The sequence below is a fragment of the Aotus nancymaae genome, unplaced genomic scaffold (assembly GCF_030222135.1).
Source record: "Aotus nancymaae isolate 86718 unplaced genomic scaffold, 86718_ANA_hifiasm-v0.15.2.pri h1tg000081l, whole genome shotgun sequence".
Classification (NCBI taxonomy): domain Eukaryota; kingdom Metazoa; phylum Chordata; class Mammalia; order Primates; family Aotidae; genus Aotus; species Aotus nancymaae.
The window spans coordinates 21,742-165,920 of record NW_026988496.1 but is presented as its reverse complement, the minus strand read 5'-3'; the positions used below and the strand labels follow the sequence as shown (position 1 = coordinate 165,920).

The 144,179-nt window shown below is 42.9% G+C and overlaps 3 protein-coding genes across 3 annotated transcripts; all 3 read left to right on the top strand.

Annotated features, from left to right (window-relative positions):
* Positions 1 to 39,162: 39,162 nt before the first annotated feature.
* LOC135271541 (osteocalcin 2-like) lies at positions 39,163 to 44,345 on the top strand. Its single transcript, XM_064368967.1, has 3 exons — positions 39,163 to 39,253; positions 42,017 to 42,496; positions 43,402 to 44,345. Exons 1-3 carry the CDS (start codon positions 39,163 to 39,165, stop codon positions 43,668 to 43,670), a joined length of 840 nt encoding a protein of 279 aa, XP_064225037.1. The 3' UTR covers positions 43,671 to 44,345.
* Positions 44,346 to 47,456: 3,111 nt separating this feature from the next.
* On the top strand, positions 47,457 to 89,497 carry DMRTC1B (DMRT like family C1B). The gene is made up of 8 exons (XM_064368917.1): positions 47,457 to 48,000; positions 48,493 to 48,738; positions 85,408 to 85,565; positions 85,866 to 85,924; positions 86,239 to 86,372; positions 87,616 to 87,676; positions 87,861 to 88,008; positions 88,958 to 89,497. The coding sequence occupies exons 3-8, from the start codon at positions 85,502 to 85,504 to the stop codon at positions 89,068 to 89,070; spliced, it is 579 nt and encodes a 192-aa protein (XP_064224987.1). The 5' UTR covers positions 47,457 to 48,000; positions 48,493 to 48,738; positions 85,408 to 85,501; the 3' UTR covers positions 89,071 to 89,497.
* A 25,592-nt stretch (positions 89,498 to 115,089) lies between these two features.
* On the top strand, positions 115,090 to 119,172 carry LOC135271556 (doublesex- and mab-3-related transcription factor C1). Its single transcript, XM_064368985.1, has 6 exons — positions 115,090 to 115,240; positions 115,541 to 115,599; positions 115,914 to 116,047; positions 117,291 to 117,351; positions 117,536 to 117,683; positions 118,633 to 119,172. Exons 1-6 carry the CDS (start codon positions 115,177 to 115,179, stop codon positions 118,743 to 118,745), a joined length of 579 nt encoding a protein of 192 aa, XP_064225055.1. The 5' UTR covers positions 115,090 to 115,176; the 3' UTR covers positions 118,746 to 119,172.
* Positions 119,173 to 144,179: the final 25,007 nt, after the last annotated feature.

Here is a 144,179-nt window from a genome sequence, read left to right as displayed (position 1 = left end):
CTGGGATTACAGGCGTGAGCCACCGCGCCCGGCCTTTAGCCTTTTTTCTAAAAGAAATGTTTAAGAGATGTTGCACATGTTTTCCCATAAGTGGTTTGTCTATTAACGTTATTTATGATGTCTAGTTTCATATAGCTTTTTTTTTGAATGAAGTCAAATTTATGAATTTTTTCCCTTTTGTCTTAATTTAAAAGGCCTTTGCAGTGGATTGAACAGTGCCCCCCACCCCTACAAAATATATGTCCACCTAGAACATGCAAATGTGATATTATTTGGAAAAAGAGCCTTTGCAGCTATAATTAAGGATCTGGAGATGAGATCCAGTCAGATTTTACAACTGAGCCCTAAATCTAATGATGAGCACCCTAATAAGAAGAGGAGATGACACACAGGAAGAAAGTAGTGATGTGAAGACCCAGGCAGAGATGAGAGTGATGCATTTGCTAGCCAAAGAACACCAGGGATTGCCAGCAGCCACCAGAAGCTAGGAGAAAGGCATGGAATGGATTGGCCGTCAGTGCTTTCAGAAGGAACCAAATCATGCTGACACCTTGATTTAGGATTTCTGGCCTCCAGACTGTGAGAGAATCATTTTCTGTTGTAAGCCACCCAGTTTGTGGTAATGCATTGCAGCAGTCCTAAGAAATTAATAAAGTCACCCCTGTCTCTACTACAAATACAAAAATTAGCCAGGCATGGTGGTTACACCTGTAATCCCAGCCACTCAGGAGGCTGAGGAATAAGAATCACTTGAACCCAGGAGGTGGAGATAGCAGTGAACCGAGATCATGCCACTGCACTCCAGCCTAGGTGATAGTGAGATTCTAAATCAATCAATCAATCAATAAATGAAAGTCTTCTTGCCCCCAAGATCATCAATAAATGATCATTTATCTAACACTTTTATCGTTGTGCTTTTTACCTGTAACTTTTAATTCTTTTGTATTTTTCTAAATGAGTCTAGAAAGAAATTTAGCTTAATATTTTCCTAAATGGTTAGCCAGTTATGCTAACACCATTTATTAATTATTTTCCCTTGATTTGAAATGCTGCTTCGAGCATACCTATGAGTCTGTTTCATTAATCTATTTTTCTATTCCTTCACCAATATTGTACTACCTTGGAATTTTAGAATCATTGGGTCAGGTTCTAAGGAAATTATTTTGGGGGGTGGTCAGGGCCTCACTCTGTCACCCAGGCTGGTGTGCAGTGGCACAATTATAGCTCACTGCAGCCTTGAACTCCTGGGCTCAAGCAATCCTCCTGCCTCAGCCTCTCGAGTATCTAGGACTACAGGTGCATGCCACCGTGCTCCGTTAATTTTTTAATTTTCTTGTAGAGATGGGATCTATGTTGTGCAGGCAGGTCTTGAACTCCTGGCTTCAAGTGATCCTCCCTCCTAGTCCTTTGAAGTGCTGAGATTGCAGGCATAAGCCACCGTGCCCAGATGAAAATTCTGATTTTTATTGTGATTGCATTGAATTTGTAGATTTGTTTGGGGAGAATTGACATATTGACAGTACTTTGCTTTCCTTTCTACAAAAAAAAAGTACATTTATTTATTCGGACCTTCTTTCATTTATTTTGGTAAACTTTATATTTTTCTCAATGAAAGCCTTACTTTTTTGGTTAAGTTTATTTCTTGGTATTTTTTTTTGCTGTTATATTTTAATTGATTATTATCGTGTATAGGGAAATGATTTTTGTATGTTTACTTTATATCCACTCTCTGTTAAACTCTTACATTAAATCCGGTGATTTGAAGGTGATATTTTTCAGGTTTCTAGATAGACAGTCATATGGTTTGCTAAGAGTAACAATTGTGCTTTTGTCTTTCAAATTTTAATGACCCTTATAGTGGGGACAGTGATTATCACTTCTTGGTCCTGATGTTAATGGGACTATATGTAATATTTCACAATTAAATAGGTCTGCAGTAGGTTTAAGGAAGACACCATTATCACATTAAAATAGTTTCTTTTTCTCGTTGGCCTCGTGAAACTTTATTATTGATATTATTTTGAAATAATGTTGAATTTTATTGGATTCTTTTTCTTCATGCATTGAAAAATCTATATAGTTTTATTCCTTTACTTGGCTAAGGTGTGAATTGCATCGATAGCTTTTCTTATTTTTATTCCTAAGATAAACCACACTTGATCATGATAAATACACTAGATTTAATACACACTAAATACAATTTAGTAATATTTCATTTAGAATTTTCGAACCTTTGTTTTCAAATTATGTCAGCCTATACTCTTCCATTTTTACCAGTCTTTGTTTCATTTCAGTGTCAAGTTTATGCCTGGCTGTAAATTGGGTTTGGTAGTTTCTCATCTTTTTGTCTGGAACTGTTCAGATGAAATGAAAATTATGTGTTACTTGCAGTCTTGGTGAAACTTACCTGGTAGAATTCACTCACCTGCTGCCTTTTTGAGAACAGATAGATTTTTGAAAATCATTTCAATTTCTTCTCTGGTTATTGCAGAGAATCATGCAATAGAGAGTCTGGGTTATTATCAAGATTTTCAATTTCTTCTTGGGTTGATTTTGCTAATAAATATTTTCCTAGAAGTGTGGCAATTTAAGTTGGCTCAGGGTTTCTCAATCTCAGAATTATTGACATTTTGGGCTGGCTAATTCTTGGTTGTGGGAGGCCATCCTGTGCATTGTAGGATGTTTAGCAACATCCTTGACCTCCACCAACTAGATGTCAGTAGCACCCTGCCCCATCCCCTTACCCTGCCCTGCCGCCTGCCATTTGTGTCAATGAAAATGCCTCCAGATATTGCAAAGTATTCTCTGGAGGTCAAAATTTGTCACTATAAAGTTGCGCAAGATTTTGCATGTAGTTCTTATGTTGCTTCTAAATCTGAATCATGCCTCCTTTTGTATTCTTGATGTATTTCGTTTGTGCCTTCTCTCTTATTTTATAAAATGGGCATGCCAAGAAATTTGTCTATTTTATTAGTCTTTTCCCGGGCAAGCTCTTGGTATTATTGATCAATTATATGCTTATTTTTGTATTCCTTTGTGACCTACCTAATAAGTGGAAATTTTTTTTAAAATTTTACTTTAGGTGTATACTATATCAAGCATTTCTCCCTACGTTATCCCTCCCCACCCCCCACTTTCCCTCTCCTATCCCCTCAACTGCCCCCAGTGTGTGATGCTCCTCTCCCTGAGTCCATGTATTCTCATTGTTCAACATCCACCTATGAGTGAGAACATGCAGTGTTTGGTTTTCTGTTCTTGTGTCAGTTTGCTGAGAAAGATGACTTCCAGATTTATCCAAGTCCCTACAAAGGACACGAACTCATCGTTTTTTATGGCTGTGTAGTATTCCATGGTGTATATGTACCACATTTTCTTTGTTCAGTCTATCATTGATGGGCATTTGGATTGGTTCCAGGTGTTTGCTATTGTACACAGGGTTGCAATGAACATTCATGTGCATGTGTCCTTATAGTAGAACAATTTATATTTCTTTGGGTATATACCCAGTAATGGGATTTCTGGGTCAAATGGAATTTCTAGTTCTAGATCCTTGAGAAATCGCCACACTGTCTTCCACAATGGTTGAACTAATTTACACTCCCACCAACTGTGTAGGAGTGTTCCTATTTCTCCACATCCTCTCCAGCATCTGTTGTCTCCAGATTTTTTTAATGATCGCCATTCTAACTGGAGTGAGATGGTATCTCAATGTGGTTTTTATTTGCATTTCTCTGATGACCAGTGATGATGAGCACTTTTTTTTATGTTTGTTGGCCTCATATATGTCTTCTTTTGAAAAGTGTCTGTTCATATCCTTTGCCCATAAGTGGAAAAATTTTTAAAATATTTCATTGCAAATACAGAATGTAAAATACAGTAAACCCAACACCTTGCTTCAACAGTTATCAGCTCTTATCCAATTTTGTTTCTTTCATCTGTACCTTCTCACTGTCTTCTTCCCCATATTATTATGAAGCAAATCCCAGACTGTATATTCTTCCAACCATAAATATTATGAATCTACAAAATTAAGAAAGCTTTAGTAAATATAACCATGCAACCATGATTATACCTAAAATACAATTTCTTAATATTATCAAATATCCTTTGTTCAAATTTTCCAACTGTTTCATAAATGCTTGTGTATGTGCATGTATGCGTGCATGTGTGTATGTGTGTGTGAGAGAGAGAGGTTTATAGTTTGTCAGAATCAAGAGCCAGTAAGGTCCATGTGTCGCATTTAATTGACATGTTTCTTAAGTCTTTAAGTCTTTTGAGCCATAGGATTCCCTTCTTATTTTTACTTTCTTCCTAGGAATGTGATGAAGAAATCAAGTTGTTTGTCTCATAGGGTTTCCCCAGTTGAACTTTGTGGATTTCATTCCCATGGTACCACTTAACATATTCTCTATCTTCTGTATTTCCTACAAATTGATGCTTTACATTAGAGTCTTAATCAGATTCAGGTTCAATTACCTTAGCTAGACTCCTCATAGGGTTTATGGAGTTCTCTCCTCAGGAGGCACATAATACCTCGTTGTCCTTTAATGGCTAGATCCCTTAATTCATTAAGAGTTGCAGAATAGTGATATCCTATCATTTCATATTCATTTGTTAGCTGACTTTTTTAAAGTAAACTTTCCTTCATCTCCTGTTTGGAACTTACCACTGCAGTTTGCATAGGACAGGCAGGATAAATGCTTGACTATTTCCCTTTATTTATTGGTTTGCAAAGTAATGAGTTGGTTCCCTATCATCTTTCAAATGTGACCAATTTTTTTCCAGTATTATAATAAGCATATAGGTTTAAACATTTCAATCCATTACATATTTCAAACCATTACAGTTAATGGATTAATCCATTACAGTTATTCTCCTTATTGATGCTCAAATTGTCATTACAGTTAATGGATTAATCAATTACAGTTATTCTCCTTATTTATGCTCAAATTGTCCCCTCTTTGGCCAGTGGGAGTCTCTGCACACTGGCTACTGTGTCCTTTTGACAGAACCTTATAGGTCTGTGATAGGCTCCTTGCTTTCTGAGACTCCAAGATTTTGGAGACTCTACTTGTCCATATCCTGCCCCTAGACTAGACATCAGCATTTCTCCTAAGATCCCTGGTTCCTTTTAGTATAAAATGGTGTTTGGAAATAAATATCCGGGCCCTAGTCATTATGATTTTTCCAATCAAGATTCAAGACTAAGGGATATTTACTTCACCTCAACAATCTGCATCCTCTTTCTCCTACAAATAAAATCCTGGTTCTCAAGACAACAACATACAATCATCTGTGTTAACCCACCATATACAGATAATAGTTGCAGAATATCAATACCAGTGCTATGCCACCAAAAATATGATTACTACAAAGAGTTTACGATTCATTTACAGATATTTTTGTCCTTACCTTAAGATGTATCCTGTTAGAATGTACATCAACGTTGTTGTGTTTTAAAGCTACTTTATATGTGATTATATTAGCTTTTGGATACACAGGTTCATTTGTTTCATTTTGCTTTTGACTTAAAATTTTTAATTTTTAATTTTTGTGGGTACATAGTAGGTGTATACATTTATGGGATATATGAGATATTTTGATACAGGCATGCAATGTGTAATAATCATATCAGGATCAATGGAGTATCCATCACCTCTAGCATTTATCTTTTGTGTTACAAATAATCCAATTATATCTTTTAATTATTTTAAAATGTACAATTAAATTAATAACCATAGTCACTCTGTTGTGCTATCAAATACTAGACTGTATTTATCCTCTCTATTGTTTGAGAATTGATTTTCTAAAAAGTTACGTTAACATTGTGTAATATACTTACATGGTTCCAAAGTCAACTCTAGAGAAGGAGGTTTACTCAAAGAAGGCTAGCTTTTCTCACTGCTTCTTTATGCTATTCGTTCCCACCCCCCATAGGTAATCACTTTCCTTTATATTGTGGCTTATCTTTCCCTTTTAAATACAAATATATATATAAAGGAAGATATATATACATATATACATATGTATATGTACATATATAGGCATACATATATACATATGTATATGTACATATATATATACACACATACACATACATATACTTATTTATTCATTTATCATCCCTTATGTAGCTGGTATGATTTTATACACACTTTTATCCAGCCTGCTTTTTAAAAAATAAACAACACATTTTGGGCATCACTCCCTCGGAGTATGTAGAGATATTCTTTGTTCCTTTTCAAAATTGCATAGTACCTTGTGTGGACGTACCAGACCTCTATTAAGAGAACATTTGGTTGTTTCTAGTCTTTTGCTGTTATAAATAATGCTGCAACAAATAGCCATGTGTGTATCTATTTTGACAATCGTCTTTTAGTTAGTGGATTGCATATATTTAAATGTATTATGATTGCCATATTTGGAGAGTTTTTTCTACCATCTCGTTTTGTATTTTCTTTTTACCACTTTTTTAAAAAAACTCTTTTCCCTTTCCATCCTTCTGTGGGATTGATAATGCTTTCTATATTCCCTTTCCTTCCGTACACTGGCCTAGAAACTACAGTTTGCATTGCTGTTCTTTTGGTCGTTGTTCTTGTTTTTAATAGGTACACTTAACTGTAAAATGTTTTAATACATGTAACATAATTCAGTGTTTCTATTCTTTTTTCAAACATGACAAGGTTTATTGCATACTTTATAGACTCATTGAACAACCCCTCTTTCTTCAGCTAGTTATTGTTTCCTAAAATGTTCATCTCATCTTTAATTTTAGTTTACCTTTTCTTTTTTTTTTTTTTTTTTTTTTTGAGACGGAGTTTTGCTCTTGTTACCCAGGCTGGAGTGCAATGGCGTGATCTCGGCTCACCGCAACCTTGGTCTCCTGGGTTCAGGCAATTCTCCTGCTTCAGCCTCCCGAGTAGCTGGGATTACAGGCACGCGCCACCACGCCGAGCTAATTTTTTGTATTTTTAGTAGAGACGGGGTTTCACCATGTTGACCAGGATGGTCTCTATCTCTTGACCTCGTGATCCACCCGCCTCGGCCTCCCAAAGTGCTGGGATTACAGGCGTGAGCCACCACGCCCGGCCCGCGTTTTTCTTATTATGAGACAGGATGAGCATCTTTGGGGGCCATATATGTTTTCCTTTTCTACCTTTTGTTTGTTCATGAATTCTCTGAAACTTTAAGGTTAGAAAGCAATTCTTCCATGTTTCTGTCGAGTGCTTTTTATTATTATGTTTTACATTTAAATAATTAATTTCTCTCTGGTTTATCCTGATGTACAGTGTGAAGTGTGAACTACTTTATTTTTTTCAGATGGCTACCTGAAAAAAAAACAGTCCCAACTGTTTACTGAATTGTTCACCTTTTCTCCAACCAATTTAAGATGCCATCTTCATCATATCCCAAACTTCAATATTTGTTTGTTTTTACTTACAAATATTCTGTTCTGTTAATTGGTCTGTATTTATAGTTATGTGACAGTATCCTTTACTTTTAATTATCGAAGCTTTAAAATGTTTTTTTTATCCTTTGTTTTCTCCCCTTTATTCTCAATGTAGTGTATTAGGTTAATGGATAGCACAGTAATATAATAATAATTATATTATTATTATTATATTAAACACAAGAGCAATAATAGAATAACTTTCTTGGTCAGGTGCTTGTCATTTATTTTTTATTCTTTAATTTTTAAATTTCCAGCATTTATTTTAAGTTCAGGGGCACATGTGCAGGATGTGCAGTTTTGTTACATAGGTAAACGTGTGCCATGGTTGTTTGCTGCATAGATCATCCCTTCACACAGGTATAAAGCCCAGCATCAACTAGCTATTCTTCCTGATCCTCTCCCTCCTCCCACCTCCCACCCTCCAAAAGGCCCCAGTGTGTGTTGTTCCCCCTGACATGTGTCCATGTGTTCTCATCATTCAGCTCCCATGTAAAGCTACAGACCTTAAAATGTTGTTTTTCAGGATTTCCTGGTCATTTATGCTTTTTTATATATAAACTTAAAATGAACTTGTGTAATGAAAAAAAAGTCTGTGTTGATATTTTCATTGGTATTATGTCCGATTGACAAATCACTACATTGTACAGGGTAGCAATAAAGCTCAGAAACATAGGCAACTATCCATAGTAATGATTTGTTGGCATCACATTGTAATGCATGATATTTATATAGTTTGGGTACTTGTCCCCTCCAATTCCTGGGTTAAAATGTAATCACCAACGTTGGAGGTGGAGCCTGGTGGGAGGTGTTTGGGTCATGGGGGCGTATCCCTTATGAATAGCTTGGTGCCCTCCCCATGGTAATGAGTGGATTCTCCCTCTGGTAGTTCACACCAGAGCTGGTTGTTCAGAAGTGTGGAACTTCCCCTGTCTGTCTTGCTGCTTCTCTCACTAGGTAATGCATCATCTGCTCCCCCTTCACCTTCGGCCATGATTGTAAGCTCCCTGAGGCCCTCACCAGAAGCCAAACAGATGTGGATGCTATGCTTGTACAGGCTGCAGAACCATGAGCCAATAAACCTTTATTCTTTATAAATTGCCCATACTCAGACATTTCTTTCTAGCAATGTAAACGGGCTAACACAGATATCTTCAATGTTTATTTCTCATTGGTATTGCATAGTTCAATGTCCTATGCAAAATCACAATAACACAGTGTGTTAATGCGGTATTTCCAGCAATCCTTACACAATGGTCTGTGATGAATTTCCTCAGGAGTTTTATGTCTGATTTTCACTGAATAAACTTCTGCCTTTAGTATACCCCAGCAAAGGTAATCAAGGTGGTTCAATCTGCTATATATAGTAATATGATATGTATATACCATATAAAATATTATTTTTTCAAATTTTATGCTTTCAGAACAACTAGAGATGATCTATGCAGCAAAGATATTGCCACAGATCAGAAGAGACTAAGGAGCTAAAGACAACCAATATGCAGCAGAGAACACTGGATTGGAAAGTAAAACAGGAAAAGAACTTTTTTTAAAAAAATGGTGAAGTCCAAATAAAGTCTGGGGTTTTGTTCGAAGTAATGTACCAATGTTGGTTTCTTTTTTCTTGTAAATTATTTTGTTTCTTCCTTGATGATTTAGAGGAACTATCTTCAAACCAGTACAAATATTTGATACGTAATACCTGGCCATTTTCTAACCAATTGAGTAATTTGTTGCAATAAGCTACCTCATGCCTTTCAGCAAGAAATACATTAAATTTAAATAGTAAAGACATTACATAATGAATTAGGACACAATTAAAATTTCCTTTAAATATTTCTTTGGGGGAGAGGACACCACACTTCTACTCAATGAAGAGAAACATTTTTATAGTCCAGAGATCTTTAATTTTTTTAACACCTATTATGCCATGAATTCATAGGGAATAGGTTCCAGCAGCTCACACTCCTTCCTATTGGTTCTCACAAAGTGGGCTTCTCTGGGTGGAGCAGGCTGGTGCTTCAGTTTAACCCAGTACCTTTCTCTTTGGCTTCTTTCTTTTACTGATAATTTTCCTTCACGCATTTCAGGGAGCTATCTTGTCTCTTAGAGTGCTTAATGTGCTCAATACACACATTAATTCTCTTGGCAAGAATCTTGCCCTTAACTTGTTTGTTTACAACAATGCCAACAGCATGCTGGGCAACGTTGTAGACTCTTCCAGCTTTGCCATGATAACATTTATGGGGCATTTGTTTTTGAACAGTACCCATTCCCTTGATGGCCAGGGAATATCACCTTTCTTATTTGCATATACATGGCCAAAGGAACAACTCCATGTTTTCTTTTTTTTTTTTTTTTTTTTTTTTATTGCATTTTAGGTTTTGGGGTACATGTGAAGAACATGCAAGGTTGTTGCACAGGTGCACACCTGGCAGTATGATTTGCTGCCTCCCTCCCCTTCACCTATATCTGGCATTTCTCCCCATGCTATCCCTCCCCAACTCCCCACCCCCCCACTATCCCCCCTCCCCCCAACAGACCCCCGTGTATAGTGCTCCCCTCCCTGTGTCCATGTGTTCTCCTTGTTCAACACCCGCCTATGAGTGAGAACATGTGGTGTGTGATTTTGTGTTCTTGTGTCAGTTTGCTGAGAATGATGTTTTCCAGGTTCATCCATGTCCCTACGAAGGATGTGAACTCCTCCTTTTTAATGGCTGCATAATATTCCATGGTGTATATGTGCCACATTTTTCCTGTCCAGTCTATCATCGATGGGCATTTGGGCTGGTTCCAGGTCTTTGCTATTGTAAACTGTGCTGCAATGAACATTCGTGTGCATGTGTCCTTATAGTAGAACGATTTATAATCCTTTGGATATATACCCAGTAATGGGATTGCTGGGTCAAATGGAATTTCTATTTCTAGGTCCTTGAGGAATCACCACACTGTTTTCCACAGTGGTTGAACTAATTTACACTCCCACCAACAGTGTAAAAGTGTTCCTATTTCTCCACATCCTCTCCAGCATCTGTTGTCTCCAGATTTTTTAATGATCGCCATTCTAACTGGCGTGAGATGGTATCTCAATGTAGTTTTGATTTGCATTTCTCTAATGACCAATGATGATGAGCATTTTTTCATATGTTTGTTGGCCTCATGTATGTCTTCTTTTGTAAAGTATCTGTTCATATCCTTCGCCCATTTTTGAATGGGCTTGTTTGTTTTTTTCTTGTAAATCTTTTTTAGTTCATTGTAAATTCTGGATATCAGCCCTTTGTCAGACGGGTAGGCGGCAAAATTTTTTTCCCATTCTGTTGGTTGCCGATTCACTCTATTGACTGTTTCTTTTGCCGTGCAAAAGCTGTGGAGTTTGATTAGGTCCCATTTGTCTATTTTGGCTTTTGTTGCCAATGCTTTTGGTGTTTTGGTCATAAAGTCCTTGCCTACGCCTATGTCCTGAATGGTTTTGCCTAGGTTTCCTTCTAGTGTTTTTATGGTGTTACGTCTTATGTTTAAGTCTTTAATCCATCTGGAGTCAATTTTAGTGTAAGGTGTCAGGAAGGGGTCCAGTTTCTGCTTTCTGCATATGGCTAGCCAGTTTTCCCAACACCACTTATTGAACATGGAATCCTTTCCCCATTGATTGTTTTTTTCAGGTTTGTCAAAGATCAGGTGGTTGTAGATATGTTGTGTCGCCTCCGACGTCTCTGTTCTGTTCCATTGGTCTATATCTCTGTTTTGGTACCAGTACCATGCTGTTTTGATTACTGTAGCCTTGTAGTATAGTTTGAAGTCCGGTAGTGTGATGCCTCCCGCTTTGTTCTTTTTGCTTAGAATTGACTTGGCTATGCGGGCTCTCTTTTGGTTCCATATGAAGTTTAAGGTGGTTTTTTCCAGTTCTGTGAGGAAGGTCATTGGTAGCTTGATGGGGATAGCGTTGAATCTGTAAATTACTTTGGGCAGTATGGCCATTTTCACGATATTAATTCTTCCTAACCATGAACATGGAATGTTTCTCCATCTGTTTGTGTCCTCTCTTATTTCGTTGAGCAGTGATTTGTAGTTCTCCTTGAAGAGGTCCTTTACGTTCCTTGTTAGTTGTATTCCTAGGTATTTTATTCTCTTTGTAGCAATTGTGAATGGCAGTTCATTCTTGATTTGGCTCTCTTTAAGTCTGTTATTGGTGTATAGGAATGCTTGTGATTTTTGCACATTGATTTTGTATCCTGAGACTTTGCTGAAGTTGCTTATCAGTTTCAGGAGATTTTGGGCTGAGGTGATAGGGTCTTCTAGATATACAATCATGTCGTCTGCAAATAGAGACAATTTGACTTCCTCCTTTCCTAATTGAATACCCTTTATTTCTTTTTCTTGCCTGATTGCTCTGGCTAGAACTTCCAGTACTATATTGAATAGGAGTGGTGAGAGAGGGCATCCTTGTCTAGTGCCAGATTTCAAAGGGAATGCTTCCAGTTTTTGCCCATTCAGTATGATATTGGCTGTCGGTTTGTCATAAATAGCTTTTATTATTTTGAGATACGTTCCATCGATACCTAGTTTATTGAGGGTTTTTAGCATAAAGGGCTGTTGAATTTTGTGGAAGGCCTTCTCTGCATCAATTGAGATAATCATGTGGTTTTTGTCTTTGGTTCTGTTTATGTGGTGAATTACATTTATAGACTTGCGTATATTGAACCAGCCTTGCATCCCCGGGATGAATCCTACTTGATCATGGTGGATAAGCTTTTTGATGTGCTGTTGTAATTGGCTTGCCAGTATTTTATTGAAGATTTTTGCATCTATGTTCATCATGGATATTGGCCTGTAGTTTTCTTTTCTTGTTGAGTCTCTGCCGGGTTTTGGTATTAGGATGATGTTGGTCTCATAAAATGATTTGGGAAGGATTCCCTCTTTTTGGATTATTTGGAATAGTTTCAGTAGGAATGGTACCAGTTCCTCTTTGTATGTCTGGTAGAATTCGGCTGTGAGACCATCTGGGCCTGGGCTTTTTTTGGGTGGTAGGCTCTTAATTGCTGCCTCGACTTCAGACCTTGTTATTGGTCTATTCAGGGTTTCGACTTCTTCCTGGTTTAGGCATCGGAGGAGACTACTGTCCAGGAATTTATCCATTTCCTCCAGGTTTTCTAATTTATGTGCATAGAGTTGTTTGTAATAATCTCTGATGATGGTTTGAATTTCTGTGGCATCTGTGGTGATATCCCCTTTATCATTTTTTATTGCATCTATTTGGTTATTCTCTCTTTTCTTTTTTATTAGTCTGGCTAGTGGTCTGTCTATTTTGTTGATCTTTTCAAAAAACCAGCTCCTGGATTTATTGATTTTTTGTAGGGTTTTTCGTGTCTCTATCTCCTTCAATTCTGCTTTGATCTTAGTTATTTCTTGTCTTCTGCTAGGTTTTGAGTTTTTTTGATCTTGCTCCTCTAGCTCTTTCAATTTTGATGATAGGGTGTCAATTTTAGTTCTCTCCTTTCTTCTCATGTGGGCACTTATTGCTATATATTTTCCTCTAGAGACTGCTTTAAATGTGTCCCAGAGATTCTGGTATGTGGTGTCTTCATTCTCGTTGGTTTCGAAGAACATCTTTATTTCTGCCTTCATTTCAGTGTTTATCCAGTCAACATTCAGGAGAAAGTTGTTCAATTTCCATGAGGATGTGCGGTTCTGGGTTGGCTTCTGAATTCTGAGTTCTAACTTGATTGCACTGTGGTCTGAGAGACTGTTTGTTATGGTTTCTGTTCTTTTGCATTTGCTGAGGAGTGATTTACTTCCAATTATGTGGTCAATTTTAGAGTAGGTGTGATGTGGTGCTGAGAAGAATGTATATTCTCTGGATTTGGGCTGGAGAGTTCTGTAAATATCTATTAGGTTTGCTTGTTCCAGGTCTGAGTTCAAGTCCTGGATATCCTTATTAATTTTCTGTCTCGTTGATCTGTCTAATATTGACAATGGTGTGTTGAAGTCTCCCACTATTATTGTGTGGGAGTCTAAATCTCTTTGTAAGTCTTTAAGAACTTGCCTTATGTATCTGGGTGCTCCTGTATTAGGTGCATATATATTTAGGATCGTTAGCTCTTCTTGTTGTATTGATCCTTTTACCATTATGTAATGTCCTTCTTTGTCTCTTTTGATCTTTGTTGCTTTCAAGTCTATTTTATCAGAGATGAGAATTGCAACTCCTGCTTTTTTTTGCTCTCCATTTGCTTGGTAAATCTTCCTCCATCCCTTTATTTTGAGCCTTTGTGTATCCTTGCATGTGAGGTGGGTTTCCTGGATACAGCACACTGATGGGTTTTGGCTTTTTATCCAATTTGCCAGTCTGTGTCTTTTGATTGGGGCATTTAGTCCATTTACATTTAGGGTTAATATTGTTATGTGTGAGTTTGGTCCTGTCATTTTGATGCTAGCTGGCTGTTTTGCCCATTGGTTGATGCAGATTCTTCATTGTGTTGCTGCTCTTTACCATTTCATGCGTTTTTGGAGTGGCTGGTGCTGGTTGTTTTTTTCTATGTGTAGTGTCTCCTTCAGGAGCTCTTGTAAAGCTGGTCTGGTGGTGATGAAATCTGTGAGTACTTGCTTGTTCACAAAGGATTTTATTTTTCCTTCACTTATGAAGCTTAGTTTGGCTGGATATGAAATTCTGGGTTGAAAGTTCTTTTCTTTAAGGATGTTGAATATCGGCCCCCACTCTCTTCTGGCCTGTAGGGTTTCTGCTGAGAGATCTGCTGTGAGTCTGATGGGTTTCCCTTTGTGGGTAACCCGACCTTTCTCTCTGGCTGCCCTTAGTATTTTCTCCTTCATTTCAACCCTGGTGAATCTGATGATTATGTGCCTTGGGGTTGCTCTTCTAGCGGAATATCTTTGTGGTGTTCTCTGTATTTCTTGGACTTGAATCTTGGCCTGCCTTGCTAGGTTGGGGAAGTTTTCCTGGATAATATCCTGAAGAGTATTTTCCAGCTTGGATGCATTCTCTTCGTCACATTCAGGTACAGCTATCAAACGTAGATTAGGTCTTTTCACGTAGTCCCATATTTCTTGTTGACTCTGTTCATTCCTTTTTACCTTGTTTTCTCTAATCTTCCCTTCTCGTTTTATTTCATTGAGTTGATCTTCAACTTCTGATATCCTTTCTTCTGCTTGGTCAATTCTGCTGTTGAAACTTGTACATGCTTCGCGAAGTTCTCGTGTTGTGTTTTTCAGCTCCATCAATTCATTCATATTCCTCTCTAAGTTGTCCATTCTCGTTAGCATTTCGTCAAGTCTTTTTTCAAGGTTCTTAGTTTCTTTGCATTGGGTTAGAACATGTTCTTTTAGCTCACAGAAGTTTCTTATTATCCATTTTCTGAAAGCTGATTCTGTCATTTCATCACACTCATTCTCCGTCCAGTCTTGTTCCCGTGCTGGTGAGGAGTTATGCTGCCTTGTAGGGGGAGAGGTGTTCTGGTTTTGGGTGTTTTCATCCTTTTTGCGCTGGTTTCTTCCCATCTTTGTGGATTTATCCACCTATTGACTTTGTAGTTGCTGTCTTTCTGATTTTGGTAATTTTAAGTCTGCAGCAGCTGAACTCATAAACCCCCTTTTCTTCTCCCCAGGTGTTCTGGCCCAGGGGTTTAGCACTTTATGTTTTTCAGCTGTGTTGCTACCGTTTTCCCTGCCCACAAGGTGGCAGTCTAGTCACACTCAGCCTGCAGAGGCTTCGCTGAGCTGTTGTGGGCTCCGCCCAGCTTCCGTGTGAGCTTCCCTGCAGTCCTGTGAGTGTAGTTAGAACTGCTTCCGCTATGCTGGCCCGCCCCGGTAGTGACGGAGTCTCTGTAGTGGCGGGTTGTCTTGGTTACGGAAAATTGCCCCGGGAACCGTAGGGTGTTTCCCGATGGAGGACGCCCCTCCCCCACAGAGCTGAACCGTCCCGGGTTCAGCCGTGTTTCCAGAGGGGCCCTCTTTGTCCTGTAATCTCTTGGCTTGCCTCCTTGCCACAGTTCCCCTTGCTGGCCCAGAGGGGACACAGTCTCGTTCACTTTGTCCAAGGAGCCTCTGCTCCCCATCCCCCGTGCAGGCCGAGCGGCGCTGGGAATGCGGGGAGCTTCTCCGCGCAATTAAAATCCGCTGCCCTGTGTGCCGCTGCGTCAGCCGAAGCAGCGGCTCTGAGATTCGTGGCACTCCCTTGCCCGGGGGTCTCCTGGCTTGGCTCCCTGCTTCAGCTCCCCTTTCTGGCTCAGAGGGAACTCTGTCTCTCTCGCTCTGCGCAAGAAGCCACTGCCCCCCGCTCCAGGGCGTAGGCTGAGCGCCCACTCCGCTCAAACCAGCGGCGCTGGAGACCCGTGGGGCTTTTCCTCCTGTGAATCTCCTGGTCTGTGGGCAGTAAAAGTCCGTCTGGAAATGCGGCGTCCACTCACCCTCTGCGCCTTCTCTCGGAGCTGCAATCCCGACTTCCTCTTAAGTGGCCATCTTGGATCGATCTCCAACTCCATGTTTTCTAAAAGGCCTAGATATATATTGGGTGCCTCTCCTCTTTCCATTTATGTTCGTCATTTTGGCGAATTACTGGAAGATGGTGGTTCCGGCCGAAAGGATGGATTCTCAAGTTTTGATAACTATGCTACTGTGATGTAAGATAATGGCATTAAGAGAAACTGAAACTGGATTAGGATTATAATCTGTACTACCTTTGCTACTTTACTGTGAATCTGAAATTATTCCAAAATAAAAAGTTTATTTTTAAAGAAACAGTATTGCTAGATGTTTTGAACACCTTGTATTGTAATGCTGTGTTTATCTTCCTCACTAGACTCTGAATACCACTAAAGCATGGACCATTCAGCACTACCCCTAGGCTCAACAGTAGTCAGTTACTGTGGATAACCTTAGGATGATGAAGGCAAGCCAAGAAGACATTGAGGTTCTGAAAAAGCACCAACTTATTCTCTTCCCTACCTATGTTACAAACCATTCAATTTAATAAAACCAAATGTGTTGCTAGTAAATATTTACTTTTATTTTCTGTATCTTCCATCCAGGCAGATTTAGAGAAAAAAATATATTTAGGTAACCTGTCCTAAAAAGCTGACAACCCCCTCTTTTCTCCACCTCTTGGCCTTCTTTATTCATTTTTAAAAATACTCTTTCTCCTTGCCCCAAAGTTTTTGGCACAGCAATTTTGGAGAAGTGGAATGAATGATAAGCTTGGAGTAGGGAACTGGGTTCTCATCTGCACTCTCACTTTCTGGCTGTGTAACCTTGGGTAAGTTACCTAATCTCTGTAAGCCTGTTTTTCCACCTCCCTAACAGGACTAAATGAGAATGCATTAAGTCTAAGATATTAGGCTGCTTTCTGCACTTTGTGAGTCTGTGGTTTTTTTCTGGCAATCTTGCTCTTTCTCGAGCATTCCTGGGTAAATGGTACCACTCCCTACCCACTTGCCCAAACCAGAACCTGAGTCATTCGTGACTCCTTCCTCTCTCTAACACCACCTTCCTACATGTCAAAGTTGTCATTAAGTCCTATAGATTCTATTTCCTAAATGTTTATCTGAGTCATCTTCCCATCTTGCCTGTCTGAGTTTCTCCCCAGACAATTGTTAACAGCCTCTAAACTAGTCTCCTTGCCTTCAGATTTGTTCCTCATTTTTCATACCACTGCCTAATTGATCTTTTAAATGCAAAACTGGCTCTGTTACTACCCAACATAAAATTTTCCTGTGGAAGCCTTTATGGTAAATCCAAAATGATTAGTATCACATTGTGATCCAGGCTGTGAGTATCCATCCAGCTTCTTTCCTCTCCAGTCCCTGCTATATCCTTATGCTTTAGCTGTCTTCAATTATTTGCAGTTGCCAGAAATCACTGTGCATTCTCTCACAATTATGCTACCCGCTCTGTCTGAAAGATCTCCCTTACCCATTTTTGACAATTTGCTAAGCTCACGGTCAGTTCCCGTTTCTCATCTTATTTGACCTATGGGTAGTATTTGACTCACTTAATTGCTTCCTCTTTGATTTATTTTCTTCACTCAGCTTTCAGAATACCAAACATTCCCGGTTTTCCTTCTATTCCACATCAGTTTCTTTTTCTTATTCTGTGCTGATCCCTTCTCTCCTTCCCAATCTACTGACACTGAAATGCCCCAGTGCTCACTCCTTGAATCACCTTTTTCTACTCTAACTAGAACAATCATTTGCTTGGTGCTCTCATTCAGTCTCAGGCTTTAGACACCATCCATACAACAATGATTCCCAAATGCATTACTCCAGAACAGACCCATCCCTTGAATTCCACGTTTGTATATCCAACTTCCTACTCATCTTTTCTTTTTTCTTTCTTTTTTTCTTTTTTTTGACAGAGTTTTGTTCTTGTTGCCCAGGATGGAGTGCAATGGCACAATCTTGGCTCCCTACAACCTCCGCCTCCCAGGTTGAATTGATTCTCCTGCTTCAGTTTCTCAAGTAGCTGGGATTATAGGGGCCCACCACCATGCCAGACTAATTTTTTTGTATTTTTTGTAGAGACGGCATTTCACCATGTTGGCCAGGCTGGTCTCAAACTTCTGACCTCTGGTGATCTACCCGCCTCAGCCTCCCAAACTGCTGGGATTACAGGTGTGTCACTGTGCCCGGCCTTATCTTTCCTTGAATGTAAAATAGACATCTCAAATTTAGTGTGGTCAAAATTAAATTCCTAATCTATCCTTTCCAAAACGACCCTGTCCTCAGTGTTCCCATCTAAGTTGATGGAAACTCCATTTTTCCAGTTTTTAAAGCCAAAATCCTTGGAGTCATTCTTAACCCCTCCCTTCCTTTCCCACCCATGTGCAAACTCTTAGGAAGTTCGGCTGGTTTTAACCTCAAAATAGATCCAGAAGGCTACTGTGTTTCATGATCTCTGCTGATATCACCTTGGTTTGAATCAGTGTCATCTCTCAGATTACTGCAAAAGCCTCTGTGTCAATTCCGGGTCACTTTCAGTTGATTGCTTTTTCTCCTTGTTATTGTCATGTTTTCTTGTTTCTTTGTTGACTAAGTTATAATTGGATGCCAAGACATGACGAGTTCTACCTTGTTCAGTGCCGAATATTTTTGTGTTCTTATAATTTTTCCTGAGCTCTGTTCAGGGATGCAGTTAAATTGCTTGCAGTTTCATACTTTGTGATCTTGATTTTAAGCTTTGTTAGATGGGACCAAAGCTGTGTTTAGTCTAGGGCCCATTGCTCTCCACCCAGTTAGGTAAATTCTCTTTTCAGTACTTTATGTACTGCTCAGAGAATTGAGAGACTTTCCAGCCTGGTAGTTGAGAGTAGGCACTATTGCTAGTCTTGTGAGAGTATCAGGTACTGTTTGTTTTCTCTAATTCTTTTGTGTGGCTCTTTCCTATCCAGGGTAGTTTCCTTACATGCTTATGCTGATCAGTACTAGGAGAGGTTTAACTAGCAACGTATGAGGTGTTTATTTCTCTAGATCATCATCATATTAGCTAACTTTTATTAAACACTTCTTATGCAGAACTTAGTCTGTAGTTAGACTGGGGTTAATCCCTCTTCCTTCTTTTGTAGGATGAGCTGTTGATGACCAGGACTGTGCTAAGCATGCCAGTTTATTTAATATATTAATCCCATGAAGAGAGTGCTGTTGTTATTATTATTCTCATTTACAGATAAAGAAACTGAGGTACAGAGAATTTAAGTAACTTGCTCAAGGATAGACACAGATAGTAAGTGGTAAACTGAAATTTCAGCCTAGATGGTTTTACTTCAGAGAATGAGTTTAAATTGTGAATCATCAGGTGCTAGAATAATTGGAAATACAATCAGGATGCAAGCTGATGATAAATCTGCCATTCCATCTCTCCCCTGCAGCAGCCAATCAGGCTCTAAGACACATAAAAGTCCCTCCCTCTAAGCTAAGGACAAGGAAGTAGGGGTGGCAGATGAGAGGAAGGAAACAGAAGGTATGTATAATTATTGTGTTGTCACAAATTGCCATTATCCTGTTTGTCCCACAGAGCCCCTTAGTCTCCCGTTTTTGAGGTGGTACCCAATTATTCATAACAAATATAGGATCCTAGTGCCAATGTTGTTGCCCGGCAAGTATGGGTGCTTACAAGGCCTCTTGTGCAAGAAGCAAAGACCTCCAAGGGATATTAACAGCTTTGTCCAGGCCCACCAGTACTGGCGTTAAACATTTGGGAACAGAGGTTAGGGATTATTTTCTCCTGTTTCGTGTATCTCATTTAATGAAAACCAGTTTCCTTCTCCATCTCCGTATCCACATGCTGCAGTGGCCTATAATGTCTAAGAAGTTCCTCTCCTCAGCTATCACATGTCCCAGAAAATGTGCTCACATTCTGCTCTTCCTTCCCACATCCAGCCAGTCACTTGCCCTCAGAGGTCTGTCTTCTGATTTGATTTATTTTCTCATAAGTATTCGATACCCTCTCCCCAACCAAGTAAAAAATGTTTCTAATCCTCTTGAGGTTCATCTTCCTTGTTCCCTTTGTGGAATGACAAATTGGCTCTTGCAAACATTTAACTGGAGCACTCTGCAAATGCTCTGGGTTTTGATTGCAGAGAGCCTCCAAATCGAAAGGATCTATGTATACGGTACCTTCCTAAGATATATCAGGAACAGTATGGCAATAGAAACACAAGATAGAGTTTGTGCCTCCACGTCTGTGAAATATTGCCCTAGGAACTGGGTACTTCTTTTGCAGAGGGCACTGTCACAATTTTTCACTGACGCTTACTCCTGAACCCTGAGCATTGGCCGCTGCTACTTCCACCTGCCTCTAATCAGTAGACTGCCAGCACCTTCCAGAGCATTGCTATACCAGCACAGACCAATTTTAATCAGAGTCTCCTCTGTTTGGTAACTTTAGACCAGCAGATGCCACCAAGCCTCATTTCTATGTCAATCTCAATACTGCCCCAAATGCAGGAACTTCTGGCTATTATTTTCTTGTTTCCTCTCCATTTCTGACTCTGCCCAACTCTTTTCTTGAATGCACTCTGGATTTTTGTTTCATACTTTAAATAAATCTCCCCTGTATCCTCCCACTTTGTTTTCAGTGTTCACTCCAGCTCCTTTTCTTAATTGTAGCAATACAAGAGAACTAGGTATCATTCCTTATTTTTACCTAGTTCACCTAAAGGCACCATTGCCCCACAGCATTTTCCACTAGATGATTCTCTGATTGTCATACCCCAAACACCATATAGACCTGGGGGCAGAGACCTCATTCTCTTCATTTCCTGGTTGAATATAACACAGCAGTTAAGAGCTCCAGCTCTACAGTAACAACTCAGCTTCCAGTTTGAATCCGGTTGTTTCCACTTACTAGCTGTGTGACCTTGGGCAACTGAATTAACCTTTCTAAGCCTGTTTTCTTAGTTACAGATAAAGATAATAAGCCCATTCTACTACTATTGTTGTGAGGATCAAGCTTAAATGATGTAACAAGGCTGGGTCTGGTGGTTCAGGCTTATAATCCCAGCACTTTGGGAAGCTGAGACACGAGAATCATTTGAGCCCAGGAGTTTAAGACCATCCTGGGCAACACAGCAAGACCCTGCCTCTACTAAAAACAAAAAATAGCTGGGCATGGTGGTGCGTGCCCGCAATCCCACCTACTCAGGAGGCGGAGACATGACGATGGCTTGAGTGCAGGAGATTGAGGCTGCAGTGTAGTATGATCATGCCACTTCACTCCAGCCTGAGTGACAGAGCAAGACCCTGTCTCAAAGAAAGAAAAACAATGAGGTAACATTTAAAGTGCCCAATATTGATCCTACCAGAGGAGAACCTCCACACAAGTATTATCACTATTATTGTTACTTTCAGATTATGACTCCTTCACCCTCTTAGAAAGGCCCTTTGACTCATGGAGGGAGAGGAACAGTGAGACAAACTTCTCAGACAAACTTTGTTTGACTCATGACAGTTGCCGAGAGCCTAAATAGAATATAACCAAGAAAGATCCAGAAGACAGAAATGGGAACGTGGTTAGAGCTTCCAGAACATATAACAGAAAGCATATCCAAGTTTCTCTCTTCTGTTTTTTGAATCAGGAGTCCTGTATTGCCGGCGACCAAAAGATAGCTAACACTCAAAATTCTCTTGGCCTGGAAGAAGGGGTTTGATTCCTTTTTATATCTTGCTTAAGAGAGGGGAGGGGGAGCCTAGCTGAAGCAGAATTTACAGAAGCAGAACAAGCAACTTAGATAAGGAGGCTGGTAACGAGGAGGCAGGAGGTTCCCATGATTGTTGATTACTAAGGAGAGTAGTTCCCATGATTGCTGGTTACCAAGGTGGGTATTCGGTACTTGCCATACAATCAATCAAGGAGGTATTCACAATAGCAAGTGGGCTTGCCAAGCAGGATATGGTTACAATGGTTATATGCCTCTATAGTTCTACACACAGCATGACCCAGCACAGTAGCATGACCCAGGTATGCACTCAAGGGAGAAATGGCAGGAGGGGTGAGGCAGAGGTTAAGATGGAGTCTGTCAGACTAACACATGGTAGGTTAGCACAGAGATATGAGGATCACTTGACCCCAGGAGTTTGAGACCAGCCTGGGCAACATGTCAAAACCCTGCCTCTACGAAAAATACCAAAAAATTAGCTGGGCTTGATGACATATGCCTGTAGTACTGGATTCTTGGGAGACTGAGTTGGGAGGACGCTTAAGCCCAGGAGGTCAAGGCTGCAGTGAGTTGTGAGCCATGATCATGCCACTGCACTCCAGACTGGGCAACAGAGTGAGACCCTGTCGAGAGAGAGAGAGAGAGAGAAAGAGAGAGAAAGGAAAAGAAAAGAAAAAAGAAAAGAAAACAAAAGAAAATCTTTATTTGCCATAGAGCAGGGGTCAGCAATGTTTTTTCTGTAAAGGGCAAGATAGTAAATGTTTTCAGCTTTGTGGGCCTTCTCTGTCACAGCTCTTCAGCTCTGCTGGGGTAGCAGGGAAGCAGCCACAGTCAATATTCTGGGCAGTGGTTGGGGCTGTGCTCCGATAAAATTCCATTCACAGGCATTGAGAATTCAATTTCATAAAAATTTTTCACAAAATATAATTTTCTTTTGATTTTTGTTAACCAGTTAAAAATATGAAAACCAGGCAGGGCACAGGGGCTCACACCTGTAATCCTAGCACTTTGGGAGGCTGAGACGGGCAGATTGCCTGAGCTCAGGAGTTTGAGACCAGCCTGGGCAACAATAGTGAAAACCCGTCTCTACTGAAAATACAAAAAAATTAGCCAGGAGTGGTGGTGTGCGCCTGTAATCCCAACTACTCGGGAGGCTGAGGCAAGAGAATCGCTTGAACCCCAGAGGCAAAACCTGGGTGACAGAATGAGGCTCCATCTCAAAAAAAAAAAAAAGGTCAGAGCTCGTTGTGGAGTGTTAGTTTCTGGGAATGTTGTTCATTTCTGGAGAAGAAATGCCACAGTTATACCATGTATATAAGATGATGGCGTAGTTTATCATCCAAACTGAGACACTTTTGAGAGTGATCATAACTCAGAAGCTGTAAAATGGTGACGAATGCTGCCCTCCAGCGGTGGAGTGCAGCAACTCAACACAGGCAGTTTAAAATTTCAGCTCTCTCCGGCCAGTTGTCCAAGAATAACGAGTCATGTGCCACAGAGCAGATGAGTTTGGTTTTTCCACCAAGCACTTTAGATATACACTTATTAATACTGTAAATGTATCCATCTTTACCAATCTCTTCTCATCCCAGCTGTATGATTTTATTCCTGTTTTCACGTTAGTCGCTATGGTAGGCTAGATAATAGTCTCAAATTCTGTACTTTGTCCAGCTACAGAATATTTACCCACCTTGTCCATTGACATTATGGTGGGTGGAGTGTGCTTCCCTGCCCCCTTAATTTGGGGCAAAATCATTGACTTGCTTTGGCCAATGGACTATCAGGGGACCTAATGGGAACAGGGGCTTTATTATTATTATTTTTTTAATAGAGGGAGTCTTGCTGTGTTGCCCAGGCTGGTCTCAAACTCCTGGCCTCAAGTTTCTCTCTTCTTGAGCACCACCATGTGGTACAATTAGAAATGTGGGACCATAGCTTGGGGAAGAGACTGGCATTGGAGGAAGAGACTTGGAAGGCTTCTGCTGAAAAGTAGGAAGAGAAACCATGAGCGTGGATGAGACAAACACAGGACGAACAGTAGGAAGAAAACAGGACAAGGGCTAAAATTGGTGTAATGAGTCCAGACTGCCTTCAAAATAAAGTGTCACCCTAACAGACATCTGGTGACTATGGATCCCATAGGAAATAAGACAGTGTGTAAAGATAAGTGAGCATGTTCATGAGTCAAGGAATAAAGCAGGACTACCTGAGTTACTTCTCCTTCTCTTCCTCCCTCCCCTCTTCTTTTCTCTTGCCCTCCCCATTTTCTCACTGTTCCCCTTTGTTCCCCTTTTATTCTTATTCGTCCATCCATCCTTCCATCCATGTAGACATCCATGATGCATCCATTCACCACTGGCACGGTGGACAAAAATTAAGTAAGCCACAGGCCCTGTACTAACAAAGGTCACAATCTGTAGGATGGGGTAGGGTGGAGGCAATCAAGCAGATGTTTATAATATGTCAGTGGTCACCACCTAAACATCACCAGCAGCAAACCTGTAGTTGAACAAAGTTGGATATATTGCTTGTTGTATTAAGGGAGAATGCACCCCATGGGAAACTATGGAGCAACTCAGTAGGAGAGCATTAGAAAAGACTCACAGGATTTGGACAAACTTTGCATTAGATGCTTTTAGGGAGCAAAGGCAATCCTATGATTGGATATCTTAATAAATCTTATCTAGAATGACGGAAGAATAACTGATGCCTAGGGCTGTAAGTGGTAAAGAAGCGGCAGTTACCAATAGTGTATCAGTGTTCCCTTTTCACTGCAGCCTTATCAGCATCTGTCATTTTTGGACATTTTAATAACAGTTATTCTGACTGGTGTGAGATGGTATCTCATTGTGGTTTTGATTTGCATTTCTCAGATGATTAGTGGTGCTGAGCATGTTTTCATGTTTGTTGGCCGCTTGTACATCTTCCTTTGAGAAGTGTCTGTTCATGTCCTTTGCCTGTTTTTTTTTTAAATGGGTTTATTTGTGTTTTACTTGTTGATTTGTTTAAGTTCCCTATAGATTCTGGATATTAGGCTGTTGTCACATGCATTGTTTGCTACTATCTTCTCTCATTCTGTAGACTATCAGATGTTTATTCTGTTGAGAGCTCTTTTGCTGTGTAGAAGCTCTTTAGTGTAATTTGGTCCTGCTTGTCAATGTTTGCTTTTGTTACAATTAAATTTGGAGACTTAGTCAAAAGTTGTTTGCTAAGGCTGATGTCCAGAAGAGTGTTTCCTAAGCTGTCCTCCAGGATTCTTATAGTTTGAGGTGTTACATTTAAATCTTTGATCCACCTTGAGTTAATTTTTGTATATGGTGAAAGGTTTGGGGTCCAGTTTCAATTTTCTGCAAGTGGCTAACCAGTCATCCCACGATCATTTATTGAATAGGGAGTCGAGTCCTTTCCTCATTGCATGTGTTTGCCAGCCTTGTCAAAGCAGATGGTTGTAGGTACGGCTCTATTTCTGAGTTTTCCATTCTGTTCGATTTGTCTATGTGTCTTTTTTTTTTTTTTTTTTTTTATCAATATCAAGCCATTTTGGTTCCTTTGGCTTTATAGTATAGTTACAGAGGTAACCCCGTCAGGCTAGCAGCAGTCCTATCAGCAGAAACCTTACAAGCCAGAAGAGATTGGGGGTCTAATTTCAGTGCCCTTACTGAAAAGAAGTTCCAGCCAAGAATTTCATATGCTGCCAAACAAAGCTTCGTAAGTGAAGGAAAAATAAAATCCTTCTCAGACAAGCAAAGGCTGAGGGAATACATTTCCACTAGACCAGCATTACAAGGGGTTCTTAAGGGAGTGCTAAACATGGAATCAAAATAACGACACCTGCTACCCCAAAAGCACACTTAAGCACATGGCATACAGGCAGTATAAAGCAACTACACAGTCAACTCCACATAACAACCACCTGACATCATGATGACAGGATCAAAATCATGCATATGAATACTAATCTTGAATGTAAATGGGCTAAACACCCCACTGAAAAGACACAGAGTGGCAGGCTGGACAAAAGGACAAGACCCAACCATCTGTTGTCTTCAGGAGACCCATCTCACATGCAACAAAACACACAGGTTCAAAGTAAAAGGGTGGGGGAAGATCTAACATGCAAATGGAAAACAAAAAAGAGCAGGAGTCACTCTTCTTATGTCAGATAAAACAGACTTTAAATCAATAGAAATTAAGAAGGAGAAGGACAATGAAGGGCATTACATAACATAAAGGGTACAATCCAACAGGAAGCCTTAGATCTCTTAAATATGTATTCACCCAACATTGGAGAACCCAGGTTCATAAAATGAGTTCTTCTTGGCCTATCAGAAGACTTAGACAACCACACAATAACAGTGGGAGTCTTCAACACCCCACTGACAGCATTAGACAGATCATAGCAGCAGAACACTAATCAAGAAACCCACTTGACACTTGACCATTTGGACCTGATAGACATCTATGAAACACTCCACCCAACAACCACACAATATACATTCTTCTCATCTGCACAGTATCAAGGAGCTCTCTCAAAACTACACAGTAGTGTTTTAGTTGATAAACATGATAAGTTGATAAACTGCAACACAGGCAATTAACAGAAATGAAATGGTTATTAGCTCTTGCTACAGATTTCCAAGCCAACAGGGTCTAGGTTGTAAAGCCTAGGCAATGAAAACAGGTCCCAGAATCCAGCTGTATCTGCCTTAGAGATCCAGATGAGTTTATTTTCTTTTAATTTACCATAAACTGTTCTACTTTCCCTGTAATATTTACATAGGTGCAGCAAAATGTATTTACTCTAACATGAGCCCCCCTTTGGATAGCTAAGAGGAATCCAAGGGCTATGTGATTGTCCATGAGAACGCTAGCTAATAGATTTAGAGCAGTTTTTGCTCCTGAATGACTACTGGATAAATAACAAAATGAAGGCAGAAATAAAGATGTTATTTGAAACCAATGAGAATGAAGACACAACATACCGGAATCTCTGGGACACAAAGCAGTGAGAAGAGGGAAATTCATAACACGAAATGCCCACAAGAGAAAGGAGGAAAGATCTAAAATTGACACCCTAATGTCACGATTAAAATAACTAGAGGAGCAAGAACAAACAAATTCAAAAGTTAGCAGAAGAAAAGAAATAACTAAGATCAGAACAGACCCAAAGGAGATAGAGACACAAAAAATAAGCCTTCTAAAAATCAATGAATCCAAGAGCTAGTTTTCTGAAAAGATAAACAAAATAGACCTCTAGCCAGACTAATAAAGAAGAAAAGATCGAATAGATGCAATAAAAAATGATAAAGGGGATATCACCACCGATCCCACAGAAATAAAAACTACCATCAAAGAATACTATAAACATCTCTATGCTGATAAACTAGAAAATCTAGAAGAAACTGATAAATTCCTGGACACTTACAACCTCCCAAGACTGATCCAGGAAGAAGTTGAATCACTGAATAGACCAATAACAAGGTTTGAAATTGAGGCAGCAATTAATACCTACTAACCAAAAAAAGTCCAGGACCAGATGGGTTCACAACCGAATTCTACCAGAGGTACAAAGAGGAGCTGGTACCATTTCTTCTGAAACTATTCCAAACAATACAAAAAGAGGGAATCTTCCCTAACTCATTTTATGAGACCAACATCATTCTGATACCAAAACCTGGCAGAGATACAACTGAAAAAGAAAATTTCAAGCCAATATCCCTGATGAATATCAATGCAAAAATCCTCAATAAAATACTGGCAACTCGAATTCAACAGCACATCAAAAAGCTAATCCATCACGATCAAGTCGGCTTCATCCCGGGGATGCAAGGCTGGTTCAACATATGCAAATCAATAAATACAACCCATCAGATAAGCAGAACCAAAGACAAAAACCACAAAATTATCTCAATAGATGCAGAGAAGGCCTTCGACAAAATTCTACAGCCCTTTATGCTAAAAACTCTCAATAAACTGAGTATTGATGGGACATATCTCAAAATAATAAGAGCTGTTTATGACAAACCCACAGCCAATATCATACTGAATGGGCAAAAACTGAAAGCATTCCCTTTGAAAACTGGCATTAGACAAGGATGCCCTCTCTCACCACTCCTATTCAACAGAGTATTGGAAGTTCTGGTCAGGGCGATCAGACAAGAGAAAGAAATAAAGGTATTCAACTAGGAAAAGAGGAAGCCAAATTGTCTCTATTTGCAGACAACATGATTGTGTATTTAGAATACCCCATCGTCTCAACCCCAGATCTCCTTAAGCTGATAAGCAACTTCAGCAAAGTCTCAGGATACAAAATCATTGTGCAAAAATCACAAGCATTCCTATACACCAATAACAGACAAACAGAGAGCCAAATCATGAGTGAACTTCCATTCACAATTGCTACAAAGAGAATAAAATACCTAGGTATACAACTAACCAAGGGATGTGAAGAACCTCTTCAAAGAGAAAACTGCAAATCTTTGCTCAAGGAAATAAGAGAGGACACAAACAGATGGAAAAACATTCCATGCTCATGGTTAGGAAGAATCAATATTGTAAAAATGGCCATACTGCCCAAAGTAACTTACAGTTTCAATGCTATCCCCATCAAACTACCATTGACTTTCTTAACAGAATTGGAAAACGTCACCTTAAATTTCATGTGAAACAAAAAAAAAAAAAAAAAAAAAAAAAAAAATGCCTGCATAGCCAGACGATCCTTAGCAAAACTTACAAAGCTGGAGACATCATGCTACCTGACTTCAAACTATACTACAAGTCTACAGTAATTAAAACAGCATGGTACTGCTACCAAAACAGAGATATAGACCAATGGAACAGAATAGAGGCCTCAGAAATAATGCCACATATCTACAACCAGTTGATCTTTGACAAATCTGACAAAAGCAAGCAATGGGGTAAGGATTTCCTATTTAATAAATGGTGTTGGGAAAACTGGCTAGCCATATGCAGAAAGCTGAAACTGGATCCTTTCCTTACACCTTACACAAAAATTAATTCAAGATGAATTAAAGATTTAAATGTAAGATGTAGCACCATGAAAACTCTAGAAGAAAATATAGGCAATACCATTCAGGTCATAGGCATGGGCAAGGACTTCATGACTAAAACACCAAAAGCAATGGCAACAAAAGCCAAAATAGACAAATGGGATCTAATTAAACTAAAGAGCTTCTGCGCAGCAAAGGAAACTATCATTAGAGTGAACTGGCAACCAACAGAATGGGAAAAACTTTTTGCAATCAACCCATCTGACAAAGGGCTAATATCCAGAATCTATGGAGAACTTAAAGAAATTTACAAGAAAAAAACCAAAGAACCCCATCAAAAAGTGGGCAAAGGATATGAACAGACACTTCTCAAAAGAAGACATTTATGTAGCCAACAAACATATGAAAGAAAGCTCATTATCACTGGTCGTTAGAGAAATGCAAGTCAAAACCACGTTGAGATACCATCCCATGCCAGTTAGAAGGTCAATCATTAAAAAATCAGGAGGCAACAGATGCTGGAGAGAATGTGGAGAAATTGGAGCATTTTAACACTGTTGGTGGGAGTGTAAATTAGTTCAACCATTGTGGAAGACAGTGTGGCAATTCCTCAAGGATCTAAATCTAGAAATACCATTTGACCCAGCAATCCCACTACTGAGTATATACCCAAAGGATTATAAATCATTCTTTTATAAAGACACATGCACATATATATTTATTGTGGCACTGTTCACAATAGCAAAGACTTGGAACCAACCAAAATGCCCATCAATGATAGACTGAATAGAAAATGTGGCACATATACACAATGGAATACTATGCAACCATAAAAAAGGACGAGTTCATGCCCTTGGCAGGAACATGGATGAAGCTGGAAACAATCATTCTTAGCAAACTGACACAAGAACAGAAAACCAAACACCACATGTTCTCGCTCGTAAGTTGGTGTTTAACAATGAGAATACGTGGACACAAGGAGGGGAACATCACACACCTGGGCCTGTCAGGGGGTGGGGGGCTAGGGGAGGGATAGCAGGGAGGTGGAGAGCTGGGGGAGGGATAGCAATAGGAGAAAAACCTAATGTAGATGACGAGGTGATGGATGCAGCAAAATACCATGGCACGCATATACCTATGTAACAAACCTGCATATTCTGCACATGTACCTTATAATAATAATAAAAAAGAAAGCTAGTTGCAAACGTTTTAAAGGTACAGACACAAGAGTTTTCAATAGGTGACATATTGGCATTGATTAAACAATGAAATCACATAACGATGGAAACATCTCCAACATCTCTCTTCAAACTGCTCTCTTCATACACAAATTTCTTACAATTAGTAGTCACTTTCTCACTTGTTAAAATGTCATCTATAACGCGGATAAAATTTTGTTGTTTTAGTTATTTTGAGGGTAGCAAAACTGACATCTACCTGTAATCACAAAAATAAAAAAGCCAAACATTAAAAAAAATAAGATTTAGAGCAGTTTTTTGGAGGACATCTAGTGTAGAAATTGTTCCATTTATGACTTCTTCCAGGTCCCAAAAAAAAATTCTGGACTATCTTTTCCAGTTGTATTATTTCCACTATGGGAACTCTAGCCAGCATAGTGTGCAGAAAGAGGGAGTTGGTTATCTCTACTGGGAATTCTCCCAAAGTAGTTAGTGCTTACCTCATCTTGAAGGTTTCTGGGTTTCTTCCCCATGCAAACATGGAGAGATACTAGTTTTAAATATCTCAATTCTCTATCAATTATCCAGAATCTCTAGGCTAAGTTATGGACATATGAGGGTAAGCTTGATGTCCACATAAGTAGTATCCAGGTGAGATACAGGCTGTTTTGGGAGTATGAGTATCACTTGACCCATCATGAGTAAGCCCATTTTTTGTCACTTAGGTGGGTAAATTCCTTGAGTAGAGTCAAATAGTTCTTCTAAAGCAGCTATAGGATTTTTGAATAGAACAGATATTTATTCCCATTCCTGAGGGTCTGGGTTTTGTTGTACGGTTGTAATGACCTCAGTAGAAGCATTTTGTTGATGTGAAGTCAAAGTCCATGTTTGTTTTTTTTCTTCCACAAGACTGAAGTTTGCAGAGGAAATTGTAAGTACCAGAAAAAGTCTGCAAAAGGAAAGCTACCTTTTTTGGTCAATTTTATTTACTTTTTTATTTTTTATTTTATTTTATTTTTTGACACTGAGTCTCACTGTTGCCAAGGCTGGAGTGCAGTGACACAATATGTGCTCACTGCAACCTCCGTCTTTCAGGTTCAAGTGATTCTCCTGCCTTGGCCTCCTGAGTAGCTGGAATTACAGGTGCCCACTACCACACTTGGCTAATTTTTATATTTTTAGTAGAGACTGGGTTTTGCCATCTCGGCCAGGCTGGTCTCCAACCCCTGACCTCAGGTGATCCTCCTGCCTCAGCCTCCCAAAGTGCTGGGATTACAGGTGGGAGCCACCATGCTCAGTCTTATTTATTTATTTTCTGAGACAGTCTCACTCCTTCACCTAGGCTGGTGTGCAGTGGCATGATCTTGGCTCACTGCAACCTCCACCTGCTGGGTAGCTGGGAATACAGGCAGGTGGCACCACACCTGGCTAATTTTTGTACTTTCAGTAGAGACAGGATTTCACCATGTTGGCCAGGCTGGTCTCGAACTCCTGACCTCAAGAGATCTGCCCGACTCAGCCTCCCAAAGTTGTGGGATTACAGGAGTGAGCCACTGCACCTGGCCCTGCCTTTTGAACTTTTTAAAAGGTTAGCTATTAAATTTTGGCCAGAGAGGAGAACAAAGAATTACAAATCCTGGAAGCAGTGAACTTCAGAGCAATAGCTAGAGTCTGGGAAAAAGTACAAAAGAGTTTTGCCTTTTTCTTAAGTGGTAGAAGAAAACCATGGTGGGGGCAGAAAAAAATAAAAAGATTATGTTAGTGTTCCAGAGGTTGACAAAACCTAACAGGCCATAGGACAGGGGTAAAAAAGCGCTGGAAAAAAAATCAGAAAATTAATCCTGTTCTGCAGTTTTGGGCGGAAGTTGTCCAATTCCAAAGTAGGTGGCTCATGCTACAGTCTTGGACACAATCTGTCCATTTTTGAAATCAGCTGCTTCTGAAGAATTTCTAAGAATCCTCAGATTGAGGTTCCTTAATGGAATGGACTTCCGGTAGTCGGGACAAAATGATGTATTTTTTTCTAATTGGAAAGTATGATTCCCAAATCTATTCCTTGTTGTTTTATTGTTGTGTCAGTTATTAGCAGTGCCTGATAAAGTCTTTTTCATTGAAGTTCAAGGGCAGTTTTCCTTTTACGTCATTTCCAAAAGACTAAATCTCCCAGTTACAGATCATGCACAAGCTACTTAGGTGGGGTTTTGGAAATGAAGCTTGTACTTGGTGAACACCTGGAAGCACCATATGATCCCTTGTATTCAGATACATTGTGTACAGTGTGGCAGAAACTAGGATTGGAAGCAATTTCCAAATGTGCGGGGCAGTCTGATAACCCAGGAGGAGAGAACTTGCAGGTCCCGAGGGGGATTGATCTTAGTGCCATCAAGGCCAATGGAAATAGTTCAGTGCTTGGAAGTCTAAGGATAATCTGAGAGCTTTGAAAATTACAAGCTGAGAATTGCACTAGCTCTCTTTATTTTTTCTGCAGTCTGCGGATGAGAAAGACAGCAGAGTCCAGAGTAAAAGGTGTTAAATTATTCTTTAATAATAGTCCTAGTGAGATAAGTGTCCATGTTACTGAAGAGGTAAGTTGAAATTCTCTAGTTTTGGAATATAAAGTAATTTAAAAAGCCATAGCTGTTCAACTAAGAGAGTGCACCCACCCTAAGAACGAAAACCAATAACCAGAACATATTTATGGATCGTTGCTGAAGGCGCTTGTGGAAAATCCATTTGGAGGTGTTCAAAGAGGCCTTGAGGCTTTGGTTCCCTTCCATGCCTTGCCTGCATAGTCTTGCCAAGATTGTGTCATTGGCTGGTAGATATGTATTGAAAACTTTCTTGGCAGTATTCTTAAAATTCTTCATCTAATATTGAACGCTTCAATATCATGGCCAACTTATCTCTGCAATTGTGAGAAATATCATGAAGCATTTTTTTTTGGCTAACCTCCATTTTCATTTGGCCATACTTCTAGGTGCAAGTAAAGCATCTCAAGGTTTTAAGATTTACAACCATTTTATAGGGCTTCCTGTAAGGAGAGGAAAAAAAAAGTTTAGACTTAGAGAAACATTTTGATAAACATACACACTAAAGAGAGTGACAGTGTGGCTGGTTTGAGGACTCAAGCTCTAGACAATATTATCAAGCCACATGAATAAAGAGCCAAGATTTATTAATCCAAGCAATGGAAATGAAGATGGGACAGAATCCTATATTAAACAAAATGATCTCTCATTTAGACAGCCAGGAAAAACAATCTCCTCATGAAGATTTATTCACATTTTGCTTTGTTTTTAGGGTACCCATCAAATGACAAACCTGGTTCATGTCAAAATGTCCCAAAAAAGGCCATAGCAATTTAAAATTGGCCCTAGTGAAACAGTGTCAGTTAGGGACAAGTACACGTGCTAACATTATAATGAGAAAACATGAAGGAAACAGGTGTTTGTCCTGGAAGAATTGCAGTTTTAGATAGAATGACCCCATCAGAAACAACAGTCTATAAGGATAGCACTCGTGTAATCTAGCGCCTGTGGAAATTGGTGGAACGCCAGTTGTCACCCATCGGGGCCAGACAATATCAGCTGTTTTGGGGAAAGTAAAACTGAACAAAGCAGTTTTGGGGACACAAAGACAAGACTAAGCAAAAAGTCCTTACAACGTTTTGATATGGTGACCTGAGGCAACATACGTCTGAAGAGCAATGGTCTTGGGAGGCCTTCTGAGCTCCTCAGTCCACGGGACTGGCTTGCAGACAGACTTACCAAGTTTATGCCTATCCTCCCCAACTCAGTAATCATTTTACAGAGTAATGACACCTAAGATGCTGGACAAGCAGACAGACCATAAAAGCAGCTTTTAGAAGGCCAGAAAACAACTGCACCAAGGAACAACACCAATCTGACCAGTCAATCAAACAAATCCCAAGAGACTGTATTCCTAGGAAACTGAAACCAACCCAATGGTGGAGGGATTCAATCAACCCAATGATGAAGGTATTTGAAGCTTAATTCAGCATGAACTTTCTACCAGTCATGGGTAAGATGACACCCTGAACAGGTAGAGACAACAAGGGGTCTCAGATATGCACACTCTTATTGAGTTGACAATTCAGGTCCAGCACAGTGACAAGTTCAGTTAAGTCCTGGCTGGAAACCCCGTTTGTGTAAATAACGTCTAGGCAACGACCAGCAGGATCTGATCAAAATACAAAAAATAAAACTACCATACGACCCAGCAATCCCACTACTGGGTATCTCTCCAAAGGAAAAGAAATCAGTATATCAAAGGAATACCTGCACTCACACGTTTATAGCAGCACTATTCACAATAGCCAAGATATGAAATATCTTGTGCCCATCAGTGGATGAATGATTGAAGAAAATGAGCCCATCTAAGTGCCCATCAGTGGATGAATGGATGAAGAAAATGTGGTATATACACAGAATAGAATACCGCCTGGCCACAGGAAAAAAAATAAAATAAAATCACGTCATTCGCAGCAACATGGATGGAACTGGAAGTCATCTTGTTCAGTGAAGTAAGCCAGGTGCAGAAAGACAAATTTCACGTGTTGTCACTTGTACATGGGAGCTAAAAAAGTTGATCTTAAGGACATAGAGAATAGACTGATTGATACTAGAGACTGGGGAGATTGGGTAGGGTGTAAGGGGATATGAAGAGAGGTTGGTTATGGATACCATCACACAGTTAGACGAATTAAGTTCTAATGTTTGGATCACGGATTAGGGCAACTATTTTTAAAAACAATACTGTGTACATTTCCAAGTAACTAGAAGGAAGGGCTTCAAATGAGACCAACACATGAAATGATAAACCTTTAAGGTGAAGGGGTACTCCAGTTACCCTGACTTGATCATTATACATTCTTTGCATGTAAAAAACACTCACATGTGCTCACATGTATGTAAATTATTCTATACCAATAAAAGGGAAAGAAAGAAAATATAGAAGACAGTCTTTGTGATAACAGATTAGGCAAAAAATTCTTATATCTGACAACAGAAAGAAAAAACACCATAAAGAAAACAACTGGAAAGTTGGACTTTGTCAACATTAAAAGCTTTTGCTCTTGGAAAGACCCAGGTTAAGAGTGTGAAAAGACAAACCACAGACTGAGAAGAAAAGATATTTGCAAAGCATGTATTTGATAAAGCATTTGCATTAAGAATATATAAAGAATTATCTGCTGGGCACAGTAGCTCATGCCTGTAATCCCATTGCAGTGTGAGTTGCCTTCTTGATTTCTTTTTCAACTATTTCATAATTGGCGTATGAAATTGCTACTGATTTCTGTATGCCACTTTTGTATCTGCAACTTTACTGAATGTGTTTGATCAGTTCCAGTGGTTTTCTGGTGGGATCTTCTGTATTTTTGTAGATATAAGATTATGTTGTTTGGAAGGAAGGGTATTTTGACTTCCTCTTTTCCAGTTTGAAAGACTTTTGTTTCATTTTCTTGCCTGATCGCTCTGGCTAGGAGTTCTAGTACTATGTTGAATAGGAATGGTGAAAGTAGGCATCTTTGTCTTGTTCTAGTTCCTAGTGGAAGGGCATTTAATTTTTCCCCATTTAGTATAATGTTAGCTATGAGTTTGGCACATATGGGCTTTACTATGTTAAGGTGTGGTCCTTTTATGCCTACTTTGTTGAGAGTTTTTTTTTTTTATCTTGAAGGGGAATTGAATTTTGTAAAAGCCTTTTCTGTGTCTATTGAGTTGATCACATGGTTTCTGTCCTTCATTCTGTTGATGTGACATATCATGTTTATTTATTTCTGTATGTTGAGCCATCCTTACGTCACTGAAATAAATCCCACTTGATTATGGTGTATTTTCTTTTTGATGTGCTGTTGGATTTGGCTTGCCAGTATTTTGTTGAGGTTTTTTGCATCAAAGTTCATCAGAGGTATCAGCCAGTAGATTTCTTTTTTTGTTGTGTCCTTGTCTGGTTTGAGTATCAGGATAATGCTAGCCTCATAGAACAAGTTATGGAGAATTCTCTCCCTCCTCTTTTAATTTTTTTGAATAGTTTGAGGGATATGCCATTGTCTATCAAATTCAAACACAAAATAAAGCCTTTAAACAAAAGAGGCCCCATAGGTGACAATAAGGATCTCTGGCACCCAAATTGCCAAGATCTCAAACAGACTCTCTGGCACTAGAAACTCTGAGATTTAGGCTTCCTCGACCACTTAGTAGCAGGGAAAAGTGTTTCAGAGCTATGGGTCATCTACGCCCTCACCACTTCTATTCAACATAGTACTGGAAGTCCTAGCCAGAGCAATCAGACAAGAGAAAGAAATAAAGGGCGTCAAAATTGGTAAAGAGGAAGTCAAACTGTCACTGTTTGTTGGTGATATTATTGTATATCTAGAAAACCCTAAAGACTCCTCCAAAAAAAGTTACTGAAACTGATACATGAATTCAGCAAACGTTCGGGACACAAAATTAATGTACACAAATCAGTAGCTCTGCTATACACCAACGGCGACCAAGCTGAGAATCAAATGAAGCACTCAACTCCTTTTACAATAGCTGCAAAAGTAAAATATAAAATAAAATAAAATAGTTAGGAATATATCTAATCAGGGAGGTGAAAGACCTCTACAAGGAAAACTACAAAACGCTGCTGAAAGAAATCATAGATGACACAAACAATTGAAAACACATTCCATGCTCATGGATGAGTAGAATCAATATTGTGAAAATGACCATAATTCCAAAAGCAATCTACAAATTCAGTGCAATTCCCATCAAGATACCACCATCATTCTTCACAGGACCAGAAAAGACAATCCTAAGATTCAGATGAAACCAACAAAGAGCCCACATAGCCAAAGCAAGACTAAGCAAAAAGAACAAATCTGGAGGCATCACATTACAGGACTTCAAACTATACTACAAGGACATAGTCACCAAATCAGCATGGTACTGGTATAAAAATAGGCACATAGACCAATGGATCAGAATATAGAACTCAGAAATAAAGCCACATACTTACAGTCGACTGATCTTCGACAAAACAAACAAAAACATAAAATGGGGAAAGGACACCCTATTCAACAAATGGTCCTGGGATAATTGGCAAGCCACATGTAGAAGAATGAAACTGGATCCCCATTTCTCAGCTTATATAAAAATCAACTCGAGATGGATCAAAGACTTAAATGTAAGACCTGAAACTATAAAAATTCTGAAAGATAACATCGGAAAAACTCTTATAGACATTGGCTTAGGTAAAGACTTCATGACCAAGAACTCAAAGGCAAATGCAACAAAGACAATGATAAATAGGTGGGACTTAATTAAACTAAAAAGTTTCTGCACAGCAAAAGTAATGGACAGCAGCGTAAACAGACAAGCCACAGAGTGGGAAAAAAATCTTCACAATCTATACATCCAAAAGAGGACTAATATCCAGAATCTACAAGGAACTCAAACAAATTGGTGAGAAAAAGACAAACAATCCCATGGAAAAAATGAGCAAAGGACATGAATAGACAGTTCTCAAAGGAAGATATACAAATGGCCAGCAAACATATGAAAAAATGCTCAACATCACTGATGATCAGGGAAATGCAAATCAAAACCACAATGTGATATACCACCTTACTCCTGCAAGAATGACCATAGTCAAAAAATCAAAATATAATAGATATTGGCAGGGATGCGGGGAAAAGGAAACACTCTTACACAGCTGGTGGGAATGTAAATGAGTACAAAGCACTAGTGCAACTATTACAAACCGTGGAAAAGGGAAGTGTGGAGATTTCTTAAAGAACTAAAGGTAGATCTACCATTTGATCCAGCAGTCCCACTACTAGGTATCTACGCAGAGGAAAAGAAGTCATTATACAAAAAAGATACTTGCACACCCATGTTTATAGCAGCAGTTTGCCATTGCAAAAATATGGAACCAGCCCAAATGCCCATCGATCAATGAGTGGATAAAAAAATTGTGGTGTGTATATATATATATGTGTGTGTGTATATATATATATGTGTGTGTGTGTGTGTGTGTCTGTGTATACACAGACACACATATATATATATACACCATGGAATACCATTCAGCCATAAAAAGGAATAAAATGGTAGCATTCACAGCAATCTGGATGGAATTGGAGACCATTATTCAAAGTGAAGTAACTCAGGAATAGAAAACCAAACATGTATGTTCTCACTCATAAATGGGTGCTAAGCTATGAGGATGCAAAGGCATCAGAATGATACGGTGGACTTTGGGGACTTGGGGGAAAGGTTGAGGGGTTGAGGGATAAAAGACTACCATCAGTAGAGTGTATACTGCTCGGGTGATGGGTGCACCAAAATCTCACAAGTCACCGCTAAAGAACTTATGTAACCAAACCCCACCTGTTCCTGAAAACCACATGGAAATAAAATGAAAATGAACTATAGGACATCTAATAATGATGGGCCATTCAAATGGCCCACAAGTATCCTTTTCCGGGGCAAATGCTGAGCCATGGATTTTCTATGGCTCTCCCACCAAACGGCCTCTCTAGCTTCCCCAACCTTTGTCAGTGGAACTGCTAGCTCCATATAATAGGGACTTGGTCATCTTTGGTGCCAACCTCAGGGGTCATACGGCCATATCCAGCCCTGGTGGTCCATTGGTTCCCTCGTAATACTCAACACTTTCTGGCCTTACTCAACACAGTTTCTCTGGTCACTTGGACTCCTGGGGATCCTTCCAAATTCAAGCAGATGGTTCTTTTTCACCAAGGTGGATTATAGGCTATAGAAGCGAGGGGATGCAACCCGTTGCCAGCCCTCACCATTGAGACCATTATTCCATGTGATTTCACCATGGTCATAGCACCCATTGAATTCACCAGCCTGATAATACGCATTGATGCCCTGACTCAAAGGACAACAAGCTGGGTCAAACTGAAAACAATTGTGTTAATTATTGGGCGAGCCAAACGGACCACAGTAATACTTTCCATATGGGTGAAATTTGTCAATCCCCGCAAATATATGAAAACATTTGGACTCCAAGTCATGGATTTCCAACTCTGATTCCCGTTTCCTGAGCACAACCCCCGTACTCCATTTCTGTGTCCTTTCCTTGACCCAAATGCAATCCACAAAGAGTTGACACCTGGACCCAGGGCAAGAAAATACACAGATGGAGCAGTGAAATATCCAACACGACTTTTCTGTTTTTCTGGAAAGCAGGCACTACCCCTTTCTAAGGCTTTCCACAGTTACGGTGGATTTAAAGGTTAGCTAATTTCAGGCCCTTCCCGACAGGAAATAAAAGTATTGGCTTATGGACCCATGCCTACCACCACACAGATCTTGCAGAAAGGAGAGAACGATGGCTATCACGGACCTGGCTATGCCTGATATGGCTGATGGCTTGGATCTGGAACACAGTTTTCCCTACTCAGTGTCAGGCCATCTGGGCAGTATTGCACCCGCAGTGTCATCGTGATGTGTAGTGTACAACTATTCCTCTACAAAACCGTAGACTGGGCATATGAACAGTATCCTGACCAGCCATCTGGATGAACAAAATACAATGTGGTCCTACACTGGTAGTGCTCCCTGGAGCTACCTTTAGCGTAGTTATGATGATAGACTTTCTGACCTTGACCTGTGCCTCCAAGTCCTGCATTTGGCTCAAGAGTCATACTGGCCCTGGGAGCCCATCACCGCATCCTGCATGACGACTACAGCCCAGCCAGTCACAGTACCTCAAAGGATGACCACAGTCCAAACAGCCACCACCTTCTAGACTCCTGGGTTATAACCCTCTCCTTCCCCGTCCTCCTCATTGTGTGCAAGAAAACACACTTTTAGGAGCAGCTTCACTGGAGTCTTCATACCCAACCAAGGAGAACAAAGCCCATTCCCACCAGGTCTAAAATTTTGGCCCCCTGTGTCTCCTGAGGCAAGGTTACTGCTTGAGGCTACCTACCCCCGGTGCTAATCTGTGTGTATACATGGCTGAAGTTACATCCCAAAGGGCGGACCTCACACATTGCCAGGGCTGCTACCTGCCCCCACGAGCAGACCCCCCCTTTTATTTGCTGTCCCTAAGCTCGTGAAACAAACCCATAAAGCCATCCACACCAAACGTTATCATGTTAAGGCCTTTGGTTTTCCTCTATGCTGTCCAGGTCCAGATCAAGGCTGATATATCAGGTCCGGTCCCAGGCCCGTGATTCCAGGTCATGCACCTATCCAAATGCAGGTGCTCCTATTTTCAGAAAGGTGGTGGGTGGAGGCGGTTCATGGGAATGCTGGAGCTGCTCAGAGGCAGCTGACAGTAGGGAGATTACGGTCTGGACGTGCAGCTGGAGCTTGCCTGTACTGGTCTCCGACCTCCTTCAGTGAATATCAAACAGGAGAGTGCTGCTAGGAGGAGGGACACATTTTCCTGCTGGGATCTGTAGGGTCACCCCCAGTGCTCTCTATGGCCAGAGCCTAACCTTCTGTTAGCTGGCATAGGAGAAAGATTCACAAGGATCAGCTCTAGTGTGCCAAAGCAGGGCAAAGAAGGAGTAACTTGGACCTGACAGACAATACGTTGAGAAATGGCACAGTCGGTATCCAAAACCAACAACATATTTAGCTCCAAAAGAACAGAGTCCTTCCTGTTAAAAGTGGGAACGACAGCAACAAAAGAGTTTCACATCACCGCTGTTAGCTAACAGGGTACCATGGTCCTAGTCAATGTGATAAGAAAAGGAGAAATGAATACCGTAATTGTAATATGCAGAGACTGTGTGTGATTGCCTACCTAGAAAATGCGTAAGAATCCACTGAAAAAGCATTCTAGTCAAGGAGAGGCGATATGAAGATGGCCGTATGCTCCAAAATATAGGAAACCAATCGGCTTCCTATAAGTGAGAAATAAGTGATCAGAAGACATAATGGGAAATATTCAATACATAGCAGCAATGAAACTAAAGAGACTGCCATGGATGAACTTAAGAATTATGCAGAAGCTATAGAAAGCAATATACAAGGTGACCGAAGTACTCTGATGAAAAAGTAGAATCAATGGAAGAACATGAAGAACATGCTGTATTTTGTGGCTGAGGAGCCTCCATCTTCTCCTGTTAATGAGATGTTAACTATTCTCACAGTAAACTACATGCCCTAAGAAACTCTAGTTAAAAATCAAGCCAGGGATTTTTTTTTTTAACCTGAAAACTTTGATTTTGAAGTTCTTATAGAGGACAACATTTTCCAAAATATTTTGAAGAGATTTTGCAAAAGAAGAATAGTGAGGGGGGGATTAGTTCCAGTCGCACAAAATCAATTTCTAAATCTATTTTATAGCGGAGTTAGCAGTAACAGAATTTAGATCAATGGAAGAAATTTGAAGTGCAAGCGTGAACATTATGTGGAAATTCATATATGTTATTGCGAAGTATAACAATTGCTATATACAAGTCGATCGTTTCGTTATGTGCGAGGAGGTTGCGCTGGTTACTGTTTAGAAAGGTTAGGATAAAAAAAGGAATGCTAAGTTGGATCACGTGATACAATAAGAGAAAGCAGTTGCTAGGGTGGAGGAGTCTTCTTGCTGTTCATTTGCAGGCTTCCTAGGGGCTGGCCTCAAAGCAGGAGTCGATTTCACGTCCCTGAATCTCAGTTGAGAGGCGAAATGGGAGAGAGCGCTCTGTAGAGGAAGGATGAGGCACGGTGCAGTGACATGGGAGTAAGAGAAGTAAAAAGAGGATGTCCTTACACGAATGGTGGTTTGGAAAGTTACATTACAATGAACAAGAACTTTCCAGACTGTGTAGGAGAGAAATAATACACTAGAGAACTGATGTTGGGCATCCACTGATCATAGAGAAAAGGAAACACATCTTCAAGTTCTCCATGGAGGTCACTTGTTTCGCGGGTCCTTCCTCCACATCCAGATGGCCACACAGGATGCAAGCAGTGTAGATACGATGTGCACTACAATAATGAAATGAACGCAAAGGAAAACTCACTAAGTGCTTACTCTAGGCCAGGCACGGAGCAAAGCAACTTCAGGCAGATGATCTGAAGAGGAAGCTGCAGAGGAGCCGCTGGACAGAAATGCCTACGCTCTTAGGGAGTCTTCTCCACAGGAGAGAAGGAGGGACACAAAGATAATCCAGAATGATCGGATCCATCGCAACAACAGTTAACAGTTATTAAGCGCTTACTCTGGGCCTGGGTTTCAGGCTTGAGGTCTCTTTCAAGCCTCACATCAGCAGCCCCACCTCCGGGAGCAGCGCCCCCGCATACCTCAGGCTCTAGCCTGCGGTACTGTTTCCTGCCAGAAGAGGCACTGCGGGGCGGCGCCCGTCCATTCCCACAGCTCCGGGAAGACCCGGGCAGAGGAGGCTTAGCCCCCTCCCCTCCCGCTTCTTCCTCCTCGTCCTCCTCCTCGTCCTCCTCGTCCTCCCCGTCCTCCTCCCCCTCCCCCTCCTCCTCCTCCTCCAGCTCCTCCCCCTCCCCCTCCTCTTCTTCCTCCTCCGGGTCTGAGGGCGGCGGTCTCCGACTCAAGACCCTGGGGCTCCGGGTCTTCTCAGCAGCCGCCGCAACAGCCGCGGCGACGTCACCGTCCTCGCGGCCTGGCACACAGCGCTCCGGCCGCCGAATGCCCGTGGACGCGCATCTCTTCCCAGAGTTCCTGCTTCCTGGGCCAGCCAAAGCCGCAGGTGAGAACGTCCGCGGTAGAGGTGACACCCAGGGCCTGCGGGTCTCAGAGGCCCGGTGGCCTCCTCCTCTCCTCCTTGCCCAAGAAACCCCCACGGGGGCGCCTGCAGCGGGGACACCAAGTGCTCCCGGGAGCCCTGGGATCACTTCTTCTGAGGCATGGAGCCCCTGCTCAGGTGCTTCTGAAAGTTCCTTTGTGGACCCCAGAGACCCCTAGGCAACCGTCTGCCCTGCCCCGCGTCCCCGCCGCCCCCCGCCGGCCCCCGCCGCCCCCGCAGCACCCCGCGGGCCCCCAGCCTCCGTGATGCGCATGCCCAGGGGCCCTGTGAGCTAGAAAGTAGCTGAGCTGGTGCAGTACCTGCTGGTTAAGAACCGGAAGACGGTGGCGATCAAAAGGGCAGACATGCTGAAGTATGTCATCAAAAGATGCAGGAGCTTCCTCCCTGAGATTTTCAAGAAAGCCTCTGACCTCCCCGAGTTAGTGTTTGGGTTCTATCTGAAGGAACGTGATCCAGCAGAACACTCCTATGTCTTGATCAGAAAAATCGATCCTGCCCTGGTTTGGGGCCTGACAGGCGACCAGGGCACACCAAAGACCCGGCTCCTGATGATTTCTCTGGACTCCATCTTCATGCAGGCCGGCTGTGTTCCCGAGGAGGTGGTCTGGGAGGTGTTGAGGGTGTTGGAGGCACATTCGTCTAAAAAGCGTTTCGTCTTTGGGGAGTCCATGAAGCTCATCACCAAAGCTAGTGTGCAGCAGGAGTATCTGGTGCACAAATAGGTGTCCCGCAGCAATCCCCCACTCTAGGTATTCTTGTGGGGGCTCTCAAAGGAAACAAGACAGATGGAAGTCCCAGAGTTTGTGGCCAAAGTGAATGACACCCACCCCTGTTCCTTTCCGTGGCAGTAAATGAGGCCTTGAGAGAAGAGGAGGCGATACCCTGTGCCCGAGATGCAGCTGCCGTTGGCGATGTGACAAGTGCCAGTGTTAGTGCCAGTTCCAGTTCCAGGGCCTATGCCATGGCTGAAGCAAGCATCAGCACCAGCACCAATGCAAGTGCCAGTGCCAGGGCTAGAGGCATGCTTGGAGCAATGATCAGTACCCGGGACAGTGCCAGTGCTGGTTACAGTCTCAGGCTAGTGTCAGGGACTCCTCCTGCCAGCAGTGAAGGCTGAAGCTGAGCCTTCACTTTGTTTTGCTGTGGGTAGTCGAAAGGGCCCCACAGCGGTGGGCACTGGGGCCCTGACTTTTCAAGAGTCGAGGGGTAGAGTGGGGTTAGGGAGAACATGCCGCCCATGGTGTCTGTGTTCCAGTTCTATTTGTGTTTCTCAGTGATTTAGCCTTCAATTTGCGTATTGCAAAGTTCTGTTTGCCTTAACTTGTTTTAAAATGATAATTAACTTACAGGAAATAAACCGGTTAAAACTACATGGTGATATAATTATATCAAAGTTGAAACAAAAACCATACCCAAGCATCTTTTTTTTTTTTTTTTTCAAAATCCTTTGTTCCATAGACACTTGATTGAGTATTTAAGTTGGACATCTAGGTTTATGAATGACGCTGGTCAAATGTTTTATTGTTCTCTGTTTCGGTTTTAGCAGGAGGGATTTGCTGTTTCATAAAGTAAATCAGGATACTATATCATTTAATGGCTGTAACTTATCATAGCACTGGAATAAGCTGTTTTTTGGAAGTTTGAGAGACTACCAGTACACTCATTCCCCCCTCCAAATATAAAAAGATAAAAAGGCGATCAGTGTCTGTCGCACAAAATTACAACCGCTCTCTGCTTGTATTTGCCTAATTCCCCAGAATGTAGGGAAAAATAAAAAATTCAATGAATTAGACACCTTGCTCATCGACTCATTTATTCAACATACATTTACTGACTACCTGCTATATGTGAGGCACTGTGCCGGGCGCTGGAGGTACAGGAATGCACCAGACTCAGCCTCTGCCCCACATCTGAGAGTCTAGATGGGGCTGTCATGTAAGTAAATCAGCCAGATGTATTAATTGCCAGAATGAGGATAAGGACCAGATGGTATGGGAACCTAGAGGAGAGACACTTAATCCTGGGTGGTGGGTGTCTGGGAAGAAGGAGGGCTTCCTTGCAGTGAGATGCCATCTGAGATCTGAAGCACTGAAGGAGTCATTAAGTGCAGTGCGTCCCAGAGGCAGGGTATTGTGGGCATTGGGAGCATTCCATGTTCTTCAGTGGAACTGGATGGTTAGAATTTGGGGAGACTGGGGAGAGATGATCTGGGAGTGGGGACGTGTACAGGAGCCTGGAGCCTCAGTTGGTGGACTTCACGGCTGAGAGATTTAAAAAATAATAAAATAAAATAAACGTGTAGTGGAAAGTGACTCTTTGGAAAGAAGCCGCTCTTGGCCCTTGGGTGAGCCAGAGAAAAGACTCCACCTGTGGCATGCCTGGAAGCTGTCCTGGACTCCTGTCCCTGTGCAGTTTCTACAGTGCACACAGCAGGTGCTTTACATTCAGCATCCGTAGAGAGCGATGGGCAAGGGGGTAAGTGTTGCACTCACCGGAGCTGATTCCCAGAAGCCACTGAGCAGATGTTCGTCCCCGAAGCCTGGGAGAGACAGAGCTCAGTGGGTTATACGACTGCAGATAGTTGTTGTTGCTGTTGTTTTCAGAAACAAAGGTCTAGATGTTAGAATGGATAAGTTATCCTGTCTATACAGAGGGTAAATTGTCTGTAGGGGTGAGAGATAAGTTTAAACTAGCCTGGAACGAAGCCAGGAAGAGCCTTAGTGGCCAGGCTGAGGAGCTCAGGTCCGATTTGGCTGGCCCAGGAAGCTATGGAGGTTTTCTGAGCGGGGTGCGGGATCTGATGAAAGCCAAACCCTACCAAAACTACAGTGGCCAGCACTAGCGTGGTTTTTAAAGGACCAGTATTCTCCATGCCTTAGAATGATCCTGGTGAGTATAGTGATTATAATAACTAGCCTAAAATTATCTTCAGTTCTTAGAGATTGACATGCATGTTTTACATCCCTGCCCGCTGCCCTTGCAAAGCCTTTCTGTGCCCTTCGTCACAAACACCGTGGGATCCTGCCACCAGTTCTCTCAAGGCCTACCCTACCATATGTAGGATCCAGAGAATGTCACATTGTAACCCCTCACTGGCATTCCTCTGCTGGCATCAAAGAAAGACTGGAGGTGGTGGTGGTCGGGGGCGGGGGTGGGAGTCAAAATATGAAAACATGTAAACTGAGGTTAATGGGGAAAGGGTTTTGGAAGGGCTCTGTCTTAGTTTGGGGTGGGGATAGTTGGAGCTGATTATGTGAACCTCAGTCTGGGGCCTTTCCTCAAAATCCCAAGCCACTTGCTCTCCATTTGAAGCCACTAAACATTGTCGGGTATGAAGGGTGCATGCATTTGGGCAGGGAGAGATGATATTTTTTCCACACCGTTACACTGAATTGCCCTCCTCGAGGCCCAAAGCAAGATACCTGTGGAAAAGGCATTGCGTGTAGGCCACAGTCCTAACAGGTACTTAGGAACAAGCAATGCTGTCCCATGACTATCACCACATACATGGGTCCAGATACGCGTATATGTCTTAAGCTCCCCTCCAACAGCCAACCCTATCCCAACTAAATATCTTTCTCCAGAGCCGTAAAAAGATATTGAGCCATAAAACCACCCCACACTCCCAGATTTATTTCAGTCTCAACGAGAGAGAAGCATGAGAATGTGCCAGCAGGGAGGACGGGTCAGCCTCCTGTGAGAGCGGGTCCTTGAGAGTGTTGCTCTCCCCGGGGCAAGCTGAAACAGTAGAGCCACCCAGTCTGCAAAGCTGAGGGCCCCACTCTGGGAGCACCAGTGGGAATTCAGGTCCTCATTCAGAAAGTAAACAGATCAATGTAATTTGACGTTGGCCCCTGTGAGGTCCTCCCACCCATTACTGTGTGTCCGAAATGCCTACTGTCTCTCCACTGACTGTGGTGATTGCTTGTGTTGCAATTTCTAACAGGTTAAAGAAACAAGTATGCTCCAACGCCCCTTTCAGAATTCTCCCGCTGATACTGTGTTGCAGCACATGCCAAGGTCACCTCAGGAAGGCAAAAGAAAAGACAAAAATGAAGCCCTCATCTTCTGTAAAGGAACAATGCATAGTTGGAGACGAGGTCGCCTGTTGGAAGGGCTCTCTGTCTTGCGGTGGGGTAGGGGGGCTTGGGAGCTCTTTGTCAGTACAGGGGTTAACGCCTCTTCTGAGATCCACAGACTCTTCCTCCACATGACCCTCCCGCCTCCGCATGTAAACACCGCCCCGTTTTCCTCAGATATGAAGACCGTGTGCATCGCTGGGGGGAGAGAGACGTTACTCCGTCCTCATTCCTGCATGTAAGTGCCCCACCAGGGTCAGAGCTGCCAGCTGTGGAAGACTCACCGTTGACTGGCCACAGCCCATTGCCACCAGGACCCAGGAACAAGCAGCGCTGCCTCGAGGAGGAGGGCGGACAGCCTAACAGGGCTAAGGGAGATGCCAGCTCTCTCCCTCCACAACCGCACCACCGCGAAAGCTGGCCATCCCCGGTTCACCCGACGCGTTGAAAGTGACATCAGATGCCACGAAGCAAAAAGCAGTCCAGCGTGCCAGCGTTTATTTCAGGCCCGGTGACCGGGACACCGTGGGCGAGCAGGGGCATGGAGCAGCAGAGGGGGCTCGGTCACCGTTCAGGCCTTTGTGTCTGTGGCTCCGGTGGTCTCAGATTCTGAGTGTCCGGTGTCCTCTCCTAGGGAGAAAAGCAGAGTGACAAGTGGACCCTTGGAAGCCCTGGGGATTTCTGGCTTGGTCTGAGGTGGTCTTGGTGGAACAGGAAGGGGCGGCGCGGATGGGCTTGGCGGTGAGCAGTGAGAGAGGCAGAGGCTGGCTCCCAGGGAGCTCTCACCTGAAGCACTTGGTGAAACATGCCAGGGCCCTCTGGAACCGGCTCCTCCAAGACCCTCGCAGAAGAGCAGGTTCCCTGGGCGAGCCTGTGCCACTGGATGGGTCCTCCGTGGCTTCAGACGCAACAACCAACTCCTCAGGCTCTTTTTGCGGCCCTTTCACATTCTGAAAGACAAACTAAATAGCCGGACCCTAATGGCCCCTCCCATCCCCGGCTTCCGTTACCCTCTCTGGCAACTGCTGTGTGCCTCCCCCGGCCCTATTCCAGGGGCCGGGGATGCGGCAGTGACCTGCACAGGTGAAGGTCCAGCCTCCCAGAGGACATTCCAGGACAATGGAGGGAAGCCAGACTCACCGGGTCAGCAGGTGGAAGGAAGGGAGCGAAGATCGTGCTTCCAAGAGCGTTGTGATGTGCCAGTAGGGACCAGCACGACTTCGTTGAAGACACCGGCGAAGCTCGTCACTCTGCCGGATGCAAAGAGGCCGAGGGCCTCCCCGCTTCACACCCCATTCAGCCCCTCTGCCCCTGCCCCATCGTCCCTCCTTCCTCCAGCCTTGTGCACCAGCAGAGGATACATTTGTGGTATGTCACATTCCGTCTGTTCCTGTGTCTCTTACTCCCACTCCTCCAATCTTTCTTTCCTCTGTTTCTTCCTCCTGGCCCTCCCAGCAGGCTTGAGCCACGTTTGTGCTTGCTAAGCAGAACAGCTCCGAAGGTCCTCCTCGAGAGAGCACAATGTGTAGAGGTCCTCTAGCGGTAGCTCATCTTATTTGGCGATGAATGGTTCATTGCATGCCAAGGTCACACAGGGTCCTAGTTTGCTGTGAGCAGGACTATTCCGGTTTTAAAACTTAAAGGCCCCTGTCCCGGGAAAACTCTCCGTCCCAGGCAAACTAGGACAGTTGGTCATCCTACTTCATTCACGCGGACACTATTGTGACATTACTGTGCACTGTTTTTCTCACATTTAACAGTTGAACCTTGTAGATGAAATTGTAAGAGTGATCCTGATACATAAGATGTCGTCATTTATGAGTAATGGATGTGTATTGAAGGCTCTTTGTATCTTTATAGGGTGGAGGTAAATGCAGCATTATGTGTTTGCCCCCTGAATACACATCCACTAAAAGACTATGACTGGACCTCAGCCATCACATCTGCTCTTGGGGTGTCACACCAGAGTTCTAGGTGGACCCAGAGTTGCAGAGACAAGGTCAGGGGAAGGAGCCGAGAAAGAGGTTAACAAGACCGCAGATGCTGCAGATGGGATTCACACGAAGATGTCCTTCCCACCAGCCAGGCCGTCGCTGGCTTTGTAAGGTAATGAGATTAGTAACGTTAGAGGTGTTGAAACACAGTGTACGAGTGGTCACTTGTACACTGTGCTGCAGAGAGGAGGGTTCAGATGGTTCCAGACAGCCCTGAGATTCACAGGATTCGTGTGCAAATCAGAGGTAAAGAGCCCTTAGCTTTCATGTGAATACAGAATTCCCTCTGATGTGCACAGAAATTCTCACCAAAATCTTGTGAATTTCCAGCAAGTGTTGCGAAATACTTAGAAACTCCTCCAAGAAGTGAGCAGGTCTTGTCTGTCCTATCTGCCCTTTCTCTCCTTGAGTCTACTCCAGTTGGGTTTTCTCCTACACCACTCCACTGGAACTTAGGAGTTAATGGAACATGAACCAATGAACAAGTGAAAGTAATGTTTCTTATAGTTGTATATGACTAGCTTTGTGATTAAAATGACCAAACTGGCAAGTTGTGTTTAAATGCTTAATAAAAGCTAGGTTTAAACTGTTAACTTAAAAAAATGAATAGAAATGAAGACCCAGAAAGCTACACTGCCATCTCTCAGCAAAACTTTCATTCTCATATAAAGGAACTCGTTTTCTAAGTAGGAAGGTTGTTCCAAACTGCCAGAGATTCCCAGGAATGAAGGCCCAGGTTTTGTGGCGTTTCCATCTGTCTCCTTGTAGACGCAGCCATCTGCCACCAGGTGGCAGAACAAGACGAGAAAACTGTGCCCCACGGAGTCCCTGAGCCCCTTCCGCTGCAGTTTTTGAGTGAGTTTTCTCAGGGGCCGGGATCTGTCCCGGGGAGCCATCCCAAGGCCTTGCCCTCCTAAGATATTCCAGGGTGTACCCAGGGCCTGGTCCGGGGTTTCTGACGTCTACGATGATGCTTAAGGCAGTGACATGGATCAGCAGGGCCTCTGGGCTAGGAGACTCAATTCACCTCCTCATGAGTAACTCTGGGATGTGGTAGTAGGTTGCTTTAGGCGGGACGAGGGGCCAGTTGTATCTGTCAGTATGTCATGGGAGTGACATCTGTGATTCTGCAGGGACATTTGGACAGCAGGGAATCAAAAACGCGGGAAAGTGAGGGTCAGCAACCGAAAACCTTGCCAACTGCTATGGTCTGAATTGTGTTCCTCCACCCCGCAATTAACGGGTTGAAGCCCTGACCCCTAATGGGACTGTATCTGGAGCTAGAGCCTTTAGGAGGGAATTGGGGTTAAATGAGGTCATAAGGGTGGAGGCCTGCTCCGACAGGGTTAGTGTCCTTATGAGATGAGACGCCACAGAGCTCATTGTATCTGTCAGTATCTCGAGGTAGTGACAACTGTGATTCTGCAGGGACATTTGGACAGCAGGGGTGTCTCTTCCTCTCTGCACCGCATGCACCCAGGAAAGGCCGTGTGACGTCTTAGCAAGAAGGAGGCCAACCATGAGGAGAGCCTTCACCAGAAACCAAATCGGAGAGCCTTCACCAGAAACCTTGATCTTGATCTTCCCACTTGGCAGAACTGTGAGAAAATAAATGTCTGTTGTTTAAGTCACCCAGCCTGTGGTATTTTGTTATGGCAGCCCGAGCGGACTGATACACCAACCTAGAGATTTTTCAAAGAAATGAGTCCCGGGCTGGCCCAGAAGGCCAGGCTGCTCAGTCCCCGGAGCCTGATGGCAGGTGAGGCGGACAACCCTGCCCAGCCCAGTCACATTTTCTTTTCTTTCTGAGTCTCCTGTGAGAAAATAAGCTGCCTCGGGGCAACTGCCTTGAAGGGAGGCAGAGTTCTGCAAGGAGTCAGGGAGGGGCTGTGAGTGACGGTGATAAGACCCAGCCCCGAACCGCCACCCTGCAGATGGATGGGATTTATATCAAGAAAGGCCACCATGTCAGTCCCCAGCTTTATGCCGTGTCTCCCTCAGCTGAGATTTAAACAAGTATGTAGGGATTCGAGAAAAAGGTGATTTTAAATTTTGGAGCGGATGTTACAGGGAGGAGGGGTCAACTGGATTTTGCCAGCCCTGAGATTGAACTGGATAAATTACAGGTAAATTATATGTGTGAAAGCACTGGGTACATGAGAGGATCTCAATACAATTTTCTTGGCTTGCAAGCAAGTTTCGCAGAAGTTCCTGCAAGAGGGGAAGTGACTCTTATTATTACAAATCGCAACAGTTTCTTTTATTAAAGACCTGTTTACAATATTGTCTTATTTACGCAAATACAGATGATAAAACAATAGTCTCCTTTGTCCCCCCCTCTCCATCACCAGCCCCCTCAGCAATGGTTTAATGTGTTTCCTCAAAAATTCCTCAGGCAATGCATTTACATGCACATACATGAACTAAGAGAAACATGCGCTTGCCTTTCGTGGGGCCATAAGATACATATTGGCTCATGATGCACGTATTGTGTGGCACTTGATTTTTGCATTTTACAGCAAGTCTGGGTGAACTTCTCCTGTCAGTTCATGAAGAACTATCTCAGCATTTTTAACTTCTACACAGTGTTCTAGGTGATATGCCATACTTCTTTAACTACTTCCGCACACAAGGACCTTTCACATTTTTTCCCCAACTTTTAAAGTTCTCAAAAGTTTTTCTAATATCCTTGTTCACAGAGTATGTGTCACTCTAGAAGAGATACACAGAAATGGAATTTTGGCACAAAACTCTACAAATATTTGAACCCTGAGCAACCATTGATAAATGGATCTGAAAAGAGCTGGGACCAATTTATTCTCTCAGGAGCAGAGTAGGATAGTGCTCATTGTCCTTCACCGTCGCTCTTGACGTTATTCGTTCCTTTAAATATTTGCTAATCTGGTGGTTGATATATGAAAGGTTTTGAGACAAAGCCTTCCTTACAGAATCTGTGAGGGTCCAGGGCTGGTCATGCCAGGGCGGGTCATGCCCGACATACTCAGATGTCGCCTCCAGTGGACCGGATGGGGAGAGGCCAAGAAAGGCACAACAGAGTACAACAGAGAGTGACGGGAGGAAGTTTCAGGGGCCATGAGAAGGCTCAGAGAAGGCACCCACTCAGCCCTGGGGGTTGTAATGGAGTCAGTGGAGGTTTCCCAGATGCCTGAAATGTGTGAGGAAAGAAATTAGTCAGGGAAAGGGAGAGGAGGAACAGCACTCGAAGCACAAAGACCAGGCCACTGAGGTGATTTTGGAAACTGCAAATAAGCAGAGCCAGTTTCTATTCTGTGCACTTGTAGCAGTCAAGATTGGCTACCATGAGGCGGTGCAGGATTAGAAACGTGTGTAACGGTGGAGACCCTGAGTTCCTCTGCTGCAGTTCTCTAGAATGAGGGGGCTCGCTCAGGGGCTAGCCTGAATTCCAAGGTCCGGCCCTTGAGGATCTTCTGGGTTGCATCAAGGCCCTGGCCTAGAGTTTCTGAAGTTTGTCGTGGGACTTAAGATAGTGAGATACATATCTATATATATCTCACTATTATGTATATATATATAATATATATATATATTATTATTTTTTTTCTTGAGGACCTAGCCTGAGAGACTGAAGTCAGCTGCCCACCCATTCTGTAGCCCTGGGCTGTGAAAAGAGGCAATTTTAGGCAGGGTGAGATGCCAATGGTGTCATGAAGTATCTTAGGGGATAGTGAGGTCAACCTTAGAGGATACTGAGAATACTTGCACTGGGGCTCATGGGAGGCATAGTAGCCCCCAGGACAGCAGTGCCATCAGGTGACTTGCAACTAGGCAGTTGGCTGGCACAGCAGGTAGCTGTGAATGTAGCAGTCCCCTAAGCCACAGGGTCACTGAATGTGTGAGAAGAACAAGAATTTGAAGATCATTTAGCCAAAGATTTCAGTATGTCGATAGGGCAATGGAAGCTCAGAAAGGTATAGCAACTTGCTCAAGGTAACACAGAGGAATAATGTGTCATTATGGTGAGACAGTGACGTGAGGACACTGTGACTGACACTGACAGATAAAACCTGTCTTTCCCTGGACCCGAGAGGTTCTAGAAACCAAGACTCTGTGCAAATGTGTCATTCACAGCAAAGCGCCTGAGAAGGTTCATGGCAGACAGTTCCCAATCAGCAGCAGTGGTGTGCCTCTGAGGGTATAATGTGTGAGGCTGTCTTGGTGCGTGAATCAGCCTCTGGTGGGTGGTGAACACGGGGCTCTGGGACTGGTGCTCTCTCTCTTTCTCTCCGTCTGTCTCTCTCTGTCTCTCTCTCTCTCTCTCTCTCTCCTCTCTCTCTCCTCTCTCTCTCTCTCTCCTCTCTCTCTCTTCTCTCTCTCTTCTCTCTCTCTCTCTCTGCCCCCCCCCCGTGTTTTTGTGTGTGTTCTAGAAGGGAGGTCCTTTTGTCACCAAGCCCTGCTCTATTAAATCTCATTATGACCACCTGGGTTTCGACGGCTGTTTTCCAAGTCATGGCCCCTTGTAAACCCACTGGATTGGTTGGAGGGTGCTATCATTGCAGCCAAGGATCCTCCCTCCAAGCCCAAGGGAAGGAGGGAATAAGGTGACCTCAAATCTTGTCCCCTGGGCCTGAGCCTCTTAAGCTGCAGTGGCAGCTTCATCCATGTCTGTGTTCCACACAGTGTCACATCCCTTGCTCTTCCTACGTTCAGGCAGCCCAGATTCATTTCTGGACTGGAGAAAAGGCCTCAGCACCTCCAGGAAGACAGCTCTGAGTCCAGACATTGAAAACAACTGGCTCCTGCTGGGAGGGAGGCTCTGGGCTCCAAGTTGGAGGAAATAAAAGGGATACTTCTCACTCTTATCCCAGGTCAGAGAGTCTAGGCACAGCAAAGCTTTAGTGGACACATGCTCATTGATTCATTTTCTTCAATAAAGATTTATTGGTGCCATGCTGTACGTAAAGCCCTGTGTCCAGGTACTGGCTGTTCCAGGACTAATGAGGTAGAGCTCCTGCTCCAGAGATGAGAGTCTGGGTGAGGACAGTCAGTCATGCAAGTTAACCTGCCAGAGGTGGCAGTCTAGCATGAAAAATGCTACGATAGAGAAGAGGACACAGTGTGTTTGTGTGTTAGTCAAATATTTCATCATACAGATAGGGAAATGGAAGCTCAGAAAGGTATAGCAACTTCATCAAGGTAACACGGAGAGAAAATGGATCACTGTGGTGAGACAGTCACGTGAGGACACTGTGATTGGGACTGGCATAGTGGAGGGGAGAAACATTACCAAGGGAAGAAGGAAGTGTTCTTTTTTTTGAGGGTAGGAACATCAGAGATCAAAAGGACAACTGAAAGGCTGAGTAAGGAAATGGTGTTTCCAGAGGAGAGCCATAAGTGCAAAGGCCCTGAGGCAGGGCGGAATCCAAAGTTATTTTGGGGGTTACTGAAGGCAAATTTTAGCCATGATGTGGAGAAACATGAGGCTGTAGGAGAGGAGCAGAGTTGAAATGTCCAGATGCAAAGTCTGAGGGATGAGAGACAATGTCCTGCATAGAAAGGGGCTCTTACAGAATCATCTCATTTGGATCCAGGTGGCATAGCAGGAAGTCTCCATTGCTGGTCCAGGATGAGTCCTGGGCTCCCGTCCCTGTGTAGTTTTCTACAGTGCATACACTGGGCCTTCTAAACACACCAACTCTAGGGCATAATGGTGAGGTCAGAGTCATGCCCACCCAAGCTGTTCCCTAGAAGCCAGTGACCGGATACCATCCTCTATGGCCGAGGGAAGCTGGCAAACAGTGCATAATGAGGACATTGATATGGGTTCATCTAGAATAAAAGCAGGATGACATAAAGAAGGGCTGGGTTTCTAGTGGGTGGGGGAGGGAAATGAGTACAAAGAGGCAGAATTGTGGGGATAAGATATTGGAATCAGGCATCGGTGAGAGGGGAGGGCAGAGAAAGAGAGAAAGTGAGGAGAGGAGGAGGAAGGGAGTGACAGAGCGAGGGAGGGATGGGGCCAGGGAGGCAGAGAGGAATCTAGGGAGGGAGGTAGAAGAACATTTGGTCCCTTGCATAAGGGATATGGCCGATGAGCTGCAGTCTGCTGGGGCTGCCTCTCTCACACCAGAATTTTTGGAAAAGTATCCACTCTGATGTGCCTCTCTTCCTGGAGAACAGATGCCTTTGTTCTACTTGCTGGGAAGATAATTTTCCTGCACAGTGTTTGGATTTTTGTTTTTGCTTTTTGACACTGGAATGACCCGGAGTCGCTGGGGAGCTTCCAAGAGGAGGATGCAGGGTCCCAGATCAACTATATCACTACTCATGGCTGCCACGTACTGAGGGCCTCATACGTATCAGACACTCTGTCATGTGAATTACGTAAGCTGACACTTACCTTTCCAACAGTCCTGCAAGTTCAATGTCAGTCAGATTTCACAGAGGTGTAACCTGGGGCCGGAGACTTTGAGATATTTGTCCAAGGTCACATAGTTATTTATCGACAAAACTGGGACTTGACCCCAGGTCTGACTAAAATGTGGGTGCACCGTGCACCACCCTGGCACCTGTGAACCCCTCCCAGCCTTAATCAAGCCTTCTGTGTCTTGCACCCAGTCCGTAGCCCCCAGATGTTCCCCCTGTCTTAATTATTATTGATCGCTGCATTAAAAACTACCACAAACATATCAGCTTAAAACGATAAACAGTTTTACTCTCAGAGTTCTGTGGATCAGGGATCTGGGTATGGCTTAAATGGATCCTCTACTTCCGAGTCTCTCCCAAGACTGGCAGCCCAGGGACAACAGTCTCATCCGTAGGCTCGACCGGGGAAGGGTCGACTTCCAAGCTCACTCATGCGGCTGTTGGCAGGATCCAGTTCCCCATCTGTAGGCTCAACTGGGGAAAGACCGACTTCCAAGCTCACTCATGCGATTGTTGGCAGGATCCGGTGGGTTGCTGGCCTGAGGACCTCAGTTCGTCTATGGCTGTTGGCCAGAGACTTTCATCAGCTCCTCGCCAGCTGGCCTTCACCATCTGGGCAAGCACACATGCAAGAAGAGCCTGAGGGAGAGAACGAATGCCAGCAGGTCAGAAGTCACAGTCTTGTTATAGCCTAAGCATGGAAATGAGACGCCATCATCTTTGCCAAATTTTGTTGGTTAGAAGCCAGTCACTAGGTCCAGCCCACCCTCAAGGGGAGGGAATTCCATAGGGACATGGGTGCCAGGAGGGGGGATCCTTGGAAGCCATTCTGGGAGGCTGCCCACCACACCTGCTCCTGCACCCACCTCAGTATAGTGAGCCCCTTTGGATATCAACTGCCTTGATGGAGCGAATGGTTGATGGGCCACCTTGGACTGTGCTATGTGGCCTGAATCTATCTGATCCCACCTCTCTTCCAGCAGGCCCAGGACTCGAGTCTGCCTGGCCTTGCGTTCCTCCCCATCCCTACCAACTACTCCCAGTCACTGAGCCCATGGGATGTCACAGCAGCTCTGAAAATGGACCTGCTCCCTGTGACTGACTGAAGCACATACCCATCAGTTGAGTGGGACTGGGACCCAGGATGGTGCTCCAGGCCTCTCCTGGTAAAACAGAGATGAAGAGCTCAGTTCACCCACTGAGACAGGGCCCACCTCAGGAGAACATGGGTATAGGTGGGAGAGGGCTGGGTCCAGAGTTATCTGTGAAAGCTGCTGAGATGGTCTTGCTTTTGCCCTCTGGGTTGGGATTCTGGGTAGAATCTTCCCATGTTCTCCAGCAGGCATCAGAGAAACATCTCTAAGGCAACGTGGGAGCACCCATGCCAGAGAAGGAGCCGCTCTGAAGCTGCGTGGAGAGCCAGAAGTGCTCAGACGTCTAAGACGGGGGACCTACGCTAGGGAGGAGAGGAGTGAGGCTACATCGGGGATGCTTTGTGTGCCTCCATAATGTATTTAACTCAAAGGCAGAGAGACATGTGAAGCACATATAGATAGCAAAGCATTTTTAAGTAGGATGATGGCTGCTGTATTCTTCTCTCTGTTTTTCTGTAGGTTTGAAATATTTCAGTGGTACAATACTCTAAAAGTAGAAAACAGAAGAGAAGGAGGGGCTCTCAGGGACCCTGCACTCCATATTTCCCAGGTGTGTCTCAGAGTCAAGTGCATCAGGTTGGGGGGCGGCATGGTGAACTTGCGAGTTTCCTAGGAAGCCAACAGTTCCATTAGGCTGTGGGGATCGGGACCGCAGGTGGCTGGACACCCGTGGCAGAATCTTAGCTAGGAGCAGACCCATCCCAGAGAAGCCTGGGCTTTTTCCAGTTTTGGGAAGCATCCACCAGACTCAGCTCTTCTCCCTGCTGCTGTTTTCTTGCCATACATATCAGGAGCAGCTTACAAAAAGACACGGTGTGATAGTGAGAGAGAAACAACCTGAGGTGATGGATGAGGTCATGTGCTGGAGGGGCTCTCTCCAAGGTTAGGGTGGGGGTTGCTGTGGTCAGATTATAACTTAATGCCTCTGAAGACTTTCCTGTGGATTCTGCGACATCTTCTCTCCTGACCTCACCTCCCTGCCCCTCAACTCACAGCCCTCCTCCCCGGCCCAAGGGCTATCCCTCAGTCACTGCCCATCAGCCACCCTACATGGAGTTTTTGAAGCCAGTAGCACGTTTACTGTCCATCGACCACCGTACCATTGCAAAAGTGACTGAGGGATATGCACTACTGCTCCAAGACACAAGGGCAGCAATCCATATGGCTAGGTCCCCTGTGCCTAACTCTCTCCACAACAACCCCACCCCCTCCCTGCTACCTCCACCGAAAGACACAAACCATAAATCACAGGAGGTGGATGTTCATGTGGAGAGGGACAGCAAATATCATACCACTAAAAGAGTCAAGTGTGCCAGCATTTATTTCAGGCCCACTGGGGCGAGCAGCGGCACAGGGCAGCAGAGGGGGCTCCGTCACTGTTCACGGGTCTGTGTCTGTGGCTCCCATGGTCTCAGTTTCCGAGTGTCCAGCATCCTCCCCTAGGGAGGAAAACAGAGTGACAAGTGGACCCTTGGGAGCCCTGGGGATTCTGGCCTGGCCTGAGGTTCTCTTGGCGGAACAGGAAGGGGAGGCCAGTGGGCTTGGCGGTGAGCAGTGAGAGAGGCGGAGGCTCTCACTGGAAGCACTTGGTGATGAAACACGCCAGGGCCCCCCCCTGGAACCAGCTCCTCCAACACCCTCGCAGAACAGCAGATTCCCTGGGCAAGCCTGTGCCACTGGATGGGTACTCTATGGTGCTGGCAAAATAAATGAAGGGCATAGTGTCTTTAGCTGAGCCAGTCCTGTTCAGGAAAACAGAGAAAAATCGTTCTAGCCAGCACTAACATTGCTTCCTTTATTCATCAAGTGTTTGCTGAGGGCCTGTTACGTGCACACCAGGCTCAGTGGCAGGTACTGGGGATACAGCAATGAACTCTAGAGATCCAGATCCCAGCTCTCCTGGGGCTATCTGCCACGCTGGAGGGAAATCAGGCTCACCATGTCCTCAAGAGTTTGCTCTTCCTTGGGAAGGCCAAAAAATGGAGCTGCCCACCTTGTAAAGTTGAGGGCACCAGTCTGGGGAATGTGGCTGTCTCTATACAGTCCCAGCTCAGGACTCAGCAAAGTTCATGTTTTCTGAGAAGTGCGACGTACATGTGGTGTCTGAAAGGACTTACTGTCAGAGCCTGGCAGAACTCTTCGTTGTGCTGGGCCTCTGGCTCAGGGCCTGTCCCTTCTGTGAAATTCCATCCCCGTGTCCCTGGCCTGGATCTTCACCCTCCCCTCCTGTAGACGAGTATGCTCTTTTCAAGCAGCTGATACATTCTCATAAACTCCCTCAAGTGCTGAGATGCCTCGTTAGCTGGTATCGTGGCTTTCTTTTCCTCTCTCCCGGCTCTCCCTTGAACCCACTCTAATCAGCTTCCAGCCCCACCATGCGACTCTCACATAGACGATTAAATGACTAATTGAAAGCGATGGTTTCTGATTTCCACGTTACTCTACTTATATAAGCCTAAAGACTTAAGGAAAGATCTATTTTGTACATTGTTAACTTTAAGGTTTACTGAAATTCAAACCGGGGTACTTGCCAATTATACTTTCCCCCCTCACTAGCTCCATCTTCATGTCAAGAAACTCAGTGAGTATACAACCCTGAAACTACCCCTAAATTCCCAATGAGCAGAACCCCAGCGTTGCCGGGTGATCCACAATCAAACTCCAGGTTTCTCCTCTGTGCATTAGTGGAAGCCAAGGTAGGGCGCTTGAGGGAAGCATGGATGTAGAAAACTGTGTCTCACGGATCCCTGAGTTTTTTTAGCTGTAATTTTTGATTCAGGCTGCTCAGTCAAGGCCGAGGCTCAGGCTCAGCCTACGGGAGCCTTCCAAGGTCCTGGCCTTGAGGATGCCCAAGGTTTTGTCGAGGGCTTGACAGAGCCCTTTTAGAACCCTGTGATGGGCCTTGAGACAGTGGTATCTGAGCCCGCAGGGCTCTGGTCTAGGAAGCATCAGTTTTCCCACCCTACTTCTAGTTATGATTGGTGTCAGGAGGAAGAAAGAATTTGGGGATGCATCGTATGGTAAATATATTAAGCTGTTCAATCCCTGACAAATGGCACTGGTGCACAGTGTGAATCTGCGCCAATTCACACTACCAGCATCAGAACCTCAGTATGTGATACCCGATTTGTATCATTACAATTTTAAATGTCTGTCAAGTTGCAGTTTGAAAAGTGGAATCTCAATTGTTATCTTAATTCCATTATGACTTGTGACGTGGAGCGCCTATTCCTTTCATAGCGGCCATTTGTATTTCTATAAATGGCCTGCTTAGATTCGTTGTTAGCTTTTCTACTGTTGTTTGTTCTCCCATGCGTTTCTTGAATTGTCTCGTCAGAGTTGCCTGTATATTGCAAATATGATTCTTTAGTCTGTTATAATTGAAGAACATGTTTGTTCCCAGCCTCTCACTTCTGTTTGCAATTTAATTCCTGTGTCTTCTCGTATGGGCACTTTTCATTTGGGGTGTTCATACCGGCCGCTTTATTCAGGCCTCACCACAACCACGCGAGATTGTTAATGTTCACCTCAGTTTTCTTTTTGTTTGGTTGGTTTTATTGGCATTTAATGAATGCTTACTGAGTTAGGTGTCAAGATACTCTACGCACTGGAGATAGAATCACCACAGTTCAATGCGCCAAGATCACACTGAGGGCTGGCAGCACAGTAATGAGCTCTACCCTTACGGAGCTTTCCACCTGCAAGAGTTCCAGGCACACTCTTAAACATTTTATTTTTCATTCACGATTTAAAAATGTATTACTGCACATAATTATACATATTTATGGGGTACCGTGTGATGTTTCAACCCCTGTATGCATTGTATAATCATCAAGTCACGGTAATTACCATATCCATCACTTTAAACACTTTTCATGTCTTTGCAGTGTTAACATTTAAAATCTTCTAGATTTAAAATCTTGAAGTATGCACTACATTGGTATCTTCTATACTCATTCTACTGTGTAATAGAACACCAGAACTCATTCTCTCTGTCGAACCATAACTTTTTACCCTTTACCAGCCTCTCCCGTCGCCCCACATCCCCTTCCCTCTGCAGCCTCCGGTAACCACTACTCTAGTTTCTACGTCTATGAAATCAATTTTTTTTTTAAGATTCCACATATGAGTGAGGTCATGTGGTGTTTGTCTTTTTATGCCTGGCTTATTTCACTTAGCATAATGTCCGCCAGGTTCATCCATGTTGCCTCAAATGACAGGATGTCATTTTGTTCCATTGTGTATACCAGCCACCTTTTTCCTTACCCATTCATCTGTAGATGGGCATTTAGGTTGATTCTATATCTTGGCTGTCGTGAATAATGCTGCAACGAACACGGGAGCGCAGATGTCTCTTCAACGTAATAATTTCCTTTCCTTTGGATATATGCCCAGTAACGAGATTGCTGAACCACACAGCAGTTTTATTTTTAATTTTTTGAGGAATCTTCACACTGTTTCCCATAATGACTGTAGTAATTTTCATTCCCTCCTACAGTGCGTAAGTGTTCCTCTTTCTCCACATCCTCTCCAGCATTTTTTACTTTTTGTCCTCCTGATAACAGCCATTCTAACTGGGGCAAAGTGATATCCCATTGTGGTTTAGATTTATATCTCACTGACGATTGGTGATGTTGAGTGTTTTCATATATCCGTTGGCCATTTGCACACCTTCTTTTAAGAAAAGTCTATTCAGGCATTTTCCCCAATTTTTAATTGAATTATTATTTATTTTGCTATTGTTTGGGCTCCTCATATATTCTGGATATTAACCCCTTGTCAGACGCATAGTTTGAAAATACTCTCTCTCATTCTGTAAGCTGCCTCTGTTACTCTACTGGTCGTTTCTTTTGCTGTGCGGATGCTTTATAGCCTGACATAATCCTGTGTGTCTATTTGTGCTTTTGTTGCTTAAGCTTTTGAGGCCTTACTGAAAAAAATCCTTGCCCAGTTCAATTTCGTGAAACGTTTCCCCTATGCTTTCTTCTAGTAGTTTCACAGTTTCAGGTCTGACATTGCAGTCTTTTAAGCCACTCTGATTCGACTTTTGTATCTAGTGAGAGCTAGGGGTCTGGTTTCATTCTCCTGATTGTGAACATACAGTTTTTCCGGCACCATTTATCGAGGAGACTGTCCTATCCTCCATGTAGATTCTTGGCTCCTTTGTAGAAAATCAGTTGGCTGTTAATGCTTGGATTTATATCTGGGTTCCCTATAACGTTTTATTGGTCTGTGTACCTGATTTTATGTCAGTGCCCTGTTGTTTTGGTTGCTTTTGTATATTTTGAGGTCAGGTAGCGTGTTGTCTCCAGCTGTGTTCTTTCTGCTTGTGATTGGCTTGGCTTTCAGCATCTTTTGTGGCTCCATACCACTCTTAGGAATTTTTTTTTTTCTGTCCAGACCGTCATTGGTATTTTGACAGGGATGTCATCAAACATGGAGATCACACTGGTTAATACGGACATTGCAACAATATTAATTCTTCCATGAACATGGGATCTCTTTCCATTTATTTCTGCCCGCTTCAATTTCTTGTATCAGTGTTCCACAGTTTTCACTGTAGAGATCTTTCGCTTCCTTGCTTAAGTTTATTGCTAGGGATTTTATTTTTTATTTTTTGTAGCTATTGTAAATGGAACTACTCTCTTGATTTCTTTTTCAGATAGTTTGCTATTGGCAAATAGACGTGCTACTGATTCCTCTATGCTGATTTTATATTCTGTCACTTTGCCAAATTCACTTGTTAGTTCTAACAGTTATTTGGTGGAGTCTTTAGGGTTTTCTCTACATAAGTCTACGTCAGCTGCAAACAGGGACAATTTGACTTCCTCCTTTCTGGTTGGATGCTGATATGGTTTGGCTGTGTCCTCACTCAAATCTGATTTTGATTTGTTGCTCCCATGATTCCCACATGTTGTGGGAGGGACCTAGTGGGAGTTAATCAAATCATGGGGGCGGTTTCCCCCATACTGTTCTTGTGGTAGTGAGTAAGTCTCACGAGATCTGATGGTTTGATAAGGAGTTTGCCCGTTCACTTGGCTCTCATTTTCTCTCTTGCCTGCCGTCACGTAAGACGTGCCTTTTGCCTTCCACCATGATTGTGAGGACTTCCCAGCCACGTGCAACTGTGAGTCAATTAAGCCTCTTTTTAAAAAATAAATTACCCGGTCTCGGGTATGTCTTTATCAGCAGCGTGAGAACAGACTAATACAGGTGCTCTTTATATCTTTCTCTTGCCTAATTGCTCTGGCTAGAACTTCCAATACTAAGTTGAATTTAAGCAGTGAAAGCGAGCATTCTTTTCTTGTTACAAATCTTACAGAAAAAGCTTCCAACTTTTTCCTATTCAGCATGACATTAGCTTTGGGTTTATCATATATGGCCTTTATTTTGTTGAGGTATGTTCCTTTTATGCCCACTTTGCTGCGAGTTTCTATCATGAAGGGGTGTTGAAATTTTTCGAATGCTTCAGCATCTATTGAAATGAGCATATGGATTTCGTCCTTTGTTCTGTTGATGTGAGGGATCACTTTTATTACTTTGCACATATATTGAAGCAACCCTGCATCCCTGGGGTGAATGCCACTTGATCATGGTGGATGATGCTTTTAATGTGTTGCTAGCGTTTGGCTGAGGGTTTTTGCATCCACGCTTGTTAGGGATCTTGGTCTTTAGTTTTCTTGTTTTGTTGTGTCCTCATCTGGTTTTGGAATTACAGTAATGCTGGCCTCGTAAAGTGTGTTTGAAAGTATTCCCTCCTCTTCATTTTTTTTTTTTTCCTTTGGAAGCCTTTGAGAAGAAGTGGTACCAGTTCTTTCCATGTTTGGTAGCATTCACCAGCAAAGCCATCAGGTCTTGGACTTTTCTTTGATGGGAGAGTGTTTACTCCTGCTTCAATGTCATTATTCCTTATTGTTTCTGTTCAGGTTTTCTGTTTCTTTTTGATGCAATCTTGGTAGGGCGCATGTGTCCAGGAATTTATCTCTTTCTCCTAGATTTTGAATTTCTTGGCAGATAGTTGTTCACGATAGTCTCTTATCATCATTTCCATCCCTGTTGTGCCAGTTGCAATGTTTCCTTTTTGTCTCTGTTTTTATTTGAGTCTTCTCTCTGCTTTCGTTAGTTAGTCTAGCGGAAGATTTGCCAATTTCTTTATCTTTTAAAAAGCTAACTCTTTGCTTTTTAGATTTTTAAAGTTGTTCTTAAAAAATCTCTATTTCGTTTAGTTCTGCTTTGATCTTTGTTATTTCTTTTCTTCTGCTAACTTTTGTTTTTGCTGTTGTTGCTGTTGCTGTTGTTGTTCTTTTTCTAGTTCCTTGGGGTGTAACATTAGTTTGTTTGTTTGAGACATTTCCACTTCTGGTATGTAGTCATTTATTGCTATAAACTTTCCTCTTAGAACTGCATTTGCTGTATCCCATAGGATTTGGCATGTTGTGTTTCCATTTTCATTTGTCTCAAGGAATCTTTAAATTTCCTTTTGAATTCCTTCATTGACCCATCCATTGTTCAGGAGCATGTTGCTTCATTTCCATGAATTTGCCCAGTTTCCAATGTTCCCTCTGTTATTGATTGCTGGTGTTGTTCCATTGTGGTCAGAAAATACTCGATGTGATTTTGATTTTTAAAACTTTGTTAAGAATTGTTTTGTGACCTAACCTATGGTTTATTCTGAGGAAATGTTTCGTGTGCCGTTGAGAAAAAAAAAATGTGTATTCTGTGGCTTTTGGATGGAATGATCTGTAAATGTCTGTTAGGTCCACGGGGTCCAGAGTGCAGTTTAATGTCGATGTTTCTTGGTTAATTTTCCGTCTGGATGATCTGTCGGGTGCTGAAATTGGGGTACTAAATTCCCTCACTATTGTTGTATGATGATCAATCTCTCCTTTTAGGTCTTTTAATATTTGCTTTACATATTTGGATGCCCTGGTGTTGGGTGCATATATTTATAACAATTATAAATAAATAAACATACATATATTTTACCGTATATATTTACAAGTGTTAAAAATATATATTTACAATTGTTAAAATATATATATTTAGCAATTAAATATATATTACAATATCTATTGCCGTCATTAAAATACATATATATCTTGTAATATGTATCACTATGTATATTACGACAGTTAAAAAACATATATATATATATATATATATATATATACACATACAAACACACATATACTTACAATTGTTATATCCTTTTGCTTTATCAACCTGTTTAACATCATATAATGGCCTTCTTTGTCTTTTTCTTTTTATGGTTCTTGACATAAAGTCTATCTTATGTGATCTAAATAGAGGTACTCCCACTCTGTTTTAGGTTCCATTTGCATGGAATGTCTGTTTCCAACCCTTTGCTTTCAGTCTATATGTGCCTTTCTAGGTGAAGTGAGATTCTTGTAGACAGTATATAGTTAGGGCTTGTGTTTTTAGCCACTCTATGTCTTTTAATTGGAGAAGTTAGTTCATTTACATTCAAGTTTATCATTGACAGGTAAAAGTTTAACACTATCATTTTGTTACTTGTTTTCTGGTTGTTTTGTAGCTCTGTTCTTCCTTTGTTCCACTCTTACTGTCTTCTTTTGCTGTTATGTGTTTTTCTCTAGCAGTAAATTTTGATTCCTTGCTATTGATATTTTAGAGTCCCTATTATAGGTTTTTACTTTGTGGTTACCATGATGAGACTTACAAAATATGTCTTATAATTACAATATAAGTTATTTTAAACAGATAGCAGTTTAACTTTAATCACAGGAAAAAGGAACAAAAACAAACTCTACGCTTTAACTCATCCGCCCCTCCACGCTTTGACTTTTTGATGTTTTAAGTCACATCTTTTTATATTATTATCTCTTAACCAATTGTTGTGATTATTACTATTCTGAACAGTTTTGTCTTTTAGGTTTCATACTTAAGATATGTTTGCCAACCCGCAATGACAGTATTATAGCACTGTAAATTTGTCTGCTTTCTTACTATTACCAGTGAGTTTTATGCCTTCAGATATTTTTTTCTGTTACATCTTAGTGTTCTTTTCTTTCAGACTGAAGAAACCCCATTAGCATTTCTTCTTCCTTTCTTCCTTTCTTTTTGTCTTAGAAAGTCTTTTTCTTTCCTTTATGTTGGAAGGATAGCTTTGCTGAATACGGTATTCTTGACTGACAGCTTTTTCCCCTTTATCACATTGAATGTATCATTCCTCCCTTTCCTGGCCTGCAGGGTCTCTGCTGAGAAATGTACTGAAAGCTGTATTGGTGATCCATTGAGTGCGATATGTTGTTTTTCTCTTGACGCTTTCAGCATTTTTTTCTTTGCCTTTGATTTGTTTAAATAATTTGAATATGGTGTGCCTTGGGGAATTTGTCTTTGGGTTGAATTTTATTTGTGATCTCTGAGCTTCCTGTACTGGAATGCTATGATCTTTCTTCAGATTTGGGATATTTCAGCCATTATTTATCTAAATATATGCTTTCTAGACCTTGTGCTTTTCTTGTCTTCTTCAGCAATTTCTATTATGCAGAGCCTAATTTTCTTGATGATGTCTCATAATTCTCAAAGGCCTTCTTCCCTCTTTTAAAATGCTTTTGTCTTTTTCCTCCTCTTTGTATGTTTTGTCTTGGCGCTTACAGATTCTTTTCTCCGTTTGGTCAACTCTGCTGTTCAACCTTTCTAATCAGTTTTTCAGTTCAGTTGCAATGGTCTCTATATTAGAATTTCGGGTTTTTTTTTTTTTTTTTCAATTGTTTTTGTTTCCGTGTCACATTTTTCGTTTTGTTCCTGGATTGTTTTTCACATTTTATTTAGTTGGTTATCTATGCCGTCATGTAATTCCCTTAACTTCTTTAGGATTATTCTGAATCGTCTCTCAGACATTCCCTAGATCTTCAGTTTTTCTGAGTCTGTTACTGGAGTTTTGTTGGTTTCTTTGGGTGTGTCGTATTTCATGAGTTTTCACAATCCTTGTCTCTTTACATTGATGTCTGTGTGCTCGAGGAGATGGCCACCTCTTCCAGGTTTTGCAGCTGTTCCTCGGTGGTGTTAAACCTTTGCTACTTAATATTGGAACTTAATCCCTGGCCAGCTATTGCTTCCAGTCTGAGAAAGACTTATTTTGAGCACCGGAACTTAAATGCTGAACTGGAACTGTATTGCTGCCCTGCCACTGTTTCTTGGTCGGGGGAAGAGTTAGGTGAACACAGGACCATCACTGCCAATCTTTTAGTTGTTTCCAGGTCAAGAGAAGGCTCTACGTGATCACGTGGGCTTAGCGGGAAATCTGGCCAGGGATCTGGGCCTTCCTGTGGGTTGTGCCCCTGTCCGTGCTATGGTTCTGGCCAGTCTCCTCAGCACCGGCTTGCGCACTGATGGCGGCACAGAGCGGCTGCCAAGATCCACGTGAGAGTTGCTGTGATCAGTGCACCCACTTTCTGTTCCCAGTTCACCCCAGGTGTTTCAGCTGTCTTCTGGAACTCCCAAGGATACCTGTGGGATAGGACTGGAGGGGGCGTCCCATGAAGATTCTCAGACTGGTGGGGAGATCACACGTCCACCTCCAATTCCTTCCTCCCACCTCAGAAGATGTGGGTCTAGAGAAATTCTCTCTGAGTATCATTATGCTGGTTTGGGGGAGGAGGTGGCACAGTCTAACATGACTGTTGTTCCTCTTACTGGTGGTGGCTTTTCTCAATTTTGTCATCCTAGGAAGTTTCCTTGCTTCTCCCCCAAGTTCTGGTGAAATCAGAGTGGTATTCTTGTCTTGGATTAATTTCTAGTTGTACATCTGTGGGAGGAGTGGTACTGTGGGATCATCTGTTCTGCCGTCTTGCTGACGTCACTCCTCCTATTTACCCCGGTGTTCAAATGCAGAAAGCAAGGCTAAGAAAAGGTGCAGGGGTTTGTCCCCAGATTCGAATCCAAGATCACAACCGATGTATGCCTGACTGGAAAGCTATGCAATAACGTGGGCCCACGCCAGGCTATAGGCCAACATTAAAGCCCCATTCATACCTGCCCCCTCCTAGACATGGAGGGAACACAGCACATAGTGGAAGAAGCCTTCTTTTGTCCTCAGAGGAGTGTGCCTACTTCAAAGCCCACAAGAGAGGGTATGGAAGAACAAGGTACTTAATAATGGGCCTGCTGGACAGGACACTGTAGTGAGGGTCGGGAGATCTGGGGACCAGGGCAAGACCCACCACTAACTGTGACTTCGTCTAAGTAACTTGCTCTCTGCTGGACACGTCTCTAATAACCAAATAAGAGTTCTGAGCCACTGTTGCAGGTGTCAGAGAGGTGAGTTCTTTGACCCCAGCTGGGATAAAGGGAGAGGGGGTGAGATATACCTCCAGCAATCATTTCAGCAGCCTATAGCCCTTATCAATGCAACCTCTCAGCCTTAGCAGCTATTGCTAGTATCATCATGATTTGCATGTAAATGACTGCTGCTGGATGATGATCTGGGGACAAATGGCACCCAAAGCTTATCCCAAAGGGCCTGATCTCAAGGAAGCTGATGGATGTTGCCTCTAGGCCTGCTACGACACCAGCTGCTCTGTGGAGGGGGCATCCTATGTAATCTTCACAACCCCTCCGTGAGACTCTTTCTTTCCCACCCCCACGAAGAGTAATAGCATCAGTCCTTCGCAACCGCCCAGGACTGCTGTGAGGAGTAATGAGAAAGCTCCAAAAACAGCCCCGGAAGATATTAGCAAGTGAGTTGCACCTGCTATGTACCCACAAAATTAAACAGCAACAACAACAGCAGAGGAGCATGATGCACGTCCAACAGATTACTCATCCGGACAATTGCAGAAAACATACCGGAGCTGTGCATTATGAGATAAATGGTCATCGATATTACTACTAATCATTAAATGCCCACTGGTGATACTATTCCCAGTGGAGTTACAAATGCCACCCAAAGAATCCATAGCTCCTGTCCTCTCAGGAGATATGGGAAGTCATGGTTACTGGGGACCAGGCTTTGCCCGGCATGCCCCTACAGGTTTTATCCTATCTAGTCCTCACAGCAAGTAAATAAGATAAGTCTAACTCCTGCCTCTGGGACGAGGCTGTTCACCCTCCCCTCACAATCCCCAGAGGACATTGATGAATAAGTAAACCAAGGCCAGAGCCTCCTAACCCATGCTCTATGGTGTGTGCCAATGGTTTATGATGTCTCCACAATACAGCTCTTGTCCACCCTTAAGTGGTCAATTAGGGCCTGGGACAGCCTACAGATAGTACCCAACATGGTTAAGCACCACCCCTTTTGAGCCTCATCTTTACACCGCACACCAAAACATACATGTGTTATCGTGTGTGTAAAAAAACTCCAAACCGAGCCAAAACAAGAAGAGGATGTGTATAAATTTCCTGAATGGGGTAGAATTCTGGTTATTTCCTGTGTGACTGCCAAGTATGTTCAAGGTAGCTTCTCAGCAACGCATCAGCGGTATGAATCTCGGCAGAACCCAAGACCAGACCCGACTTCTTCAGCCTTTCACTGAATCCTCCTCCTCCTCCTCCTCCTCCTCCTCCTCCTGTGGTGCCTATCCTGGTCAGTGGTACTCCAGGGCCACAAGTCACTCAAGCCAGAAGCCTGGGTGTCATCCTTGGCCCCTCTCTGGACCTTGCCCCGGGCCCACCTCCAAACCTAAGACAGCACCATTCTATCTATCCTACGAAAAGCATCTGCCAAATAATGCCACTGCCCTTCACACCCTCTTCCACTAAATTTCCGCACAAACATTACAACCCACGAGTGAGTGAGTGTGTTTTCTTCGGGTACAATTTCTCCCAACGGCCGTTGATTTTCTGTGATTGAGACTAGGGGTGTCTGAAGATGGCCAGTGAATGAATAGAGTTGATTGGCAGGGTCATGGAAACAAGCAAAGCCCACATTGACCCTCACTGGCATGATTTTATCACACTTCCTCGTGCTGGAGTCCCAGGAAAGCCGAGTCCCTCTTTGTCATCGGTGCAGGGAGGATGGGTCAGCCTTTTGTGAGAGTGGTCTTGGAGAGTGTGCTCTCCCTTGGGATGGCTTAAAGAGACTGCCTGCCCTGCTATGTTGAGGGCACCACTCTGGGGGTTCCAGCGAGATGGCAGCTTTCCCCCTACAGGAAATAAAACAGATGAATGTGATTTGATGGGACCCCTTGAGGTTCCGACGCTCATTTAAGTCTGTGTCTGGAAGGCCCACCATTAGGCTCCATGTGGGAGACCAGTAGTCTTCTGACTGCTCCTAGGAGTACTCTGGAGGTCTGTAGAATTACCTCAGGTGACCATGGGGAGCACTGCAGGAGGGGCACAACAGATGCAGTTTTTTTCCCCCATTGGGTCACACCATCATTTCATCAGTCAAAACGATTCCCCAGTAGGGTGCAGAGTGGGAAGAGATTGGGCGGTGAGTGGTGGGAACTGTCTCCAGGCCCCCTGTGACCTGGGAACCCTGACTCCATTCATGTACAATGTCCCCATCACCAAGAGCATGGGCTGTAACTCACAGTCGATTGGGACGCCCCTCCCCCCAGATTTCTAGTTGGGGACAGTGGCTCTTAGACTGCATTGGTGTCTTGGAAGGGTCCTTGCCTCAGATCAACCAAGGACTGTATACTGGCTCCCTCTTGTGCTGGCGATGTGACTTCAGAATGGCGATCACACAACTCACCTTGATCCAGATGGCGGGAGGATAAAACGAAAACATGTGAAGCTCCTGTAACACAGCAGGCTGTGTAACATTTCATGCAGCTGAGGACAAGTGTTGCTACCTCCGTAAGACAGCCCAGGATTCACAGGAACATAGCACCAGAGAGAATGAGAGCGGGTGAGGCAGAAAAGTAAGCTTAATCTCTTGCTCACTCGCACAGTCCAATGGTCTTCTGTTCACCAAAAGTGCTGGGTGATCCTGGGGCAGTGGGATTTCTGACCCCACATTTTCTTCTGAGGCACTGTTCACTTTACTGACCTACCTGAGACATGCCTGAGGCACAGGGATCGTCAGGTGATGTAAACGCGGGTGAGGGGGAGGTGTAAGCAAAGGAGGAGAACTCATAACTTGGGCACAGTCATATTTCAGAAACAAAGGTGTAAAGCTGATGACCTATGCCTTTCCCTACTGCTGACCTGTCTTTCCCCCTTCCTGCACGTGATTGCCTTGTATGTATGCTCAAGTGGTTCATCATGCAATGGGTAATGGGGCCTGCTCTTGAGACACACGAGCATCTGTTTTGTGTCGTTATAACAGAATACATGAGACTGGGTGATTAATAATTAATAAAGAAAAAAAATGTTATTTAGCTCATGGTTCTGAGGGCCAGAAAGTTGAAGGGCATGGCCCCGGCTTTGGGCTTGCGTGCTGTGTCATAATGTGGTGAGGAAGGTCAAGGGGGAAGCGGACACATGCAAAGAGAGAAAACCTGAGGGCCATCCTGGCTGTATAACAACCTACTATCTTGGGCACTTGGTCCATTCCTGCGAGAACTTATCCAGTCTCACCAGAGCAAGAACTCACTCACTACTGTGAGGAGAGCACCAAGACACCTACAAGGACAAAGGTGGAGCCCTCATGACCCAAACATCCTCCCACTAAGCCTCACCTCCCAGCACCACATTGGGGATCAAATTTCAACATGAGTTGAATCTCCTGTGCGTACGGGGCTGGCAGAGGAAAGCATCTTCTGCTGTGAGGCTGCAGGGTCCAGTGGCCTGGGCAAAGGGGAAGCCAGGGAAGTACGCCTGGTCCATCAAGCCAAGAGGGCCTGAGGTGGACGATGGCAACTAGAGGTCGAATCAGCAGTGGAGATATTCCTTTCAGGAGACAATGGGGAGTGCAGTGTGTGGGAGTCAGTCAGCATCTGGTGGGTAGTGGGCATATGGTTCTGGGCAAAGCAGACCTGGACGATGTTAGGATCAGATTGGAGAGCCCTGGACGGGGTGTGGCACTGTGGGGAGAGGGGCTCCTCGTTGCCGATTCTGGCTACATGTAAATCCCATCTCTGCCGCTTGGGTTTCAAGTGTGACTGCCGAGTTGTGCCCTATCCACCAGATTTCCCCACATCATTTCTTGTTTCAACAAGTATTCATTCACATCCTAAATACACACACACAAGCACAAGCATGCCCATGCACATGCATGCACAGACTCTCCCTGACACTCCTTTACAAGTGCAATGACTGAGCTCATGATTATGACAGCAGCTATGAAGGAACAAACACCCAACAGGTGTCCAGCCCTCTGGAGTTGGAACTCTGCTCCTCTTTTGGACAGGGCTAAGCCCCATGCTGTGATGTCCTAGGAACTTTTGGAGAAGCAGCCACATGGAGCTGAGCCTCCCCTACTGAGTTAGGGCCCAGCTCAGGAGGACAGAGGCATTGTGGGGAGACAGGTGGTACCTGTGCCATCAAAAAAGCTGCAGAGACATGGGACCTAAAGAACTCAATCACTCGATAATTAAAAGCTTTTGTCTGTTCAGTACCTATGGGTCTCACCGTGGCTGTCCCCAGGGATGTAGGAAAAGGGCTGTGGGACTTCCAAATGCTGTTGCCTACCAGAACTTTACCCCATCTGGATTTCATTTGCGCTTAAAGGCCCTGGACCGCTGAAGAACCAAAGGGTGAGTAATTCACCCGGCAGGCCCTATGAAAGCATTTATTTTCCTCCCTTAGCATTGTGCAGAGGACTACATGAGATAGGGGATGGGGAGAGAGAGTATTTTGGCGTTCCTGCATCCTAGTTAGGCTTCTTGATACTAAAAAGCACATCCAGTATCTTTGTCCATTTACTTCGGGGATTCTTGGTGTTGCAATTTCTAACAGGGCTTCCTCCATGGTTGTTAATTAACAGGGATAATTATGCTCCAACGCCCCTTTCAGAATTCTCCCGCTGATACTGTGTTGCAGCACATGCCAAGGTCACCTCAGGAAGGCAAAAGAAAAGACAAAAATGAAGCCCTCATCTTCTGTAAAGGAACAATGCATAGTTGGAGACGAGGTCGCCTGTTGGAAGGGCTCTCTGTCTTGCGGTGGGGTAGGGGGGCTTGGGAGCTCTTTGTCAGTACAGGGGTTAACGCCTCTTCTGAGATCCACAGACTCTTCCTCCACATGACCCTCCCGCCTCCGCATGTAAACACCGCCCCGTTTTCCTCAGATATGAAGACCGTGTGCATCGCTGGGGGGAGAGAGACGTTACTCCGTCCTCATTCCTGCATGTAAGTGCCCCACCAGGGTCAGAGCTGCCAGCTGTGGAAGACTCACCGTTGACTGGCCACAGCCCATTGCCACCAGGACCCAGGAACAAGCAGCGCTGCCTCGAGGAGGAGGGCGGACAGCCTAACAGGGCTAAGGGAGATGCCAGCTCTCTCCCTCCACAACCGCACCACCGCGAAAGCTGGCCATCCCCGGTTCACCCGACGCGTTGAAAGTGACATCAGATGCCACGAAGCAAAAAGCAGTCCAGCGTGCCAGCGTTTATTTCAGGCCCGGTGACCGGGACACCGTGGGCGAGCAGGGGCATGGAGCAGCAGAGGGGGCTCGGTCACCGTTCAGGCCTTTGTGTCTGTGGCTCCGGTGGTCTCAGATTCTGAGTGTCCGGTGTCCTCTCCTAGGGAGAAAAGCAGAGTGACAAGTGGACCCTTGGAAGCCCTGGGGATTTCTGGCTTGGTCTGAGGTGGTCTTGGTGGAACAGGAAGGGGCGGCGCGGATGGGCTTGGCGGTGAGCAGTGAGAGAGGCAGAGGCTGGCTCCCAGGGAGCTCTCACCTGAAGCACTTGGTGCACTGGAAGCACTTGAAGCACTGGAACCGGCTCCTCCAAGACCCTCGCAGAAGAGCAGGTTCCCTGGGCGAGCCTGTGCCACTGGATGGGTCCTCTGTGGCTTCAGACGCAACAACCAACTCCTCAGGCTCTTTTTGCGGCCCTTTCACATTCTGAAAGACAAACTAAATAGCCGGACCCTAATGGCCCCTCCCATCCCCGGCTTCCGTTACCCTCTCTGGCAACTGCTGTGTGCCTCCCCCGGCCCTATTCCAGGGGCCGGGGATGCGGCAGTGACCTGCACAGGCGAAGGTCCAGCCTCCCAGAGGACATTCCAGGACAATGGAGGGAAGCCAGACTCACCGGGTCAGCAGGTGGAAGGAAGGGAGCGAAGATCGTGCTTCCAAGAGCGTTGTGATGTGCCAGTAGGGACCAGCACGACTTCGTTGAAGACACCGGCGAAGCTCGTCACTCTGCCGGGTGATGAAACTTAATGTAGTTTTTCTAGTTCTGTGAAGAAAGACAACGGTCTTGTTGGAAATAGCATTGCATCTATAAATTACTTTGGGCAGTATGGCCATTTTCACGATACTGATTCTTCCTGTTCATGAGCATGGAATTTTCTTCCATTTGTTTGTGTCCTCTCTTATTTCCTTAAGCAGTGGTTTGTAGTTCTCCTTGAAGAGGCCCTTCACCTCCCTTGTGAGTTGCATTCCTAGGTATTTTATTTTCTTTGTAGCAATTGTGAATGGGAGTTCACTCATGATTTGGCTCTCTGCTTGTCTATTATTGGCGGATAGGAATGCTTGTGATTTTTGCACATTGATTTTGTATCCTGAGACTTTGCTGAAGTTGCTTATCAGCTTAAGGAGTTTCTGGGCTGAGACGATGGAGTTTTCTAACTATGCAGTCATGTCATCTGCAAACAGAGACAATTTGTCTTCCTGTCTTCCTATTTGTATACCCTTTATTTCTTTCTCTTGCCCGATTGCCCCTGCCAGAGCTTCCAATTCTGTTGAATAGGAGTGGTGAGAGAGGGCATCCTTGTCTTGTGCCGGTTTTCAAAGGGAATGCTTCCAGCTTTTGCCCATTCAGTGTGATACTGGCTATGGGTTTGTCATAAATAGCTCTTACCATTTTGAGATACGTTCCATCAATACATAGTTTATTGAGAGTTCTTAGCATGAAGGGTTGTTGAATTTTATCGAAGGTCTTTTCTGCGTCTATTGAGATAATCATGTGGTTTTTGTCGTTGGTTCTGTTTACGTGATGGATTACGTTTATCGATTTGCGTATGTTGAAGCAGCCTTGCATCCCAGGGATGAAGCCGATTTGATCATGGTGGATAAGCTTTTTGATGTGCTGCTGGGTTTCTTCGCCAGTATTTTATTGAGGATTTTCGCATCGATGTTCGTCAGGGATATTCGACTGAAATTTTCTTGTGTCTCTTCCAGGTTTTGGAATCGGGATGATGCTGGCCTCATAAAATGAGTTAGGAAGGAGTCCCTCTTTTTCTATTGTTTGAAATACTTTCAGAAGGAATGGTACCAGCTCCTCTTTGTACCTCTGTTAGAATTTGGCTGTGAACCTGTCTGGTCCTGGGCTTTTTTTTTTTTTTGGTTGGTAGGCTGTTAATTACTGCCTAAATTGTGATTATCTTTTTAATGTGGTGCATCACATTAATTAATTTGCATGTGTTGAGCCGTCCTTGCTTCCCAGGGATAAATCCTGCTTAGTCATGGTGAGCAATCATTTTAATGTGCTGCTGAGTTTGGCTTGCTCATATTTTGTTGTCCTTTTGCTTTCTTTTCCTGAAGTGTCTTCATCAGGCTTTGGTATCAGGGTGACGCTGGCCTCATAGCATGAACTTGAAAGCATTCTCCCTTCTTCAGTCTTTGGGAAGCGTTTGATAAGGTTTGGTGTTAATTTTCTTTAAATGTTTCGTAGAATTCACCAGGGAAGCCATCTGGTCCTCAACTTTTCCTTAATGGGAGGTTTTTGATTACTGATTCAATCGCCTTTCTCCTTATTGGTCCGTTCAGATTTTCTGTTTCTTCATGATGCAGGCTTGGTTGGTTGTATGCATCTATGAATTTACCCACTTCCGGGCTGATCCATTTATTGCTGCATAATTGTTCGCAGTTGTCTCTTACGATTCTTTTTTTATTCGTGGCATCAATTGTAAAGTCTCTTCTTTCATTTCTGATTTTATTTCCCTGATTATTCTCTCTTTCCTTATTATTTAGTCTAGCTAAAGGTTTGTTAATTTTGTTTATCTTTTCAAAACACCAACTCTTACTTTCATTGATTTTTTCCTATGGTTTTCTATTCTCTATTTTGTTTATTTCTTCTCTAATCTTTATTATTTCACTCCCTCTGCTATCTTTGGAGTTAGTTTGTTCTTCTTTTCCTAGTTCCTTGAGATAAAAAATGAATTTGATGGGCGCAAATATATTTTGTTTAAATCTATGAGCATGATGTTTGTTTTCTATTTTCCCATTTGTTCTTTACTCCTTTCATCCATTTTTTTCATCTCATCACGTTTTGGTTGGGCGTTTTAAGATTCCATTTGTCTTCACTACTGTCTTATTAGATATATCTATTTTAATTTATTTAAATGGTTGCTCTAGGGCTTACAATATGCATGCTCAACTTATCACACTCTCTCTTCAAGTAATGTGTACCATTTCACATACAGTGTTTGAACCTCACTAGAGTATACCTTACTTTTCTTCTGTCTTTTTTTTTTTGGTAGTGTTATTCTTACGCATTTTATCTCTACATATGCTATTACACATGTATGTTATAAACATCATTCCGCTTTCAAGTCAACTTGTTATAAACTGTCAGTTGTCATTTATATATTTTTCAAATCTGATGATTATGTGTCTTGGGGTTGCTCTTCTCGAGGAGTATCTTTGTGGTGTTCTCTGTATTTCCTGGATTTGAATGTTGGTCTGCCTTGCTAGGTTGGGGAAGTTCTCCTGGATGATATCCTGAAGAGTGTTTTCTGACTTGGTTTCATTCTCTCCATCACTTTCAGGTCCACCAATCAAACGTAGATTTGGTCTTTTCGCATAATCCCGTATTTCTTGGAGGCTTTGTTCATTTCTTTTCAGTCTTTTTTTTCTCTAATCTTGTCTTCTCGCTTTATTTCATTGAGTTGATCTTCAGTCTCTGATATCTTTTCGTATGCTTGATGAATTCAGCTATTGAAACTTGTGTATGCTTCACGAAATTCTCATGTTGTGTTTTCAGTTCCATCAGGTCGTTTATGTTCTCCTCCACACTGGTTATCCTAGTTAGCATTTGGTCTAACCTTTTTTCAAGGTTCTTAACTTCCTTGCATTGGGCTAGAACATGGTCTTTTAGCTCAGGGAAGTTTGTCATTACGCACCTTCTGAAGCCTGCTTCTGTCAGTTCGTCAAACTCATTCTCCGTCCAGTTTTGAATTCCCTTGCTGGTGTGGAGTTGTGATGGAGGAGAAGAGGCGTTCTGGTTTTTGGAATTTTCAGCCTTTTTGCTCTGGTTTCTTCCCAACTTTGTGGATTTATCTACCTTTGGCCTTTGAAGCTGGTGACCTTTGGATGGGGTCTCTGAGTGGGCATCCTTTCTGTTGATGTTGAAAGTATTTCTTTCTGTTTGTTAGTTTTCCTTCTAACAGTCAGGTCCCTCTGTTGCAGGTCTGCTGGAGTTTGCTGGAGGTCCACTCCAGACCCTGCTTGCCTGGCAATCACCAGCAGGGGCTGCAGAACAGCAAAGATTGCTGCCTGTTCCTTCCTCTGGTAGCTTCATCTCAGAAGGGTACCTGCCAGATGCCAGCCAGAGCTCTCCTGTATGAGGTGTCTGTCGGTCCCTGCTGGGAGGTGTCTCCCAATCAGGATACATGGGGGTCAGGGAGCCACTTGAGGAGGCAGTCTGACCCTTATCAGAGCTCAAACGCTATGTTGGAAAATCCACTGCTCTCTTCAGAGCTGCCAGGCAGGGATGTTTAAGTCTGCTGAAGCTCTATACCCACAACCGCCCCTTTTCCCAGGTGCTCTGTCCCGGGAAGGTGGGGTCTTTATTTATAAGTCCCTGACAGGCTGCTGCCTTTTTTCAGAGATGCCCTTCCCAGCGAGGAGGGAGTCCAGTGACACAGTCTGCCTACGGAAGCCTTGCTGAGCTTCCGTGGGCTCCGCCCTGTTCAAATTTCCTGGCAACTTTGTTTATGCAGGCCAGGTTAAAGCTGCCTACTGGAGCCTCAGCAGTGGTGGACACCCCTCCCCCCCGCTGAGCTCGAATGTCCCAGGTGGAGCTCAGACTGCTCTGGCTGTGAGAATTTCAAGCCAGTAAATCTTAGCTTGCTGGTCTTCGTAGGGGTGGGACCCACCGAGCCAGATCACTTGGCTCCCTGGCTTCAGCCCCCTTTTTCAGGGGAGTGAACGGTTCTGTCTTGCTGGTGTTCCAGGCGCCACTGGGGTATGAAGAAAAAAAAAAAAAAAAAACTGCTGTGGCTAGCTCAGTGTCTTCACAAACGGCCACCCAATTTTGTGCTGGAAACCCGGGGCCCTGGTGTTGTAGGCACCAGAGGGATTGTCCTGGTCTGCGGATTGTGAAAACCATGGGAAAAACACGGTGTCTGGGCCGGAGTGTTGGGAACAGTCCCTAATGGCTTCCCTTGGCTGAGAGAGGGAGTTCCCTGGCCCCTTGAGATTCCTGGGTGAGGCGGCACCTCCCCCTGCTTCAGCTCACCCTTATTGGGCTGCACCCATTGTCCAGCCAGCCCCAACGAGATGAACCACGTACTCAGTTGGAAATACGGAGATCACCCACCTTCTGTGTGGCTCTGGCTGGGAGCCGTGCACAGGAACTGTTCCTATTTGCCCATCTTGCCAGCAATCCTATATATATATATGGGATATTATGTATATTATGTATAATATTATATATTATATATATAATTAGGATATAATATATATAATATGTACATTATGAATAATACATATATAGGATTGCTGGCATATTATATATATAATATATATATTATGTATATAATATACATTACATATATATGTAATATATAATATATATATTACATATATATATTATATATATTTAATGAGAAAAATGCTATCTTTTATGTATAGCCATAGGTTTCATTCATTCATCATGTTGTACAACATAAATATATACCATTTTTATTTGCCAATTTAAATAAAAAGAACGATGAAGACTTAAGTCTTCCAGGCCTTCAAAAAGTGAATTGAACAGAATGGAAATGATTACAAAACATGTCAACATCTGCGGTGCAAAGCTAAAGCAATTTTCCTTTATTAAAAAGGAAAATTGATGCCATTGAGTGCTTCCATTAGACAAATGGAAAATTATCAAAGCAGTAATCTATGATGTCACTACCCTAAACTAGAAAAAGAAGAGCAAAAGAAGCAGAAGGAAGGAAATGTGAAAGATGGGTAAAATAATCAATGAAATGTAAACCCGAAAAATAATAGAGAAAATCAATGACATAAAGCCTGAGGTCTTTAAGAAGACTCATAAAACACACATACCTCAAGAAAGACTGACAAAATAAGCCCACGATGATTCGCTGCCTTCGTACATATTTACTGAATGACTTTAATAACTATAGTTACGAAACTTTTCATATAGTTGACTTTAGGAAGCTAAACCCTTATGTTTGCAACGTGAATCATACAGTGGCGAGCAGAAATAAAAGAAACATCGGACTCTTGATTTAAATCGCAACAAAATTTAATTTTTGAACTAACAGCCAGATCCCTGTCTTTCATCATAGAAACTAGTTTCTGCAATGTCTTTCACAATTAACTCAATTTCCTTTCTAAGAGGTAGAAATGATACCCAAATGACTGCACTATGAGTTCAATTATTCATGCTACAAGCATGTCTTTGCAAATTGGAAAGTTCTTGGAGACAAAATTTCTCGTGATTTAGGTAATGCTGAAAGTAAGGTAGTTGAAATTTTTCAGACTTTGAATCAACTATTCTTCCATATTGTTAGAAAGATCTCGTATTACGTGGACATTTGCATGGTGACTTAGTTGAAGGTCTTCTGCTTTTTGTAAAATATTATATATAGACTCACAGTTTTCTATTATGTGTTATGTAACTGAAATAACAGTATCTTTTTACGATGTCTCCACCTAATGTGTGTGTGTCTGTGTGTGTGTGTGTGTGTGTGTGTGTGTGTGTTCTACAAGATTCAAGCCATTTTTTAATTGGCCAAATTAATAACCTCAGACCCTCTTAATAATTATCATGAACTGCTTTTTTGCTGTTGCTGACCAATTAATTCTAATTTCGGGCAACAAATTTTGTCAATCTGATTAGACTGTTAGAGAGAACATTCTTATCAAATTCATCATGTATTTTTTTTTTTTACATTTCTCTTAACATTGTCCACTTCATTCTCTTTACATTTCTTCCAACAAAGCAAATAAACAGCTTGTGCACTTTCTCTGTCGCAGCAAATGCAACATCAACAACAACAAGGTGGGCAAGGGGGTGAGATGAGCTTTTTTACATCAAAATGCCCATGCATAAAAGCAGAAATGAATTATAGAATTAGAAAAATCACCATTTTTTTTAACGGACAAAGTAATAATCAATTCAGGCAAGAGCCTGGAATGAATACTAAGGCCAAGAGGTAAACTTTTGTTGGAGAACAGAATATCTGCATGTCATCGAAATATCATGCCACAGACTACTTGTTAATCATAGAGGGACATAAGTACCTTCACCATGTAGTACTCTGTCTGACAAATACCTTAATTAAGTGATAAAACTGATGAATACAAACAGCATCACCGGTAACCAGAGAAACTGGCATTAGGAGCCTCCATATGTGATATAATGTGAACTACTCATCACCTACTTAATATTCATACCCAAAGTGTCAAACATAAATATAGACAAGAGGCAAATATCAGGCCAACCCGTATTGTGGGACGCTTTACAAGACAACGGGCCTCGGCTCTGGAAAAAAATGTCATCGTCAAGGTTTAAAAAATTGGTTGGGGTGCTGTTTGCAATTAGAAGGCACTAAAGAGACATGACAACTGTGTGCAGCGTATCACGTTTGACTGGATTGTTGATCCCCCCAAAAATCTTTCAAAAGGGTATTATTGGGACATTTGGTCAAATTTAATATGGACTGTATGTGGACTTGGATAATAGTGCCCCTTCATTGTTACATTTCTTCAACGTGATAGTGGCACTGTGGTTTCATTGGAGTACATTCTAGTACTTAGGAGGTACATGCTGAAGTAACTGGGTGAAGTGTTTGGAACTGTTACGTGGTTAAGCAAGAAAAGGAATACTGGGAGATAAAGCAATGAGATAACGTGAATCTAGGCAAAATATTTTTCACTGTATTACCGCCTCAGCTTTGTGTATTTTCAAAATAAAACGTTGAGGAAAATCGATTCCTCATATTTAGAGTTATGCACTGAAATGTTTCCAAATCAAATAAGATACACTAAGATATCCACATATGATTTTTGTACCTTTTTGATTTCTGATATTTGCTTGAAAATAATCTGGATGAGGGGGAGAGGACAGGATATGTAAGAAATGTGGTTGGCCATGAGTTGTTAATGGTTGCAGCTGGGAGATGGATATTTGGAGGTTCCTTATGCTATCCTCTCTTGTGCTGTCGTTCTCAAAATGTGGTCCCCTACCAGCAGCGTTAGCATCACCAGGGAACTTGTTAGAAAAGCAAGCTCTGGGTCCCACCCCAGATCTTGTCATCTGAGAATACAGATATGGAGCTCAGAAATCTGTGTTTTATCAAGCCCTCTGGGTGATTCTGATGCACGCTAGTGTTTTAGTTTAGGTGTTTTAATGTAGCATATACAAAAAAATGAAATAAAAAACACACCATAGCTGTTAACATTTACTATGGGAGAGGAAGGTAGGTTTGACATTAGCAAAGCTATAAAAGGAAGGGGGCACGAGAGAGGTTTGTGTGTTGCCCATATATTTTGTTGCTTGCTCTAGATACTAATTGCATGTGCATGTTTAATTTTTGAAAACTCATTAAGAGGCCTGGCATGGTGGCTCACACCTGTAATCCCAGCAATTTTGTCGGGCAGATTGCTTGAGCCCAGGAGTTCAAGATAGCCTGGGCAACATGGCGAAACCCCGTCTCTACAAAATAGACTAAAATTACCTGGGCATGGTGGCATGTGCCTGTAGTCCCAGCTACTTGAGAGGCTCAGGCAGGAGGATTGCTTGACACCAAGAGGTGGAGGTTGCAGTGAGCCAAGATCACGACACTGTACTACAGCAGCCTGGGTGACAGAGTGAGGGGCTTCTTTTTCGCTTCTTCTTTGTTTACAAATCAAATAAAGAAAGCAACCCAAGGGAAGGAAGGAAGGAAGGAAGGAAGGGAGGGAGGGAGGGAGGGAGGGAAGGAGAGAGGGAGGGAGGGAGGGAAAAAGGGTAAGAAAGAAAGAAAAGAAAGAAAGAAATAGAAAACTCATTAAGATATACATTTATAATTTTTTTACATTTTGGATTATGAGTTAAACCTTGCTGAAGGTTTTGGAAAAAATCTCGAAGTTACCCTAAGCTGGGTATTCTACAAATGGTGGATTCTCCCCTAACTGATCCATAGATTCAGCGGAAATGCAATCCAAGTCTGTTACAATAGAGTCTCTGGGAAACTTGACATTGCATGCTAATTTATGCAGAAGGACAAAAGGCATAAGACATGCAGGGGGTGGTGTGGTGGTGTAGGGAGAGAGGAAGAAGGAAGGAAAGGAAAGGAGAGGAAAGGAAAGGAAAGGAAAGGAAAAAGGAACAGGAATAGGGATGGAACGGAAAGGAAAAAGAAAAGGGCAGGAAGGGAATGGTGGGTTAGTGTAGGGAGAAAGGAAGAAGAATGGAAGGAAGGACGAAAGGAAAGGAAAAGAAAGGAAGGGAACAGAAAGGAAAGGAAAGGAAAGGAAAACACAAGGAAACTATTTTAATATGGAAATGCTGGCAGCATTTCTCTAAAATCAGGAGCAATCCAAATAAGCCCAATTTTGCTGTCACTGTCAGATCTTGTACTAGGCTTCCTAGCCAGCACAGTCAAAAAACAAAACAAAACAAAACGGAAAACCGTAAGTTCAATTCTATTTCTACTACTTGTAAACTCACAGATAACTTCAGAACACCTATAGAGTTTGGCATGTTGCCTGGCTTTAAGATCAAGTCACGTTTTGAAAAATTAAAAGCATTTTTGTAAATTAGATCCAAATAGAAATTGTCATTTTAAACAGACATCAAGTACAAGAACAGCAACAATCTACAGTATCTTGGGATAAATACAATAAATGATGTGCAAGACCTAAATGTGCCAAAGATAAAACTAAAAGCTAAACTGAAACATTAAAACATTAAGGACCCACATAAGTGGAGACATCCCAAGTTGGTGAATAGGAAGGCTGAGTATTCTACAGATAGTGGTTTCTCCCCTAACTGATCCATAGATTCAGTGAAAATGCAATCCAAATCTGTTACAACCAAGTCTGGAGGAGACTTGATATTGCATACTAATTTATGCAGGAGGACAAAAGGCAAAGAATAGCAAAGATGTGTTTGGAGATGATGAATACCATGCAGAGACTTGCCCTAGCAGATGTCAAGATGTATTATGAAGTGAAAAAATTTAAGACGATGTAGTAGTGGTACAGGAATAGACACATTTATCTGCGGAACGTAACAGGGAGTTCATAAACAGAGGCACACAAATATGGACGAAAGTGTCGCCAGGCTTTGTTTCTTGGGGGTTGCAAAGTCACCACTGATTGGGAATCCGCGGCATAGAAATATGGATCATCGATCTTTAATCACATGCTGAATTTTTAAAAGGTAAATTACAGAATACCAAGTACATGAGTTAAAAATGCATGCACACAAAATATTTCACACTCAAACGGAGACTAATCTGGGAAACAAGCCTTGGGGAGCGTAAAGCTCAGCTTTCACCTCAGGATTTCTTGACTGATCTAGTACAGCGAACAGGAGAAGCTAGAGGGCTGTGAGGGGGCGTGGCCTCAGAGCGTGAGCGGCAAGAGATCTCGAAGTTCATTGGTCGCCAGCCACAGGGGCGGGAGGTCGAAGGCAGTACAAGAGCTCACCGGCCTTTGTGGCAAGGGAGAGAAGGGAAGAAGAAGCCGGGTCTTCCCTCAGCCCCTCTGACTGATTCTGACTTGCTAGAGGCTGGGGTAACCGCAGGCTGACATCAGAATTAAATGTTTGTTCCCCACGCCTCCTATTTCCTCCCACCCTCCTGAGCCAGATTCCCAAACCCTTCCCCTCTCTGCTACCTCAGCAGGGAACCCCCATCTTCTCCTGATGTCCCGTTCCACCCTCAGCTCTCCCAGAACCCCTTTTGGGAGGACCCCTTGCTCCAGCCCCCTGAGCCCTGGCCTTTGGCCAATGAGGCAGGGCTCATGGAACTGCTTTTGATTCAGAGGTCGAGGAGAGAGTGAATGATTGGCCTTCCTGAGGAAGTGGCGCATTCTGGGGCGGTTGGGACTGGGTGTGTGGGGTGGGGTGGGGGTGGGGGGAGGTGGTGTGCTCAAGCACAATTGTTGAAGTGTGGGGAGGAGTATGGAAGATTTTGGGGAGGCTGTGGAGGGAACGTGTGGGTTTGCCTGAAAGCACAGAGGGTCAGCCCCAGAGAAACACTACTGCCCTAGGAGTTCCCTATGGGCTAGATCAGAACCTGAGACTTCATAGGGGGCTCACCAGATGTCTGCTGAATGAATAATCGAGGGAATCGGCTGGGCGCGGTGGCTCACGCCTGTAATCCCAGCGCTTTGGGAGGCCGAGGAGGGTGACTCACCTGAGGTCAGGAGTTCAAGAGCAGCCTGGCCAACATGATGAAACCCCACCTCTACTACAAATACAAAAAACTAGCCAGGCATGATGGCAGACACCTGTAATCTCAGCTACTCGGGAGGCTGAGGCAGGAGACTCACTTGAATCCCGGAGGCAGAGGTTGCAGTGAGACGAGATCTGCCATTGCGCTCCAGCCTGAGCAACAAGAAAATGTGGTACATATACACCATGGAATACTACTACGCAGCCATAAAAAACCTTGAGTTCATGTCCTTTGTAGGGACTTGGATGAATCTGGAAACCATCATTCTCAGCAAACCGACACAAAAACAGAAAATCAAACACCGCATGTTCTCACTCATAGGTGGATGTTGAACAATTAGACCATGTGGACTCAGGGAGAGGAGCATCACACACTGGGGGCAGTTGGGGGTGGGTAGAGGAGAGACAGCGTGGGGTGGGGAGGGATAACATGGGGAGAAATGCCAGAGACAGTATGCACCTAAAGTAAAATAAAAATAAAATAAATAAAATAAAATACAAAGCAAAAAAAAAAAAAAAAAAAAAAAAGAATCAAGGGGATGCATGAAGGGATGAATGAAAATAATAATTGAAAGAGGGCCAGGGATCCAGGAGAACAATATGATTTCATGGGGTACAAGAGGGAAATCAGCTTAAAGGGGGAGCAAGGGAATAATTAAGTGTAAGGTGGGGGTGCAAGAAAAAAAATCAGCATGAATCAGCATGAAATGTGAGGGGAAAATTGAATATAGGACATAGGAGAGACTACAACAGAATTGAGTGCTGGGGGCACAAAACCCCGTGTGGGGAATGAATGAATACAGAAGGTTCGGAAGAGAATTGAAGTGGATGCCAGGACTGAGAGTTGGATTTGGCAGAGTGCAGGATGATACACAAAAAGCGGGTGTAGTAATGGTGGAAGAGGGAACGGGAGTGCATGTGCATCCCTGAAAATGGGGTCTATGGTGAAGGTTCGGTAAGCAAGGAGAATGATAACTGGATTGAATGGGTACAGGATCCATGACAAGAGTTTCTTGGGAAGGGGCTATGTGTGAGTGAGGCTTTCTGGGAAGGAGGCAACATGAACAAGGAGGTCGCAATGAAGGTTGGTGAAAACCATGGGAGGAGAGGGGGAGGGAAGGCAATCTGATTCCAGTGGTCAGAAGGATGGAGAAGCATTCAGCCACCTCAGATAGGGTTTTCCAAGTGCAGAGGAAGTACGTTGCGGGTAGGGGATCATGTGGCCATTCTGACCTCCGCTCCTGACCCTGGAACCATGGATCCCAAAGAAATACCTGCTGCACCCTGCTGCCCCTCTGACTCTGAATGCACCACAGGGTGTGAGACTGGAGCACCATGGGGGACTGGGACTGAACTTGGCCCCAGAAGAGTTACAGGTCGCTGTGACCTCTACCACAACCACAGCATCACTGCCCACCCAAATCAGTGGCCACAAGCATTTCTGCCTCTTCCAGGCCTGCAAGTGTCACAATTGTGTCCTCTTCTCATGAGTATGGTGTCTGAGACGGGGAGGGGTCAGGCATCCTCTAAATGGGACTAACCTTTGCCCTGAAATCCTTTACTTCAGAGAACGCCTCAGGGCCTTGCCTGCTGTGAGTGCCTTGAAGAGGGAGCAGCGGGCACAGCCAAAGAGACACCTGGCTCAAGGACTGAGAAGGAGTATGGCTGCCCCTCCCAAATCTCCCATCCGTGTCAGGAATTTAACCATCAGAGCAGGAGTTCTCAGTGAGTGTTTCTGGCCAGGGAGGGAGCCAGAGTTTGGGTGGAGGAAGCATGAGTAGTTCTGTCACCAGTCCTGTCACAGAATTGCAGTGTGACCTGGGGCAAGTTGCTCCCTGGACCTTAGTTTGCCCAGGTGTAAAATGTCATCAGTGTTATCTACCAAGTGTTTGTAGGAAGGAGAGATCTGGGGGACAGGGGAATCAAAGAGCTCCATGGTGAGATGAGACCTGAGACTGGAGGTGGGGTGAAGTAGGGTGGGGTTGGGGGGAAAGACTCACCAAAGCTGTTCCTGGTCTTTTGCAGCTGGGAAGGAGAACAACATGCGGCAGTCCGAGACCCACATCTTCACAGCCCCCGAGGAGGTAAGGAGAGTCGGTGGCCGGCTGGGGAGGCTACCACCCAGCCACTGTCCAGACACCTTGCACTGTGTCCCAAAGACATGGGTTTCATCTCCAATCCTATCATCAGCTCACCATATGACCTTCAGAAAAATCACTTCTCCTCCCTGAGCCTCAATTTCCCCAGTTGCAAAATGAAAGGTAAGACTGCTTGGTCTTCAAGGTCTTTAGAGCACTGACATTCTAGGCTCCTATCCTCATCCCAAAAGATGTCCACACCTCCTCTCTCCACGGCCGGCCTGGTACCTGACTGCAACATGTGCTCTCTGCCCCTGCAGGGGAGCTCCCAAGGGGCTCTGCTGCTTGACCAGGCCCCAGAAACTTTGTCTCTGCCCTGTACTCCAGTGACCTTGGAGCAGCAACTGGTTTCTCCTTCTGGGGATCCCCACAGGGCCCCTGCCCTGCCCAGCATGTGAGTAGTGTGAGGACCATGGAGTAGGTTGTGTCTTGTGTGCCTAACCTTGTTCCTGATGCCATGGGAAATGGAGGAGGAGGAGGAGGAGGAGGAGGAGGAGGAGGAGGGAGAAGGAGGAGGAGGGAGAAGGAGGAGGAGGAGGGGGGAGGAGGAGGAGGGAGAAGGAGGAGGAGGAGGAGGGAGAAGGAGGAGGAGGAGGCAGGAGGAGGAGGGAGAAGGAGGAGGAGGAGGGAGGAGGAGAAGGAGGAGGAGGGAGGAGATGGAGGAGGAGGGAGGAGGAGGAGGGAGGAGGAGGAGGGAGAAGGAGGAGGAGGGAGGAGGAGGAGGGAGAAGGAGGAGGAGGAGGGAGGAGGAGGAGGGAGGAGGAGGAGGAAGAGGGAGGAGGAGGAGGAGGAGGGAGGAGGAGGAGGGAGAAGGAGGAGGAGGAGGGAGGAGGAGAAGGAGGAGGAGGGAGGAGAAGGAGGAGGAGGGAGGAGGAGGAGGGAGGAGGAGGAGGAGGAGGGAGGAGGAGGAGGAGGAGAGCAAGGTAGCATCTAAGACTAACGGGCAAGGACAGGGCTCTCCTAGCTTTGCTATTTTCTATTTTTAAGACTTTGGACAAGTGACTTTATGTGTCTGAACCTCCATTTCCCTATGGATGTACTGAGGACAATATTCTATACCCATAGCATTGAAAAGAGAACTGGCACACGGCCTGCTACAGAGTAGGGCTTCAACAAATGGGGGTTGTTGTTTCACATGAAACAGGTGGATGGGATAGAAGTAGAAGGTCCTGCTGAAAAGTGGGGTCCGTGCTGACAAGGGCCACAGAGGCCCAGGGCAAAGCCTAGAGGCCATTAGAGAAAGGTTCTTGGAGGTGAGCCGTGTTTGTCCTTCAAGACCCATGAGGATTGGGCAATATGGAAGTGAGAACCGGTCCCTGAGCAGGGACAGTAATAACATCTCTCCAGGTGCTTTGCAAATTAAAACACAGACACCTGTAATTTCCCACGATATTTATCATTGCCCTGGGAGGAAAAAGCTGGTAGGAATAAGTGTCCCTGTAACGGAAAAGAGGTATGGGAAAGAAACCTGGACAAGCAGGAGAAGGGACTTGCCCCAGTCACAATGACCAATGGTCCAGCAGGCATTGGGATTCCCACATCCAGATATTGCAAAATCCTGCCCCTCTCTCTGTCTACCAGTAGGATGTGTCCGCCAGCGGATTTAATCCCCTGGCCTCTCCTTTCCTTGTTTCTAGATGCTCAACTCTGATCCTCCAGCCCTGTGCCACCCTTGACCCTCTTCTACTACAGCCACAGGTCCTGGGAAAGTAGTGGGGTCCAGAACCCTGGGAGGGGTGGAGCTTAGTGGATGGGAAGAGCAGAAGGCCTTGGTGGGGGTGGGGGAGGAGGTTGAGGGAACAGGGGGCTGAAGGGGCACTTGTCGCCTTGGGAAGAGGTGTCGTTTCCCAGTGCCTATTCTCTCACACCCTTTCCTTTGCAGGTCCCCAAAGTCTCTGACCAGGCTTTGGTTTCTGCCCACTCAGAGTGGCAGCGGAAGCTGGAGGCTGCTGAGGCTCTGCTGACTCTGAGAAACTCCGCCCAGGCCCCTCCTGACTCCGTCTCCCTGCACCAGCCCTGCAACCCACCAGGTAGCCTGCTCCCTGAAAGGAGAACACAGAGTGGGAATAGCTGGGGAATGGGGGTCGTCGTGGTAAGCAGGTTCTAACTGAAAAATCAGAGTCAGTAAGTTGAATCTCCTTGGGGCCAAGCACCCAAGCTCCTCAGGATGACTCCCGAGATGGTAGTTGAGGGCTGTTTAGTGAATCTTCAGTTTATTGAGCTTTGTGCACAACAGCAAGCGTCCAGTGCCCCGATGTCAAGAAAGAAGGCCTGAGGGTGGCATGCAGCATATCAAGTGGAAGAACCGGCTCCCTTGACTTTCATCCCAGGTTCTATGCTCAGCCCCCTGTGGCCTACTGTGGTCTGGGGAGGACATACAGAGATGATAAAGGGCTTGGTCTGGAAGGAGGTCTGGTCTCTGCCGTCCGGGAGCTTCCAGTCTCGACGTGGAGACTGGATGCCTTGGCGAGCTGTGTTTTGCGGCCAAATTTTAACGATGTGCCCAGAGAGGAGGAGCTGGAGGAGCTCCGAGGGGGGATAAAGAACTGGGGAGGCTGTGGGGGAAGGCTAGGCATTCCCAGATCAAAACGGTGGATGGAGCATGGTGTGTCAGTGAAGATACAACCCTGGAGGGAGTGCTAACAGAAAGGGATGGGGCTGGAGAGGGTACCAATCACAGAGGTCTGACAGGTCAGGCTTAGGAGGCTGGGCCAGCAACTCGGGGTAGTGAGGAGCCAGGGAACGTTTTCCGAGCTAGGGAGAACAATTTCAGAGACCCTGAGCTTAGCAAAAGGAGTTGTGGTGGCTTTGATGGAGGGATTGGGGGAGGCAAGATGGGAGATGGGGAAATCAGAGAGGAAGAGGTCTATGCAACAGTCCAGGTGACAAATCTTTGGTTGGGCGGGACATGTAAAAATCGTAGACCTGGAAGGGGATGTGGATGTGACCTGGCTCCGGCCCCCTCCTTTCTGTCCACAGCTCCTGCTGGAGATAAAGGATTCCAGCCTCCCAGCCCCTCTGTCTGCCCCAGGCCAGCCAGCTCCATCTCGCTGCCTATTGGACATGCGGGAGGCATCTCCCTCTTGAGCTAGGAACCCAGAGGAGGAGGCCTCAATAGAGCACTGCCTATTTGGTATCCAGTTTCTGAATGTGCGAAATGGTTAATGTTCAAAATGCTTAACATCTTTTTTCAGAGCCTTCAGGTGTTTTATAAGCTTTTTATTATATGGGGCGATTCCTTTGCTGAGGGTGGATATTCTTGTACTTCTATCCCTTACTCTTTTGGATGCTAGGCCCTTTATCTGTCTCACAAGGACAGGATTGTGCAATCTAAGTTGATCAGTCTCTCAGTGGGGTTCTGTGTGAGTTCATATGCCAGAGTTTTTATTCGTCTTGTGATTGCTGACATACCTGTGCACTTACGTGTGTACCCATGCATGTGGAAACATGAAGATGTTTTCACTTTGTGTCTAGGTTTATGTACGTGAACAAATAATAAAACCTTCTTGTTATAAGGCACTGTGATATACGGGTTGTTTGTTACCACAGTATAACCCAGACTATCCCGACTCTAACCAATTTGTTCAATTCATGTTTCAGAGTGAGAATCACCTTATCCAATAACTGGGATTTCTTAACATGCCTAGATAAGAAAATGGTAGAGGAAAAAGAGTCGGGTATTTATTCATTGAGCAGTTAAGTACCTACCCTCTGCCTGACACCGACTGTTTCCAGTTGTCCAGAGGGCCACGAGTGGCAATGCCCACAGGATCAAGCAGATCATGTAAATGAGCAGAGCAGGCCCGAGGGGCTCTGGCCAGACTGACAGTGCATGCTCTACCTAAGTGGGCAGCTGCTGCTTGGCCCTAGGCAATTGTTACCATGCAGGGATAGTGACTCAAAGTGGCCAAATTGACTGTTTTTTCAAGAGAAGGTGGAATTCTAGATTTCTGTATAAAATCGCTCAACTTGTAAACGTTGGCTCGGGTTTCTTCTTTAAGCCCTATATCTGGGCCAAACCAAACTTCCATGAAGGACAGTTTTGGCCAATGGGAATGCCAGTTTTATTCTAGTCAAAGGTGAATTTTACAGTGGGGGAAACTGAGGCCAATCAGGATAAGAAGAATCAAACAGGGGAAATGAATTAGACTCAGACCCTATTTTTGAAGGACCCATGAAATATGAGGAAGCATCACTACCTTTTATTTATTTATTCTGTGCTCACCGCACTAAGCACATACAGCCTCACGGTAACTTTGCAAGCCAAGCATTATTGTTGCCATTTTGCCTATGAGGAAACACGCTCAAAGAATGAAAGTGGCTTGCGAAAGTGGTTTTGGGGAAATTTTAAGCCAAAGGTCAGCAAACACTCCCTTGTCTTTACCAGACCCTAAATTAGCTAGTAATTCAATTTTTAATAAAGCACTGAATAAAAGGTTCAAAACTCAAAGCGACAAACATCAACCAGAGGGTTTTTCCAAAATAGTCCCTTTATTTCTTACTCAGGGTAACAATACGTAGTAATCGATCACATCTTTCTTACCTGCACTGGTTTCCCAGTCCTCTGCTGATATTCTAAACCAATGAAGACCTGGAGACCCCCCACCAGGCAGAGAGAAAGCTCAATTGGACACGCCTGGATATGGGCCCTTTTCCATGCTATTTTCTCCCTCCTTTCTTCCCTGCCAGTACTTCACCCAAGACGATTGATTGGGATGACATCCAGTTACAACCGATCTTTTCTTTTTTGAGACGCTGAGCAGTCAGTATTCTTATATTCTTGATCTGATGGCAGAGAAACAAACATGCAAAGCCACTCAGACTCAGAGCAAGACTGAAGTCCATCTCACACCTTCCTTCCTTCCCTGATTTGTTACTCAAACAAGTGATCCCAAATCCCCTCTATTCCCAGTGATGGATGGACAAGTCCGCATATTTCTGGAGGAATGAAGTGGTAGTACCTGGGAGAGGACTAAGATCCTGCTATGAAATTGTGTCCTAGGCACACCACAGTCCCACGGTTGAGTTGGGTAAAAGAGGAAGCATATTTTCGTTAAAGGATGTGGCATGAGAAGAGGGAGGAAAAACAGAAATAAAGTGATGGGCGTTGGGGGAAGGAGTGAGGCCCTTTTCCCTGTGCCCTTCGGTTTTCCTGGTCCCCCCTACCCCTCCACAACACACACAGTTTTTCGAAAGTCTCATAATGATGTAGTTTTTGCATCTTAGGACATCTTTGTGACTGTTAAATATCAAACCTTTTTCGTGTACTTCCCTTAGTTGTGTACTAGCCCAGTTCACACATTTAAAACGTCACTGTATAGAGCCCTGTGAGTTATGTCTTGACTCACATATGTCATATAACAGCACTGGTTAGATCTGAGCCTATCCATCACATCAGAGCTTCTGTAGAGTGGCTCAATTTCAACCGCTAGTGTGCAGGTACAAGTTTAGCAACTGGCTCTTAGGGAAGGAAGGTTGGGGAAAACGCTCTGGGTTGTTGCATTTCCTGAATGCAAGATATCAAAGTGATGTCAGTGAGTGCAGAGTTGGGAAGAGATGTATTTTTACCATTCAGATACGACAAATGTAAATAACCACAGGAACGCAGATAAGAGTACAATGTACAAAAATAATTAGGGATTGATTCTTTTTGAGCATATGTCATGTTTGTTTTCAATATAATTGATATGATTGTTAGTTTCTATAATTTAGTTTTTAATAATGGCTGTATTTAGCAACTGGTTCACAGAATTCTTGAAAATCTTATAGTTGGCTCTTAAGTTCCAGTAAGAGCCAGGTTCAGCACTCCGCCACTTTCAACCCTTGCCCAGAAAGACTGCTTTTTCAGAGTAGGTTCCACTGACACTGCAGGGCCATAAAGGGCTACTACTGCTGGTTTCTGACCAGGAACAGCCCAAAATGTGTGAGAAAATATTATTTTTAAATTAAAAAATGGAAAGATCTGGGACAAATATTGAGCGGAATGAATAGTCAAAACCATTTATGTGGGAATGTGTATTCCTGGAGGGGGCCAAAGTCGGGTAGAGGTGAGTGGTAGGGATCTCAGAATTAGCAAAACCCATTCATACGGCGTTATATGTAACAGAGTTCTCTTTTTCCTTTTTGTCAACAGATTTCTTAAAGGCTAAAGGAATGGGGGCAACTGGTATTACCTGGCCATTGGACCTGTATCTCTCTTTAGAGAGACTGACGTTCATTACACTCCCTCCTTTTGCTTAGATAAACGCTTCGTAAACTTTTTTCACATTCTTGATGGTATTATTCATTACAGCAAAAAAAGGTTTTGATTTTAATGAAGTCCTGTTTATCCTATCCCATTGTAGTTTTAGTTTGCATTTGTCTGTTAAATGATGTTGAGTACCTTTCCATATGTCTGTTTGCCATTTGTATGTCTTCTTTTGAAACGTTTCTATTCAGATTCTTTGCCTATTTTTCAGTCAGATTACTACACTTTTTCCCTATAGAGTTATTTGAGCTCCTCATGTATTGTGATAGTTAATCTCTTGTTAGATGGGTAGTTTGCAAACATTTTCTCCCATTCTGTGGGTTTGTCTCTTTACTTTGTTGATGAACAAAGGATTCCATTTGAAACTCTTAGTTTCATTGATTTTTTCTTTCCCATGGTTTTCTATGGTCTATTTTGTTTTCATTGTTGATGGTTTCCTTTGCTGTGGCAGAAGCTTTTCAACTTGGTGTGACCCCGTTTGTCCATTTTTTTTTGCTTTGGTTGCCTGTGTATGTGGGGTATTACTTAAGAAGTCTTTACCCAGTGCAATATACTGGAGAGCTTCCCCTTATGTTTTCTTTTAGTAGTTTCATAGTTTGAAGTCTTAGATTTAAGTCTTTAATCCATTTTAATTTGACTTTTGTATAAGTTGAAAGATAGGGGTCCAGTTTCATCCTTTGGCGTATGAATATCCAGTTTTTCCCAGCACCATTTATTGAAGAGACTCTTTTCCCCAATGTAGGTTCTTGGCACCTTTGTGGGAAATGAGTTCACTGTAGGTGTGTGGATTTGTTTCTTGGTTCTCCATTCTGTTCCATTGATCTGCATGTCTGTTTTTATGCCAGTACCATGCCTTTTTGGTTACTATAGCTCTGTAGTATAATTTGAAGTCAGGTAATATGATTCCTCCAGTTTTGTTCTTTTTGCTCAGGATAGCTTTGGCTCTTGTGGGTCTTTCTTGGTTCCACATAAATCTTAGGATTGTATTTTCTATTTCAGCGAAAAATCTTATTGTTTTGTTGATAGGGATTGCATTGGATCTGTAGATCGTTTTGGATAGTATGGATATTTTAACAATAATCCAATTCTTCCAGTCAATGAACATGGAATATCTTTTCATACTTTTGTGTCCCCTTCAATTTCCTTCATGAGTGTGTTTTATAGCATTCCTTGTAGAGGTTTTCACTTCCTTGGTTAAGTTTAACTCCTAGGTATTTTATTTTATTTTATTGATAGCTATTATAAAGGGAATTACTTTCTTGATTTCTTTTCCAGATTGTTCACAGTTGGTAGTGATTTTCGTATGTTGATTTTGTATACTGCGACCTTACTGAATTCGTTTGTCAGTGCTAATAGTTTTTTGGTGGGGTCTTTAGGTTTTTCCAGATATAGGATTATGCCATCTGCAAACAAGCATAATTTGAATTTTTCCTCTGTAATTTCGACACCCTTTAGTTCTTTCTCTTGTCTGATTGCTCTGGCTAGAACTTCCAGTACTACGTTGAATAACAGTGGTGAAAGTGGGCATCCTCGTCATGTTGCAGATCTTAGGGGAAAGGCTTTCAGTTGTTGCCCATTCAGTATGATACTAGTGGTGCATGTGTCATGTGTGACTTTTATTGTGCTGAGGTATGTTTCTTCTATACCCAGTTTCTTCAGAGTTTTTATAATGAAGGGATGTTTAATTTTTATCAAATGCTTTCTCAGCATCCATTGAAATTATCATATGTTTTTTTGTCCTTCATTCTGTTGGTATCATGCATCACATTGATTGATTTGCATATGGTGAATCATCCTTCCAACTCTGGGATAAATCCCATTTGGTCATGATGAATTATCTTTTTACTGTGTTGGTGAATTCGGTTTGTGAGTGAGTACGTTGTTGAGGATTTTTGCATCAACGTTCATCAGCGAGATTGGCCTGTAGTAGTTTTCGGTGTGTGTGTGTGTGTGAGTGTGTGCGTGTGCACGTGTGTGCATGCGTGTGTGTGTGCACGCGTGCACGTCTTTGTTTGGTTTTAGTTTCAGGAAAACACTGGTCTCGTAGAATGAGTTTGGAAGTATTCCCTCCTCCCCTGCTTTTTGAAATTGTTTGAGTAGGGATAGTATTTGTTGTTCTTTAAATGTTTGGCACAATTCAGCAGTGAAGCCGTCGGGTTCCAGGCTTTACTTCGCTGGGAGACTTTTTGTTACGACTTCCATCTCATTACTTGTTATTGTTCTGTTCAGGTTTTGAATTCCCTCACGGTTCCATCTTTGTAGGTTGTATGTGTGTAGGAATTTATCCATTTCTTCGAGGTTTTCCAATCTATAGGCATATAGTTGCTTACCGTAGACTCTAACGATACTTTGAATCTCTGCAGTATCAGTTGTAATGGCTCCTTTGTCATCCCTGATTTTACTTACCCGGTTCTTTTGTTTCTTATTTATTCTGTCTAAAAGTGGGTCCATTTGGTTTCTCTTTTGAAAAAACCAACTTTTCATTTCCTTGATCTTTTGCATTGTTTTCTTCATTTCGATTTTATGTATTTCTGCTCCAATCTTTATTATTTCTTTTCCTCTACTAATTTTGAGTTTGGTTTGCTCTTGCTTTCCTAGTTCCCTAAGATGTGTTGTCAGGTTGTCTATTTGAAGTTCTTCTACTTTTTTTGATATAGGTTCTTACAACTATAAGCTTCCCTCTTAGTGCTGCTTTTGCTGCAACCCATAGGTTTTGGTAGTTTGTGTTTCCATTATCATTTGTTTTAAGACATTTTTCAATTTCCTTCTTAATTTTTTCATTGAACCACTGGTCATTCGGGAATACATTCTTTAAATTGCACATTTTTGTGTAGTTTCCAAAATTCCTCTTGTTATTGGCTTCAAGTTTTATTCCACTGTGGTCAGAGAAGATACTTGATATTATTTTGAATGTTTCAAGACTTGTTTTGTGGCCTAACATATGGTCTATCCTTGAGAACTTATCCATGGGCTGAGGAGAAGGATGTGCACTCTACAGCTGTTGGACGAAATGTTCTGTAACGATCTATTAGGTCCATTTGGTCTATCGTGCAGATTAAGTCCGATGTTTCTTTGCTGACTTTCTGTCTGGATGATCTGTTCAATGCTGAAAATGGGGTGTTGACCTCTCCAACTATTATTTGTCTTTCAACATTTTAAGTCCTTTAGTTTGTTTCCACAATGCTTTATGGTTTTGCAGAGTATAAGTTTTGCGCTTTCTGTTAGGTTTATTCCTATGTATTTTAATATTTCCGATGCTATTGCAAATGGAATTGTTTTCTTAATTTCGTATTCAATGAACTTTTTGCTACTCTGTAGAAACAGAAATTATTTTTTGTGTATTGGCATTGTATTCCTTCACCTTGCCAAATTCAGTTATTATCTTTAAAGTGTTTTAGTGGATTCCTTAAGGTTCTATGATTACAAGATGATGCCGTATGCTAATAGAGGTAGTTTTATGTCTTTATTTCCCATCTTGATGCCTTTTCTTTCTTTCTGAAGACCAATTACCACGGCCACAACCCTCAATACATTGTTGAGTAGTAGTGGCTACATCAGGCATCCTTGTGCCGTTTCTGACATTAAGGGTAAAAGATTTGGTCTTCCGCCATTAAATAGGATATTTCCTGTGGGTGTTTCCATAGGTGCTCTTTATCAGTTTGAGGAAATTCCCTTCTATTCCCAGTTGTTTTGAGTGTATTTCTCATGACAGGGTGTTGAACTTTTTCAAATGCTTCTTCTGCATAAGTTGAGATGATCATATGTTTTTTGAATGATTTCGTATGATAAAATCCATTTATTGATGTGTGGATGTTAAAGCAACCTTGCATGCCTGAGATGAATGCTGCTTGGTGACTGAGTATAAATATTTTTATATGTTGCTGGATTTGGTTTGCTAATATTTTGTTGGGTTTTTTTTTTTTTTTTCCGTCCATATTCATTGTTTTACTTTCAAGTCTATATATGATTTTGTTGCCAGGCTTATGAGTTAGGAAGTTTTCCCTCTTCTTCTCTTTCTTTTGGAAGAATTATTGAAGAATTGCTATTAATTCTTATTTACATATTTAGTACAATTAACCATTGAAGCCATCTGAGCCTGGTCTATTTTTCTGGGTAGGCTTTTTTTTTTTTTTTTTTTTTTTTAATTACTAATTCATTCTGTTTCATTTTCATAGATCTCTTCATCTTGTCTGTTTCTCCTCAAGCCAGTTTACATGGTTTGTATCTGCCTAGAAATTCATCCATTTCATCTAAGTCATCAAATCCATTGGCATACCATTGCTCATATTATTCCTTTATAATCCTCTATATTTCCATAATGTCGATAGTAGTGTCTCCTCTTTCTTTCTTGATTTCAGTAAATAGAGCCTCCTCACTTTTCTCTTTGGTTAATCTAGCTTACAGTTTGTCAATTTTGTTGACCTCTGCAAGGAATCAGATTTTTGTTTCGTTGGTTTATCTCTGTTATTTTTCCATTCTTTATTTCATTATTGATGCTCTAATCAGTGTCCACTTTTCTCTTTGATCTGCTTAGGTTTAGTTTGCTCTTTTTCCCAGCACCTCAATGTGGAGGGTAAAGTTATTGACCTGAGCTATTTCTTATTTTTTTAAATATCAGCATTTAGAACTATACATTTTCTTCTAAGCACTGCTTAACTGCATCCCAAAAGTTTGACATGGTGAGCCTTCATTTTCATATATCTCAAAAAGTATTGTCTAGTTTCCCTTTTGATTTCTTCTCTGATCCTTAATTGTTTAGGAGTTTGTTAATTTCTGTATGCTCGTGAATTTCCCAATAATGTATGCTTTATCGATGTGTAACTTCATTCCACTGTGGTTCGGGACCTATTTTATATTATTTCTATCCTTTTACATTCATTAAGGTGTTTTATAGCCCACCATATGGTCTATCCCGGAGAACATTTCAGGTGTACTTGAGAGGAATACACATTCTGATGTTGTTGGGTGTAGTGTTCTCTAAATGTCTGTTAGGTCCATTTGATGTAGTGCTTTTCCAAATCTAGTATATCCTTGTTGTGATACTCTGCCTAGCTTCACTATTCATTATTGAAAGCAAGGTACTGAAGTCTCAAACTATGTTTGCCAAATTATCTATTCCCCCTTTCATTTCTGTCAGTGTTCACTTCAGGTATTTTGGTGTTCTGTTGTGCAGTGCAAACATATTTATAATTTATATATCTTCATGTTCACACCTTTATAATTGCAGAATGTTCATGTCTTATCTCCAGTCGTATTTTGTGTTTTAAACTCTACTTTTTTCTGGGGTTGACAGAACCACTCCAGCTCTCTTGCGGTTGCTCTTTTCAGTGTACATATTTTCTCCTCCTTTTACATTCTGACTGTCTGTGCCTTTGAAGTGTGGGTCTTGTAGACAGCATCTAGTTCAATCATGTTTTTATCACAGCCTGCCAATATCTGCTTTACAACACGTTTGTATTGTTCAGTCTATTCACGCTGAACTTAATGTGATTACTTAATGTAATTACTGTTGGGGTAGAATTTATGCCTGCCATTTTTTGTATTTTCTTTCTCATGTCTTAATGTTCCTCTGTCCCTGCACTGAGGTATTCTTTTCTGCTAAACAGATGTTTTCTCATATGTTCTATTCATTTCCTTGTTGTTTCTTTATTGTATTTTTGAGTCGTTTACTTAGTGGTTGCTGCACAGATTACAGTTCGCATTTTAACTTAAAGGAATCTAGTTCAGATTGATACCACCTTAATTTCAATATTATACAAAAACTGTGACCCTATAAAGCTCAAGTCTCTTCTCCTTTGTGCTACTGTCATAAAAGCACTTCTTTATTCCTTTAAAACCCATCTATAATGATTGCTTTTTGCAACAACTGTCCTTTAAATCAGGTAAAAGAAAGGAAGAGTTACAAATAACAATACATTCCTATAGTCTTTTATTGGTGCTGTGTAGTTAGTTACTGTAAGGCCGGTTGCCTCGCCGGGAGCTCGGACGCTCCCCACTCCCTCCCCACTCCGTCGCCGGGAGCTCGGACACACCCCCTTCCCTCGCGGAGAGCTCGGACACACCCCCCTCCCTCGCGGAGAGTTCGGACACACCCCCTTCCCTCGCGGGGAGCTCAGACACACCCCCTTCCCTCTCCGGGAGCTCGGACACACCCCCCTCCCTCGCGGGGAGCTCGGACACACCCCCGCTTCACTGGGAGCCCGGAGAAAAGCCCCGCCAGGACCTACCCGATACCATTTTGTCCCATCATGACCCCACTCCCTGCCTACCATTTTGTCCCATCCGAGCCCCACTCCCTGCCTGCCATTTTGTTCCATGCGGGCCCCACTCCCCACCATTTTGTCCCACTCACCTTGGGCACAACCAATCGAGCTGTTTCACTCCCTATAAAACCCCACGTCCGAGAGGAGTCCGTGCGACTTCGGCCCGTCCTGTCGGACCGCAGAACCTCGCCCGGGAGCCTAAATAAATTCCTTCGCATTGGATTTTGTTGTGCTGGCCTCAGTTTCTTCCCTTTTAAACTCGGCGAGAACAGACCTTGCAGTTACCTTTAGTGGTATTCTTATTTGTTCATCAGGATTTGAGTTACTGCCTGCTGTCTTTTGCGGATTTCCCTTTAATACTTTTTTTTGGTAAGGGGAATCTGCTGACGATATATTCTCTCAGCTTTTCTTTATCAGGGGACAGCTTTATTTCACCATCATTTTTGAGGGATAGTATTTCTGGATGGAAAATTCTTGGTTAACCTTTTCTTTTTTCTTAACCCCTTCGACTGTGACTTCTCAGTACCTTTTGGTACCGTTGGTTTCTGACAAGAACTCAGTTGTTAATCTTACTGGGGGTCCCTTGTATGTGGTGAACTGTTTCTCTTTGCTGCTTTCCACATTCTCTCATTGTCTTTGATTTTCAACAGTTTGACTAAAATGTGTCTCGGTGAAGATTTCCTTGAGTTCATCCTCTTTGGAGTTTCTGTGCTTCCCGTTTGTGTACATTAATGATTTGAATCAAATTTGGGGAGCTCGGGCTATTATTGTTTCAAATATCCTTTCTTCGTCAAGTTCTAATTTCTGTTGAGCCCCTCTAGTGAATTTTTCTTTGTAGTTATTGTACATTTCCACTTCAGAATTTCTACTTGGGTGTTTTAAAAACACTAATTTACATTCTGTGGTGATTTCTCTATTTGGTGAGACATCATTCTCCCACTTCTGTTTAATTCTTTCCACGTGGTTTCTTTTAGTTGTTTGAACGTATTTATAATAGCTGATTTGAAGTCTTTTTCTAGTAAGTCCAATGTCTGGGCTTCCCTCTGTGTGTTCCATGCCTTCCTGTTTCTTTGCATGTCTCATAAGTTTTTGTTGAAAACCGGACACTTTGAGTAATAGAACGTGGCAACTCTGAAATTCAGATTCTCCCCCCTTTCGAGGTATTGTTGTTGTCGTTTGGTGCTATTAATCTTGCTGTCATTTGTTTGTTTAGTGATTTTTCTGAACTACTTCTGTAAAGTCCGTATCCTCTGTTATGTGTGGCCACTGAATTCCCTGCTTGGTTGGCTTAGTGGTGACCTGGTGATTGGACAGAGATGTCTTTACATGCCTGGAAAAGGTAAGTTTCCTAGTCATTGCCATGGGGCTCTATGCATATGTTGGACATGCCTTGAACACACAGCCAGGCAATCGACAACTCTTTCACAGAGCCTCAAAGTAAAGCGGAGTTGACCGTTTAGGCACCTTTTGGGTCTTTCCAGACCATGTCATAGTCCTAGGCAAGTGTCTGGCCTACTAGATTCCCTGGAATAGGTTATTGCTTTTAAAAGTCCCAATGGTCGCCTCATTACCTGGATTTTCCTTTTAAGGTATTGGTTAGCCTGTCGTGTGCCCTGAGTGTTATCCACTGCCTGAGGGAGCTGCAATGTTGAGCAATTGCCTCCAGATATTTTTGACAAATGCATCCAGGGAAAAAGGTGTTTCAAATGAGGCAACCTCTGAGTCGGTCCAAATAAAGACAGCCATGTAAGTAGGGCCTTCCAGGGAACTACCACACAGATCAAATAATGAGAATTCTTGGGAATGCGGCTTTGCAGGAGCTCCAACCCTGTTCTGTTCCCTCTGCTGGCTGCCGGGCTGCTGGTTTTCACCATGATCACAGGCTGTTGGTATTCAAGGCTACCACCGAGTTGCATAAAGGGCCATGAGGATACGGTTAGTTGAAATGTCACATAGTTCGCTGTTCCTACCAAGATTCTGCTGCTTTTCTTGAATAAACATGCCCACCCAAGGTTGCCCCTCAGCTTTAGGTGAATTTGCAGGTTTCCAAAAACATTCATTTTGACAATGCTTGCTAGTTTTCTTCTCATTGCTTTTATGAAGGGGAGAAATTTTAGAGGTCCGTACGTTGCTGATTTTGCTGACTCCCTGAACGACTTTTCATTATACCTACCCCTGAGGGTGTTTGTTGCTAGGCGGTCCTCTGTGCTTGGAACTTAGGTGTCTCTCAATAATAACTTTATGGGTTACCTACCGACCACGTGAAAGGGACCACAGCAGGAGCGCTAGAAGCAAAGACGTGTAACTTACCACTTTTGAGCTCAAAGTTGTCGTTCTCAAGTAGATTCCATTTAACTGAAACATTTAAAGCCTTACGATCACCAAGCCTGCATCTCGTCACCAAATTATATCTTAATTCAGTAAGATGGGTGCAGGGATGGAGGATCAAGGATGTGGATTATTTTTGGCCACTGTGTCTTAAATACAACCAGGCTTTTACCTGCATATTTGGCAGCAGCCCGGCTAGTATCTCTTGTCACAACTAATTTTATTCCTAGCCACTTCAGAAGTGGCTGAGGGCCTCAGGGAGTAAGAGTGCAGATGAGGTGCTGCGGAAATCTCCCATATGAAGAGCTAGAAACAGAAACTTATTTCAACAACTGGGCTTGGTTTTCAATAACTCCTTAGCACCAGTCCAGGATTTCCCACCGAAATGGCTTGATTTATATTGATGCAGCCCACCACCTGGGCAGTTATTAATAGGCCTTTGGGTAAAAAGCAGCCGTCACCCAGGAGACTGCTCTTCACACTACAGCATGGAGATATAACTCCATCCCTCTCCTTTTGAATCAACCTCTGCATATCAACAAATATCACATGGTCGTTGATCAAGGATGCTTTTGTTGGCCTAAGACTTGAGTTTACATAGAATAACCTACCTCTGAATCCCTTTGAACTGTAGCTGCTAACTTACTCACAATCTGTTTGTTCAGGGTGTGACTTCTCAGATATTCTGGTGCCTTGGATAAATACGCCTGTAAAGTTGCCAAGAGCCTTCAAATGACAGGATAATATTTAAGAGTCAGGCAAATTTTACTCTGAATCCAGGCTCTGCCACTTTCTTAGCCGCGACCTTGGATAAATGACTTAGTTTCTCTCCGCCTCAGATTCCTAACTTGCAAAACTGAGGCTAAGACTAGAGAGATTGTAGGAATTAAAGATGACAATACGTGTAAAGCATGTGGTGCACTATCCGACAGCTAGCTAATGCTTCAAAAAATGTTAGGTCTAGTTAGTATTGAGCAACCTCTTAATGCCGTAAACACTCAGTCTATTTTAGTGACCCAAGTTAAGAGATTCATAATCCAGTTGCCTCACCTGACCAACAGTGAGCTGCTCTTCCCCTATGTTTCCACGGATGCAAAGTGGCCAGGGAGAGAGATCCTCTGTGTTCTTGACTTTCCCTGATATGCTTAGTGATGCTGGGTGACAAGAAAATCAGTTACCCTCAAGTTATGGCATTTACGTAATGGCCAATTTGCCACATTTACTGAATTTCCTGATTGTCAGGTTAACAGCTTTCACAGGAATACTCATTTTTGGTTATTAAAGATGAAATATACCTTTCTGAATATTAACTCAATGGAGGTGGATATACCTTAGGAATTGGGGAAAAATCCAGAATTAAAGACTGAAAAATTTCTGAATTATTATTTTTTCAATTGAAAATCCGGCATTTTATATATGGTAGAATTCCTAAAATATTTTTTATATATGTGGGAGCCTTTTGAATACCATTAAAAACATATTTTCAAGATCCATGCCTTTTTTTTCTTCTTAGTATTCTCTCACATTTTTTCAAATGGCTTTATCAGGCAGAATTGCTTATTTCGATTGGGAATAAAGATGGTTGACCAAATGCAGCTGGGCTGTGCCTCTTCCCCAGAGAGGAAGTGAACTATTAAGTAAATCTGCACACTTCAAACACATCTTTTGAGAGAAAACATGAGAATTCAATAAAGGGGCAATGGAAGACACTGTGGTTGAAGAGGGAGGAAGCGGGGCTGCCTGTTTGGTGTTGCAGAGTGCCAGGACTGGCCCCTGGAGACAGACTGGACCCGAGGAAGGGGTGAGTGAAGGAACCCTAGGGTACCACATTCCTGCTGTGGACCTCGGAGATCCTAGACACAGGAGTTCCCTTTGGACTGGCAGGCAGAGCTGCTTGGAGAAGATGCAGAGGCACTGCTTGAACCTGTGTGGAGCCCAGAAGGTTTCAGTGTGCTGGGCAGCTGCAGCAAAATATGACTCTCGGTGCCCACCCCCAAGGCTCTGTGTCCTGCCCTGGGCGGCCACAGCTCCTACCCTCTGCTGGGCTGGGAGATAGCAGAGTCCAGGCACGCTCATGTGCCCAAGACAGGCCGCACGGCCATTGCCATGGGACCAAGGTGCATCTGAACCACTTGCCCTTGTGTTTGCCCCTCCTTCCCAAGGTTGCCTGCCTGGCTGTTTCTGTGGCAGTGGGGGTGGGGACAGAATAGGAGGGATGGGGGGGAGGGGAAAGGGAGGGGGTGGAAGAAGAGGAGGGAATTCTTCCTAACTCATTCTGTAAGGCCAGCATCACCCTGAGGTAGACACACAAACCAGGCAAAGACACACACACACACACACACACACAAAAAAAAAAAAAAAAAAAAAAAAGAAAAGAAAAGAAAAAAAACTACAGGCCAGTATCCCTGATGAACATCGGTGCAAAAATCTTCAACAAAATACTAACAAACTGAATCCAACAGCACACCAGAAAGATAATACACCATGATCAATTGGGATCTATTCCAGAAATGCAAGGATGCTTCAACACACACAAATAACCAACAGAACAAAGATTAAAAATGATATGATCAGCTCAGTAAATGCAGAAAAAAACTTTGACAAAATTCAGCATCACTTCATGATAAAAACTCTCAACAAATTAGGTACAGAAGGAACATACCTCAACATAATAAAAGGCTATCTATGACTAACCCACATCGTACTGAATGGGGAAAAGCTGAAACCTTTTCTCTAAGAACCAGAAGAAGACAAGGATGCTCACTCTCACCACTCTTATTTAACATAGTAACAAACGTCCTAACCGGAGCAATTAGGCACCAGAGAGAAATAAATGACTTCCAAATGGAAAGAAAGGACGCCAAATTGCAACGCTTCACAGATGACATGACCGGATAGATGGGAAAAAACTAAAGACTCCCCGAAATCTCTTAGAACTGATAAACAAATTCAATAGAGTTGCAGGATACAAAATTTACATACAAAAACCAGTAGTGTTTCTATGCACCAATAATGAACCAGCAGAAAAGGAAATCAAGAGAGGAACCCCTGCGGCCATAGAAAAGAATGAGTTAATGTCCTTTGCAGGGACATGGGTGAAGCTGGAAGCCGTCATTCTCAACAAACTAACACAGGAACAGAAAATCAAACACCACATGTTCTGACTCATAGGTAGGAGCTGAACAATGAGGACACATGGACACAGGGAGGGGAGCATCACACACCGGGGCCTGTCAGGGGGTGGGGGGCAAGGGGAGGGAGAGCATTAGGACAAATACCTAATGCATGTGGGGTTTAAAACCAAGAGGATGGGTTGATAGGTGCAGCAAACCACCTCGGCACATGTATACCTATGTAACAAAGCTGCACGTTCTGCACATGTATCCCACAACTTGAAGTAAAATTAAAAAAAAAAAAAAAGAGCAACCTCATTTAAAGTAGCCACAAAAAAAATGTATCTAGGAATAAATGTAACCAAGGATGTGAAAGATCTCCATAATGATAACTTCAAGACACTGATGAAAAAAATTGAACAGGACAAAATAATGGCAAGACATTCCATGCTTATGGATTAGAAGAATGAAAATTGTTCAAATGGCCATACTACCCAAAGCAATCTGCAGATTCAATGCAATCCCAACCAAAATACCAATGATATTTTTTTACTGAAATGGAAAAACAAAAATCCTAAAATTCGTATGGGACCCCAAGAGACCTCAAATAACCAAAGAAATTCTGGGGGGTGGAGGGAGAGGAAAACAAACAAAGCTGGAGGCATCACTCTGCCTGACTTCAAAATATACCATAAAGCTATAGTGACCAAGACACCGTGATATTGTTCTAGAAACTTAAAGGCTTAAATGGGAGACTTGAAACCATAAAAATACTAGAAGGAAACAGAGGAGAAAAGCTTCAGGGCATTGTTCTAGTAGGGCAAATATTTTATGTGTAAGACTACAAAAGCACAGGCAACAAAACCAAAAATACACAAATGGGACCGTATAAAACTAAAAAGCTTCTGTACAGCAAAGGAAACAATCAACAGAGTGAGGAGACAACGTGTAGAGCGAGAGAAAATACTTACAACCCAATCGTCCAATAAGAGACTAATATCCAGAATACACAAGGCATTCAAAGAACTCAACAGCAAAACTCCCCCAAATAATACTATGAAAAATGAGCAAAGGATCGGAATAGACATTTCTCAAAAGAAGACGTACAGGTCACCAAGAAGTTTATGGAAAATTTCTCAGCCTCACTAATCATCAGGGAAATGCAAGTCCAAACTAACATGAGATATCCTCTCACCCCAGTTAGAATGGCTATTATGAAAAAGACAAAAAGCTAAGTTTTGACGAGGATGTGAAGAAAGGGGAGTTCTTATACATTGTTGGTCCGAGTGTAAATTAGTGCAGACATCATGGAAAACAGTATGGAGGTTTCTCAAAAAACTAAAAATAGAGCTACCATGTGATCCAACAATCCCTTGACTGGGTATTTATCCAAAAGAAAGGAAGTCGGTATATCAAATAAATATTTGCTTCCCCATGTTTATTGCGGCACTATTCACAATAGCTAAGATATGGAATCAACCTAAGTGTCCATCGACATGAATGGATAAAGAAAATGTGGCCTCTATACACAGTAGAACATTATCCAGCTATCAGAAAGAATGAAGTCCCGTTATTCGAGGCAAAATGGATGAACGCGGAGGATAGTATGTTAAGTGAAACAAGGCAGGCACAGAAAGAAAAATACGACACGTTCACACTCATATGTGGGAGCTAAAGGAAATTGGGCTCGTAGAAGCAGAGAATAGAATTGTGGTTACTAGAGACTGGGAAGTGTAGAGGGGAGGGGAGGATAGGGAGAGGTTGGCTAATGGATACAATATTACAGATTGATGGGAGGAATAAGTTCTAGTGTTCTATAGCACTGAAGGTTGAATATAGTTAACAGTATCTTATAGCATATGCTAAAAATGTTGAAAGAGGGGATTTTGAATGTTTCCAGCACAAAGCAACGACACATGTTTGAGGTGATGGATATCCTAATTACTCTGATATAGTCATTACACATTGAATAGATGTATCAAAATATCACTCTGTACCTCATACATATGCACAATTATTACATGTCAACCGAAAATAAAAGAAAAAAAAGGAAGACAAATACCACATGATCCCACCCATGTGGAATCTTGAAAAGTTGGTCTCATAGGAGCAGAGAGTTAAATGATGGTTGCCAGAGGCTGGGGGTGGCAGGGCTTGGTGGGGATATGGCAAGGGAAGATGTTGGTCAAAGAGTACAAGGTTCCAGTTAGACAGGAGCACGAAGCTTTAGTGGTCTACTGCACAGCATTATTAGTTAAAAATAATGTATTGCATAATTTGAAACTGCTAGAAGAGATTGTAAATGTTCTTGCCCCACACACACACACACACACACACGCACAGAGACACACACACACACAAATGATAGGTAGGTAAGGAGATGGATATGCTAATTAGCTTCATTTAATCATTCCATATTGTATACATATATCAAAACCTCATACTGTACCCCATAAATATACATAGTTATTATTTGTGTTTTTTTTTAATAAAATAAATTTATGGAGACTACGGCTTCTGGGAAGATGGTATAGATGTACATTTCCCTATTCTTCCCACTAAGTACAACTTAAAATTCTAGACACTGTATATAAAAGAAACGTAAGACTGAAAGTGGAAAGAAGAAAGCAGACCAACTGGGGACCTCAGAACGACATGGTGGTGAGTTCCTTGGGTTTTGTTTTTGCCTGATCTATCCAAACTTGGAGCTGAAGAAACCAGCTACTGGGGAATGCCAAAATGCACAGGCAAAACAAAAGGAAACGAAACAAAACAAGTGAAGAAACAAAGAAATAAACCTGCAAAAGCCTGTTCTTACTAGCCTACGGATCAGAAAAGGGGCAGCCCAACAAGACAGAAAGTGTTTTCACAATAACTGTTCTACTCCAGCCGAACACCTCAGAAAACTCTGTGACCCTTTCCCAACTCATACCGGCAAAGGCCTAGCGGGAAGCGTAGACTTCCACATTCCTTTCCACGAGCAGAGGCAAGGTCCCCTTCGCGCTGTCATATCAGCGGGATTATGTGGAGAGCTCCAAAATATACCCCTACCAGGCCATGAGGCGACACCCCTCTTTGTTCCTGCCGGGATGATGTCAGGATTTTCACCACCACTCAGTGTTAAGGATGCCACTGAATCCTTGGGCTAAAGAGAAAGTCTTCCAGATATAAATTAGGAGAGCCATTATGGAAAACAGTATGAAGTTTCCTCACAAAGTTAAAATAGAGCTACCACATGACCTCGCCTTCCCACTTCTGGGAATATATTCAAAGGCTATGAAATCAGCATGTCAAAGAGGTATCTGCATTCCCATCTTCACTGCATCACTATTCACAATAGCCAAGATTTACAATGAACCTAAGTGTTCATCAACGGATTAATTAATAAAGAAAATGTGGTCCATATACACAATGGAGTACTGTTCTGCCATACAAAAGAAGGAAATCATGGCGTTTTCTAACAACACACGGCATTTCCACGTGTGGAAGGTGAAAGAGTCGATCTTTTAGAACTAGCGAGTGAAATGGTGGTTACCAGAGGCTGGGGTTTGGGGGAGTGGGGGAGATGTTGATCAAAGGGTACAAAATTTCAGCTAGACGGGAGGAATAATTTCAAAAAATCTATTCTACACCGTGGTGACTACAGTTAATAACAATATGTTGCATACTTGAAATTTGTTGAGAGTAGTTTTTACGTGTTCTCACCACACGAAAAGCGATAAGTATGTGGAGTAACGCGTGTGACAATTACCTTGGTTTGGCCATTTCACAGTGTATACTTATTATCAAAACATCATGTTGTACAACATAAATATATACCATTTTTATTTGCCAATTTAAATAAAAAGAACGATGAAGACTTAAGTCTTCCAGGCCTTCAAAAAGTGAATTGAACAGAATGGAAATGATTACAAAACATGTCAACATCTGCAGTGCAAAGCTAAAGCAATTTTCCTTTATTAAAAAGGAAAATTGATGCCATTGAGTGCTTCCATTAGACGAATGGAAAATTATCAAAGCAGTAATCTATGATGTCACTACCCTAAACTAGAAAAAGAAGAGCAAAAGAAGCAGAAGGAAGGAAATGTGAAAGATGGGTAAAATAATCAATGAAATGTAAACCCGAAAAATAATAGAGAAAATCAATGACATAAAGCCTGAGGTCTTTAAGAAGACTCATAAAACACACATACCTCAAGAAAGACTGACAAAATAAGCCCACGATGATTCGCTGCCTTCGTACATATTTACTGAATGACTTTAATAACTATAGTTACGAAACTTTTCATATAGTTGACTTTAGGAAGCTAAACCCTTATGTTTGCAACGTGAATCATACAGTGGCGAGCAGAAATAAAAGAAACATCGGACTCTTGATTTAAATCGCAACAAAATTTAATTTTTGAACTAACAGCCAGATCCCTGTCTTTCATCATAGAAACTAGTTTCTGCAATGTCTTTCACAATTAACTCAATTTCCTTTCTAAGAGGTAGAAATGATACCCAAATGACTGCACTATGAGTTCAATTATTCATGCTACAAGCATGTCTTTGCAAATTGGAAAGTTCTTGGAGACAAAATTTCTCGTGATTTAGGTAATGCTGAAAGTAAGGTAGTTGAAATTTTTCAGACTTTGAATCAACTATTCTTCCATATTGTTAGAAAGATCTCGTATTACGTGGACATTTGCATGGTGACTTAGTTGAAGGTCTTCTGCTTTTTGTAAAATATTATATATAGACTCACAGTTTTCTATTATGTGTTATGTAACTGAAATAACAGTATCTTTTTACGATGTCTCCACCTAATGTGTGTGTGTCTGTGTGTGTGTGTGTGTGTGTGTGTATGTGTGTGTGTGTTCTACAAGATTCAAGCCATTTTTTAATTGGCCAAATTAATAACCTCAGACCCTCTTAATAATTATCATGAACTGCTTTTTTGCTGTTGCTGACCAATTAATTCTAATTTCGGGCAACAAATTTTGTCAATCTGATTAGACTGTTAGAGAGAACATTCTTATCAAATTCATCATGTATTTTTTTTTTTTACATTTCTCTTAACATTGTCCACTTCATTCTCTTTACATTTCTTCCAACAAAGCAAATAAACAGCTTGTGCACTTTCTCTGTCGCAGCAAATGCAACATCAACAACAACAAGGTGGGCAAGGGGGTGAGATGAGCTTTTTTACATCAAAATGCCCATGCATAAAAGCAGAAATGAATTATAGAATTAGAAAAATCACCATTTTTTTAACGGACAAAGTAATAATCAATTCAGGCAAGAGCCTGGAATGAATACTAAGGCCAAGAGGTAAACTTTTGTTGGAGAACAGAATATCTGCATGTCATCGAAATATCATGCCACAGACTACTTGTTAATCATAGAGGGACATAAGTACCTTCACCATGTAGTACTCTGTCTGACAAATACCTTAATTAAGTGATAAAACTGATGAATACAAACAGCATCACCGGTAACCAGAGAAACTGGCATTAGGAGCCTCCATATGTGATATAATGTGAACTACTCATCACCTACTTAATATTCATACCCAAAGTGTCAAACATAAATATAGACAAGAGGCAAATATCAGGCCAACCCGTATTGTGGGACGCTTTACAAGACAACGGGCCTCGGCTCTGGAAAAAAATGTCATCGTCAAGGTTTAAAAAATTGGTTGGGGTGCTGTTTGCAATTAGAAGGCACTAAAGAGACATGACAACTGTGTGCAGCGTATCACGTTTGACTGGATTGTTGATCCCCCCAAAAATCTTTCAAAAGGGTATTATTGGGACATTTGGTCAAATTTAATATGGACTGTATGTGGACTTGGATAATAGTGCCCCTTCATTGTTACATTTCTTCAACGTGATAGTGGCACTGTGGTTTCATTGGAGTACATTCTAGTACTTAGGAGGTACATGCTGAAGTAACGGGGTGAAGTGTTTGGAACTGTTACGTGGTTAAGCAAGAAAAGGAATACTGGGAGATAAAGCAATGAGATAACGTGAATCTAGGCAAAATATTTTTCACTGTATTACCGCCTCAGCTTTGTGTATTTTCAAAATAAAACGTTGAGGAAAATCGATTCCTCATATTTAGAGTTATGCACTGAAATGTTTCCAAATCAAATAAGATACACTAAGATATCCACATATGATTTTTGTACCTTTTTGATTTCTGATATTTGCTTGAAAATAATCTGGAGGAGGGGGAGAGGACAGGATATGTAAGAAATGTGGTTGGCCATGAGTTGTTAATGGTTGCAGCTGGGAGATGGATATTTGGAGGTTCCTTATGCTATCCTCTCTTGTGCTGTCGTTCTCAAAATGTGGTCCCCTACCAGCAGCGTTAGCATCACCAGGGAACTTGTTAGAAAAGCAAGCTCTGGGTCCCACCCCAGATCTTGTCATCTGAGAATACAGATATGGAGCTCAGAAATCTGTGTTTTATCAAGCCCTCTGGGTGATTCTGATGCACGCTAGTGTTTTAGTTTAGGTGTTTTAATGTAGCATATACAAAAAAATGAAATAAAAAATACACCATAGCTGTTAACATTTACTATGGGAGAGGAAGGTAGGTTTGACATTAGCAAAGCTATAAAAGGAAGGGGGCACGAGAGAGGTTTGTGTGTTGCCCATATATTTTGTTGCTTGCTCTAGATACTAATTGCATGTGCATGTTTAATTTTTGAAAACTCATTAAGAGGCCTGGCATGGTGGCTCACACCTGTAATCCCAGCAATTTTGTCGGGCAGATTGCTTGAGCCCAGGAGTTCAAGATAGCCTGGGCAGCATGGCGAAACCCCGTCTCTACAAAATAGACTAAAATTACCTGGGCATGGTGGCATGTGCCTGTAGTCCCAGCTACTTGAGAGGCTCAGGCAGGAGGATTGCTTGACACCAAGAGGTGGAGGTTGCAGTGAGCCAAGATCACGACACTGTACTACAGCAGCCTGGGTGACAGAGTGAGGGGCTTCTTTTTCGCTTCTTCTTTGTTTACAAATCAAATAAAGAAAGCAACCCAAGGGAAGGAAGGAAGGAAGGAAGGAAGGAAGGGAGGGAGGGAGGGAGGGAGGGAGGGAGGGAGGGAGGGAGGGAGGGAAGGAGAGAGGGAGGGAAGGAGAGAGGGAGGGAGGGAGGGAAAAAGGGTAAGAAAGAAAGAAAAGAAAGAAAGAAATAGAAAACTCATTAAGATATACATTTATAATTTTTTTACATTTTGGATTATGAGTTAAACCTTGCTGAAGGTTTTGGAAAAAATCTCCAAGTTACCCTAAGCTGGGTATTCTACAAATGGTGGATTCTCCCCTAACTGATCCATAGATTCAGCGGAAATGCAATCCAAGTCTGTTACAATAGAGTCTCTGGGAAACTTGACATTGCATGCTAATTTATGCAGAAGGACAAAAGGCATAAGACATGCAGGGGGTGGTGTGGTGGTGTAGGGAGAGAGGAAGAAGGAAGGAAAGGAAAGGAGAGGAAAGGAAAGGAAAGGAAAGGAAAAAGGAAAAGGAATAGGGATGGAACGGAAAGGAAAAAGAAAAGGGAAGGAAGGGAATGGTGGGTTAGTGTAGGGAGAAAGGAAGAAGAATGGAAGGAAGGACGAAAGGAAAGGAAAAGAAAGGAAGGGAACAGAAAGGAAAGGAAAGGAAAGGAAAACACAAGGAAACTATTTTAATATGGAAATGCTGGCAGCATTTCTCTAAAATCAGGAGCAATCCAAATAAGCCCAATTTTGCTGTCACTGTCAGATCTTGTACTAGGCTTCCTAGCCAGCACAGTCAAAAAACAAAACAAAACAAAACGGAAAACTGTAAGTTCAATTCTATTTCTACTACTTGTAAACTCACAGATAACTTCAGAACACCTATAGAGTTTGGCATGTTGCCTGGCTTTAAGATCAAGTCACGTTTTGAAAAATTAAAAGCATTTTTGTAAATTAGATCCAAATAGAAATTGTCATTTTAAACAGACATCAAGTACAAGAACAGCAACAATCTACAGTATCTTGGGATAAATACAATAAATGATGTGCAAGACCTAAATGTGCCAAAGATAAAACTAAAAGCTAAACTGAAACATTAAAACATTAAGGACCCACATAAGTGGAGACATCCCAAGTTGGTGAATAGGAAGGCTGAGTATTCTACAGATAGTGGTTTCTCCCCTAACTGATCCATAGATTCAGTGAAAATGCAATCCAAATCTGTTACAACCAAGTCTGGAGGAGACTTGATATTGCATACTAATTTATGCAGGAGGACAAAAGGCAAAGAATAGCAAAGATGTGTTTGGAGATGATGAATACCATGCAGAGACTTGCCCTAGCAGATGTCAAGATGTATTATGAAGTGAAAAAATTTAAGACGATGTAGTAGTGGTACAGGAATAGACACATTTATCTGCGGAACGTAACAGGGAGTTCATAAACAGAGGCACACAAATATGGACGAAAGTGTCGCCAGGCTTTGTTTCTTGGGGGTTGCAAAGTCACCACTGATTGGGAATCCGCGGCATAGAAATATGGATCATCGATCTTTAATCACATGCTGAATTTTTAAAAGGTAAATTACAGAATACCAAGTACATGAGTTAAAAATGCATGCACACAAAATATTTCACACTCAAACGGAGACTAATCTGGGAAACAAGCCTTGGGGAGCGTAAAGCTCAGCTTTCACCTCAGGATTTCTTGACTGATCTAGTACAGCGAACAGGAGAAGCTAGAGGGCTGTGAGGGGGCGTGGCCTCAGAGCGTGAGCGGCAAGAGATCTCGAAGTTCATTGGTCGCCAGCCACAGGGGCGGGAGGTCGAAGGCAGTACAAGAGCTCACCGGCCTTTGTGGCAAGGGAGAGAAGGGAAGAAGAAGCCGGGTCTTCCCTCAGCCCCTCTGACTGATTCTGACTTGCTAGAGGCTGGGGTAACCGCAGGCTGACATCAGAATTAAATGTTTGTTCCCCACGCCTCCTATTTCCTCCCACCCTCCTGAGCCAGATTCCCAAACCCTTCCCCTCTCTGCTACCTCAGCAGGGAACCCCCATCTTCTCCTGATGTCCCGTTCCACCCTCAGCTCTCCCAGAACCCCTTTTGGGAGGACCCCTTGCTCCAGCCCCCTGAGCCCTGGCCTTTGGCCAATGAGGCAGGGCTCATGGAACTGCTTTTGATTCAGAGGTCGAGGAGAGAGTGAATGATTGGCCTTCCTGAGGAAGTGGCGCATTCTGGGGCGGTTGGGACTGGGTGTGTGGGGTGGGGTGGGGGTGGGGGGAGGTGGTGTGCTCAAGCACAATTGTTGAAGTGTGGGGAGGAGTATGGAAGATTTTGGGGAGGCTGTGGAGGGAACGTGTGGGTTTGCCTGAAAGCACAGAGGGTCAGCCCCAGAGAAACACTACTGCCCTAGGAGTTCCCTATGGGCTAGATCAGAACCTGAGACTTCATAGGGGGCTCACCAGATGTCTGCTGAATGAATAATCGAGGGAATCGGCTGGGCGCGGTGGCTCACGCCTGTAATCCCAGCGCTTTGGGAGGCCGAGGAGGGTGACTCACCTGAGGTCAGGAGTTCAAGAGCAGCCTGGCCAACATGATGAAACCCCACCTCTACTACAAATACAAAAAACTAGCCAGGCATGATGGCAGACACCTGTAATCTCAGCTACTCGGGAGGCTGAGGCAGGAGACTCACTTGAATCCCGGAGGCAGAGGTTGCAGTGAGACGAGATCTGCCATTGCGCTCCAGCCTGAGCAACAAGAAAATGTGGTACATATACACCATGGAATACTACTACGCAGCCATAAAAAACCTTGAGTTCATGTCCTTTGTAGGGACTTGGATGAATCTGGAAACCATCATTCTCAGCAAACCGACACAAAAACAGAAAATCAAACACCGCATGTTCTCACTCATAGGTGGATGTTGAACAATTAGACCATGTGGACTCAGGGAGAGGAGCATCACACACTGGGGGCAGTTGGGGGTGGGTAGAGGAGAGACAGCGTGGGGTGGGGAGGGATAACATGGGGAGAAATGCCAGAGACAGTATGCACCTAAAGTAAAATAAAAATAAAATAAATAAAATAAAATACAAAGCAAAAAAAAAAAAAAAAAAAAAAAAGAATCAAGGGGATGCATGAAGGGATGAATGAAAATAATAATTGAAAGAGGGCCAGGGATCCAGGAGAACAATATGATTTCATGGGGTACAAGAGGGAAATCAGCTTAAAGGGGGAGCAAGGGAATAATTAAGTGTAAGGTGGGGGTGCAAGAAAAAAAATCAGCATGAATCAGCATGAAATGTGAGGGGAAAATTGAATATAGGACATAGGAGAGACTACAACAGAATTGAGTGCTGGGGGCACAAAACCCCGTGTGGGGAATGAATGAATACAGAAGGTTCGGAAGAGAATTGAAGTGGATGCCAGGACTGAGAGTTGGATTTGGCAGAGTGCAGGATGATACACAAAAAGCGGGTGTAGTAATGGTGGAAGAGGGAACGGGAGTGCATGTGCATCCCTGAAAATGGGGTCTATGGTGAAGGTTCGGTAAGCAAGGAGAATGATAACTGGATTGAATGGGTACAGGATCCATGACAAGAGTTTCTTGGGAAGGGGCTATGTGTGAGTGAGGCTTTCTGGGAAGGAGGCAACATGAACAAGGAGGTCGCAATGAAGGTTGGTGAAAACCATGGGAGGAGAGGGGGAGGGAAGGCAATCTGATTCCAGTGGTCAGAAGGATGGAGAAGCATTCAGCCACCTCAGATAGGGTTTTCCAAGTGCAGAGGAAGTACGTTGCGGGTAGGGGATCATGTGGCCATTCTGACCTCCGCTCCTGACCCTGGAACCATGGATCCCAAAGAAATACCTGCTGCACCCTGCTGCCCCTCTGACTCTGAATGCACCACAGGGTGTGAGACTGGAGCACCATGGGGGACTGGGACTGAACTTGGCCCCAGAAGAGTTACAGGTCGCTGTGACCTCTACCACAACCACAGCATCACTGCCCACCCAAATCAGTGGCCACAAGCATTTCTGCCTCTTCCAGGCCTGCAAGTGTCACAATTGTGTCCTCTTCTCATGAGTATGGTGTCTGAGACGGGGAGGGGTCAGGCATCCTCTAAATGGGACTAACCTTTGCCCTGAAATCCTTTACTTCAGAGAACGCCTCAGGGCCTTGCCTGCTGTGAGTGCCTTGAAGAGGGAGCAGCGGGCACAGCCAAAGAGACACCTGGCTCAAGGACTGAGAAGGAGTATGGCTGCCCCTCCCAAATCTCCCATCCGTGTCAGGAATTTAACCATCAGAGCAGGAGTTCTCAGTGAGTGTTTCTGGCCAGGGAGGGAGCCAGAGTTTGGGTGGAGGAAGCATGAGTAGTTCTGTCACCAGTCCTGTCACAGAATTGCAGTGTGACCTGGGGCAAGTTGCTCCCTGGACCTTAGTTTGCCCAGGTGTAAAATGTCATCAGTGTTATCTACCAAGTGTTTGTAGGAAGGAGAGATCTGGGGGACAGGGGAATCAAAGAGCTCCATGGTGAGATGAGACCTGAGACTGGAGGTGGGGTGAAGTAGGGTGGGGTTGGGGGGAAAGACTCACCAAAGCTGTTCCTGGTCTTTTGCAGCTGGGAAGGAGAACAACATGCGGCAGTCCGAGACCCACATCTTCACAGCCCCCGAGGAGGTAAGGAGAGTCGGTGGCCGGCTGGGGAGGCTACCACCCAGCCACTGTCCAGACACCTTGCACTGTGTCCCAAAGACATGGGTTTCATCTCCAATCCTATCATCAGCTCACCATATGACCTTCAGAAAAATCACTTCTCCTCCCTGAGCCTCAATTTCCCCAGTTGCAAAATGAAAGGTAAGACTGCTTGGTCTTCAAGGTCTTTAGAGCACTGACATTCTAGGCTCCTATCCTCATCCCAAAAGATGTCCACACCTCCTCTCTCCACGGCCGGCCTGGTACCTGACTGCAACATGTGCTCTCTGCCCCTGCAGGGGAGCTCCCAAGGGGCTCTGCTGCTTGACCAGGCCCCAGAAACTTTGTCTCTGCCCTGTACTCCAGTGACCTTGGAGCAGCAACTGGTTTCTCCTTCTGGGGATCCCCACAGGGCCCCTGCCCTGCCCAGCATGTGAGTAGTGTGAGGACCATGGAGTAGGTTGTGTCTTGTGTGCCTAACCTTGTTCCTGATGCCATGGGAAATGGAGGAGGAGGAGGAGGAGGAGGAGGAGGAGGAGGAGGGAGAAGGAGGAGGAGGGAGAAGGAGGAGGAGGAGGGGGGAGGAGGAGGAGGGAGAAGGAGGAGGAGGAGGAGGGAGAAGGAGGAGGAGGAGGCAGGAGGAGGAGGGAGAAGGAGGAGGAGGAGGGAGGAGGAGAAGGAGGAGGAGGGAGGTGGAGGAGGGAGGAGGAGGGGAGGAGGAGGAGGGAGAGGGAGGAGGAGGGAGGAGGGAGGAGGAGAGAGAGGAGGAGGAGGAGGAGGAGGAGGGAGGAGGAGGAAGAGGGAGGAGGAGGAGGAGGAGGAGGAGGGAGGAGGGAGAAGGAGGAGGAGGAGGTGGAGGAGGTGGGTGGAGGTGGGGTCTGTGCTTGGGGGAGGGTCGGGCCGGTTGAGGAGGAGGAGGGAGGAGGAGGAGGAGGAGGGAGGAGGAGGAGGAGGAGAGCAAGGTAGCATCTAAGACTAACGGGCAAGGACAGGGCTCTCCTAGCTTTGCTATTTTCTATTTTTAAGACTTTGGACAAGTGACTTTATGTGTCTGAACCTCCATTTCCCTATGGATGTACTGAGGACAATATTCTATACCCATAGCATTGAAAAGAGAACTGGCACACGGCCTGCTACAGAGTAGGGCTTCAACAAATGGGGGTTGTTGTTTCACATGAAACAGGTGGATGGGATAGAAGTAGAAGGTCCTGCTGAAAAGTGGGGTCCGTGCTGACAAGGGCCACAGAGGCCCAGGGCAAAGCCTAGAGGCCATTAGAGAAAGGTTCTTGGAGGTGAGCCGTGTTTGTCCTTCAAGACCCATGAGGATTGGGCAATATGGAAGTGAGAACCGGTCCCTGAGCAGGGACAGTAATAACATCTCTCCAGGTGCTTTGCAAATTAAAACACAGACACCTGTAATTTCCCACGATATTTATCATTGCCCTGGGAGGAAAAAGCTGGTAGGAATAAGTGTCCCTGTAACGGAAAAGAGGTATGGGAAAGAAACCTGGACAAGCAGGAGAAGGGACTTGCCCCAGTCACAATGACCAATGGTCCAGCAGGCATTGGGATTCCCACATCCAGATATTGCAAAATCCTGCCCCTCTCTCTGTCTACCAGTAGGATGTGTCCGCCAGCGGATTTAATCCCCTGGCCTCTCCTTTCCTTGTTTCTAGATGCTCAACTCTGATCCTCCAGCCCTGTGCCACCCTTGACCCTCTTCTACTACAGCCACAGGTCCTGGGAAAGTAGTGGGGTCCAGAACCCTGGGAGGGGTGGAGCTTAGTGGATGGGAAGAGCAGAAGGCCTTGGTGGGGGTGGGGGAGGAGGTTGAGGGAACAGGGGGCTGAAGGGGCACTTGTCGCCTTGGGAAGAGGTGTCGTTTCCCAGTGCCTATTCTCTCACACCCTTTCCTTTGCAGGTCCCCAAAGTCTCTGACCAGGCTTTGGTTTCTGCCCACTCAGAGTGGCAGCGGAAGCTGGAGGCTGCTGAGGCTCTGCTGACTCTGAGAAACTCCGCCCAGGCCCCTCCTGACTCCGTCTCCCTGCACCAGCCCTGCAACCCACCAGGTAGCCTGCTCCCTGAAAGGAGAACACAGAGTGGGAATAGCTGGGGAATGGGGGTCGTCGTGGTAAGCAGGTTCTAACTGAAAAATCAGAGTCAGTAAGTTGAATCTCCTTGGGGCCAAGCACCCAAGCTCCTCAGGATGACTCCCGAGATGGTAGTTGAGGGCTGTTTAGTGAATCTTCAGTTTATTGAGCTTTGTGCACAACAGCAAGCGTCCAGTGCCCCGATGTCAAGAAAGAAGGCCTGAGGGTGGCATGCAGCATATCAAGTGGAAGAACCGGCTCCCTTGACTTTCATCCCAGGTTCTATGCTCAGCCCCCTGTGGCCTACTGTGGTCTGGGGAGGACATACAGAGATGATAAAGGGCTTGGTCTGGAAGGAGGTCTGGTCTCTGCCGTCCGGGAGCTTCCAGTCTCGACGTGGAGACTGGATGCCTTGGCGAGCTGTGTTTTGCGGCCAAATTTTAACGATGTGCCCAGAGAGGAGGAGCTGGAGGAGCTCCGAGGGGGGATAAAGAACTGGGGAGGCTGTGGGGGAAGGCTAGGCATTCCCAGATCAAAACGGTGGATGGAGCATGGTGTGTCAGTGAAGATACAACCCTGGAGGGAGTGCTAACAGAAAGGGATGGGGCTGGAGAGGGTACCAATCACAGAGGTCTGACAGGTCAGGCTTAGGAGGCTGGGCCAGCAACTCGGGGTAGTGAGGAGCCAGGGAACGTTTTCCGAGCTAGGGAGAACAATTTCAGAGACCCTGAGCTTAGCAAAAGGAGTTGTGGTGGCTTTGATGGAGGGATTGGGGGAGGCAAGATGGGAGATGGGGAAATCAGAGAGGAAGAGGTCTATGCAACAGTCCAGGTGACAAATCTTTGGTTGGGCGGGACATGTAAAAATCGTAGACCTGGAAGGGGATGTGGATGTGACCTGGCTCCGGCCCCCTCCTTTCTGTCCACAGCTCCTGCTGGAGATAAAGGATTCCAGCCTCCCAGCCCCTCTGTCTGCCCCAGGCCAGCCAGCTCCATCTCGCTGCCTATTGGACATGCGGGAGGCATCTCCCTCTTGAGCTAGGAACCCAGAGGAGGAGGCCTCAATAGAGCACTGCCTATTTGGTATCCAGTTTCTGAATGTGCGAAATGGTTAATGTTCAAAATGCTTAACATCTTTTTTCAGAGCCTTCAGGTGTTTTATAAGCTTTTTATTATATGGGGCGATTCCTTTGCTGAGGGTGGATATTCTTGTACTTCTATCCCTTACTCTTTTGGATGCTAGGCCCTTTATCTGTCTCACAAGGACAGGATTGTGCAATCTAAGTTGATCAGTCTCTCAGTGGGGTTCTGTGTGAGTTCATATGCCAGAGTTTTTATTCGTCTTGTGATTGCTGACATACCTGTGCACTTACGTGTGTACCCATGCATGTGGAAACATGAAGATGTTTTCACTTTGTGTCTAGGTTTATGTACGTGAACAAATAATAAAACCTTCTTGTTATAAGGCACTGTGATATACGGGTTGTTTGTTACCACAGTATAACCCAGACTATCCCGACTCTAACCAATTTGTTCAATTCATGTTTCAGAGTGAGAATCACCTTATCCAATAACTGGGATTTCTTAACATGCCTAGATAAGAAAATGGTAGAGGAAAAAGAGTCGGGTATTTATTCATTGAGCAGTTAAGTACCTACCCTCTGCCTGACACCGACTGTTTCCAGTTGTCCAGAGGGCCACGAGTGGCAATGCCCACAGGATCAAGCAGATCATGTAAATGAGCAGAGCAGGCCCGAGGGGCTCTGGCCAGACTGACAGTGCATGCTCTACCTAAGTGGGCAGCTGCTGCTTGGCCCTAGGCAATTGTTACCATGCAGGGATAGTGACTCAAAGTGGCCAAATTGACTGTTTTTTCAAGAGAAGGTGGAATTCTAGATTTCTGTATAAAATCGCTCAACTTGTAAACGTTGGCTCGGGTTTCTTCTTTAAGCCCTATATCTGGGCCAAACCAAACTTCCATGAAGGACAGTTTTGGCCAATGGGAATGCCAGTTTTATTCTAGTCAAAGGTGAATTTTACAGTGGGGGAAACTGAGGCCAATCAGGATAAGAAGAATCAAACAGGGGAAATGAATTAGACTCAGACCCTATTTTTGAAGGACCCATGAAATATGAGGAAGCATCACTACCTTTTATTTATTTATTCTGTGCTCACCGCACTAAGCACATACAGCCTCACGGTAACTTTGCAAGCCAAGCATTATTGTTGCCATTTTGCCTATGAGGAAACACGCTCAAAGAATGAAAGTGGCTTGCGAAAGTGGTTTTGGGGAAATTTTAAGCCAAAGGTCAGCAAACACTCCCTTGTCTTTACCAGACCCTAAATTAGCTAGTAATTCAATTTTTAATAAAGCACTGAATAAAAGGTTCAAAACTCAAAGCGACAAACATCAACCAGAGGGTTTTTCCAAAATAGTCCCTTTATTTCTTACTCAGGGTAACAATACGTAGTAATCGATCACATCTTTCTTACCTGCACTGGTTTCCCAGTCCTCTGCTGATATTCTAAACCAATGAAGACCTGGAGACCCCCCACCAGGCAGAGAGAAAGCTCAATTGGACACGCCTGGATATGGGCCCTTTTCCATGCTATTTTCTCCCTCCTTTCTTCCCTGCCAGTACTTCACCCAAGACGATTGATTGGGATGACATCCAGTTACAACCGATCTTTTCTTTTTTGAGACGCTGAGCAGTCAGTATTCTTATATTCTTGATCTGATGGCAGAGAAACAAACATGCAAAGCCACTCAGACTCAGAGCAAGACTGAAGTCCATCTCACACCTTCCTTCCTTCCCTGATTTGTTACTCAAACAAGTGATCCCAAATCCCCTCTATTCCCAGTGATGGATGGACAAGTCCGCATATTTCTGGAGGAATGAAGTGGTAGTACCTGGGAGAGGACTAAGATCCTGCTATGAAATTGTGTCCTAGGCACACCACAGTCCCACGGTTGAGTTGGGTAAAAGAGGAAGCATATTTTCGTTAAAGGATGTGGCATGAGAAGAGGGAGGAAAAACAGAAATAAAGTGATGGGCGTTGGGGGAAGGAGTGAGGCCCTTTTCCCTGTGCCCTTCGGTTTTCCTGGTCCCCCCTACCCCTCCACAACACACACAGTTTTTCGAAAGTCTCATAATGATGTAGTTTTTGCATCTTAGGACATCTTTGTGACTGTTAAATATCAAACCTTTTTCGTGTACTTCCCTTAGTTGTGTACTAGCCCAGTTCACACATTTAAAACGTCACTGTATAGAGCCCTGTGAGTTATGTCTTGACTCACATATGTCATATAACAGCACTGGTTAGATCTGAGCCTATCCATCACATCAGAGCTTCTGTAGAGTGGCTCAATTTCAACCGCTAGTGTGCAGGTACAAGTTTAGCAACTGGCTCTTAGGGAAGGAAGGTTGGGGAAAACGCTCTGGGTTGTTGCATTTCCTGAATGCAAGATATCAAAGTGATGTCAGTGAGTGCAGAGTTGGGAAGAGATGTATTTTTACCATTCAGATACGACAAATGTAAATAACCACAGGAACGCAGATAAGAGTACAATGTACAAAAATAATTAGGGATTGATTCTTTTTGAGCATATGTCATGTTTGTTTTCAATATAATTGATATGATTGTTAGTTTCTATAATTTAGTTTTTAATAATGGCTGTATTTAGCAACTGGTTCACAGAATTCTTGAAAATCTTATAGTTGGCTCTTAAGTTCCAGTAAGAGCCAGGTTCAGCACTCCGCCACTTTCAACCCTTGCCCAGAAAGACTGCTTTTTCAGAGTAGGTTCCACTGACACTGCAGGGCCATAAAGGGCTACTACTGCTGGTTTCTGACCAGGAACAGCCCAAAATGTGTGAGAAAATATTATTTTTAAATTAAAAAATGGAAAGATCTGGGACAAATATTGAGCGGAATGAATAGTCAAAACCATTTATGTGGGAATGTGTATTCCTGGAGGGGGCCAAAGTCGGGTAGAGGTGAGTGGTAGGGATCTCAGAATTAGCAAAACCCATTCATACGGCGTTATATGTAACAGAGTTCTCTTTTTCCTTTTTGTCAACAGATTTCTTAAAGGCTAAAGGAATGGGGGCAACTGGTATTACCTGGCCATTGGACCTGTATCTCTCTTTAGAGAGACTGACGTTCATTACACTCCCTCCTTTTGCTTAGATAAACGCTTCGTAAACTTTTTTCACATTCTTGATGGTATTATTCATTACAGCAAAAAAAGGTTTTGATTTTAATGAAGTCCTGTTTATCCTATCCCATTGTAGTTTTAGTTTGCATTTGTCTGTTAAATGATGTTGAGTACCTTTCCATATGTCTGTTTGCCATTTGTATGTCTTCTTTTGAAACGTTTCTATTCAGATTCTTTGCCTATTTTTCAGTCAGATTACTACACTTTTTCCCTATAGAGTTATTTGAGCTCCTCATGTATTGTGATAGTTAATCTCTTGTTAGATGGGTAGTTTGCAAACATTTTCTCCCATTCTGTGGGTTTGTCTCTTTACTTTGTTGATGAACAAAGGATTCCATTTGAAACTCTTAGTTTCATTGATTTTTTCTTTCCCATGGTTTTCTATGGTCTATTTTGTTTTCATTGTTGATGGTTTCCTTTGCTGTGGCAGAAGCTTTTCAACTTGGTGTGACCCCGTTTGTCCATTTTTTTTTGCTTTGGTTGCCTGTGTATGTGGGGTATTACTTAAGAAGTCTTTACCCAGTGCAATATACTGGAGAGCTTCCCCTTATGTTTTCTTTTAGTAGTTTCATAGTTTGAAGTCTTAGATTTAAGTCTTTAATCCATTTTAATTTGACTTTTGTATAAGTTGAAAGATAGGGGTCCAGTTTCATCCTTTGGCGTATGAATATCCAGTTTTTCCCAGCACCATTTATTGAAGAGACTCTTTTCCCCAATGTAGGTTCTTGGCACCTTTGTGGGAAATGAGTTCACTGTAGGTGTGTGGATTTGTTTCTTGGTTCTCCATTCTGTTCCATTGATCTGCATGTCTGTTTTTATGCCAGTACCATGCCTTTTTGGTTACTATAGCTCTGTAGTATAATTTGAAGTCAGGTAATATGATTCCTCCAGTTTTGTTCTTTTTGCTCAGGATAGCTTTGGCTCTTGTGGGTCTTTCTTGGTTCCACATAAATCTTAGGATTGTATTTTCTATTTCAGCGAAAAATCTTATTGTTTTGTTGATAGGGATTGCATTGGATCTGTAGATCGTTTTGGATAGTATGGATATTTTAACAATAATCCAATTCTTCCAGTCAATGAACATGGAATATCTTTTCATACTTTTGTGTCCCCTTCAATTTCCTTCATGAGTGTGTTTTATAGCATTCCTTGTAGAGGTTTTCACTTCCTTGGTTAAGTTTAACTCCTAGGTATTTTATTTTATTTTATTGATAGCTATTATAAAGGGAATTACTTTCTTGATTTCTTTTCCAGATTGTTCACAGTTGGTAGTGATTTTCGTATGTTGATTTTGTATACTGCGACCTTACTGAATTCGTTTGTCAGTGCTAATAGTTTTTTGGTGGGGTCTTTAGGTTTTTCCAGATATAGGATTATGCCATCTGCAAACAAGCATAATTTGAATTTTTCCTCTGTAATTTCGACACCCTTTAGTTCTTTCTCTTGTCTGATTGCTCTGGCTAGAACTTCCAGTACTACGTTGAATAACAGTGGTGAAAGTGGGCATCCTCGTCATGTTGCAGATCTTAGGGGAAAGGCTTTCAGTTGTTGCCCATTCAGTATGATACTAGTGGTGCATGTGTCATGTGTGACTTTTATTGTGCTGAGGTATGTTTCTTCTATACCCAGTTTCTTCAGAGTTTTTATAATGAAGGGATGTTTAATTTTTATCAAATGCTTTCTCAGCATCCATTGAAATTATCATATGTTTTTTTGTCCTTCATTCTGTTGGTATCATGCATCACATTGATTGATTTGCATATGGTGAATCATCCTTCCAACTCTGGGATAAATCCCATTTGGTCATGATGAATTATCTTTTTACTGTGTTGGTGAATTCGGTTTGTGAGTGAGTACGTTGTTGAGGATTTTTGCATCAACGTTCATCAGCGAGATTGGCCTGTAGTAGTTTTCGGTGTGTGTGTGTGTGTGAGTGTGTGCGTGTGCACGTGTGTGCATGCGTGTGTGTGTGCACGCGTGCACGTCTTTGTTTGGTTTTAGTTTCAGGAAAACACTGGTCTCGTAGAATGAGTTTGGAAGTATTCCCTCCTCCCCTGCTTTTTGAAATTGTTTGAGTAGGGATAGTATTTGTTGTTCTTTAAATGTTTGGCACAATTCAGCAGTGAAGCCGTCGGGTTCCAGGCTTTACTTCGCTGGGAGACTTTTTGTTACGACTTCCATCTCATTACTTGTTATTGTTCTGTTCAGGTTTTGAATTCCCTCACGGTTCCATCTTTGTAGGTTGTATGTGTGTAGGAATTTATCCATTTCTTCGAGGTTTTCCAATCTATAGGCATATAGTTGCTTACCGTAGACTCTAACGATACTTTGAATCTCTGCAGTATCAGTTGTAATGGCTCCTTTGTCATCCCTGATTTTACTTACCCGGTTCTTTTGTTTCTTATTTATTCTGTCTAAAAGTGGGTCCATTTGGTTTCTCTTTTGAAAAAACCAACTTTTCATTTCCTTGATCTTTTGCATTGTTTTCTTCATTTCGATTTTATGTATTTCTGCTCCAATCTTTATTATTTCTTTTCCTCTACTAATTTTGAGTTTGGTTTGCTCTTGCTTTCCTAGTTCCCTAAGATGTGTTGTCAGGTTGTCTATTTGAAGTTCTTCTACTTTTTTTGATATAGGTTCTTACAACTATAAGCTTCCCTCTTAGTGCTGCTTTTGCTGCAACCCATAGGTTTTGGTAGTTTGTGTTTCCATTATCATTTGTTTTAAGACATTTTTCAATTTCCTTCTTAATTTTTTCATTGAACCACTGGTCATTCGGGAATACATTCTTTAAATTGCACATTTTTGTGTAGTTTCCAAAATTCCTCTTGTTATTGGCTTCAAGTTTTATTCCACTGTGGTCAGAGAAGATACTTGATATTATTTTGAATGTTTCAAGACTTGTTTTGTGGCCTAACATATGGTCTATCCTTGAGAACTTATCCATGGGCTGAGGAGAAGGATGTGCACTCTACAGCTGTTGGACGAAATGTTCTGTAACGATCTATTAGGTCCATTTGGTCTATCGTGCAGATTAAGTCCGATGTTTCTTTGCTGACTTTCTGTCTGGATGATCTGTTCAATGCTGAAAATGGGGTGTTGACCTCTCCAACTATTATTTGTCTTTCAACATTTTAAGTCCTTTAGTTTGTTTCCACAATGCTTTATGGTTTTGCAGAGTATAAGTTTTGCGCTTTCTGTTAGGTTTATTCCTATGTATTTTAATATTTCCGATGCTATTGCAAATGGAATTGTTTTCTTAATTTCGTATTCAATGAACTTTTTGCTACTCTGTAGAAACAGAAATTATTTTTTGTGTATTGGCATTGTATTCCTTCACCTTGCCAAATTCAGTTATTATCTTTAAAGTGTTTTAGTGGATTCCTTAAGGTTCTATGATTACAAGATGATGCCGTATGCTAATAGAGGTAGTTTTATGTCTTTATTTCCCATCTTGATGCCTTTTCTTTCTTTCTGAAGACCAATTACCACGGCCACAACCCTCAATACATTGTTGAGTAGTAGTGGCTACATCAGGCATCCTTGTGCCGTTTCTGACATTAAGGGTAAAAGATTTGGTCTTCCGCCATTAAATAGGATATTTCCTGTGGGTGTTTCCATAGGTGCTCTTTATCAGTTTGAGGAAATTCCCTTCTATTCCCAGTTGTTTTGAGTGTATTTCTCATGACAGGGTGTTGAACTTTTTCAAATGCTTCTTCTGCATAAGTTGAGATGATCATATGTTTTTTGAATGATTTCGTATGATAAAATCCATTTATTGATGTGTGGATGTTAAAGCAACCTTGCATGCCTGAGATGAATGCTGCTTGGTGACTGAGTATAAATATTTTTATATGTTGCTGGATTTGGTTTGCTAATATTTTGTTGGGTTTTTTTTTTTTTTTTCCGTCCATATTCATTGTTTTACTTTCAAGTCTATATATGATTTTGTTGCCAGGCTTATGAGTTAGGAAGTTTTCCCTCTTCTTCTCTTTCTTTTGGAAGAATTATTGAAGAATTGCTATTAATTCTTATTTACATATTTAGTACAATTAACCATTGAAGCCATCTGAGCCTGGTCTATTTTTCTGGGTAGGCTTTTTTTTTTTTTTTTTTTTTTTTAATTACTAATTCATTCTGTTTCATTTTCATAGATCTCTTCATCTTGTCTGTTTCTCCTCAAGCCAGTTTACATGGTTTGTATCTGCCTAGAAATTCATCCATTTCATCTAAGTCATCAAATCCATTGGCATACCATTGCTCATATTATTCCTTTATAATCCTCTATATTTCCATAATGTCGATAGTAGTGTCTCCTCTTTCTTTCTTGATTTCAGTAAATAGAGCCTCCTCACTTTTCTCTTTGGTTAATCTAGCTTACAGTTTGTCAATTTTGTTGACCTCTGCAAGGAATCAGATTTTTGTTTCGTTGGTTTATCTCTGTTATTTTTCCATTCTTTATTTCATTATTGATGCTCTAATCAGTGTCCACTTTTCTCTTTGATCTGCTTAGGTTTAGTTTGCTCTTTTTCCCAGCACCTCAATGTGGAGGGTAAAGTTATTGACCTGAGCTATTTCTTATTTTTTTAAATATCAGCATTTAGAACTATACATTTTCTTCTAAGCACTGCTTAACTGCATCCCAAAAGTTTGACATGGTGAGCCTTCATTTTCATATATCTCAAAAAGTATTGTCTAGTTTCCCTTTTGATTTCTTCTCTGATCCTTAATTGTTTAGGAGTTTGTTAATTTCTGTATGCTCGTGAATTTCCCAATAATGTATGCTTTATCGATGTGTAACTTCATTCCACTGTGGTTCGGGACCTATTTTATATTATTTCTATCCTTTTACATTCATTAAGGTGTTTTATAGCCCACCATATGGTCTATCCCGGAGAACATTTCAGGTGTACTTGAGAGGAATACACATTCTGATGTTGTTGGGTGTAGTGTTCTCTAAATGTCTGTTAGGTCCATTTGATGTAGTGCTTTTCCAAATCTAGTATATCCTTGTTGTGATACTCTGCCTAGCTTCACTATTCATTATTGAAAGCAAGGTACTGAAGTCTCAAACTATGTTTGCCAAATTATCTATTCCCCCTTTCATTTCTGTCAGTGTTCACTTCAGGTATTTTGGTGTTCTGTTGTGCAGTGCAAACATATTTATAATTTATATATCTTCATGTTCACACCTTTATAATTGCAGAATGTTCATGTCTTATCTCCAGTCGTATTTTGTGTTTTAAACTCTACTTTTTTCTGGGGTTGACAGAACCACTCCAGCTCTCTTGCGGTTGCTCTTTTCAGTGTACATATTTTCTCCTCCTTTTACATTCTGACTGTCTGTGCCTTTGAAGTGTGGGTCTTGTAGACAGCATCTAGTTCAATCATGTTTTTATCACAGCCTGCCAATATCTGCTTTACAACACGTTTGTATTGTTCAGTCTATTCACGCTGAACTTAATGTGATTACTTAATGTAATTACTGTTGGGGTAGAATTTATGCCTGCCATTTTTTGTATTTTCTTTCTCATGTCTTAATGTTCCTCTGTCCCTGCACTGAGGTATTCTTTTCTGCTAAACAGATGTTTTCTCATATGTTCTATTCATTTCCTTGTTGTTTCTTTATTGTATTTTTGAGTCGTTTACTTAGTGGTTGCTGCACAGATTACAGTTCGCATTTTAACTTAAAGGAATCTAGTTCAGATTGATACCACCTTAATTTCAATATTATACAAAAACTGTGACCCTATAAAGCTCAAGTCTCTTCTCCTTTGTGCTACTGTCATAAAAGCACTTCTTTATTCCTTTAAAACCCATCTATAATGATTGCTTTTTGCAACAACTGTCCTTTAAATCAGGTAAAAGAAAGGAAGAGTTACAAATAACAATACATTCCTATAGTCTTTTATTGGTGCTGTGTAGTTAGTTACTGTAAGGCCGGTTGCCTCGCCGGGAGCTCGGACGCTCCCCACTCCCTCCCCACTCCGTCGCCGGGAGCTCGGACACACCCCCTTCCCTCGCGGAGAGCTCGGACACACCCCCCTCCCTCGCGGAGAGTTCGGACACACCCCCTTCCCTCGCGGGGAGCTCAGACACACCCCCTTCCCTCTCCGGGAGCTCGGACACACCCCCCTCCCTCGCGGGGAGCTCGGACACACCCCCGCTTCACTGGGAGCCCGGAGAAAAGCCCCGCCAGGACCTACCCGATACCATTTTGTCCCATCATGACCCCACTCCCTGCCTACCATTTTGTCCCATCCGAGCCCCACTCCCTGCCTGCCATTTTGTTCCATGCGGGCCCCACTCCCCACCATTTTGTCCCACTCACCTTGGGCACAACCAATCGAGCTGTTTCACTCCCTATAAAACCCCACGTCCGAGAGGAGTCCGTGCGACTTCGGCCCGTCCTGTCGGACCGCAGAACCTCGCCCGGGAGCCTAAATAAATTCCTTCGCATTGGATTTTGTTGTGCTGGCCTCAGTTTCTTCCCTTTTAAACTCGGCGAGAACAGACCTTGCAGTTACCTTTAGTGGTATTCTTATTTGTTCATCAGGATTTGAGTTACTGCCTGCTGTCTTTTGCGGATTTCCCTTTAATACTTTTTTTTGGTAAGGGGAATCTGCTGACGATATATTCTCTCAGCTTTTCTTTATCAGGGGACAGCTTTATTTCACCATCATTTTTGAGGGATAGTATTTCTGGATGGAAAATTCTTGGTTAACCTTTTCTTTTTTCTTAACCCCTTCGACTGTGACTTCTCAGTACCTTTTGGTACCGTTGGTTTCTGACAAGAACTCAGTTGTTAATCTTACTGGGGGTCCCTTGTATGTGGTGAACTGTTTCTCTTTGCTGCTTTCCACATTCTCTCATTGTCTTTGATTTTCAACAGTTTGACTAAAATGTGTCTCGGTGAAGATTTCCTTGAGTTCATCCTCTTTGGAGTTTCTGTGCTTCCCGTTTGTGTACATTAATGATTTGAATCAAATTTGGGGAGCTCGGGCTATTATTGTTTCAAATATCCTTTCTTCGTCAAGTTCTAATTTCTGTTGAGCCCCTCTAGTGAATTTTTCTTTGTAGTTATTGTACATTTCCACTTCAGAATTTCTACTTGGGTGTTTTAAAAACACTAATTTACATTCTGTGGTGATTTCTCTATTTGGTGAGACATCATTCTCCCACTTCTGTTTAATTCTTTCCACGTGGTTTCTTTTAGTTGTTTGAACGTATTTATAATAGCTGATTTGAAGTCTTTTTCTAGTAAGTCCAATGTCTGGGCTTCCCTCTGTGTGTTCCATGCCTTCCTGTTTCTTTGCATGTCTCATAAGTTTTTGTTGAAAACCGGACACTTTGAGTAATAGAACGTGGCAACTCTGAAATTCAGATTCTCCCCCCTTTCGAGGTATTGTTGTTGTCGTTTGGTGCTATTAATCTTGCTGTCATTTGTTTGTTTAGTGATTTTTCTGAACTACTTCTGTAAAGTCCGTATCCTCTGTTATGTGTGGCCACTGAATTCCCTGCTTGGTTGGCTTAGTGGTGACCTGGTGATTGGACAGAGATGTCTTTACATGCCTGGAAAAGGTAAGTTTCCTAGTCATTGCCATGGGGCTCTATGCATATGTTGCACATGCCTTGAACACACAGCCAGGCAATCGACAACTCTTTCACAGAGCCTCAAAGTAAAGCGGAGTTGACCGTTTAGGCACCTTTTGGGTCTTTCCAGACCATGTCATAGTCCTAGGCAAGTGTCTGGCCTACTAGATTCCCTGGAATAGGTTATTGCTTTTAAAAGTCCCAATGGTCGCCTCATTACCTGGATTTTCCTTTTAAGGTATTGGTTAGCCTGTCGTGTGCCCTGAGTGTTATCCACTGCCTGAGGGAGCTGCAATGTTGAGCAATTGCCTCCAGATATTTTTGACAAATGCATCCAGGGAAAAAGGTGTTTCAAATGAGGCAACCTCTGAGTCGGTCCAAATAAAGACAGCCATGTAAGTAGGGCCTTCCAGGGAACTACCACACAGATCAAATAATGAGAATTCTTGGGAATGCGGCTTTGCAGGAGCTCCAACCCTGTTCTGTTCCCTCTGCTGGCTGCCGGGCTGCTGGTTTTCACCATGATCACAGGCTGTTGGTATTCAAGGCTACCACCGAGTTGCATAAAGGGCCATGAGGATACGGTTAGTTGAAATGTCACATAGTTCGCTGTTCCTACCAAGATTCTGCTGCTTTTCTTGAATAAACATGCCCACCCAAGGTTGCCCCTCAGCTTTAGGTGAATTTGCAGGTTTCCAAAAACATTCATTTTGACAATGCTTGCTAGTTTTCTTCTCATTGCTTTTATGAAGGGGAGAAATTTTAGAGGTCCGTACGTTGCTGATTTTGCTGACTCCCTGAACGACTTTTCATTATACCTACCCCTGAGGGTGTTTGTTGCTAGGCGGTCCTCTGTGCTTGGAACTTAGGTGTCTCTCAATAATAACTTTATGGGTTACCTACTGACCACGTGAAAGGGACCACAGCAGGAGCGCTAGAAGCAAAGACGTGTAACTTACCACTTTTGAGCTCAAAGTTGTCGTTCTCAAGTAGATTCCATTTAACTGAAACATTTAAAGCCTTACGATCACCAAGCCTGCATCTCGTCACCAAATTATATCTTAATTCAGTAAGATGGGTGCAGGGATGGAGGATCAAGGATGTGGATTATTTTTGGCCACTGTGTCTTAAATACAACCAGGCTTTTACCTGCATATTTGGCAGCAGCCCGGCTAGTATCTCTTGTCACAACTAATTTTATTCCTAGCCACTTCAGAAGTGGCTGAGGGCCTCAGGGAGTAAGAGTGCAGATGAGGTGCTGCGGAAATCTCCCATATGAAGAGCTAGAAACAGAAACTTATTTCAACAACTGGGCTTGGTTTTCAATAACTCCTTAGCACCAGTCCAGGATTTCCCACCGAAATGGCTTGATTTATATTGATGCAGCCCACCACCTGGGCAGTTATTAATAGGCCTTTGGGTAAAAAGCAGCCGTCACCCAGGAGACTGCTCTTCACACTACAGCATGGAGATATAACTCCATCCCTCTCCTTTTGAATCAACCTCTGCATATCAACAAATATCACATGGTCGTTGATCAAGGATGCTTTTGTTGGCCTAAGACTTGAGTTTACATAGAATAACCTACCTCTGAATCCCTTTGAACTGTAGCTGCTAACTTACTCACAATCTGTTTGTTCAGGGTGTGACTTCTCAGATATTCTGGTGCCTTGGATAAATACGCCTGTAAAGTTGCCAAGAGCCTTCAAATGACAGGATAATATTTAAGAGTCAGGCAAATTTTACTCTGAATCCAGGCTCTGCCACTTTCTTAGCCGCGACCTTGGATAAATGACTTAGTTTCTCTCCGCCTCAGATTCCTAACTTGCAAAACTGAGGCTAAGACTAGAGAGATTGTAGGAATTAAAGATGACAATACGTGTAAAGCATGTGGTGCACTATCCGACAGCTAGCTAATGCTTCAAAAAATGTTAGGTCTAGTTAGTATTGAGCAACCTCTTAATGCCGTAAACACTCAGTCTATTTTAGTGACCCAAGTTAAGAGATTCATAATCCAGTTGCCTCACCTGACCAACAGTGAGCTGCTCTTCCCCTATGTTTCCACGGATGCAAAGTGGCCAGGGAGAGAGATCCTCTGTGTTCTTGACTTTCCCTGATATGCTTAGTGATGCTGGGTGACAAGAAAATCAGTTACCCTCAAGTTATGGCATTTACGTAATGGCCAATTTGCCACATTTACTGAATTTCCTGATTGTCAGGTTAACAGCTTTCACAGGAATACTCATTTTTGGTTATTAAAGATGAAATATACCTTTCTGAATATTAACTCAATGGAGGTGGATATACCTTAGGAATTGGGGAAAAATCCAGAATTAAAGACTGAAAAATTTCTGAATTATTATTTTTTCAATTGAAAATCCGGCATTTTATATATGGTAGAATTCCTAAAATATTTTTTATATATGTGGGAGCCTTTTGAATACCATTAAAAACATATTTTCAAGATCCATGCCTTTTTTTTCTTCTTAGTATTCTCTCACATTTTTTCAAATGGCTTTATCAGGCAGAATTGCTTATTTCGATTGGGAATAAAGATGGTTGACCAAATGCAGCTGGGCTGTGCCTCTTCCCCAGAGAGGAAGTGAACTATTAAGTAAATCTGCACACTTCAAACACATCTTTTGAGAGAAAACATGAGAATTCAATAAAGGGGCAATGGAAGACACTGTGGTTGAAGAGGGAGGAAGCGGGGCTGCCTGTTTGGTGTTGCAGAGTGCCAGGACTGGCCCCTGGAGACAGACTGGACCCGAGGAAGGGGTGAGTGAAGGAACCCTAGGGTACCACATTCCTGCTGTGGACCTCGGAGATCCTAGACACAGGAGTTCCCTTTGGACTGGCAGGCAGAGCTGCTTGGAGAAGATGCAGAGGCACTGCTTGAACCTGTGTGGAGCCCAGAAGGTTTCAGTGTGCTGGGCAGCTGCAGCAAAATATGACTCTCGGTGCCCACCCCCAAGGCTCTGTGTCCTGCCCTGGGCGGCCACAGCTCCTACCCTCTGCTGGGCTGGGAGATAGCAGAGTCCAGGCACGCTCATGTGCCCAAGACAGGCCGCACGGCCATTGCCATGGGACCAAGGTGCATCTGAACCACTTGCCCTTGTGTTTGCCCCTCCTTCCCAAGGTTGCCTGCCTGGCTGTTTCTGTGGCAGTGGGGGTGGGGACAGAATAGGAGGGATGGGGGGGAGGGGAAAGGGAGGGGGTGGAAGAAGAGGAGGGAATTCTTCCTAACTCATTCTGTAAGGCCAGCATCACCCTGAGGTAGACACACAAACCAGGCAAAGACACACACACACACACACACACAAAAAAAAAAAAAAAAAAAAAAGAAAAGAAAAGAAAAGAAAAAAAACTACAGGCCAGTATCCCTGATGAACATCGGTGCAAAAATCTTCAACAAAATACTAACAAACTGAATCCAACAGCACACCAGAAAGATAATACACCATGATCAATTGGGATCTATTCCAGAAATGCAAGGATGCTTCAACACACACAAATAACCAACAGAACAAAGATTAAAAATGATATGATCAGCTCAGTAAATGCAGAAAAAAACTTTGACAAAATTCAGCATCACTTCATGATAAAAACTCTCAACAAATTAGGTACAGAAGGAACATACCTCAACATAATAAAAGGCTATCTATGGCTAACCCACATCGTACTGAATGGGGAAAAGCTGAAACCTTTTCTCTAAGAACCAGAAGAAGACAAGGATGCTCACTCTCACCACTCTTATTTAACATAGTAACAAACGTCCTAACCGGAGCAATTAGGCACCAGAGAGAAATAAATGACTTCCAAATGGAAAGAAAGGACGCCAAATTGCAACGCTTCACAGATGACATGACCGGATAGATGGGAAAAAACTAAAGACTCCCCGAAATCTCTTAGAACTGATAAACAAATTCAATAGAGTTGCAGGATACAAAATTTACATACAAAAACCAGTAGTGTTTCTATGCACCAATAATGAACCAGCAGAAAAGGAAATCAAGAGAGGAACCCCTGCGGCCATAGAAAAGAATGAGTTAATGTCCTTTGCAGGGACATGGGTGAAGCTGGAAGCCGTCATTCTCAACAAACTAACACAGGAACAGAAAATCAAACACCACATGTTCTGACTCATAGGTAGGAGCTGAACAATGAGGACACATGGACACAGGGAGGGGAGCATCACACACCGGGGCCTGTCAGGGGGTGGGGGGCAAGGGGAGGGAGAGCATTAGGACAAATACCTAATGCATGTGGGGTTTAAAACCAAGAGGATGGGTTGATAGGTGCAGCAAACCACCTCGGCACATGTATACCTATGTAACAAAGCTGCACGTTCTGCACATGTATCCCACAACTTGAAGTAAAATTAAAAAAAAAAAAAAAGAGCAACCTCATTTAAAGTAGCCACAAAAAAAATGTATCTAGGAATAAATGTAACCAAGGATGTGAAAGATCTCCATAATGATAACTTCAAGACACTGATGAAAAAAATTGAACAGGACAAAATAATGGCAAGACATTCCATGCTTATGGATTAGAAGAATGAAAATTGTTCAAATGGCCATACTACCCAAAGCAATCTGCAGATTCAATGCAATCCCAACCAAAATACCAATGATATTTTTTTACTGAAATGGAAAAACAAAAATCCTAAAATTCGTATGGGACCCCAAGAGACCTCAAATAACCAAAGAAATTCTGGGGGGTGGAGGGAGAGGAAAACAAACAAAGCTGGAGGCATCACTCTGCCTGACTTCAAAATATACCATAAAGCTATAGTGACCAAGACACCGTGATATTGTTCTAGAAACTTAAAGGCTTAAATGGGAGACTTGAAACCATAAAAATACTAGAAGGAAACAGAGGAGAAAAGCTTCAGGGCATTGTTCTAGTAGGGCAAATATTTTATGTGTAAGACTACAAAAGCACAGGCAACAAAACCAAAAATACACAAATGGGACCGTATAAAACTAAAAAGCTTCTGTACAGCAAAGGAAACAATCAACAGAGTGAGGAGACAACGTGTAGAGCGAGAGAAAATACTTACAACCCAATCGTCCAATAAGAGACTAATATCCAGAATACACAAGGCATTCAAAGAACTCAACAGCAAAACTCCCCCAAATAATACTATGAAAAATGAGCAAAGGATCGGAATAGACATTTCTCAAAAGAAGACGTACAGGTCACCAAGAAGTTTATGGAAAATTTCTCAGCCTCACTAATCATCAGGGAAATGCAAGTCCAAACTAACATGAGATATCCTCTCACCCCAGTTAGAATGGCTATTATGAAAAAGACAAAAAGCTAAGTTTTGACGAGGATGTGAAGAAAGGGGAGTTCTTATACATTGTTGGTCCGAGTGTAAATTAGTGCAGACATCATGGAAAACAGTATGGAGGTTTCTCAAAAAACTAAAAATAGAGCTACCATGTGATCCAACAATCCCTTGACTGGGTATTTATCCAAAAGAAAGGAAGTCGGTATATCAAATAAATATTTGCTTCCCCATGTTTATTGCGGCACTATTCACAATAGCTAAGATATGGAATCAACCTAAGTGTCCATCGACATGAATGGATAAAGAAAATGTGGCCTCTATACACAGTAGAACATTATCCAGCTATCAGAAAGAATGAAGTCCCGTTATTCGAGGCAAAATGGATGAACGCGGAGGATAGTATGTTAAGTGAAACAAGGCAGGCACAGAAAGAAAAATACGACACGTTCACACTCATATGTGGGAGCTAAAGGAAATTGGGCTCGTAGAAGCAGAGAATAGAATTGTGGTTACTAGAGACTGGGAAGTGTAGAGGGGAGGGGAGGATAGGGAGAGGTTGGCTAATGGATACAATATTACAGATTGATGGGAGGAATAAGTTCTAGTGTTCTATAGCACTGAAGGTTGAATATAGTTAACAGTATCTTATAGCATATGCTAAAAATGTTGAAAGAGGGGATTTTGAATGTTTCCAGCACAAAGCAACGACACATGTTTGAGGTGATGGATATCCTAATTACTCTGATATAGTCATTACACATTGAATAGATGTATCAAAATATCACTCTGTACCTCATACATATGCACAATTATTACATGTCAACCGAAAATAAAAGAAAAAAAAGGAAGACAAATACCACATGATCCCACCCATGTGGAATCTTGAAAAGTTGGTCTCATAGGAGCAGAGAGTTAAATGATGGTTGCCAGAGGCTGGGGGTGGCAGGGCTTGGTGGGGATATGGCAAGGGAAGATGTTGGTCAAAGAGTACAAGGTTCCAGTTAGACAGGAGCACGAAGCTTTAGTGGTCTACTGCACAGCATTATTAGTTAAAAATAATGTATTGCATAATTTGAAACTGCTAGAAGAGATTGTAAATGTTCTTGCCCCACACACACACACACACACACACGCACAGAGACACACACACACACAAATGATAGGTAGGTAAGGAGATGGATATGCTAATTAGCTTCATTTAATCATTCCATATTGTATACATATATCAAAACCTCATACTGTACCCCATAAATATACATAGTTATTATTTGTGTTTTTTTTTAATAAAATAAATTTATGGAGACTACGGCTTCTGGGAAGATGGTATAGATGTACATTTCCCTATTCTTCCCACTAAGTACAACTTAAAATTCTAGACACTGTATATAAAAGAAACGTAAGACTGAAAGTGGAAAGAAGAAAGCAGACCAACTGGGGACCTCAGAACGACATGGTGGTGAGTTCCTTGGGTTTTGTTTTTGCCTGATCTATCCAAACTTGGAGCTGAAGAAACCAGCTACTGGGGAATGCCAAAATGCACAGGCAAAACAAAAGGAAACGAAACAAAACAAGTGAAGAAACAAAGAAATAAACCTGCAAAAGCCTGTTCTTACTAGCCTACGGATCAGAAAAGGGGCAGCCCAACAAGACAGAAAGTGTTTTCACAATAACTGTTCTACTCCAGCCGAACACCTCAGAAAACTCTGTGACCCTTTCCCAACTCATACCGGCAAAGGCCTAGCGGGAAGCGTAGACTTCCACATTCCTTTCCACGAGCAGAGGCAAGGTCCCCTTCGCGCTGTCATATCAGCGGGATTATGTGGAGAGCTCCAAAATATACCCCTACCAGGCCATGAGGCGACACCCCTCTTTGTTCCTGCCGGGATGATGTCAGGATTTTCACCACCACTCAGTGTTAAGGATGCCACTGAATCCTTGGGCTAAAGAGAAAGTCTTCCAGATATAAATTAGGAGAGCCATTATGGAAAACAGTATGAAGTTTCCTCACAAAGTTAAAATAGAGCTACCACATGACCTCGCCTTCCCACTTCTGGGAATATATTCAAAGGCTATGAAATCAGCATGTCAAAGAGGTATCTGCATTCCCATCTTCACTGCATCACTATTCACAATAGCCAAGATTTACAATGAACCTAAGTGTTCATCAACGGATTAATTAATAAAGAAAATGTGGTCCATATACACAATGGAGTACTGTTCTGCCATACAAAAGAAGGAAATCATGGCGTTTTCTAACAACACACGGCATTTCCACGTGTGGAAGGTGAAAGAGTCGATCTTTTAGAACTAGCGAGTGAAATGGTGGTTACCAGAGGCTGGGGTTTGGGGGAGTGGGGGAGATGTTGATCAAAGGGTACAAAATTTCAGCTAGACGGGAGGAATAATTTCAAAAAATCTATTCTACACCGTGGTGACTACAGTTAATAACAATATGTTGCATACTTGAAATTTGTTGAGAGTAGTTTTTACGTGTTCTCACCACACGAAAAGCGATAAGTATGTGGAGTAACGCGTGTGACAATTACCTTGGTTTGGCCATTTCACAGTGTATACTTATTATCAAAACATCATGTTGTACAACATAAATATATACCATTTTTATTTGCCAATTTAAATAAAAAGAACGATGAAGACTTAAGTCTTCCAGGCCTTCAAAAAGTGAATTGAACAGAATGGAAATGATTACAAAACATGTCAACATCTGCGGTGCAAAGCTAAAGCAATTTTCCTTTATTAAAAAGGAAAATTGATGCCATTGAGTGCTTCCATTAGACAAATGGAAAATTATCAAAGCAGTAATCTATGATGTCACTACCCTAAACTAGAAAAAGAAGAGCAAAAGAAGCAGAAGGAAGGAAATGTGAAAGATGGGTAAAATAATCAATGAAATGTAAACCCGAAAAATAATAGAGAAAATCAATGACATAAAGCCTGAGGTCTTTAAGAAGACTCATAAAACACACATACCTCAAGAAAGACTGACAAAATAAGCCCACGATGATTCGCTGCCTTCGTACATATTTACTGAATGACTTTAATAACTATAGTTACGAAACTTTTCATATAGTTGACTTTAGGAAGCTAAACCCTTATGTTTGCAACGTGAATCATACAGTGGCGAGCAGAAATAAAAGAAACATCGGACTCTTGATTTAAATCGCAACAAAATTTAATTTTTGAACTAACAGCCAGATCCCTGTCTTTCATCATAGAAACTAGTTTCTGCAATGTCTTTCACAATTAACTCAATTTCCTTTCTAAGAGGTAGAAATGATACCCAAATGACTGCACTATGAGTTCAATTATTCATGCTACAAGCATGTCTTTGCAAATTGGAAAGTTCTTGGAGACAAAATTTCTCGTGATTTAGGTAATGCTGAAAGTAAGGTAGTTGAAATTTTTCAGACTTTGAATCAACTATTCTTCCATATTGTTAGAAAGATCTCGTATTACGTGGACATTTGCATGGTGACTTAGTTGAAGGTCTTCTGCTTTTTGTAAAATATTATATATAGACTCACAGTTTTCTATTATGTGTTATGTAACTGAAATAACAGTATCTTTTTACGATGTCTCCACCTAATGTGTGTGTGTCTGTGTGTGTGTGTGTGTGTGTGTGTATGTGTGTGTGTGTTCTACAAGATTCAAGCCATTTTTTAATTGGCCAAATTAATAACCTCAGACCCTCTTAATAATTATCATGAACTGCTTTTTTGCTGTTGCTGACCAATTAATTCTAATTTCGGGCAACAAATTTTGTCAATCTGATTAGACTGTTAGAGAGAACATTCTTATCAAATTCATCATGTATTTTTTTTTTTTACATTTCTCTTAACATTGTCCACTTCATTCTCTTTACATTTCTTCCAACAAAGCAAATAAACAGCTTGTGCACTTTCTCTGTCGCAGCAAATGCAACATCAACAACAACAAGGTGGGCAAGGGGGTGAGATGAGCTTTTTTACATCAAAATGCCCATGCATAAAAGCAGAAATGAATTATAGAATTAGAAAAATCACCATTTTTTTAACGGACAAAGTAATAATCAATTCAGGCAAGAGCCTGGAATGAATACTAAGGCCAAGAGGTAAACTTTTGTTGGAGAACAGAATATCTGCATGTCATCGAAATATCATGCCACAGACTACTTGTTAATCATAGAGGGACATAAGTACCTTCACCATGTAGTACTCTGTCTGACAAATACCTTAATTAAGTGATAAAACTGATGAATACAAACAGCATCACCGGTAACCAGAGAAACTGGCATTAGGAGCCTCCATATGTGATATAATGTGAACTACTCATCACCTACTTAATATTCATACCCAAAGTGTCAAACATAAATATAGACAAGAGGCAAATATCAGGCCAACCCGTATTGTGGGACGCTTTACAAGACAACGGGCCTCGGCTCTGGAAAAAAATGTCATCGTCAAGGTTTAAAAAATTGGTTGGGGTGCTGTTTGCAATTAGAAGGCACTAAAGAGACATGACAACTGTGTGCAGCGTATCACGTTTGACTGGATTGTTGATCCCCCCAAAAATCTTTCAAAAGGGTATTATTGGGACATTTGGTCAAATTTAATATGGACTGTATGTGGACTTGGATAATAGTGCCCCTTCATTGTTACATTTCTTCAACGTGATAGTGGCACTGTGGTTTCATTGGAGTACATTCTAGTACTTAGGAGGTACATGCTGAAGTAACGGGGTGAAGTGTTTGGAACTGTTACGTGGTTAAGCAAGAAAAGGAATACTGGGAGATAAAGCAATGAGATAACGTGAATCTAGGCAAAATATTTTTCACTGTATTACCGCCTCAGCTTTGTGTATTTTCAAAATAAAACGTTGAGGAAAATCGATTCCTCATATTTAGAGTTATGCACTGAAATGTTTCCAAATCAAATAAGATACACTAAGATATCCACATATGATTTTTGTACCTTTTTGATTTCTGATATTTGCTTGAAAATAATCTGGAGGAGGGGGAGAGGACAGGATATGTAAGAAATGTGGTTGGCCATGAGTTGTTAATGGTTGCAGCTGGGAGATGGATATTTGGAGGTTCCTTATGCTATCCTCTCTTGTGCTGTCGTTCTCAAAATGTGGTCCCCTACCAGCAGCGTTAGCATCACCAGGGAACTTGTTAGAAAAGCAAGCTCTGGGTCCCACCCCAGATCTTGTCATCTGAGAATACAGATATGGAGCTCAGAAATCTGTGTTTTATCAAGCCCTCTGGGTGATTCTGATGCACGCTAGTGTTTTAGTTTAGGTGTTTTAATGTAGCATATACAAAAAAATGAAATAAAAAATACACCATAGCTGTTAACATTTACTATGGGAGAGGAAGGTAGGTTTGACATTAGCAAAGCTATAAAAGGAAGGGGGCACGAGAGAGGTTTGTGTGTTGCCCATATATTTTGTTGCTTGCTCTAGATACTAATTGCATGTGCATGTTTAATTTTTGAAAACTCATTAAGAGGCCTGGCATGGTGGCTCACACCTGTAATCCCAGCAATTTTGTCGGGCAGATTGCTTGAGCCCAGGAGTTCAAGATAGCCTGGGCAGCATGGCGAAACCCCGTCTCTACAAAATAGACTAAAATTACCTGGGCATGGTGGCATGTGCCTGTAGTCCCAGCTACTTGAGAGGCTCAGGCAGGAGGATTGCTTGACACCAAGAGGTGGAGGTTGCAGTGAGCCAAGATCACGACACTGTACTACAGCAGCCTGGGTGACAGAGTGAGGGGCTTCTTTTTCGCTTCTTCTTTGTTTACAAATCAAATAAAGAAAGCAACCCAAGGGAAGGAAGGAAGGAAGGAAGGAAGGAAGGGAGGGAGGGAGGGAGGGAGGGAGGGAGGGAGGGAGGGAGGGAAAAAGGGTAAGAAAGAAAGAAAAGAAAGAAAGAAATAGAAAACTCATTAAGATATACATTTATAATTTTTTTACATTTTGGATTATGAGTTAAACCTTGCTGAAGGTTTTGGAAAAAATCTCGAAGTTACCCTAAGCTGGGTATTCTACAAATGGTGGATTCTCCCCTAACTGATCCATAGATTCAGCGGAAATGCAATCCAAGTCTGTTACAATAGAGTCTCTGGGAAACTTGACATTGCATGCTAATTTATGCAGAAGGACAAAAGGCATAAGACATGCAGGGGGTGGTGTGGTGGTGTAGGGAGAGAGGAAGAAGGAAGGAAAGGAAAGGAGAGGAAAGGAAAGGAAAGGAAAGGAAAAAGGAACAGGAATAGGGATGGAACGGAAAGGAAAAAGAAAAGGGCAGGAAGGGAATGGTGGGTTAGTGTAGGGAGAAAGGAAGAAGAATGGAAGGAAGGACGAAAGGAAAGGAAAAGAAAGGAAGGGAACAGAAAGGAAAGGAAAGGAAAGGAAAACACAAGGAAACTATTTTAATATGGAAATGCTGGCAGCATTTCTCTAAAATCAGGAGCAATCCAAATAAGCCCAATTTTGCTGTCACTGTCAGATCTTGTACTAGGCTTCCTAGCCAGCACAGTCAAAAAACAAAACAAAACAAAACGGAAAACCGTAAGTTCAATTCTATTTCTACTACTTGTAAACTCACAGATAACTTCAGAACACCTATAGAGTTTGGCATGTTGCCTGGCTTTAAGATCAAGTCACGTTTTGAAAAATTAAAAGCATTTTTGTAAATTAGATCCAAATAGAAATTGTCATTTTAAACAGACATCAAGTACAAGAACAGCAACAATCTACAGTATCTTGGGATAAATACAATAAATGATGTGCAAGACCTAAATGTGCCAAAGATAAAACTAAAAGCTAAACTGAAACATTAAAACATTAAGGACCCACATAAGTGGAGACATCCCAAGTTGGTGAATAGGAAGGCTGAGTATTCTACAGATAGTGGTTTCTCCCCTAACTGATCCATAGATTCAGTGAAAATGCAATCCAAATCTGTTACAACCAAGTCTGGAGGAGACTTGATATTGCATACTAATTTATGCAGGAGGACAAAAGGCAAAGAATAGCAAAGATGTGTTTGGAGATGATGAATACCATGCAGAGACTTGCCCTAGCAGATGTCAAGATGTATTATGAAGTGAAAAAATTTAAGACGATGTAGTAGTGGTACAGGAATAGACACATTTATCTGCGGAACGTAACAGGGAGTTCATAAACAGAGGCACACAAATATGGACGAAAGTGTCGCCAGGCTTTGTTTCTTGGGGGTTGCAAAGTCACCACTGATTGGGAATCCGCGGCATAGAAATATGGATCATCGATCTTTAATCACATGCTGAATTTTTAAAAGGTAAATTACAGAATACCAAGTACATGAGTTAAAAATGCATGCACACAAAATATTTCACACTCAAACGGAGACTAATCTGGGAAACAAGCCTTGGGGAGCGTAAAGCTCAGCTTTCACCTCAGGATTTCTTGACTGATCTAGTACAGCGAACAGGAGAAGCTAGAGGGCTGTGAGGGGGCGTGGCCTCAGAGCGTGAGCGGCAAGAGATCTCGAAGTTCATTGGTCGCCAGCCACAGGGGCGGGAGGTCGAAGGCAGTACAAGAGCTCACCGGCCTTTGTGGCAAGGGAGAGAAGGGAAGAAGAAGCCGGGTCTTCCCTCAGCCCCTCTGACTGATTCTGACTTGCTAGAGGCTGGGGTAACCGCAGGCTGACATCAGAATTAAATGTTTGTTCCCCACGCCTCCTATTTCCTCCCACCCTCCTGAGCCAGATTCCCAAACCCTTCCCCTCTCTGCTACCTCAGCAGGGAACCCCCATCTTCTCCTGATGTCCCGTTCCACCCTCAGCTCTCCCAGAACCCCTTTTGGGAGGACCCCTTGCTCCAGCCCCCTGAGCCCTGGCCTTTGGCCAATGAGGCAGGGCTCATGGAACTGCTTTTGATTCAGAGGTCGAGGAGAGAGTGAATGATTGGCCTTCCTGAGGAAGTGGCGCATTCTGGGGCGGTTGGGACTGGGTGTGTGGGGTGGGGTGGGGGTGGGGGGAGGTGGTGTGCTCAAGCACAATTGTTGAAGTGTGGGGAGGAGTATGGAAGATTTTGGGGAGGCTGTGGAGGGAACGTGTGGGTTTGCCTGAAAGCACAGAGGGTCAGCCCCAGAGAAACACTACTGCCCTAGGAGTTCCCTATGGGCTAGATCAGAACCTGAGACTTCATAGGGGGCTCACCAGATGTCTGCTGAATGAATAATCGAGGGAATCGGCTGGGCGCGGTGGCTCACGCCTGTAATCCCAGCGCTTTGGGAGGCCGAGGAGGGTGACTCACCTGAGGTCAGGAGTTCAAGAGCAGCCTGGCCAACATGATGAAACCCCACCTCTACTACAAATACAAAAAACTAGCCAGGCATGATGGCAGACACCTGTAATCTCAGCTACTCGGGAGGCTGAGGCAGGAGACTCACTTGAATCCCGGAGGCAGAGGTTGCAGTGAGACGAGATCTGCCATTGCGCTCCAGCCTGAGCAACAAGAAAATGTGGTACATATACACCATGGAATACTACTACGCAGCCATAAAAAACCTTGAGTTCATGTCCTTTGTAGGGACTTGGATGAATCTGGAAACCATCATTCTCAGCAAACCGACACAAAAACAGAAAATCAAACACCGCATGTTCTCACTCATAGGTGGATGTTGAACAATTAGACCATGTGGACTCAGGGAGAGGAGCATCACACACTGGGGGCAGTTGGGGGTGGGTAGAGGAGAGACAGCGTGGGGTGGGGAGGGATAACATGGGGAGAAATGCCAGAGACAGTATGCACCTAAAGTAAAATAAAAATAAAATAAATAAAATAAAATACAAAGCAAAAAAAAAAAAAAAAAAAAAAAGAATCAAGGGGATGCATGAAGGGATGAATGAAAATAATAATTGAAAGAGGGCCAGGGATCCAGGAGAACAATATGATTTCATGGGGTACAAGAGGGAAATCAGCTTAAAGGGGGAGCAAGGGAATAATTAAGTGTAAGGTGGGGGTGCAAGAAAAAAAATCAGCATGAATCAGCATGAAATGTGAGGGGAAAATTGAATATAGGACATAGGAGAGACTACAACAGAATTGAGTGCTGGGGGCACAAAACCCCGTGTGGGGAATGAATGAATACAGAAGGTTCGGAAGAGAATTGAAGTGGATGCCAGGACTAAGAGTTGGATTTGGCAGAGTGCAGGATGATACACAAAAAGCGGGTGTAGTAATGGTGGAAGAGGGAACGGGAGTGCATGTGCATCCCTGAAAATGGGGTCTATGGTGAAGGTTCGGTAAGCAAGGAGAATGATAACTGGATTGAATGGGTACAGGATCCATGACAAGAGTTTCTTGGGAAGGGGCTATGTGTG

Bases quoted from the DNA above. Each gene is read 5' to 3' on its own strand.
- LOC135271541 (XM_064368967.1), top strand. From the start codon at position 39,163: ATGGCTATCACGGACCTGGCTATGCCTGATATGGCTGATGGCTTGGAT. The intron at 39,254-42,016 runs GTATTGCACCCG...CCTGGGTTTCAG, and splicing joins AGTGTCAGGCCATCTGGGCA to GCTTGAGGTCTCTTTCAAGC. The intron at 42,497-43,401 runs GTGAGAACGTCC...TTTCCGTGGCAG, and splicing joins TGGGCCAGCCAAAGCCGCAG to TAAATGAGGCCTTGAGAGAA.
- DMRTC1B (XM_064368917.1), top strand. From the start codon at position 85,502: ATGGCTGCCCCTCCCAAATCTCCCATCCGTGTCAGGAATTTAACCATC. The intron at 85,925-86,238 runs GTAAGGAGAGTC...CTGCCCCTGCAG, and splicing joins TCTTCACAGCCCCCGAGGAG to GGGAGCTCCCAAGGGGCTCT. The intron at 87,677-87,860 runs GTCCTGGGAAAG...TTTCCTTTGCAG, and splicing joins CTCTTCTACTACAGCCACAG to GTCCCCAAAGTCTCTGACCA.
- LOC135271556 (XM_064368985.1), top strand. From the start codon at position 115,177: ATGGCTGCCCCTCCCAAATCTCCCATCCGTGTCAGGAATTTAACCATC. The intron at 115,241-115,540 runs GTGAGTGTTTCT...GGTCTTTTGCAG, and splicing joins CATCAGAGCAGGAGTTCTCA to CTGGGAAGGAGAACAACATG. The intron at 115,600-115,913 runs GTAAGGAGAGTC...CTGCCCCTGCAG, and splicing joins TCTTCACAGCCCCCGAGGAG to GGGAGCTCCCAAGGGGCTCT.